At 52.3% G+C, this 141,093-nt stretch overlaps 6 protein-coding genes across 7 annotated transcripts; 3 read left to right on the top strand and 3 right to left on the bottom strand.

The window, feature by feature from the left end:
• Positions 1-30,987: 30,987 nt before the first annotated feature.
• On the top strand, positions 30,988-39,646 carry NPPB (natriuretic peptide B; the record flags this gene model as incomplete). The annotated part of the gene is made up of 3 exons (XM_079719782.1): positions 30,988-31,113; positions 31,373-31,628; positions 39,501-39,646. 3 exons carry the CDS (start codon positions 30,988-30,990, stop codon positions 39,644-39,646), a joined length of 528 nt encoding a protein of 175 aa, XP_079575908.1.
• A 920-nt stretch (positions 39,647-40,566) lies between these two features.
• On the top strand, positions 40,567-41,646 carry NPPA (natriuretic peptide A; the record flags this gene model as incomplete). Its single annotated transcript, XM_079719768.1, has 3 exons — positions 40,567-40,686; positions 40,785-41,111; positions 41,635-41,646. 3 exons carry the CDS (start codon positions 40,567-40,569, stop codon positions 41,644-41,646), a joined length of 459 nt encoding a protein of 152 aa, XP_079575894.1.
• A 6,012-nt stretch (positions 41,647-47,658) lies between these two features.
• Positions 47,659-74,726, bottom strand: CLCN6 (chloride voltage-gated channel 6; the record flags this gene model as incomplete). The annotated part of the gene is made up of 23 exons (XM_079696857.1): positions 47,659-47,739; positions 50,190-50,315; positions 50,460-50,567; positions 52,171-52,327; positions 52,458-52,615; positions 53,409-53,595; positions 54,610-54,716; positions 54,807-54,966; positions 55,104-55,257; positions 55,519-55,645; positions 58,750-58,876; positions 59,417-59,583; positions 59,857-59,970; positions 60,794-60,926; positions 62,008-62,066; positions 63,084-63,151; positions 63,800-63,926; positions 64,561-64,667; positions 66,467-66,533; positions 67,104-67,169; positions 67,526-67,591; positions 73,783-73,842; positions 74,640-74,726. The coding sequence occupies 23 exons, from the start codon at positions 74,724-74,726 to the stop codon at positions 47,659-47,661; spliced, it is 2,613 nt and encodes an 870-aa protein (XP_079552983.1).
• A 2,375-nt stretch (positions 74,727-77,101) lies between these two features.
• Positions 77,102-88,576, top strand: MTHFR (methylenetetrahydrofolate reductase; the record flags this gene model as incomplete). Of its 2 annotated transcripts, none has more annotated exons than XM_079698364.1 (12): positions 77,102-77,226; positions 77,505-77,750; positions 78,907-79,145; positions 80,011-80,121; positions 82,857-83,050; positions 83,976-84,226; positions 84,501-84,635; positions 84,799-84,979; positions 85,222-85,404; positions 86,236-86,337; positions 87,179-87,298; positions 87,680-88,576. In XM_079698364.1, 12 exons carry the CDS (start codon positions 77,117-77,119, stop codon positions 87,896-87,898), a joined length of 2,091 nt encoding a protein of 696 aa, XP_079554490.1. In that variant the 3' UTR covers positions 87,899-88,576. The 2 variants fall into 2 exon arrangements, with proteins under 2 accessions (XP_079554490.1, XP_079554489.1); XM_079698363.1 differs by having other exon boundaries at positions 77,117-77,226; positions 77,508-77,750.
• Positions 88,577-89,067: 491 nt separating this feature from the next.
• On the bottom strand, positions 89,068-110,902 carry LOC307063552 (uncharacterized protein C1orf167; the record flags this gene model as incomplete). The annotated part of the gene is given in 22 exon segments (XM_079719758.1): positions 89,068-89,219; positions 90,109-90,132; positions 90,135-90,174; positions 90,178-90,256; positions 90,465-90,564; positions 90,976-91,081; positions 92,924-93,023; positions 93,848-94,246; positions 95,282-95,426; positions 95,880-96,036; positions 96,360-96,567; positions 97,230-97,384; positions 97,813-97,987; positions 99,660-99,708; positions 99,829-100,023; positions 100,529-100,704; positions 102,841-102,895; positions 107,489-107,592; positions 108,346-108,917; positions 108,920-108,950; positions 108,952-109,513; positions 110,833-110,902. Coding segments are annotated over 22 exon segments (3,654 nt in total).
• Positions 110,903-123,948: 13,046 nt separating this feature from the next.
• AGTRAP (angiotensin II receptor associated protein) lies at positions 123,949-137,023 on the bottom strand (the record flags this gene model as incomplete). Its single annotated transcript, XM_079697536.1, has 5 exons — positions 123,949-124,052; positions 125,563-125,737; positions 126,571-126,676; positions 128,947-128,981; positions 136,997-137,023. 5 exons carry the CDS (start codon positions 137,021-137,023, stop codon positions 123,949-123,951), a joined length of 447 nt encoding a protein of 148 aa, XP_079553662.1.
• Between the last annotated feature and the right edge of the window lie 4,070 nt (positions 137,024-141,093).

Below are 141,093 nucleotides of genomic sequence, written 5' to 3'. Positions count from 1 at the left end.
GGCAGGCTGAGCTGCTCTTTCAGACAAGTTTCTCTGGGTCCCCACAGACCTGTGACATCCTCAACACCTAGGTCAAAGGTCAGGTCCTATTTGTCACCTGGCTTGCTTCCCACCTTACACTACCCAGCTGGCTCCTATAGGTGTTTGATCATTAGTCCCTCTGATCATTTCAAAGCTTGGCCCCTGAGTGTGGGACCCCTGGCCTGGTGGGCACTGAGCTGCCCTGCTTGAGGAGAGCCCTCTAGGTCGGGTCACGGGAACAGGCCACTGGGACATGAGTCCCTACACTGAGACCCATACAAGGCTGTGGGCCTGCGCTCACCAGCCCGGATCACGGGGACGCAGGGGGTTCACCTTCTCCAAGGAAGGCGCAGGGACAGGAGGGAAAACAGGGAGCTATTTCGGGCAGGTGTCGAAGGCTGGGACACTAAAATTAGACCCTTGGTTCCTAAAAAGACATTGGCGCCAACCAAGGCCTTGGAGAGGGGCTCTTCAGCGCGGAATGTGACCCCAGGAAGGGCTCCGCGGGCCTGGGCAGTGAGGTCAGCCTGCGGGACCAATGGCACCACCCGATGGCCAGTGGTCAGGGCACCTCTCCCCCAGCTGCACTGCCTGCAGAATTCTGGAGCTGGTTCCAACCGCTTCCTGTCTGTGCCCGGTGCGCAGGAAGGGAGGGGGCAAAGCCCCCCAGTCCCGGTGCCGTCTGGCCCTCCAGGCTGCATTTTTCCTTTTGTGACTGTCCCTTTGCCTTCTGTGCGTTCTTTCTGCTCCATTCCAGGGGGGTGTGTGTGGGAGGGGGATTGGGGGTTGCTCAGAAGAAGCGACCGTCTTGGAGCTGGGGCTCCCAGGCCTGGGCTGAGAGTGTGAGCCAGTGCGGGGCCTGGGCCTCTAGGTCAGGGAAGCCCACTGCACTGGGCTTTCTTTCCTTGTCTCCTTCTTTGGTCCCTGGGCTTCCCCTCAATCTTCAGGGAGGTGGCTGCCGAGGAAGCTGGGGCTGAGGCTTCGTGGGCCTCAGGCTCTGAGACGCCTTTTCTCGCTCCCTCCCCAGCGCCCTGGCCTGGGGTCCAGGACTTCAGTCATTTGCCTTTGCTCTTGTCCCAAGTTGTTTTCTAGGGCAGGGAAGGTGGCACATTAGATCCTGTCACCGTACCTGTCTGGATTCCTTTAACAATTGCTCGTGGCCCTTGGGTCTAAAAGGCCCACGAGGTCCAGCCCTGCCTACCTCTCACCCCACACCTAGCCGCATGGCCTCTGTCCCATTCCCTAGCTTGCCAGGTTCCTTTGATGAGGGCTGCCCACCTCTTCTTGCCCTGCTGAGCCTCGTACGCTCAATTTCAATGTCACTTCCTCAGAAAGGCTTGCCCAGGCCTGACACTAGGTCAAAGCTCCTTTCTCTCTGCGACCCTCTCCCCTTTGCTAATACTCATCAGGCCCGTTGCTTGTGGTCCCCACTGGGATGGGAGCCCCGTGTAAACTGAGCTTCAGTGCCGCTCACTACTGTGACTCCAGTGCCTGGCACAGAGTAGGTGCTCGAAAACACCTGTAGTCGAGGTGACATGGAACCCAAGAGGGCAGTGCCCTGGTCTCTCTTGGACAACAGGGGTCTAGAAGTCAGGGAAGTGGGCTTCCCTGGTGGCGCAGTGGTTGAGAGTCCGCCTGCCGATGCAGGGGACACGGGTTCGTGCCCCGGTCCAGGAAGATCCCACATGCCGTGGAGTGGCTGGGCCCGTGAGCCATGGCCGCTGAGCCTGCGCGTCCGGAGCCTGTGCTCCGCAACGGGAGAGGCCACAACAGTGAGAGGCCCGCGTACCGCAAAAAAAAAATAATAATAATAATAAAATAGAAGTCAGGGAAGTGGCTGTGTCCTTCTGCAGGCCAGCTGCTTGGGTGAAGGAGGATGGGTGCCCCGAGGGAGGCCTGAAGGGGACGTCGGGGGAGGGCGCAGCTGGAACGGGGTCTGCGGCCCTGTCCACAGGGCTCACCCACGGCGGAGACTTGTCACTTACCGGCCAGCCCAGTTCCCCTCTGAACCCTCACCGTCTCCCCCAGGAGTCTCTCAGTTGTGAGGACTGGTGGCTCAGAGACTGGGGGGACCCAGAGCCTGGCTTGAGGTGTGTCCCACCCCCAGGCCTCCTGTTGCCTGCTTGGAAATACGTGAAACACTCAGAAACGATGTGTTCATTCACTGATCTATGTTCAACTTGGGTTTAGCTGGATCCTGCTCACGACTCCTTCTAAAACGTGGTTGTCCAGGCTGTCTGGTTGACGTCCATCACCTGGTTTAATTCCACCTGTTTCATGCTCAGAAGCATCCTGGTTTGGACCTTATGTTACATGATTATGCCATTAGGTCTATATATGATCATATAGAATCATCTCTAAGATAATTTGATAAGTAGTATTTGTGTAGCTTAATAATTTAAGTAAAAAAGCAGAAAAATGCAAAATGCTGGAGCACAATTAGACACAGATGTGTGGGCTCGTGTGTGGATGAGATATCCGTGGAAGGAGATGGAAGAAATTGATGAGGGCGTGTCCAGGAGGAGAGTAGAAATGAGGCATGAAATTGGTAGAGATGCATCCTTTTCAAAAGTTTGATTTCCTTTTTAAAAAAATATTTATTTGTTTATTTATTTATTTTGGCTGCGCTGGGTCTTAGTTGTGGCACTTGCAATCTTTAGTTGCAGCATGTGGGCTTTTTAGCTGCGGCATTTGTGTGGGATCTAGTTCCCCAACCAGGGATCGAACCCAGGCTCTCTGCATTGGGAGCCCGGAGTCTTACCCACTGGACCACCAGAGAAGTCCCTGATTTCCTTTTTATTACTGTGAACATGTGTTACTTTTTCTCAAACAGTAAAATTAAAGAAAACAAAAGGCTAGTCGTCTGCTATGACCTCCTCATCCCCACTCTGTCCCCTACCCCGGCCTGTGTTCCCAGTTTTTATTCTATGGTGTGGGGACTTCTCCTTGTTTTTTTCTATCACTTATTTCTGGGTTTTGGCCAGAAATTTTGTGAGATCTGGCCTTTGCATTTAATAACGTAGCAAAGTAAAATATAACAAAAAAATGTATTGGTCTTTCCCTCTTTCTTGACTACAAATTCCTTGAAATTGGGGACATTTTGGGGGTCCCTTTTGCTCAACAGAGTGTCAGGATCATGGTCAGTATTAATAGATGTTTGTTGAGTCCCAGGGACGGGAGAGGACCCAGCCTGTCTCCCGGAAGCAGGAGGCCCCGGAGGATCTCTTAAGGGCACCAGGCATTGACTGTCTTCCCTACCAGGACGGCAAATACGGTCCCTCTGGTAACAGGTTCTGGTGGGAGCAGCCTGGGCCTGGTTGGGACTCCTGCTGGGATGCGGGATGGGAGAACGATGTACCACATGGGGGCAGGTTATTCTGTGCAGGGGCAAAGCCATCCTGTGTGATGGCAACCCAGGCTCGCATCAGACTGCACACTCCCCTGGATCCCACACGGGCTAAAGAATTCCTGGAACGTGGCGGAGCTGCTGACAGCACTTCATGCTCTGTGTGTGATCACCATGTGACTTCCTCTGGGAACCGTGTGAAGAAAAGTGTGCTGGGCGGGCCCCAGCACCTCGATCCTGAATCTCCAAGGTCTTCTTAGGCCCAACTCTGAGAAACATGGCAGAGCACTGGAAAACAGGGAAGGGGGACCCAGAGATGAAATTCAGTCATCGTCAATAGCCACATCTCTCGGTCTTCCTGGGGCCATACGATAGAGTCATACACAATAACAGCTAGTTACTGAGGGAGTACAATGTGTCAAGAATTGTGCTGAGCAGTTCACAAGCATGATGCCACTTAACCATCATGAAAACCCCATAGGGCAGACACTATTTTTACACCCATTTTACAGACTGGGAAAACCGAGGCTGGAAGATCCTGAGAGATTTGCCTAAGAGCACACTGTTGGTGGGTGGTAGAACTGGGATTTGGACCTGCGTGTGTCATTCAGACCTCCAGAGTCCAAGTTCTACTCCCAATGACTCACCTACTAGTGTTCCTACTAATCACATGGTCCTGACGAACTATTCATTACAGTAAAAACCATCCTGCCGCAAGCAGCCTGAAGTGGTGCTTACTTACAGTGATTGCGTGTTATTTAGCAGCATTATGTTAAACATGTTAATGAGGGAGTTCGCTGGTGGCACAGTGGTTAAGAATTCGCCTGCCAGTGCAGGGACACGGGTTCGAGCCCAGGTCCAGGAAGATCCCACATGCCACGGAGCAACTAGGCCCGTGCGCCACAACTACTGAGCCTCCACTCTAGAGCCTGCGAGCCACAACTACTGAAGCCCGCGTGCCTAGAGCCCATGCTCCGCAGCAAGAGAAGCCACCGTGATGAAAAACCCGCGCACCTCAACGAAGAGTAGCCCCCATTTGCTGCAACTAGAGAAAGCCTGCCCATAGCAACAAAGACCCAATAAAGCCAAAAAATAAAAATAAATTAATTAATTTAAAAAAACCACAAGAACTTATCAAAAAAAAAAAAAAGGTTAATGAGCAGTAACCCAATGAAACTTCTGGAAACTGAAGACTTACTTCCAGGGACCTGCTGAATGCTAGGGCACCTGCCCCAGAAGAAATAATGGAAAGATGGTCAGAGGCTGCCTGCGGTTGAACAGGTCTGAGCTCCACGGTGGGCCCGCCCCTAGGAGCTGTGTGACTGTATTAGTCTGCTAAGGGCTGCTGTACAAAGCATCACAAACTGGGTGGCTGAAACAACAGAAGTTTCTTGTCTCACAGTTCTGGGGGCTATAAGTCCAAGATCACGGTGTCAGCAGGGTTAATGCCTTCTGAGGGCTGCGCGGGAGGGTCTGTCGTGTCTCCCCTGGCTTTTGGTGGTTTCCTGGCAATCTCTGGCATTCCTCGCTTGTAGACGCATCACCCTGATCTCTGCCTTTAGGTTTGAACGTGTGCATGTCTCTGCACAAATTTTTCCTTTTTATGAGGACGGCAATCCTATTGGATTAGGACCCACCCTAAAGACCTCATTTACATTTGATTACCTCTGTAAAGACTCTACCTCCAAATAAGGTGATTCTGAGGTACTGGGGTTTGGGACTTCAGCATGACCATGACAGTGACCTTGGGTAAATCAGGTAACAGCTCTGAACCTCAGTTTCCTTATGTGTCATACAGGGTTGGTAATAATCCCTCCATCCCATAGTTACTGTTTAGAAACACAGCGCCCAGATCATAGTTGGTGCTCAGGAAAACAGCCACTATTATTTCTTATGTCCTTCCTAGGATGAGATCAGCCAGGGGCTGCTAGTCAGGATGTACCTGAATTTGATGCCTGGGGAGCCAGCCCTGGGGAGATGTTGCAGTAGTTTGTTGGCCTTTCCCAAGCCATTTGGTACCCGAGGGTAGTATCCCTGCCCTGCTCTGGTCCAGGCTCCCAGGCAGCGTGTGGACTTGGCTTTTGCATCTCTGGGTGAGGCATTTGGAGGTCCAACTTCCAGGCTTGTCCCTGTGTTGTCCAGCTCAGAGTTTCTCAGTCTCGACACTGTTGGTATTTGTGGCCAGATAATTCTTTCCCGTGGGGCTGTCCTATACACTGTAGGGTGCTTAGCAGCATCCCTGGCCTTTACCCACTAGAAGCAGGTAGTACCCCCTCCCTGGTTATGACAACCAGTCATGTCTTGGACATTGCCAAGTCTTTCTGGGATCAAGACCACAGCCCTGGTCTAGCTGGCTGCCTTAGGAAGGGCCAGGATGCTTCTGCACCTCCCTGTACAATCAGAATCCCACACAGACCAGATTGCAAGTAGGGGCCTGAATATCTCCAGCACCGAGGACCCACTCCATGTCCTGAGCAAACTGTCCTTCCTGATCCTGCGGCTGCAAGCCTGGCTCTCTGGGGTCACCTCAAGGTGACTGGGGCCTGGCCTAGGCACGGTGGCCAGGGCTTGGCTGTAAACGGGCAGCAGGAAGCCCAGAGCAGGGGTGGGCTCGCAGAGGCCGGGCCAGGAGTAGGTGTGGACACAGTGTTGACAGGCCCAACTTATCAGGACTATAAGCCCAGGCTGCAGGCAAGCGGGTCGTGGGGCTTTATCAGCCGTTAGAGTGACAGAGTTTGCAACAGTCCTGCTGGCCGCAGGTGCTGACAGCCAGGAGCCCCGCCCAGCGGGGCGCAGCTTCTGCTCCGCCTCGGGTTCCCACTACAGGGCAGAAGGTGCACATTGCAGGGACAGGACAGGAGAGGAGAGGATGGCAAGGATAAAGAGAGATGAGCAGAGAACCTGCTTTGTTTCCTGCTTTTCTTGTCTTCAAAGACTTCAAGTTGTGTGTACAGTTTCAAAGCTGATGCCTGCTCACTAAAACAAGTTAAATTATTTTAAAAGGGGTGGGACGTGTTGGGGCGCATTAGAGAGAGGCGGGAGGAGGTGAGTGAGGGAAGGGTGGGGAAGATGCCCCAGGACAAAATCCGAACCTCTTCCTCCACCCCGGCCGTCTCCCTGATCTGTCCTGCAAAGCTGGGCTCTGCTCACTTCCTCCTCCCGTAAGTGAGATGCTTCCCTTTGGCGTGAAGAACTGGTCAGAGCCTGTGGGACGTGCTCAGTAAATGTTAACTAGTTCTTGGTGATTTCGGACGCAAGCAGCAGCAAGCGGCAGCTTGCAGTAAGCAGCAGCGAGCAGTAGCTGGAAGTGAGACCGTAGTTCCCTGACTGGGAGTCCTAACCGCTAGACCACAGAGGCCAGCAGCTAGGGCCTAAATCCCCAGTTCTTGCCTGCCTTGTCAAGGAAGAATTCAGGCAAGGAGGCAGAAGGTAAAGAGAAAGGTAAAAATTTATTGGGAAAGCAAAAGTACACGCGGAAAGACGCATGGGCGAACTCAGAGAGTTTGCGCCTTTGGGAGGTTTAAATCCTTTATAAGGGGGTTGTTTTCTGGGCTAAGCCAGGACATTTCTCTCTCCTCATGTGGCCTCAGGGCTTTTCCAGGTGGACTTGAGACAGGCTGGGACCTGGGACCTGGGACCGTTCTTTGCAGTGCTTACACCTGGACAAACATCTCCTAGAGCAACAAAATACAAAGAAACTATAAGGGACTAAAAATAACTGCGTGCATGCATAGTTGGGGCAAATTATGGACAACAAGATACAAAAAGACCAAAAAAACCCAACTGCCACTTCTGAAGAGCTGGGAGCAAAAATCGGGTGTCAGGAGCAAAAGCAGGGTACTGTGCATGCCCCCTGCACACACCACCACCAAAGGGGCGGGCAAAACACCTAAGCCACCTCTCCAGCCTGACCCCTGGACACACCCCTACCCTCATGCCCTATAAGGAAGCAGCTGGCCCCCACCTCAGGGACTGAGCAAGGGAAATGGTTACTCGTTTTTTCTCCTCACTGCTGCATCAGGGGCCTCAGTAAAGCCTTGCCTGAATTTCTTGTCTGGCCTCTTATCAATTTCTATTGATTGGGAAAGGCCAAGAACTCTGATTGGTATCAGGCTCGTTTGAGCTTCCTCACAGCATGGCAGACAGTCTCGGGGCTGACGGACTCCTTACATGGCTGCTCAGGACTCCAGTGCAAGTGTTCTGCTGGGCAAGCAAAGCAGAAACTCCTTCACCTTTTATGACCCAGCCTGAGAAGCCACAGAGCTTTACTTCTGCCATAGTCACAAGCCTGTCCAGGTTCAAGAGGAGGGAACATGGACCCACATTTCAATGGGAGGAGAGTCAAAGTCCCATTGTAGGAAGAGCATGGAGGGTGGAGGATCATGTGGCCATCTTTTTTTTTTTTAATGTTGAGCCTTCTTTTTTTTTTTTTTTTTTTTTTTTGCGGTACATGGGCCTCTCACTGTTGTGGTCTCTCCCGTTGCGGAGCACAGGCTCTGCACGTGCAGGCTCAGCGGCCATGGCTCACGGGCCCAGCCGCTCCGCGGCATGTGGGATCCTCCCGGACCGGGGCACGAACCCGTGTCCCCTGCATCAGCAGGTGGACTCCCAACCACTGCGCCACCAGGGAAGCCCAAACCTTCTTTTTAAAATTTATTTATTTTTATTTTTGACTGTGTTGGGTCTTTGTTTCTGTGCAAGGGCTTTCTCTAGTTGTGGCAAGTGGGGGCCACTCTTCATCGCGGTGCACGGGCCTCTCACTGTCGTGGCCTCTCTTGTTGGGGAGCACAGGCTCCAGACGCGCAGGCTCAGTAGTTGTGGCTCACAGGCCCAGTTGCTCCGTGGCATGTGGGATGTGGGATCCTCCGAGACCAGGGCTCGAACCCATGTCCCCTGCATTAGCAGGCAGATTCTCAACCACTGCGCCACCAGGGAAGCCCCATGTGGGCCTCTTTTGAGATTCGATCTAGTAAGAGAGGGCACTGAAATCTGAATGTCGGCAGGCTGACTCCTGGACCCCAAACTCTGCCTTGCTGTACTGTGTTGTCCCATTAAAGGCTAAGTCCCCCAGAAACCTAAGGCATAAACTTAAGGACGCAGGAGCCCAGACCAAAGACGCTTTGCAAATACAGGATGCCCGTGTCCTTTCTTGGGGCTGCTGCAACAGAGCATCACAAACTGGGTGGCTTAAAACAACAGAAATTCATGCTATCACAGTTCTAGAAACTGGAAGTCAGAGATCTAGGTGTCGGCAGGGCCACGCTCTCTCCAAAGGCTAGAGGCTCTTCCAGCTTCTGGTGTTTGCAGGAAATCATTGGTGTTCCTTGGTTTGTAGACACGTGGCTGCAATCTCTGCCTCTGATTTTACATGGCTTTCTCCCTGCATGTCTGTCTGTATCTGTGTCTCTCCTCTTCTTATGCGGACACCAGTCACGTTGGATTTAGGGCCCATTTTAGTCCAGTATGTTCTCATCTTCACTAATTACATCTGCAAAGATCCTATTTCCAAATAAGGTCACATTCTGAGGTTCTGGGTGGACATGAATTTTAGGGGACACTGTTCAGCCCAGTACGATGCCCCTTTCTGATTTTCCTGTCATACCCTGGCTATTTTCCCGGTCTCTCTCATTGCTCTATACAGCCTTTTAAATGCGGGAGCATGGCTCCAGGTCCCGGCCACGTCCAGGAGGATGCAGCTAGCCCGCATGGGGATGGCCACCTTCCCTGGGGAGTAGCATCGGGAGAAGAGCCAGCCAGGGTGACATCAGTGCCCTGCCAGCGCCTCCCCTACTTCCCACAGCGGGACTGTCACAGGGCCTGCTTCCCGCACACCCATCCCTGCTCCTGTGTCTGACCCTGCCCAGCACAGGGTGTCCTCTCCCAGAACGGCTCTATTAATATCCCTCATGTGGACGTGCCGGGACGGCCATTCATGAGCTCGTCCTCACGTGTGGCCCCCCCACCACGCCATTCATGAGTGTGCCCCTCCAGGCTGGGCTGGCTCCCTCCTCCTCTCCTGTGCCCTCTCTCCGTTCTCTGCTCCTTCCCTCCCTCTCCTGATCTGTTTCCAGAGCGTCTGCAGGATCTAAGCCACCGTGTGCTTATTCTCGACAATGAGGCCACCGAGTTAGGGGCACTGTGTTTACATCTTATGCTGAATGAACAATGTCTGCCTGGATACGTGCCCTGCGCAGCCCTTCCCAGGGGCTTCAGTGTGAAAGGTGCCCCCTGCAGGTGTGCGAGCAGCAGTGCGAAGCCACTCTTGGCCCCGTGTGCAAGGTCTGCTCTTTCACAGGTGTCCATGAGGATCTCTGATCCCATTCTCCTGACCCTCGTGAAGAGGCTGTGAACTGCTGGAGGGCCGGCCACTGGCTGGCATCGAGATCCATGAACAGGCTCTTAGCCTCTAATTCAGTGAATCTCGTTCTTGGGCGTTTATCCTGAGTAAAATATCTAAGACCGTGGCTCTCAGTAAGGTGCAATTTTGCCCCCAGAGGACATCTGGCAACGGCTGGAGACATTTTTGGCTGTCACAATTTGGGTAAGGGGGTAGAGACCGGGGATCCTGCTAAGTACTCTACAACACATGGACAGCCCCCCGACCCCAACAAAGGATTATCTGGCTCCAAATGTCTATAGAACTGAGGTTGAGGAACCCTAATCTAAAAGGACAAAAAGCCTACATAGTTAAAGACTTTTATAGCAGCACTATTAAAACTAATTTAAAAAATCTACACGCTATCAAATGAGAAAATAGTTCATTATATTCAGAATATTAAACTCAGAGAACCTATAAAACAGCCACTTAAAAAGGTAAATATGACAGCTCTTTGGCAACATAGAGAAGTATATTAAAATTATATATGAATATTATATATAATTATATATATGAATTCCTCAAACAATTGAATGAGCATTACTGTATGGCTCTCCAATTCCACTCCTAGGTATATAACTGAGAGAGGCGAAAACGTATGTCCACATAAAAACTTGTACCTGGAGGTTCATGGCAGTATTATTCATAATAGCCTAAGGGGAAGGCATCTCAAATGTTCATCTGTGGACGAATGAATAAACAAAATAAACAAAACGTGATATGTCCACACGATGGAATATTATTTGACTATAAAAAGGAGTGAAGTACTGATATATAATGCTGCAACATGGGAAGCATCTCTCATCACCTTCAAGTCATCCTCAAAGCTAGAGATTGGGTCTTGTTCACAGTGGAAGGTCCACCATCGAGGGTGCAGCTAGGGGCCAACTGAAACAGATGCCACTCCAGTTATTTTAACAGAGAGAATTTAACATATAAAAATGTTAATTAGGCTCTGAAAAATTAGGAGAACACTGGGTGTCAAGGAGGGAGACAGTGCAAGAAGAAGCTGTGCCCCCGCACCGGAGTGACAAAGGGTTTGAATGATTAAAACTAGAAGTTTGGAGGAAGGGCCCCGTGGGGCTGGGACCCAGACCTCTGAGGAGGATGGAAAAGAAGCAGAAGAGGTACTTGGGGCCAGTTCTTTGGAACAGGCAGGGCCACACTGAGTGTGAAGTCATGAGTCAGAGAGCATCCCTCTTTGGCCTTAAACACCCCATTGGCCCCATCTTAGTCGGAATAAATTTAGCCTAAGTCCTAACCAGAAGGCTCTGCTCTGTCCTGCCCTCACCACCTTCCTGAGCTCATTTCCTCTCTCTCTTTTCTCACCCACTCCACTCCCTAATGCTGGCCTCTTTGTCATTCGTGGACATTCCAGCACACTGTAAGGCTGCCCGACCCACTCTTCCTGTAAATATCACTGGGGCACCCTCCTCACCTCCTTCAAGTCTTTGCTCCAATATCACCTCCCTGAGGAGTTCTTCCTGAGCTTCCTGCTAACAACTCAACAACCCCTAACACAGCCGCCCCTCCTCTCTGCTTTATTTTCCTCCTTAGAATTATCACCTTCTAATATACTAAATATTTCAGTTATTTAGTTTTTTTAAATTTATTTATTTTTATTTTTGGCTGCACGTGGGCTTTCTCTAGTTGCGGTGAGCGGGGGCTACTCTTCATTGCGGTGCGCGGGCTTCTCATTGCAGTGGCTTCTCTTGCTGCGGAGCACAGGCTCTAGGCGCGCAGGCTCAGTAGTTGTGGCTTGCAGGCTCTAGAGCTCAGGCTCAGTAGCTGTGGTGCACGGGCTTAGTTGCTCCGCGGCATGTGGGATCTTCCCGGAGCAGGGCTCGAACCCGTGTCCCCTGCATTGGCAGGAGGATCCTTAACCACTGCGCCACCAGGGAGGCCCATAGTTATATGGTTGTTTTGGTCTATCTCCCTCTATTAGACTATAAGCTTCCAGGACTTCTGTGGTGGTCCAGTTGTTAAGACTCCGCACTTCCAGCGCAGGGGGCAGGGGTTCAATCCCTGGTCTGGGAATTAAAATCCTACATGCTGCGTGGAGCAGCCAAGACAAAACAAACAAACAAAAACTCCCCCAAACCCCATCATCTTCCCAACGACAAGGCTTCTGTCTCTTTTGTCCACTGGTGTGTCCTCAGCACCCAGGAGAAAGCAGGCATTCCATGAATGTTTGTTGAGTGAATGAGTGGGTAAGAACCGTGCCCAGTTTAAACACAGCTGCTATAAAAAGAGAGCGAGTGGCTCCTCACCTCCGAATGGCCCGGCCGCCCGGCCTGCCCTTCCCGACCCTGTCAGGAAGCTGTCTGCTGGGCTTGCTCTGTCCTGGACAGAACTGGAGACTGGCCCGTCACTCCTGCCCTGCGGCCATCTAGTGCCTCCGTGCCCCCACCAGCCCTGTCCAGCAGGAAGAGAGTGTGGTTTCCTGGGGGGTGTTGGCCAGAGCCTGCCAGCCCAGGGAGGAGAGCTTGGTACAAAGTACGTGTGTCACCCGTCACCCTCCGAGCCTTCAGGTCCTAGAAACCTTGTGGGAGATGGTGGCTGAGAGCAGGTGACAAGCCAAAGGGCTGCCTTAAAATAAGTTCCTTGCAGAGGCTTGTGACTGTCATGGCTTCTTTTGCCCCATTTTCGGGCCTGGGGTGCCTTCCTCCCCTCACACAGAGGACTCAGCTGAACCAGCCCTGGCCTGGACAGGCTGTGAGACTTGTCTGAAGAGCAGGTGCAGCAGCCGTAACCAGGAAGAATAAGCACCCAAGGTCAAAAACATTATGTGATGATGATGGCGATGAAGATAAAGGGTATCCGTGAGGGTGGTAGCAGAAAGCAGCAGACTTAGAATAATTCAAAGGGTTTAATAAAGGGGGCTCTTGGGACTTCCCTGGCAGTCCAGTGGTTAAGACTCCACACTTCCAATGTGGGGGGTGTGGGTTCCATCCCTGGTCGGGAAACTAAGATCCCACATGCCACGTGCCGCAGCCAAAAAAAAAAAAAAAAAAAGGAGGGGGCAGTTTATGAAGGTGTGGACACAGAGTATAAAGGCCTGCACACAAGCACTATTTACAATAGCCAAGACATGGAAGCAAACTAAGTGTCCAGCCACAGAGGAATGGATATAGAAGATGTGGTACATATATACAATGGAGTATTAGCCATACAAAAGAATGAAATAGTGCCATGGGCAGGAACATGGATGGACCTGAGATGATCATACTAAGTGAAGTAAGTCAGAAACAGAAAGACAAATAGCATATGATATCCCTTATATGTGGAATCTAAAATATGAAACAAATGAATTTATTTACAAAACAGAAATAGACTCACAGACATAGAAAACAAACTTATGGTTACCAAAGGGGAGGAGGAGAGGGATAAATTAAGAGTTGGGGATGAACATATACACACGACTATATATAAAATAGATAACCAACAAGGACCTGCTGTATAGCACAGGGAACTCTACTCAGTATCTTGTAATAAACTATAATGGAAAAGAATCTATATATATAAAACTGAATCACTTTGCTATACACCTGAAACTAACACAACATTGTAAATCAACTATATTTCAATTAAAAAAAAATTTTAATAGTAAATTAAAAAAAAAAAGAAAGGCCTGCACACAGAGAAACCATGGAGAATAGCGTCCAGGGGAAGTAGCAGTGTCTGGATGACCCCACCTAAGCTGGAAGCAGCCTGAGACAGAGAGCGGGGAGGGGGAGGTGGCAACCCTAAGAGACGGGGCAGTTGGAGCTGGCAGACAACATACCATGGCCTCCCTCTCTAATCTTACTCCCTCAGATATTTTGCTGCCTCCACCACCGGGTGGGTCCAACACGAAGCCAGAGGGCATGTAGGCCAGTCCATATAAGCCATAAAAGTCAGCCTCCCCGGGCACTGAGCAGAGTGAAGGATGTAGGAAAGCTCCACAGGGGCACAGTGAAGATTTCCAGCACAAAAGGCAGCTATTGTTTATCAAGAAAACGTAGCCATCAAATGGATTAACTCAGTTAATACCTCTAAAGTATACTGGCAAGCTTAACAGTGACCACCTGCATTCAAATCACTACACACATCCTCTCCTACGTACATAAGGTCTACAAAGAACGCAAATACAACCACACATGACCCACTTCTTCAACATTATTAGGAGACAGAGAACTCAACAAAGTGAAACTTACCTGTAAGCCCCGAACACCAAATTCCAGCAGAGCTACTTTGCCCTTGTAAATCTGTGGTTGGGGACAGCGGAGGAGGGAGGCTTAAAAGATTCAGTAAAAAGAGGAGAACAGGAAGGGGGAGGACAGCAGAGCTCATAGACACAGTGTAGACAGAGTTGTTCCTAGAAGGAGTAAGTCCAGCTGTGTGTCCAAATACTGATCCTGGGTCTGGGACTTGGTGGTTCACAGCACCAGCTACAGGGAAGGGGCTTGAAAGTGAGTAGGTCAAAGGTGGCTGCTTCGATAAAGCAGTGCTTTTGGGAGAGAATCTCATTAACAGATGTGGTGGCTTATCTCCAAGATGCTTGCCATCAATTCCTTGCCCTTCCTACAGATGCATGCCTCTCTGCCGTTGTATTAGTTTGCTGGGGCTTCTGTAACAAAGTAGCACAGATCAGGGGGCTTAAGCAACAGAAGTTCATTGTTTCACAGTTCTGGAGGCTGGAAGTCCAAAATCAAAGTGTTGGCAGGGTGGGTTCCCTCTGAGGTCTGTGAGGAAAACATCTGCTCCAGGACTCTTCTTGGCTTGTATATAGATGGCTGCGACTCTTCACATCCTCTTCCCTCTACACATATCTCTGTGTCCAAATTTCCCCTTTGTATAAGGACACCTGTCATATTGGATTAGGGCCCCCTTGGATGACTTCATTTTAACTTGATTTTCTCTGTAAAGACCCTATTCCCAAATAAGATCACATTCTGAAGTACTGGAGATTAAATTTTGAGGCGACACGGTTCAATTCATAACCCCCACTGGGAGGTGGAACCCGTTTCTCCTTATATCTGAGGGGGTCTGTGACTGTTTTAACCAATAGAAAATGATGGAGGACACACCATCCAGGCCTAGCTTATCAGAGGACTGGCAGTTTCCACTTTGGGACCACTTGCTGTGGGGAAAACCACTACTGCTGGGGAAGCTCAAGCTGGCCACATGGGGAGGGAGATGGACTCGGCTGACCTCTGTATTCCAGCCGCTCCAGCTCAGGTAATAGCAGTGAATGAAGTCTTCAGACCACTCATCTCGGCCATCATCTTTTTTTTTTTTGGCCATGCTGCACGGCAGGCGGAATTTTAGTTCCCTGACTAGGGACTGGGGATCGAACCCGCGTCCCCTGCCGTGGAAACACGGAGTCTTAACCACTGGACCGCCAGGGAATTCCTGTCGCCTCAGCCAACATCTGAGGATAACCCTTTGAGGCGCCTCAAGTGAGAGCAAGGAAGCTGAGCCTCATCAACCCCTGGGACTAGGAGACACAATAAAATGATGGTTATTTTAAGCCCCTATATTCGGGGGAGGGTTGTTACGCAGCAAAATGTAACAAAACAATAGAGAAATGGCCCTTGGAGACGTGGCAGTGACTAGAGGGAAGTAAGCGGGTGTGAGGGTTGAAGTGTGTCCCCTCAAAATTCATATTTTGAAGTCCTAACCCCAAGTACCTCAGAATGTGACTGCATTTGGAGATAGGGTCTTTAAAGGGGTGATTAATCTAAAATGAGGTCATTCGGGTGGGACTAATCCAATAGGACTGGTATCCTTATAAGAAGAGGAAATTAGGGCACAGACATGAACAGGCAAAGACCATGTGAAGATGCAGGGAGAAGATGGCCACCTACAAGCCAAAGAGAGAGGACCTCAAAAGTAACCCACCCTGAATGTAACTTGATACAGCCACTATGGAGAACAGTATGGGGGTTCCTTAAAAAACTAAAAATAGAACTACCATATGACCCAGCAATCCCACTACTGGGCATATACCCTGAGAAAACTGTAATTCAAAAAGAGTCATGTACCACAATGTTCATTGCAGCTCTATTTACAATAGCCAGGACATGTAAGCAACCTAAGTGTCCATCGACAAATGAATAGATAAAGAAGATGTGGCACATATATACAGTGGAATATTAGCCATAAAAAGAAACGAAATTGAGTTATTTGTAGTGAGGTGGATGGACCTAGAGTCTGTCGTACAGAGTGAAGTAAGTCAGAAAGAGAAAAACAAATATCATATGTTAACACGTGTATATGGAATCTAAAAAAGACCCCAAATGGCTCTGAAGAACCTAGGGGCAGGACAGGAATAAAGACGCAGATGTAGAGAATGGACTTGAGGACGCAGGGAGGAGGAAGGGTAAGCTGAGATGAAGCGGGAGAGTGGCACTGACATATATACACTACCAAATGTAAAATAGATAGCTATTGGGAAGCAGCCACATAGCACAGGGAGATCAGCTTGGTACTTTGTGACCACCTAGAGGGGTGGGATAGGGAGGGTGGGAGGGAGACGCAAGAGGGAGGGGTTATGGGGATATATATATACACGTATAGCTGATTCACTTTGTTATTCAGCAACGTATAACACAACAGTGTAAAGTAATTATACTCCAATAAAGATGTTAAAAAAAAGAAAAAAAGAAACTCACCCTGCAGACACCTTGATCTCAGGCTTCCAGCCTCCAGAACTGGGAGAAAATAAGTTTCTGTTGTTTGAGCCACTGAGTCTGTGGTACAAACATACCCCATTTTATTGTGCTTCACAGATACTATGTTTTTTATAAATTGAAGGTTTGTGGCAACCCTGTGTTGAGCAAGTCTATTGGAGCCATTTTTTCAACAGCGTTTTCTCACTTTGTGTCTGTGGTCACTTTTTGGTAATTCTCACAATATTTCAAACTTTTTTCATTACTCTGTTATTTGTTACGGTGATATCTGATCAGCGATCCTTGATGTTACTACTCCAAGAAGATTATGACTTGCTGAAGACTCAGATGATGGTTAGCACATTTTTTGGCAATAAAGTATTTTTTAATTAAAGTATGTACATTTTAAAAGACATAATGCTATTGAACACTTAATAGATGATGGTATAGTGTAAACGTAACTTTTATATGCACTGGAAAACCAAAAATCTGTGTGACTTGTTTTATTGCAATATTCGCTTTATTGCTGTGGTCTGGAACTGAGCCCACAATATCTCCCAGGTCTGCCTGTACTTTGTTATGGCAGCCTGAGCAAACTAATACAGAGGGGAAATTAAGGATCTTATAGAAACTAAAGAGAAAAAAGATGTGCCAACCCCTGTTCTTTCCCCCATCCCGTTACCAACATCTATTTAAAAACTGCACAATACTGACATAAAGTGTGTTTTGAACTAAGAATCTGTCCACATAATACCCAGGAATATGAAAAATTAATCTTGCTTTATACAAACTTTAAAACCCTGCAAGAAAATATAAAAACTAAGAAGAAAAATGGGCAGAAAACAGGAAGAAATGCAGTGAAAGTTGCTTGAATTCAGGAAAGACATTGAATATAAAGACAAAATCATATTAGAAATAAAGAATAAATAACAAGATGCCCAGAAGCAGATAGATTCAAATGAATATTTAAAAAACACATTGAAGAAAGGAGAGAGAGAGAATGAAACAAAAAAGTAAAAAGGGAAAAAGTGGTTGAAATTGAGATGGGCAAAGAAAGTCTAGCATAGAGACAGTTGTAGTTCCTGAAAATAAAAACAAAACCGTGCATCATGATTAATATTTAAAACCATAATGCAAGAAAATCTTTCTGAAATAAAAGAAAACTTAAATTTCAAAAAAACTGAGAATTGACCTGAAACCATCAACTCCAAGACAGTTACTGATAAAATTATTAGAAAAAACCATCAGGTCACTCAGGCTAAAATAATATACTGAATTATTTATGAGGGTAATAAATTAGGCTATGATCAGACATCCCAAGAGCAACATACAAAGCAAGGCAACAGCAGACAGAGCAACATTTTCAAGAGACTCAAGGAAATAAAGTGTGAGTCAAGAACTTTCTGTCTAGTCAGGTTGTCCTTCAAGTATAAAGGGTATTGAAGAACAGGTGTGAAATCAATGAATATAGTTAACAGGTGCCCTTTTGGAGAAATCTGCTAGATAGTTAACTTGATCCAACCAAGAGGTAATTGGGAAAACCTAGGTTAAAAAGCTGATGGTGAGCATTTAATATATTTATATGCAGAGCAAAAACTAGAACAAAGTTTGGGGTATGGGTGGAAGAATAGTACCTATCAATAGAGAGGAAGTTTAATATGTCAAAAGACACTATTTGTACATTTCAATGCACATTAATATGAAAACCTAGATGAATAGATAAATTATTAGGGAAATGTGGTTTTCCAAGATTAACTGCGACTGAGATAAAATGAAATTTTAAATAGACCTATTTCTATAGAAGAGGCAGAAAAACTTTTCTACAAACTACACCTGCAAAAAACCCAAAACACCAAAAAAACAAAACAGAAAACAAACAAAAAACCAGTCCCATATTGTTTCATGGGAGAAATCCTACCACAACTTTAGAGTCAAGATAGTCCCAAGGCTCCATTAATAGTTTCAGAACACAGAAAATTAAAGGAAATTTTCCATTGTTTTTACTGATATAATTCATATCCAAAAATTTAACCATACATTTAGAATGTTTATAAGGATGTGCAACCATCATGACTAGTTCCAGAACATTCTCATCACCCCGGAAAGAAACTCTACTCCCATTAACAACTATTCCCTGTTCACCCTCTTCTTCCAGTCTCTGGCAACCACTAATCTCCTTCTATCTCCATGGATTTGCCTATTCTGAACATTTCATATAAATAGAATCACATAATATGCGGTCTCTTGTGTCTGCCTCTTTCATTTAGCCTGATATTTTCAAGGTTCATTTATGTTGTAGCAAGTATCAGTACTTTATTCTTTTATGAGTAGATAATATTCCTGTATGGCTATGCTATGTTTTGTTTATCCATTCATCTGTTGATGGACATGTGAATTGTTTCCATCTTTTAGCTATGATAAAACTGCCAGCCACCTAGCACAGGGAGAACAGCTCAGTGCTTTGTGACCACCTAGAGGGGTGGGATACGGAGGGTGGGAGGGAGACGCAAGAGGGAAGAGATGTGAGAACATATGTATATGTATAACTGATTCACTTTGTTATACAGCAGAAACAAACACACCATTGTAAAGCAATTATACTCCAATAAAGATGTTAAAAAATTTTTTTTTCTTTTGTTGATGTTACCTAAAAAAAAAAAAAGCTGCTATAAACATTTGTATACAAGTTTTTGTATGGACATATTTTCATTTTTCCAGGGTATATGATTAGGAGTAGAATTACTGGGTCATGTGGTAACTCTATGTTAAACTTTTTGGGAAGCCACCATAGTGTTTTCCAAAGGAGCTGAATCATTTTCCATTCCCATTAGCCACGTAAGAGGGCTCTAATTTCTGCACATCGTTGTCGACCCTTGTTATTTTTCTTTTTTAAAAATTGTAGGGCTTCCCTGGTGGTGCAGTGGTTAAGAATCCACCTGCCAATGCAGGGGACACAGGTTCGAGCCCTGGTCAGGGAAGATCCCACATGCTGCGGATCAGCTAAGCCCGTGTGCCACAACTACTGAGCCCACGTGCCACAACTACTGAAGCCCGCATGCCTAGAGCCTGTGCTCTGCAACAAGAGAAACCACCACAATGAGAAGCCCGTGCACCACAACGAAGAGTAGCCTCTGCTCAGCACAACTAGAGAAAAGCCCGTGCACAGCAACAAAGACCTAATGCAGCCCAAAATAAATAAATAAATAAATAAATTAAAAAAAATTATAGCCATCTTAGTGCATAAAGTGGTATCTCACTGTGGCTTTGATTTGCATAATATGTATATTGTCTTTGGGGAAATATCTATTCAAAATCCTTTGCCCATTAAAAGAAAATTGGGTTATTTGTGTTTTTATTGTTTTTTAAATTTTTTGTTTTTAAAAATATTTTATTTATTTATTTATTTATTTTTGGCTGCATTAGGTCTTTGTTGCTGCACATGGGCTTTCTCTAGTTGCGGTGAGCAGGGGCTACTCTTCATTACGGTGCATGGACTTCTCATTGCAGTGGCTTCTCTTGCTGCGGAGCACGGGCTCTAGGCACTCTGGCTTCAGTAGTTGTAGCACGTGGGCTCAGTAGTTGTGGCACACAGGCTTAGTTACTCCGCGGCATGTGGGATCTTCCCAGACCAGGGATTGAGCCCGTGTCCCCTGCATTGGCAGGTGGATTCTTAACCAGTGCACCACCAGGGAAGCCTTGTGTTTTTATTGTTGAATTGTAACAGTTCTTTATATATTCTGGACATTTAAATATATGATTCACAAATATTTTCACATTTTCTTGATAGTGTCCTTTGATGCATGAAATTTTAAAGTTTTGATGAAGTCTAACTTACCTACTTTTTCTTCAGTTGCCTGTGTGTTAGGTGTCATATTTTACCTAATCTGGGAGACAGAAAATAAATGTGGCAAAATATTAAATACTGGTTTTATCTGAGTAAGGGGTATGTGAGACTTCTCTGAATTATTCTTGGAACTTTTCTTTTAATATATTTTTTTATACAGCAGGTTTTTATTAGTAATCCATTTTTTACATATTAGTGCATATATGTCAATCCCAATATTTCTTATAAGTTGGAAATTAGCTCAAAATAAAAAGCAGCTGGCCTTAGAAAGCCTTCAGTACACTGGGAGTGTGGATGTCACGTGGTGTGATGTGTTTGTGGTATAGAGAGGTCCACGCATTCCTACAGCCCCCCTGAATGGCAGATAGATACAGGCCTTATGCCCATCTCACAGTTGAATCACTGCCTTCCCATGTGACCCTGGGTAGGGACCTTTATCTTTCCGGGCCTCTGTTTTCCCATCTGTAAAATGAGGAGAGGGACCAGAGGCTACGTTTTCCAGGGCAAGGGTGGAGATGCACTGGGGAGAGGAGGAGGAAGAGAGCTGGGGGGGGGGCGGTGATGGCCAGAGATTCCTTTCAGCAGCAGCAGCTCCTGATTTTGGGGGGCTGACCTGACCCAGGGTGGGTTTTTTTTTTTTTTAATATATTTATTTATTTATTTTTGGCTGTGTTGGGTCTTCGTTGCTGCACGTGGGCTTTCTCTAGTTGCAGCGAGCGGGGGCTATTCTTTGTTGCGGTGCACGGGCATCTCATTGCTGTGGCTTCTCTTGTTGCGTCACAGGCTCTTGGCACACGGGCTTCAGTAGTTGTGGTGCGCGGGCTCAGTAGTTGTTGGCGCATGGGCTTAGTTGCTCTGTGGCATGTGGGATCTTCCCGGACCAGGGCTGGAACCTGTGTCCCCTGCATTGGCAGGCGAATTCTTAACCACTATGCTACCAAGGAAGTCCCCCTGAGGTGGGTTTAAGGGAGGGATGAACTTAAACTGCATCTTATTCTTTATTCCACTCCTACCCAAACGTTTCCTTTGTCCAGCGGGAGTGGAACCCTGTCCCAGGCAAGAAGGTGATGGTGAACTAAGCGTGCGGGAAAAGCAAACTCCACCCTGATCTGATGCTGAGCAGAAAGTTCTGAGAAGACATTAAGCTGCTTGACTACAGAGGTTTTAGAGAATGCTCGCTCGCAAAAGGAGCCCCTCAGGACCAAGGGCCAAACATATGCCACATGCAGTTAGTTTAATAAATGTTTGATGGTGAAGATATCAAGTCCTAATGTGAAAGATCTCTAGGGAAAGATTCCACAGGCTTTCTGGCAAGGACAGGATGGAGGCTGCAAGTGCCCTTATCTAAGATCGAGCTGCGGGAAGTGCAGGGCACAGAGATTAGAAAACAACCAGGAGGACTTCCCTGGTGGTACAGTGTTTAAGAATCCACCTACCAATGCAAGGGTCACAGGTTCGATCCCTGGTCTGAGAAGATCCCACATGCTGCAGAGCAACTAAGCCCATGCACCACAACTACTGAGCCTGCACTCTAGAGCCCTGTGAGCCACAACTACCAAAGCCCACGTGCCTAGAGCCTGTGCTCTGGGACAAGAGAAGCCACCGCAATGAGAAGCCTGAGCACCACAACGAAGAATAGCCCCTGCCCTCCACAACTAGAGAAAGAACGCGTGCAATAACGGAGACCCAACGCAGCCAAAAATAAATAAATAAATAAATTTCTGTTAAAAAAAAAAAGAAAGAAAACAACCAGCAGAACAGACAAAATTTCTTCGAGCTGGTACCTGCCTGACGCTCTCCCAAGCGCTGTATGCGGGTTAATCCCTTAGATCCTCACACAGGACCATCCTGTTCCCATTTTACAGAAGGGGAAACTGAGGCACAGAGAGGTTCGTGACTTGCTCGAGGTGGCACAGCGGTATCTCTTAGAGCCGAGGGTAGGTTGGTGCTAAAACCTCACCCATCCCTCAGCCCCACCTCCGCAGGCTGAATGAGGAGAATGAGGCCCCCGTGGGATGCGGCTTCCACAGAGCCGGAGGCTCAGTGACCAGGCAGGGCTCGCATCGGGGGTTGGGGTCGTGAGCCTGTGCTCTTTCCCCTGATACAGGGGGAGGGATGGGGTGAGGGGAGCCTGCGGAACGATGATGACCACGAGTAGGGGAGGTGCGTTGCAGCTGCCGCGGCCCCGTAATTAGCCGCTGGGGCTGGGGGTCGGCGCCACTGGGCACGACCCTCTCGACCCTCTGAGCCAAGGGCCTCGCTGTCCCCGCCCCAGGCGGCCGCGAGGTGGTCAAACGTGGGATGTCAGCGTCTTTGAGAGCGAGCTACGGGGGACCCACGCAGTGAAGGCAGGCGCCGGGTACCCAAGAGCCGCGAGGAGGAACGGGGTGCGGGCGCTAATGAAATTTGGGGAACGCCCCCCTCACTCTGATTCCCACCTCCAGGACCTGCGGACAGAAGAACCCCGTGCAAGGGAGAAGCGCGGCAAGCCCCACCCTCCACTCCCCATCTAGCGCTGCCAGGCTGAGCACGTAAAAATATAGGACGCCCAGTTAAACCTGAATTTCAGACAACTAGGTACTCACCTTTTAGTGTAAATAAGCCCCAGTCTACTGGGCTGAGCTGTGCCAGCAGGGATTCCCCTTGTGGGAGAGTCCCGGAGTTAGCACCTGGCCTCAGGTGGATACTCATTAATGCTCTCTCTCCAGGCCAGTCTAGAAAGGATACATTTAATTAGGGAGTCCCAGGCGTGGGGACAGACTCTCCCAGCTGGGGACAGGGCACAAGCCTGTCCATGGTCAGCTCCTCCCTGTGAGGTCAGCTGCTTTCCCCCAGTCAGCCAGGGTGGGCCATGGAGCATCCCTCCAGGGGCTCCCCGACATGGCTGTTTCCACTGGAGCCCAAACCAGTCCTTTAGTTGGTGACCCTGAGCCACTCAAACCAGACAGGCTGAGTGAAGCCAATGCCCCCATCCCCGCCCTTTGAGGTTAAGAGCGGCATCCCTGGAGGACACTGAATGCAGACCCCGTGTCTCTACTGGATTAGCAGGGTCAGAGAGCAATCTCACACCCACTTCCAGGCTCCTGGCTCTGAGCTGAGGTAGTCCTTTGTCTCTTCTCTTGCAGGAAGGAGGCGAGATTCCTGGATCAGGAGGACCTTGGGAGAGAACCGCCTCAGGAGGCAGAGGGACCACTTTCCCATGGTGTCTCTGGCTCAGCATCACAGGCTGCACAAATGTCTGCTGGTGGGTGGGAGGTCAACATATGTGTCCTTAGCCCTGCTTCTTAAGGAGCCCTCTTCAGCCTGCTGAAGGGGGAGGTCTGTCTGCCCATTTAGACTGTAAGCAACTTGAAGGCAGGCTTTGGACCCTCCAATTCCTCCCCCTATCCCCACTGTGCCAGGACAGAGCTCCTGTAGGATGTGGATTCTGAGGTGTACCTCTCATCCTTTCTCCTGCATCTCTCCCACCAGCTGATCCAGCTCCGACTTTCCAGCCTTTTGGAAAGTTATTGAACATGTTTTCTGTTTTCTGTCTGACTATGGGGATAAACTCACATTACAAGAGGAGAGATTTAAATTAGTGCTCAGCAGTTTTGTCTGCAAAGGCTCTAGACCTTGGGCTGTTACCAAGGGCTGAGATATTTTGTTCTCAAGATACATTTCTGAAAGAAAAGCATGCCGTTTCTTTTGGGGACTGTGTCGGTTAGGAATCTCTGAGACAGAAGTGATAGAAATCTAACTTAAATTGGTCTAGGCAAAAAAGGGGGGAATATTTATAAGTTCACATAACCAAAGAGGCCAAAGTAGACTGACTTCAAGCATTGCTGAGTCCAGGGGCCCCAATGATGTCACTAGGATGTCAGCTATGGGGACAAATAATGAGTACAATACTTTTTAGAGGTGGTGGGAGGGATAAGGTGACGCTTTCAGAATTCTTTTTTCCTTATGAGGTTGTAACAATGCGAAGGAGAGAGGAAAGAAAGGAAAGAGAGAGAGAGAGAGAGAGACTATTACCCTGCAACACATAAGCAACCCCTCCACTCTAGTCAGATGCTTTGAATGTGGCTGGCGAGGCCGCACATGGGATGGGAAGACTTAATAGCTCTTTTCTTTCAGGCTGCCAAACTCAGACCTTCCTCTGTTAACCATCAGTCTAGAGATTCACTTCAAGAGCAGAGAAGATCTACACACTCAGACTGGTTTCTAAAGAACCCCGAGCACACACACACCACACACACACACACACACACGCCTATCACAGCTGTGAAGGATCTGATGTCCCTCTGCAGGTGGTTTCTGGCTTTTGGAGAAGGTCTAAGGGTCACAGAAGACGGAGGTATTACTGGGGGCTGGGAGCTGGCAAGCAGACCTAACCATGAACTAAGGGCAGTTGCCTATAACAACACTTTTGTGGCTGGGAGAATTCCTTGTCTAATTCCTTCTTTCTATACAGGGGAAACAGAGTGCCAGGGCAGAGAAAGGACTTGCATAGAGCCCCTCAGTGAGACAACAGTGGGCAGAGGTTCGCCACCAGCTGACTCCTGGGGCAGCGCTCCTTGCTCCCTCTTCCTCCTTTTCCTAGGTGCCCAGTGCTCTTATGCTGCCCCATAGCTGTCCAGGGCTGGGCTAGAGATGGGGTGAGAAGGGGAGCTGCAGAGAAGGAGCTCAGTACAATTGCAGCTGGGCCACATGCTACCTGATGGGCCCAATTGCCCCAAACATTTCCTTACCTGCATCTTTCTTCTGCCAAGAGCCTAGGTGCTATAGACTGAATGTCTGTGTGCCCCACAAAATTCACATGTTGAAACCTAACACCCAGTGTAATGGTGGAGCCCTCATGAATAGGATTAGTGCCCTTATAAATGAGACCCCAGGGAGCTCTCTCACCCCTTCTACCATGTGAGGTTACAGTGAAAAGAAAGCTTATGAACAAGGAAGGGGGCTCTCATCAGACACTGAATCTGCCAGCACCTTGATCTTATATTTCCCAGTTTCCAGAACTAAAAGAAATAAATTTTTGTTGTTTCATCCATCCGATCTACGGTATTTATTCTATTACAGCAACCTGAATGGACTAAGACACTGGGGGTGGTAGTTGAGCAGTTAACCAGTCCCCCAGCTCTGCCCAGAACACTCCTCATCTTCCCTCTCATGGCTGATTCATTCTTATCCCTCAAAGCATTAGCCCAGAACCACCTTCTCCAGGAAGCTCTCTCCTCAACTGAGTGTTCCTGCCATGTTCCCAGAGCACCCAGGTCTCCGTGCTGAATCAGTCACCACGTCACCCTAGGAGCCTGTGACTGCGTCTGTTTCTCTCCCTACACTGTATGCTCCTCAAAGGTGGGATTTGTCTTGTCCACTCCGCATCCCCACCTCCCAGCAGAAAGCTTAGTTTTACCTGCACAGTCCCATTTCATCTTCACAGCAGCCCTATGAGGTGGACATGAAAAACCATGAAAGATGAAGCAACTTGCCTGAGTAGCAGAAGACTGAGGTGGGATTGAATCCAGGCAATCTGATCCCAGGGACTGGACTCCAGACCACAGTGAGCCCAGACCTTCAGTGAAGACTTGCTGAGTGAAGTAAGGGTCTTCCTTCTTCCTCTGTAGCCGGCACAGCCAGCACCTAGCACCCCCTACCTAGGGTCTGATACTGGAGAGAACCAACACTACCACCACAACCACCTCTACGGGGAGGGCCACTAAGTGCCAGGCACTGTGCTCAGTATTTTATATATGTTGTATGAGTTTCCTATTGCTACTGAAACAAATTACCCTGAACGTAGTGGCTTCAAATAACACAAATTTATTTTCTTACAGTTCTGGAGATCTAAAGTCTGATATGTATTTCATTGGGTTAAAATCAAGGTGCTGGGGCTTCCCTGGTGGCACAGTGGTTGAGAGTCTGCCTGCCGATGCAGGGGACACGGGTTCGTGCCCCGGTCTGGGAAGATCCCACATGCTGCGGAGCGGCTGAGCCCGTGAGCCATGGCCGCTGAGCCTGCGCGTCTGGAGCCTGTGCTCTGCAACGGGAGAGGCCACAACAGTGAGAGGCCCACGTACTGCAAAAAAAAAAAAAAAGAAAAAGAAAAGAAAATCAAGGTGCTGGCAGGCAGGCCTGTGCTCCTTCTGGAGGCTGTAAGAAGAATCCATTTATTTGCCTTTTCCAGGTGTTAGAGGCCACCTGCATTCCTTGGCTCATGGCCTCTTCCTCCATCCTCAAAGCCATCCTCACAGATGCCAGCCGTGTAACACCTCTCCCTTCTGACCCCTGTTTCCACCCTTCCCTGTCCTCTCTCTAGCCCTGATCCTCTCACCTCCCTCTAGTAAGGACCCTTGTGATTATACGTGGTCCCCCTGGATGATCCAAAATAAGCGACCCACCTCCACAACCTTAACTTAATCACATCCACAAGGCCCTTTATACCACGTGAAGTAACATATGCACAGGTTCTGGGGATTTGGACATGGACATCTTTGGGGGGCTATTATTCAGCCTACCACATATACCACCTCATTTAATCCTTGAGTGGCAATACTGTGACATAGATGGTGTGATTATCTCCATTAAATAGAAGTAGAAAGTGCATGGCATGTCATAGGCACTCAATAAATATTTGTGGAGATGATCTGGTGTAAGAGGGGTCCTTCCCTGGACAGAAGTCCCTGGAGTATGTATTCAGTCTTGTGTCTGCCCTAAAGTCTTCTTCCACAGTCCCCTCCATTGGGGGAAGATAGAGCCTCTGTCAGAGTGCGGAGCACTTAATCGTTTTCCCCCGGGGTGGCTTTGTCTCCCCAGCGAGACACAATCTCCGTTGATGCAAGGATGAACTCTCACATGTATTCCAAATTCTTTGGCTCTTTTCACACTGCTATGGACTTTCAAAGACACCATTTTCTCCCTTTTAGTCCTTGCAAGGAGGGAGCATATGTCCATTTTGTGGAAGAGTAAAGAGAGGCTCAGGCTAGATGCAGAGTCAGTTCTTGATAGAGCTGTTGGTTGATGTACTATGCCTTTCTCCCAACCCTTCGTATCATGACACCCAGCTCTAGGGATTCTCTACACCCTCAGCAGCCCCAGCCTTCTCACTCAGCTCTGCTCTTGGCAGGCTTTTGTTGTCTCTCTGTCTGCTGTTTAATCTTTGGATATTCTTCCTGTAGTGTGCACACACACACACACACACACACACACACACACACTGCTCCAGCCCCCAGAATCTTCCCAGGACAGCCCTTTACCTCTCCCCCATCTTCACCTGCAAAATTCTCATCTTTCCCGCACTTTACATCCTTCCCCTTGTGTCAGCCACCAGACTTACATCCCTTATTGCACAGCTCTCCGTAGCTTTAGAGATGGCAATAGATTATCCTAATTTTTCTTTTAGTAGAAGAACTTTGCAATCACCCTGGCAGTGATTAAGAGCTTCAGGTCTGGAATCAGACTGCCTGGGTTAGAATCCAGGTTTTACCACTTGTTAATTGTGTGACCTTAAGAAAACAGATTAAGGCAACCTGTTGAATGGGAGAAAATATTTGCAAATGATGTGTCTGATAAGGGGTTCATATCCAAAATATCTAAACAGCTCATACAAGTCAATATTTTAAAAACCCAATTAAAAACGGGCAGAAGAGGGGCTTCCCTGGTGGCGCAGTGGTTAAGAATCCACCTGCCAATGCAAGGGACACGGGTTCGAGCCCTGGCCCAGGAAGATCCCACATGCTGCGGAGCAACTAAGCCCATGCACCACAACTACTGAGCCTGAACTCTAGAGTCCTCAAGCCACAACTACTGAGCCCACGTGCCACAACTACTGAAGCCTGCATGCCTAGAGTCCGTGCTCACAACAAGAGAAGCCACGACAATGAGAAGCCTGCGCACCTCAATAGCCCCCGCTCACCACAACTAGAGAAAGCCCGCGTGCAGCAACGAAGACCCAACACAACCCCCCACCAAAAATAAATAAATAAATAAATTTTTTTAAAAAGGGCAGAAGATCTGAAAAGCCATTTTTCCAAAGAAGACATACAGATGGCCAACAGGGACATGAAAAGATGCTCAACGTCATTAATCTTTGGAGAAATTGAAATCAAAACCACAATGAGATATCACCTCACACCTGTCAGAATGGCTATCATCAAAATGTTTCATGGGGACAGAGTTTCAGTTTAGGAAGGTGAAAAGTTCAGGAGATGGGTGATGGTGAGAGTTGCACAACCATGTGAATGTACAGTTCAGTGCCACTGAACTGTACAGCTAAATATGGTTAAAATAGTATGCTTTATATTATGTGACTTTTACCACAATTAAAAAAACATTTAAAAAAAGACCACACATTACAAATGTTGGTGAGAATGTGGAGAAAAGGGAACCCTGATGCACAGTCAGGGGGAATATAAACTGGTACAGCCATTATGGAAAACAGTATAGAGGTTCCTCAGAAAACTAAAAATAGACCTACCATATGATCCAGTAATTCCACTCCTGGGTGTACATCCAAAGAAAATGAAAACACTAATTCAAAAAAACATACGTACCCCAATGTTCATAGCAGCTTTATTTATAATTGCCAAGTTATGGAAGCAACCTAAACGCTTATCAACAGATGAATGGATAAAAAAGATGTTGTATATATAGACAACGAAATGATACTCAGCCATAAAGAAGAATGAAATTTTGCCATTTGCAACAGCGTGGATGGACCCAGAGGGTATTGTGCTTAGTGAAATAAGTGAGACAGAGAAAGACAAATACTATACGTTTTCACTTATACGTAGAACTTAGAAAATAAAACAAATGAACGATATAACAAAATAGAAATAGACTCAGAGATGCAGAGAACAAACTAGTGGTTGCCAGTGGGGAGAGGGATGGGGGAGGTGCAAGATAGAGGTAGGGGATTAAGAGGTATACCACAAGGTATAGAATAATAAGGTACGAGGAGGCAATATATGGCATAGGGAATACAGCTAATATTTTAAAGTAACTTTAAACTGAATCACGATGTTGTACACCTGAAACTAAAATAATATTGTAAATCAACTATACTCCAATTAAAAATTTAAAATCAACTTAGGTGTAAGAAAGAAAAGAAAGTAGATTATTAATTTCTCTGAGCTCAGTTTTCTTTTTTTTTTTTTTTTTTTTTTTTTTTTTTTGCGGTACGCGGGCCTCTCACTGTTGTGGCTCTCCCACCGCGGAGCACAGGCTCCGGACGCGCAGGCTCAGCGGCCATGGCTCACTGGCCCAGTTGCTCCGCGGCATGTGGGATCCTCCCAGACCGGGGCACGAACCCGTGTCCTCTGCTTTGGCAGGCGCACTCTCAACCACTGCACCACCAGGGAAGCCCTGAGCTCAGTTTTCTTATCTGAAAAGTGAAGAACTACAGTAACAATTTTCTCACTCAATACCTGGAAGATGCTATTTTTCAGGCCAGGTTTGCTTAGAGGTCTCAGCTCCTGCTCTTTGCTGCCCTTTTCTCCACTTCCGTCACGACACGTTTCCTTTCCTAAACAATGCTGGCCCCTCATCCTGCTGCTTCTCAGCACAAGTTATCTGGTAGGGGTGGTGACACCAGTCATGCACACTTTAGGGGGATTTAATCTGCTGTGTCTCTTCCCAGGGCCATTTTTCTATGGAGCCCCTTTTGTAATCACAGACAGGAGGCGCAGACCGTCTGTGGATGGGAATGAGATCATGGACGACCAGGTGAAGGAGGCCTTGTGGAAGGCACTCCTTCACACCCTTAGTGTCCCAGCAAATAGATAACCATCTTCCAGTCATCCTTGCTTTTTCCGTTACGTTGGCTTGGTGGGAGAGAGGAGGTGTTGGCACCTGGGGGGGGATGTGATAGAAGGCATTCCTGAATGACTTCATCTCTGGGCCTTGCCTCTCAAAATTCCTGTCAAATCAGCTCTACACTTTAAGGGATGGGAGAAGGGTCAGCATTCCAGAAGTTCCTTGTCATACCCAGACTTTTAATCAGGTGACACTGGAGAATTAGCATCCTAGTGCAGGAGGTTGAGAGAGGGCGGAGAGGGGTCTCAGACGTCTGTTGCCCCTGCCCCACGCTTGTCTTTCTGGCAAGACCCACGTTGAGGGGAGCGAGTCCTTTTGCGTTGTCGGCTCGGCGCGCTCAGAACCACGGACAGCGGTCAGAGCGCCCGGAAGACCCGCCGCCGAGCAAGGTGCGGAGAGTTACAGGCGGGGAGGGAAGACGCTCTGCGGCGGGGGGATGGGGGTGGGGGTGGGGGTGGTGGGGCGGCTGGGCCTGTTCTTTCTCTGAGTCACCCCGTGCGCCCGGCAGTTGCGTCGGGCCTCTGATCGCTGGGGTTCCCTCTGCCCTCTCCAGGAATGCTGGGGGGAGGAAAGAGGAAAGAGCCACTCTAAGGCCCCGGGGTTTTTGCAGGAAAGGGGGAAGCGAGAGACAAAGGACCTAGCGGTGTCCACCCAACCCCGCCAACTCCCCCCGCCGCGCGCCCCCGTTCCCGGCCAGGCCCATTTCTATACAAGGCCTGCTGTCCCCGGCCTCCACCCCTCCGCGCGGAGAGGTGCATTCCCCCGCCCTGAGCTCAGCGGGCCGGGCCGGAACGCGCCGATAAATCAGAGATAACCCAGAGGGGCAGGGCCGACCCGGCTCTCAGGACGGGGGATAAAAGGCCGCGGTCGCCCGAGGACCCGGCAGGTGAGACGTGAACCGGGACCCAGCGCAGCGGCAGCGGCGGCAACCTCTCTCCGCCCCTCCAGCGACATGGACCCCCAGACGACGCTGCCCCGGGCGCTCATGCTCCTTCTGTTCTTGCACCTGTCGCTGCCAGGCTGTCATTCCTACCCGCTAGGTGGCCCCGGCCCGGCCTCGGAGCTGCGCGGGATACAGGTGAGCGCTGCCGAACTGCATAAAGCCGGCTCGCCGGGAGGGCACCGGCAGCAGCAATTAACGGGTCCCCACCTACCCCCACCCACGGTCCCAAGAGGTCCCCACCCTCCCTTGGGAATTAGTGATAAGAGAGTGAGAAAGCGGCGAGGCTGGGTGCGGGACCCCCGTCCCCAAGGCGGTCGGTTTGCCTTGGCGCCATCGAGGGCGGCTGGGCCCAGGTGCGGGGTTCCTGAGGCTCCGCCTCCCCCACCCATCGCAGGAGCTGCTGGGCCGTCTACGAGGCAGGGTCTTGGAGCTGCAGGCCGAGCAGATGGACCTGGACCCCCTCCAGCAGGGCCACCGCCTCGCAGAAGCCTGGGAGACCCGGGCGGCCGCCCCCCCGGGGCTCCTCGGGCCCGGCAACAGCGTCCTCCAGGCCCTGCGGGGAATACGCAGCCCCAGGATGCTGCGCGACTCCGGCTGCTTTGGGCGGAGGCTGGACCGGATCGGCTCCCTCAGCGGCCTGGGCTGCAATGGTGAGCACCCACCCCCATTCCCACCGCGTGCTGCCTTTCTGGGTTTGATGTCTCTGGGGACCAAACTTTGAGCAAAGGACACTTGGATATCACTCTTTCTTGCTGACAGTCCTCAAGGTCAGGGAGCGCCTTTCTGGAAATATTAAATTTTGACAACATTCATTACCATGCTTGTGAGTTCCCAGACACCTTCTAACCACCTCCTGCCTCTCTTACCAAAAAGGGCAGAATCACCTTAGGATGTAACTCGGTCATCCCATGAATTACATCCATGTAGTTCGGTCAATTGCCTGGCAGCCCCTTCTTGGCGCAGAAAGAGTATTAAACATTTTCCTCCCGGTTTCCCCTGAACTGTCTAGAGCTGCAAGGGCAGAGGGCAGGATCACCAGGGTGATGGTAATCCCCAGTTTACAAGGAGGAAATCAAGGTCCAGGGAGATAGATTATTCCAAAGCCTCAAACATCCAGATGAACTGAACAGGGGGGAGGTACAGATGGCACATGGTGAGGGGAAGCTCAGGTCCTGCCTGTCTCCCACCCAAATGTAATCATCACTCTCTCTCTTCCCCACACAGTGCTGAGGAGGTATTAATAGAAGGTCCTGGCTGCATTTGATTCTCCCTCAACCCCCTGCTCCCCTTTGAAGCAACTCCTATTTATTTTTACTTATTTATTTATTTATTTGGTTGTTTTATATAAGATGGTTCTTATCTTTGAGCACAAATTTTCCATGATGAAATAAAGTCAATATTATAGCTTTTTCTTTTGAAATTGATTTGTCTCAGTGTTCTAAAAAATAATCCGTCGTTGAAAAACAGTCAAACCCTGTGTTTTCTTGAAGATCCCAAAGATGTCCTAATGGTGGGGCGGGGACATGGCTTCAAGGGCTGGTCAAACAGTTGTGGGGGGGGACGGGGTGGTGGTGGCTGCTTTTCTTTAAGGGCTTTTCATGCTCTGAAATGTCTCTAAATACCTCAAGCACTTGAGACACTTCCCAGAAACTACTTTTCAAAGGCCGGCAGTTTCTCCCTGGGAGTTGAATGGGCCCTGATGTATTCCTGTGACATGAGGGTGTGTGTCAAGGTATCTGCCCCTTGACAGTAGCCTTCCCTTTGCCTGGAATTCTGCCATTAGAGGCACTCTCCCTGTATTTGTTGTTTCCAGAAGCTCTCAGAGATTGGGGGTGCTTTGTGTGTGTGTGTGTGTGTGTGTATGTGTGTATGTGTGTGAGAGAGAGAGAGAGAAAGAGAGAGAGAGAAAGAGATATGCCAGCTTATTTGCATTCCTGATGGAGGTGAGCCCTCCATCTGCCCCAAACCTCAGGTCAAGTCTTCAATTCCTGATGTCATCCTGGAAAGGAGGCTTCTAAACCCTGAGCTTAATAACATTTTCATTTCCTGAGCCCATAAGTTTAGAAGTGCCTGAAAGAGGCCCAGCATTTCAGGGTGCCCTTCCTTTGGGGCCCCACATCTTCACTTCCTCTCTGCCCTAGAGAGAGAAGACCTTTATTCCAAGGCAGAAAAGGAGACAAGCACTAGAATCCTACTGTGTTGCCTGTGGTCCTGGTAGAGGTCACTGCCCTCTCCCCTCAGGGTCCTCCTTCCCCTGCATCTTGGGTTCCAGGCATCCCAGGTCATGCTGCAGAACTCTCTCCTGCTTTCAGGCTCCCAGGCTTCAGTTCATGCAGTTTCCTTTGCCTAGAATGCCTTTTACGGTCCCAGCTCTGCAGGAGGACAGGACTATCATTATCCCCTCTTTACGGATGAGAAAACTGAGACCCAGAAAAGGGAAGCATCTTACCTGAAAGCATTCAGCTGCTAAGTGCCAACACTGAGGTTTGAGCAGAGATCCACGTGACTCTCTTATGGCTTTTGTGCTGTTCTCTTCTGATGTTTCTTTGAGTGAGAGGGAAAGAGAAGTGGTGGGTCTTTGTGTTATTTCTTATTTTAACCCAGTGTGCATTAGACATATCTAATGAGATTAAGATTTTGAAAATAAGTTTTTAGGACCAACTTATTTTCCAATAAAACTGTGAGCCATCTTTGCCTAATGTTTTTGACCCAGGACGGTAATGAGTAATTAGCACGGTTAACATTTATAAAGGCCTCACTATGTACCAGGCCCAGTTCCATGAACTCATGTTAGTCCTTGCAACAACTATGCAGGAAGAACTCTTATTATCCTTCATTTTACAGATGGGGAAATCGAGGCACAGAGAGGTAATGTGACTTTCTCAGGGTCCCGCAGTTAGTAAGTGGCAGAACCAGGATTCAAGCCCACGCATACTGGTCCAGCAGCCAGGCCCCTCACCACTGCACAGCCCAACCTTTCCCAAGCCAGTGAATTAGGCTTGCTGGTGGGTTGGAAGTTCCCCCTCTTAATGGCATCCCTCAGTTCCCCATTTGGGGCTGCTGCGTATTGGCAACTTTCTCCCCCTGCTCAGGTGATGAAGACAGACCCCCTCCCAGAATGCCCACTCTACAAACCCAGCCAGCACTTCAGAATTCTTCCAGCTAAGTCCAGCTCTTCCATAAATAGGGCTCAGGCAGTGGAGTCTGTATGTATGATACAGATATATCCTGTTACTTGAGCCTTTTCCCCAAGCAAAAGTCCAGGAAGAGGACCCCAAAACAAACTGTGAAGGAAGCAAATATGCCTTCTGGAGGATGGGGAGTGGGTGGCCTGATGTACCCGATGAAGTGACATCTCATTGAGCTCCCCCTGTGTTTGGTGTTTGCGGGCAGTGCTGTGGCACATGCATCATCTATGGGTGCCCTTTAGAACCAGCCCTCTGTAACCTGTGACCCTGGCCCCTTCAAACACATCCCCATGTAGCTATAGCCATGGCCTTAACCTCCCTGACTTTCCTATTACCAAACTTGTCCTCCAAAGAAGCTGCCAGATTATGTATCTCCATGGATGCTTGTCACTGTAATCTACCCAGAAAGACATGTTGGTGGACACAGGCCCAAGGATGCCTAGCCCACGGCTTCACAGCTGGAAGGAGCTTCAGTAGAGGGTAGACTGGCTTGGCTGGGTCTCCAGTTTTGAGGTTACTGAAGTCAGGACAGTGTTGGGCCTGAACGCTACATCTCATGTCACTGATTCTGCATTCCCCTCTCCATCCCTCTTGTGGCAGCTTTGACTTTTTTTTTTTTTTTTTTGAGCCACGCCGCACACCTTGTGGGACCTGGGACCTTAGTTCCCCAACCAAGGATCGAACCCAGGCCCTCGGCAGTGAGAGCACGGAGTCCTAACCACTGGACTGCCAAGGAATTCCCAACTTTGACCCTTCTGAGAATGATTTGTGGCAAGAAAGAAAAATGCATTCTTTCCTCATGCAGAACCAGGTCTAAACAAAGTCATGAACTTGGCCATTTGCCTTTGTTCGTGTTGCAGTTCTCAACCTTCTATCCCTGTCTCTGTAGGATTTTTCGTGCAATCAGTGCTTTTCCACTAAGTGGCCCGTTTCTCCCGTAGGGTCAGGAGCCAGGCTCCATACAGCTGCCTGGGCATCGTGGAACATTTCAGCCCTGGGACCTTGTCTCCCACTCTTGGGCCCCCAGTATCTTGTCTCTGGCACTGCCAAGCACAGCCCCTGCCCTTGCTGCTTCAGTGCACACCAGCCCTAATTTCATCCAGCAGCACTGCACTTTCCTGCCTGAGAACTTTCTCTGGCAGCCAGAGTCCACTTCCTGTGGGCAGGCAGGAAGTGCTGGGGAATTGACATGGACCAGGAGCAACACTCAACCAACACCTAGGAGCGCCCTCTGTTCACAGGTGGTGTATATCTTTCACTGGTTACTGGATTTCTCTGCGGGAGGGTTGGGATTAAGCTGCAACTGCCCACGGTGATCCGTGCAGCTAAACTCCTTCTCTCCCTGGTCACTTCCCCACTCTCCTGCCAGTATTTCCTGGGATTATCTCCAAAATAAACAACTATGCTTGAATACTTGTCTCAGATTCAGGAGAACCCAAACTATGACACTCCCGAATGAGTAAACCTTCTCCCAGGGCTCCACCCTCGATGACTTCAGCCCTTGGAATCTTCCTTGACTTCGTTCTTTGGCTGGACCACCCAGGCAGATACCATGTCCACTCCTCCTTCCTTCCCTCACCACTCATATTGGCGCACCAGCTTCCTAACTGGCCTCCCTGCTCTGGGCTCCCCGGTCTGGTTCTTCCTGCATCGGGGGAGAGAGCAGAACCTTCATGCCTTAGCCAGCAGGTGACTCCCCCTCTCTGTGAGGCCCCTAGGGAGGACAAGGTGCATGGGTGGGCCCTCATGTATGTCCTTTGGTGGTATGCTGGAGGGGGTGTTTGTGAATCACGGTCACTGTGGATGTAATTAGTTGAGATGAGGTCATACTTGAGTAGGGTGGGCCCCTATTCCAATATGATTAGTGTCTTTATAAGAAGAAAAGAGAGAAACACAGAGAGGGAAGATGGTCATATGATGACAGAGACAGAGATTGGAGGGAGGCATCTACAAGTCAAGGAATGCCAAAGATTGCCGGCAGCTACCAGAAGCTGCAAGAGACAAGGAAGGATCCTTCCTTACAGGTTGTGGAGGGAGCCTGGCCCTGCTGATACCTTGATTTCAGACTCTAGCTTTCAGAACTGTGAGAACAATCCACTTCTGTTGTTTTAAGATACCCAGTTTATGGTACTTTGTTACAGCAGCCCTAGGGATCTAATGCAGTGCCCTCATCCTTTTCTCTCCTCATAGACTGTTCGAAGGTGCTGGGTTCCATAAAGCTCTCTGGAGATGTGCAGCATGACCAACCAGCCGACCAACCAACCACTAAGCTGTTTTTGCAAAGCTGTGACCAGCTTGGTAATATATCACTTTATATTTGCTCTTTCTCTTTCCTTACCTGTGGTGGGCAGCCTCTAAGATGGCCCCCACTGATGCTCATCTCCTGGTATTCATCCCTTGGTAATCCCCTCCCTCTGAGTATGGGCTGGACATTATGACTCACTTCTAATGAACACAGTGCAACAGAAATGATGGGGTACCACATCCAAGATTAGGTTACAAAGAGATGATGGCTTACATAATGTTTCCCTCTCTACCTAAAGGAAGTCAGCAGCATCTCTGTGGAGAAGCCCACGCGGTAAGGAACTGACATCTCCAGCCAGCGGTCAGTGTGGACCCGAAGACCTGCCAACGGACACATGAGTGAGCTTGAAAGCAGATCCCCAGGGCTTCCCTGGTGGCACAGTGGTTGAGAGTTCGCCTGCCGATGCAGGGGACACGGGTTCGTGCCCCGGTCTGGGAAGATCCCACATGTGGCAGAGCGGCTGGGCCGAGAGCCATGGCTGCTGAGCCTGCGCTCCGCAACGGGAGAGGCCACGACAGTGAGAGGCCCGCGTACCGCAAAAAAAAAAAAAAAAAAAAAAAAAAGAAAGCAGATCCCCAGCCAAGCCTTGAGATGACCGCAGCCCCGGCCAACATCTTAATTGTAGCCTGTGTGAGCTCTGAACAAGGGGCACCCAGCTAAAACAGAGCCAGATTCCTGGTCCACGGGAACTATTAGATAATAGAGGTATAGTTGCTAAGGTTTGGGGTAATTTGTCACGCAGCAGTTGTTGACTAATACACTCTCTCACTTCCCTTTGCTCCTCACTCTTACTTCCCTTGAACTAGAACCCCCATAAAGCTTTAGCAAATCAACTTGTCTTGGGCCTTTTTCCTGGGGAAGCTGCCCCCAAATTCCAGTCTCTGTGACTTCCATGTTGCACCAGAGAAACAGAACTTTGTTTTCAAAGTCCAAAGCAATCATTCCTAAATACGCACCAATGTCCTACCGATTTCTCCCAACTGGGGCTTCTGCTTTAGGCTATTTAGGTCTAACAGACTTGTCCCATGGATGTGATGGGTTTTTCACACCAGTTCTGCCCACATGTGACGTTGCTGGGCCCTCATGGCTCCCCGAGGCAGCCCACAGCATCCCCATGGAGAGTCATGAAACCACTGGAGTTACCCCATTCTGGATCCTCCCACCCATCTGCAACCTTTATTCCATCATATGACTAAGACGGCTTGTTTCCAGTGATAAGGAAATAAAGCCTTTTGATTTTTCAGCTAGTGGGAGAGGTAGAGGTGGAGGGTGGACGTGGTCTTCTGTGCCTTTTGCTTTTCTTCTCTCTCACTCCCACAGGCTGACTTCTAAACACCCCATTAAATATTAACTCCTCCACACAAACCCCCCTAAGTGGAACGGGGGCACGAAAATGAAGAGAAACTGTACGTCAAGGCATTTTCCATTTCAGGGACAAGTCAAAGGCTTTAAGAGGGTTGGGCGGTAAGTGTATTTGGGGATTGTCTGTTTTCCCTGGGCCCTGTTAGTGCAGGGGGTGGTGCTGGTCCTATACAAAGTCAGGGCAATAAACCTAAGTATTCTTTTCTTTGCCACCCACCTTCCACAAAAAACCAAAAACAATAGAAGAAACTCAACAAATGACACTCGTGCCCCACTCCAGTTTCACTCTGGAAGACGAAACGTAACTTTAATAAAAGGAGCTGGGAAAATTCTGAAATTCTCCTTCTGGAACCTTGGACGGGATTTCCACTTTTCCTTGGGCCACCAACAGACTTCAGAAGTGGCTCAGGACGCAGGAACAGCATCAGCCCCCAGAGGCCAAGCCGTGGCAGAGGCCACTTGCCATGATGCCCTTCCGGAAGTCTTGCCTGCATCAAAGATCTGTCTCAAAGGGTATCTCCAGAAGACGGGCTGTGTGACGCAGGCAGCGAGGAGCATCAGTTCCCCCAGGGTGGCTGCTCACTGAATCCTCTGCTAATAATAACCCTGCCACCCGAGCTATTAAACTGTGAGCACATTCCAGAGACTCGTCAGGATAGAGCGGTTCTTTGCCCCCAGCGCTCCTACTCAGAATTGCACTCATTTCAGATTTCAAGTTGAGTTTGGCCGACTCAAATCTTTTCTCCTTTAGAATAAAACCGCCCCATCAAACACCTCTCATGACCCCTGGCCCGGATTTCCTGCCCTTTCACTGCGTAACAGCCTCTCTCTCTGATCAGCCAAGGAGTGAGCACAGTTGGGGGAGGGTCCGGCCAGGACAGAGCTGTCATTCCACCCACATTTCCTGAGCTTCTACGGGGTAGACTGAAACATGTTAGGTGTGTAAATAGGTCATGGGGCTTGGATGTGGTGCTTTCCTGAGATAGTCCACATACTTGCAGACTTGCCAAGCACGCAAAGCTGCAGTTCCAGGGCAGGGGGAAGGCAAGGAGGTGCTCGGAGGCAACCTGAGAGACTGGGATTAGGGTGGTGTTTAATCAGGAACTGAGACTAAAGGGCTTGTTAAGGAACCTTCGTGCAAAGAAGCAGCGGGATCTGGGAAGTGGGCGGAGAGTACAGGCGTTGGCGTCAGACCTGGGGTCCGAGTCCTGGTTCGGCCGGATGACATTGGGCAAGTGGCAGATGCTCTCAGTCTCAGTTCTGTCCCTCTATAAATGGGGACAATACTACCCACCTTCTGGGGCTGGTGACGAAAAGGAAAGAATCCATATAAAGCTCTCAGCACGGTGCCTGGCACATTCCAACCAACCAGTGAGGACAACCATTGTGAGCATCGTGCAACTATATAGCAATTCACACTTCAAAATACGTTCACATATTAATAGCTCTTATGAGCCTCACAGATGAGGAGCATAAGGCCCCAAAGATGTATGCAATTTGGCTTGTTTGGGGCTGCAATGCAGGGCTCTCATCCCTTCAAGTGTAATGTTTCCCCCGGATACATTACATTGAAGAATGTAGAGCGTTAAGTCCAGTGCTTAGTAAGTGGAGGCCACTAATTACTTGTGGACAGGCTCGCTGCCTGGTACTTCTCTTTTGGGGGCCAGGAAAATGGCAGCTTCAGTGGCTCATCGCTTGCCTGGCCTTGGAGAAGGACATGGGAGGCGTTAAGGGAAATTCCATGGGCCACAGCTGCATCCCACCTCGCTCCAGCAGCCAACTTCGCACAGGGGGCTTTCCCGGCGAGGTGTGAGGCATGACAAGCTTCAAGCCCAGAGTCTGAGAAGCAGCAAAACTTCTATAAATGAAAATGCTGGTATCCTCTTAGCATCAATCTCCCCCAACGCCTTGGGGGGAGCCGTGCGGTGAAGTGGGGGAGCTTTGCAGAAGAATGATTGTGTTCCCAAAACTTTTCTTGTGTTTCTATTTGGGAGTGGAGTTCTTGGGACATTTTTCACATCTGGTTCTGGTTGACTTAGTATTCCAAAAAATAACTCCTTCCTCACCTGACCACTGAGAGTGACAGCCAGGTGTCAGGACAGCCCTGTGGAGGGGGAGGTCTGCCCTCGCCGCCGATGAGTCAGGTATGAGGCCAGCTGGAGCATCTGGACTAATTTGTCCTGAGCTGAGCTGCCGGCTGCCTGCCATTTCCTCCCCTCCCGCCCTTATTTGGAGCCCCTGACAGCTGAGCCGCAAACCAACGGGGGAGCTGGGCGCCGGCCAACAGTCACCCTCTGCTTCCCCGCATGGGTCCGGTTGCTGATGAGAAAGAAGCCTGAGGCATCGCTGTGAGATAACCAAGGACTCTTTTTTGCTCTTCTCACACCTTTGAAGTGGGAACCTCTTGAGGCAAATCAACAAGAATGTGGCTCCTGCAGCTGGGGGTCCCGGGCTCGTTGGAGCTGCTCAAGGCGGAGGGGCTGTGACGAGCTGGCTGGACTGATAACTTTAAAAGGGCATCTTCTGCTGGCTCCTGGCTCAGCTGCTTTATCGCTGCAAGTGACAGAATGGGGAGGGTTCCATCCCTCTTGTGCTCTCAGAGAGCCAAGGGGCTATAAAAAGAGGAGGCGCAGGGCAGCTGGGAGACGGAGACGGAGGAAGGCCACGGGTGGGAAAGCAGAGAGGAGAGAGAAGAGGCAGCAAGCACCAGACCACTCCTTGACTGACGCCAGCATGGACCCCGCCACCATCGCCACGAGCTTCCTCCTCTTTCTGGCGTTTCAGCTCCCAAGGCAAACCGGAGCAAACCCCGTGTATGGCTCTGTGTCCAACGCAGACCTGATGGATTTCAAGGTAGGGCCAGGAAAGGGGCACGGTCTGGGATGAGGGGGCTTTGTGACACTGTGCCAGGCAGTGAGACTTCTCCCTTTCCCTGTTTTCCTTTTGTAAAGAACCTGCTGGACCATTTGGAGGACAAGCTGCCTCTAGAAGATGAGGCTGTGCCCCAACAAGTACTAAGTGAGCAGAATGAGGAAGCTGGGGTCCCTCTCAGCCCCCTTTCTGAGGTGCCTCCCTGGACCGGGGAGGTCAACCCAGCCCAGAGAGATGGGGGTGCCCTTGGGCGGGGCCCCTGGGAAACCTCCGATAGATCTGCCCTCCTGAAGAGCAAGCTGAGGGCACTGCTCACTGCCCCTCGGAGCCTGCGGAGGTCCAGCTGCTTCGGGGGCAGGATGGACAGGATTGGAGCCCAGAGCGGACTGGGCTGCAACAGCTTCCGGGTAAGAGGAACTGGGGATGGAAATGGGGTGGGCGGGAAGGAAATTGTGGTTTTGTTGAGGTTCAAACCTTGTGAAAGAATACCACCAGGGGACACCTTCAGCAGGAAAGGGAACAGCATAGACGCTTACTCCCTTTGAAATTTCTGTCCCAACTGGGTAGGTGCCCCATGAGTCTCAGAACCATGATACCATCCTCAGCTACAGTCTGCTGAGAAAATGCTAAGAAGAAAAGAAGTTACTGCTAGGAGCACTGGGAACTTAATACGTTCATGGGGCCAAGTCACCTGCGTACTGCTGATTGGCAGTTCATGTCCTTCGAGGAACTGTCAGATCCCGAAGGACCGGAATTTACCAGGATTGACTTTACTAGCTTCTCATGGGCAATTTGTTTACCAGTTCGTGGAACTCAGAGGGTCATCAAGCTGGAGCGGGGGCTGGTGGGAAGGGAGCACGGTCCTATGAAGCTGACTTTTTCCAGTGGAGGCAGGTCACCAAGCCAAACACGTCTCTGCTCTCTTTGTAGTACCGAAGATAACGGCCAGGGAGGAAGAGGCGGGCCAGGCCCCGGGCAGACTTCAAGAGACCCTCATCCCCTGGGATCTCTCAACTTTGTCCCATCTCGTTGCCATCAAGTTGAGTTGTGACCAGCGTCCTATTCAAGCATCAGCCTCCTGTCAACATTTCTCACATTTTATGCTAAATGTAGATAAAGTGGTTTAGTTGTGGCTTCTCCACCTCTCCCACCCATGCGTTAAATTTTAATCACCTGTTACTGACATCGGTTTGAAAATGAATAAACTTCAGCACCACGGACAGAAGCTGGAGGCTTGGTGTGATTTCTTTCATTTCCTGGGGAAGGGAGTTCAGCCTGATAGTCCTTGTCATTTTACCTTTTGCCAAAGAGAATAATGCTCAGTTCTTTTCTTCCTCCTTTTCTAAAAAAATAATAAACCTATTTTGGGGAGCAGTTATAGGTTCACAGCAGAATTGAACAGGAAGTAGAGATTTCCCACATATCCCTGTCTGTCCCACGTGTACATCCTCCTCCATTATCAACATCCCTGCCAGAGTGGGACATTTGTTACCATGGATGAACCTACAATGACACATCATGATCACTTAACGTCCATAGTTCACATCGAGTTCACTCTTGGTGGTGTACATTCTATGGGTTTGGACAACTTCGGCTTCCTTTCGTTTCTCCCTCCGTGAGCACGTGTGTGTGTGTGTGTGTGTGTGTGTGTGTGTGTGTGTAGGGGGTCGGGTCTCAAACCACAGCTCTCAACTTGCTCTCACTCACACTGCAGCCTCATCATGGATCCTGAAAAAGCCCCTGGAGACCAAAAGGGCATTTATCTTTATATTCAAATTTGCTCACATTCAGGGCACTTATATATTTATTTATTTATTTATTTATTTTTTATTATAATTTTTTTTTGCGGTACGCGGGCCTCTCACTGTTGTGGCCTCTCTTGTTGCGGAGCACAGGCTCCGGACGCGCAGGCTCAGCAGCCATGGCTCTCGGGCCCAGCCGCTCCGCGACATGTGGGATCTTCCCGGACCGGGGCACAAACCCGTGTCCCCCGCATCGGCAGGCGGACTCTCCACCACTGCGCCACCAGGGAAGCCCAGGGCACTTATTTATTGAAAAGAAAATTTACAAACATCTGGGCTTTTTTTCTGGTTACATCGAATGTAGCTTGTACTCAATATGACACTTTTTGTACACTTAGTGTTTTTTCGTTACTGTTATTATTATTATTTTTTAGAGGCACGTATGTAAAATGAGGGCACTAACTCTTCTCTGACACCTTTTGAGAGGTAGTGTGGCAGCTGAGTGAATTGCACTTTTAATCTGAAGAAGAGTAGGCAGGATATTTGGGTTTAAAAGCTGAGCAAAGTGAAGAAAGAAATATTTGCTGTGCTGACAAACGTCATTCAAGTTTATGTGCCTTTTGGGCACTAAATTAAAAAATTATCCATTGGCTTTCCCAAATTCAGGTCCAAGGTGTTTGGACTTGTAGGTTTTACCAAGGTGGGAGCCACTGGAGAAGTTTCTTTGTATCTGCTTCTGAAAAGGGTGCTGCCCAAAGCAGAAAATACCAGGCCCTGAGTTCACCTGCAACATGAAGCAGTGCTCTGACCAATTTTCCCAGCCGTTACCCCCTGACACCTCACTCTCTGAATCAGATTCTATGACCCTCCTCCGACAACCCTCCACCTTCGCTTCCCCGCGCCCTTATTCACGCTGTTCCTTCCACCTAGAATGCCCTCTATCCAGAGCCCTTGAGACCGTTTTGCTCATTTCTCAAGCCTCATTGAGAATGCCACTTCTTCCCTGAAGCCTTCCCTGACACCACATGCCCAGGACAAATCGAGCTCTTCACTGGCAGCATTTTATAACTATCATATAGCTATTATCATAGACCACAATTTGTCTCGGTATGCGACTGCGTCTGTGTCCCTGAACTGCAAGCTCCTGGAGGGTCAGTGCCCCTTCCGCAGCCCCTGCAGCACGTGGCACATTGGATGCTCTATAAATGTCGGTCACAGTGTCTTGGTCTGGTGCAGAAATTGAGAAAAGAGGAAATAAATTAGCAATTTGCTCCTTGTAGAGGGAAGGGGAGGCCAGGAGTGAATTGATGGATAGAGAGGGAGGTGGGGAAAGAACACTAAGGTAACCACTTCTCATAAAGATGCTCCTTATGTGGACTCTGAACGCGGAGGGTGGAAAGCCAAGAACAGAGGACTGACGAGGACCAGGAGGGTGGAGAGCAAGGAAGCAGCGCCTGTCCAAAGCCGGCTCCTGAGTTCCGGCACTGGGGGAGTGGGAGCTGCTGAGAGGAGAGGAGTGGGGACCTGGGCTCACTGCCAAGGTGTCGCAGTGACACAGCGGGTGCTCGCCAACGGAATTCACTGAACGTGCCAAATACCCAAACGCACGAGAGACGCCCCTGGAACTCAGAGGACCCTTGGGGATGGGTGGACGGGGGGATGGGTGGAGGGACCTGAGCCGACTGAGACCGTTTGCCACTGTGGAGTGGCAACTCGAGGCAGAACAACTGGAGACCAAGAAAATCACGTGTCCGGCAAAACAAAATGTGAGCAAAGAGCCATGGCAGGTGGCAGCGACGAAGCTGGCTGCAAGGGCTAAACATCCTCAGGCCCAGCACCAGGTCCATGTGTTCTGGTTGGACATCGGGGAAATCTGCCTGTGGGGCAGCTTCCTAAACGCAACACCAACAGGAACCGAATGGCTTCTCCACCGACTGCTGCGGGAAGGAACGGCTGGAAGGACAGGTGGCTTTATAGGAGGAAAGGACCTGTACACTGGGCCCAACAGCGTCGACGTGAAGGGGGAACAAGAGAGGGGGACACCGGTGGTTTTTGCTAAGATCCTCAGGACTAAACTGGTTCTTATACTAAGGTGGTAAGTGGCACCCTGTGGATGCAGAGTCCTGCTGGGAGAGCTATAAAGACCTGAGACTATAACCCCCTCCCCAGCTGTGCAATTTTTACATATTAGAAAGAGAGAGGGAGTGAAATGAAAACCAAGTATGTACCACTCTAAAGAAAGTGCACGGTGGAGACAAGAGGATGATGGAGATGAAGACATTGTATTCTGACATGTTACAGTTACAGTGAGAACTTCCAAGTTCCAAGAGTTCAAATAAAAATAGAATTTTACAAATTAAAAAAAAATACAATTTATATACACAGTAGAATTAGCTAACATTACCATTTAAACAAACAGTGCAAACAGAAAGAGGGAAGCTGCTACTGTTGAAATGACCAAGGTCCACGAGCCGTGGGGCAATACTGCACATCAATACTGCAGGCCTGGGAGGGCGCTGCTGGCCTTTCCGGAGGCTTTCTTGTCCCCCGAAGGCCGTGTCAGTGCGTGAATTTGCATCAGCAATGTCATATGGTCAGCTGGGTCAAGTATGCAAGTGTCCATTCCAGTCCGGAACTGTTAGTTAAACAAGGTCACAAGCAAATCGTCCCCCAGAGCACAAAGATCCCCCAGTCGGGTGGGGACTCTTGGCCCCCTCCCCCATCACCTCAGCCAGGAAAACAGGAAACCATCTCTAGCCAACCCCAGCCCCAACCCCAGCCCAGGCCCCAGCCCCCGAGGGTTTCTGCTTATCCAGGTGCCAGGTTCACTGGGAGGGCATCAGGCTGGTAAGAGGCGGGATGCTGAGATGCAGATTTCTAACTAACAGAAATCAAAGGAGGGAGGCTTACAGCTATTTTGTTACAAGCGGAGCCGCCGCTTGTCTCTGGGCTTGTCTGGAAAGGGCAAAACGCCAGGACAGGACAGGAAATAATGTGCCTTTCCAGAGGGGCTGGGTTTGGGTCCTCCTTGGTGGCCGTCCAGTCCGTTCTGGGGGAGGGAGGCGTTTGCACTCTGCCGTCTATCTCTGGGCTACACTGAAGGGAACAAAATAACTGGTGACTTAAACACGACGTGATGTGCAGGAGGCATAAACCCTGACACCCCTCACCCAGGGTGTCCGGGAGGCCAGCAGCCTGGGACCCCGCCCTCTGGAGGCGGGAGATCCTCAAGCAGGACCTCAGTGCTACCAACTTCAGGAGAGGAAAGGAGAGGGAAGAGGAAAGCAGGTTCCTGGTACGGGCGGTCATGCCACTCGCCTGACTTCGGCATTGGTTTCCTTTTTAATAAAAGGAAGAAATAATGCGGTCAAGTTCCGAATGCTGCCTTAAAATAGTGGCAGCTGGTTGAACGCAATCACATTAGAAGGGCTTGCCCTTTTGGTCCTTGGGATTTCCCGAACTACTTACTGGGAGTTTCATCTGTGTTTCATAAGTCAAGTGCACCCAAGGAAGTTGAAAATTTTATAGGTCGAAGTAATCTTGGTCAAAGAGATGAAGAAAATGGAGGAATGGAGGGGCCAGAGTCATTGGCAATGATGCTGACGCAGCCTCCGGCGTAGGTGGAGTTGTTCCCTAGAGTGTGTGGAGCACAAGACCTGAGCCAGCAAAGCCGGGCGGACACCCACCCCCCAGGCTTAAAGGCGGCAACAGAAGTCAGGAGGCTGAGGGGAGAGAACGGCATAGCTGAGGCCTGGCACTGACCTCCTCAGGCAAATTCCATGACTTAAAAAAAACCCCAAAAAACTAACGTAATGCAAATGAATGCCACCTTGACCCTCAGAGCACATGTGCCACACGGTTGCACGATGGGCCTAAGACGTTGCTAAACATGTAGAGCAAGCACAAGAGGAAAGTAACGCAAATGCCTTTGGTGCCTCTTCAGAGAGGAACAACCAGCCCAAAGGGAAACTAAATCACTGAAAGAAAGAGGGAGGCTTCCTCGCTTGATGTTAAAACCCCAGGGCACGTGCTGGCAGGAGGCACCTCCCTCTCCCCGCGGTTAACCCCTCCTGAAGTTTTCACTGCTGCACCGCTCAGTAGGCTGGGGGTGGCCAGCAGGAGGCCAGTGAGAAGTGCTCGAGAAAGGCAGACACCCTCTTCCTCGATTAAACATCTGCTGTACTGTCACACTCTGGCTTTTTAAGCCACATCGTGTACCTGTGAGTGGACCTGGCTCAGGATTCACTCCTTTCCATCTTCTGAATAACTGCACCATTGCCGAGAGTCAAGTGAAGCAGCTTTATCTAGGGGTGCCCTGCTTTTAGGGGTGATGCCAAGATCCTCTGGGCTGGGGCTGCTTCACCAGGAAGATGCAGGTAAAACTTAAGGAAAGTTTAGTAATTCCATGGAGAAGAAAAGGACCAGAGTAAGAACGTGGCACTCGGAGACCACGGGTAATTTGGAAAATGGAGAGGAAGCCAAAATGCTCCAAACTAGGGCAGGTGTACATCTAACCCTACTGTCAGAGCTATTGTTCAGGAACTATCAGCGGGATTTGAATGCTTTGTGCTTCTAGGGTTCTAGATTCACAGCACAGCGGCGAGACCAGAGCACCAGCTCACACCCAGAAGCAGAACTTCCCTCAAAATGAACTGCTGAAGATGTCAACTTAAGAGTCCCAGTGAAAACGGGCCTCCCTGAAACATGCATAGTTTTCTCAGGACCCAATTCCTCAATTTAGTAATTGACTGAATTCTGCAACTGGCATTCCACCCAGTGTTTGCCTCCGTCAAGGTCCCTCCCATGATGGTTTAAGGCAACAGCTGGGTTCCCTAGGAAAGGAGCAAAGAGGTGGTGGGGAACCTGCTCCGAGCGCTCCCTGCCAGTGGGTGAGGCCTGACTTCCCCTCTGGTCCTGGCGCTAGCGGGGAGGAGGGGCTGGGGCCTGTGCCAGCACTGGATGGGGGCGCGCAGGGGGCAGGAAACGGGAAGACACTGGCTGAGAGGTCACACAAGTCCAGACTCTGATGGCTTGACACTACCCCAGGAGCTCTGACGGCAAAGTGTTCGATGATTGTAGGCTTTCCAAGTGAGCGGGCGACTGGGAATCTTCCATGCCCGGGAACATCCCTCGCCAGCCATGGCGGTGGAGCCCGAGCTTCAGCTCCCGGAGAGGACGGGCTGGCACGTGGCGACAAGGCCGAGCCGGGCCGTCATAGGGTCTGGTAGTGCTGCCGCAGCCGTGCCTGCAGAAACTCGTGTGTCAGGTTGTGCCGTGTGATGACCCCAACGATCTAGGACGAAGCAAAAAAAGACCCAAGTCACCTGCAGAGTGAACCCCACTGGGACGAGAACACGAGGGACAGGAGTGGACAGAGCTTGCCCAGCCCGTCTCAATCAACGGCAGGGCCAGAATCAGGTCCCGGAAGGCCGGGGACAGGCCTGACAACATGATCAGGACACTCATTTCAAAGGCCACCTAATTTCTAAATGGGAATGAGATAAAGAGACAACTCGCGATCGCAAGCTGGAGGCCGATGGGACAAATTTAGCTCCAAACGGTTTTAGTTGGGCCGGCTAGAATCTGAATGTGAATGTCTTTTTAAACAGGGCCCACGCTCTCTAGCTTCTCAGCCACCACACCCAGCCCGCTTGGTGTGCGTGTGCAAGACGCAGAGCCCAGGGGAGGCTTCTGAGAGGCGGTGACCCCTGCTCCAGCTCAGAAATCCCATCTTTCAGAACTACCTGAGTCACTGTGATATTGGGATTTATAATAACACATATCTGGACTTTGTCCTAGTTCCTGGCACAAAGCTCTTAAAACTCTTGGCATTTCCTAAGTGATGAGTAATAAGGGTGTCTTATTATTCATAACAAGCCCCTTTCAACCACCCCAGAGTTTATGTTAATGAAGTAACTTTTAGAAAGCCCTTAAGGATGGAGGCTGGTTTCCCAGGGAACCAAGTGTGTGACTGACTAGAAAACTGGAACTTTCATTCCCACCCCCCTAGCTGGGGGAGGGGAGGGCTGGAGGTTGAATCCATCACCAATGGCCAATGATGTAATCAATCATGCCTAGGTCATGAAGCCTCTGTTAAAATCCCTGAACTACAGGGTTTGGAGAACGTCCAGGCTGGTGAACACGTAAGGTGCTAGGTGGTGCCAGAGAGGACGCAGAGCTGGGCACGCCTTCCCCATCCCACATCCCTTGCCCGGTGGATCTCCTCCATCCGGCCGTCCCGGGGTTACTGAATTACTGTTTACTATAAAAGGATATAAGTCACTGTCTTCCGGAGTTCTGTGAGCAGGGGGTCATGGGAACCTCCTATTTACAGCCAGTCAGGAGCACAGGTGACAACCTGGACTTCCCGTTGAAAACTGAAGTCGGGGGGAAGGTGGGTGTGATGAACCGTCTTGTGGGGCTGAGCCCTCAATCCGAGGGGCCCGACGCCGCCCCCAGCACACAGCGCCAGGGCTGAGTTGAGTTTAGGATGCCCAGCTGGTACCCGGAGAACCAGAGAACTGCTTTGTGTGGGGAACACCCGGCCTCCTCCGCCAAGCCAGTGACAGCAGCACAGCAGAGCAGGAGTCCAGAGAACCAGCGTCCTCCCTAAACGGGTATTTTCCACAGTCGGCGCGGTGACTCACAGCTGTCACTGAGGTGGGTGTCCCACACCATAAACTGCGTTAGGACCGTCAGCGCGGCTGTACTTCAAGGAACACGATCTGACTCCCTGCCGCTAAACCCGTGTAAGGACACGCCGTGCCGTCGGAGGTCCTGCTGTGACCCTCACTTTGGAGAGGCGTCACTTCCTGGAGGGCAACGAGGCGACACCCACCGAAAGCCTCAAACAGGTGACCATTTATGGTGAAATTTAACTAGATATTGTACAACAGAGGACAACTGAATAAGTGACTGGACTGCCACGCAACAGAATGCTCTTGAGCTGTCAAAGTATCCCAAGTGAACACTTTCTGCTGTGGAAAGTCATTTCCTATAGATTAATTGAAAATTTAAGGTATCAAACAGGATAAATAGTATAAACATCTTCACTAAACCCTGACATATAAAACCTCTATGTCTAGACACAGAGGAAAAAAACGAGATATACTCTGAAAAGTTAACGTGGCTGCCTCTACAGAGATAAGGATTTGGCATTTCTTTTTCCTGCCTATCTGTATTTTCATATTTTTCTACAAACACCAATGTTTGTGGAATAAGAAAAACAGTTCTAAGAAAAAGAAAACAATGGAAAAATCTGTAGCAATAATTACTAGGTATTTTACCTTTCAAAACTCTCCAAGTATTTTGTCTGAAACTCCCTCATTTACTGCTACAAATTCCCATAACAGGTGGGGAACTGACCCCCTCCTCAAGGAGGCGCCATCAGGTCAAGGGTGGAGAGGAAGCTTTCAGGACGGAGACAAGGCCCTAAGCGCTTCTGGGCCTCAGGAGGGAAGACCAGTGAGACGCCGGCGACATCTGCCGGCCACACAGGAGACGGCGTAGAAGAAACATCCCGGAGGCAAAGGGGAAGGTTCCTGAAGCTACCCCAGTCTCCCCCTCCACCCCTGGGCCCCTCACTCCCGGTGGGGAGCCACAGAGCAGGTCGGGTCTGAGAAGTCTCCCTGCGGGATTCTGCTGCTCCTTCCTGGGTGAGAGGCCCCGCCTCCCCGGCAGCACTGCCTTTAGAGGGTCTTTTTCAGAAGATGCGGCCGCAGGCACACGCGCCCTCACGCTCACCTCTCCCACTGCATTCACCACGGGCAAGTGCCGCAGGCCCATCGTTCTGAACAGGTTGAAAACTTGGGAGACGTGGGTGTTGGGGGAAACAGTGAAGGGCGCGGGGTTCATGTACGGGGTGACGTCCTGCAGAGGAGACAACACAGGGGACCTGTGGCCTGTCCTGCCCGCCCAGGATCAGAGGCCAACCGTGCAGACGAGCAGCGGTCCACGCGGGACAGGCCCTCGGCCTCCGTGCCTGGCCCCGTCCCCAAGGGAAGCCCGTCTCACCACGATCATGCGCGGGTTCAGCAGGGTCAGGTCCAGGTCATGGATGTCGGGGTACCGCGGGTAATCCTCGGCCATCTCAGCATAGGAGAGGCGCGGCTGGCTGGCGCTCTGCAATCCCAACCGAGACAGTCCTCGCACCGCATGCGGCAACTGGCAGGGTCACCTTTAGAGACCCCCTCCCTCTGCGTCTGAGAGCAGGACGGGGCAGAGCAAGGGCCAGAACAGGTGCCGCACAGCCAGCTCTCCGCCGATTCCCAGCTGTGTCTCCCTGGGCCAGTCCCCTAATCTCTCCGGACTTCCCTTTCATCTGTAAAACAGACCTGAGCTATTCCAGAGTTTCAAGGAGAAAAGTGCTAACTAATAGTAGCTGTGTGGGGTGACTTGTGTCACCCCAGAAGGTACGTCCGAGTTCTAACGCCTGGTACCTGTGAACGTGGCCTCATTGGAAACAAGGCCTTTGTGAATGGAATCAAGTTAAGATGAGGTCATCCTGGAGTAGGGTGAGCTCTAAACCCAATGACTGCTGTCCTTCTGAGAGAGGAGAGGACACACAGGGAGAGAGTGGGTGACGAGGAGGCAGACGTGAGTGGGGAGCCTCCAGTCGAGGCAGCCCGAGGACTGCTGGCTCCCACCACAAATGAGGAAGGCGCCTCCGGAGGAAGCACGGATCTGCTGACACCTGCTCTTGTCCTGTGGCCTGAGAACTCTGAAAGAATACCCTGCTGTTGTTTGAAGTCACCCAGTTTGCGGCGACTGGAAGTGGCAGCCACAGGAGACTCACACGGGAGCTTCGCTACTCCTCCTGCCTTCTGAGCCTCCTGGACTTTCCCTCAGTTCTCACTGCTGCGGACTGTCAGTGGGCAGCTGGGCCGCCACTACCAGCTCTCGAGCGGGGCTCAGGAAGCACAGGTGCTAGTCACTGCCCTGCCCCGCTCTCCTCCCCTTAACTCCCCTCTGCATACAGCCCTCCCCATCCACCACTGACTCGGGCCAGCTCTGGCGGCTCCTGCGTGCAGGCAAGGCCCTGTGTAGTCTGGCCCACTTTATGCCTCCAAATTCTCTGTCCCCTGTGCTCTGCACGTGACCTTTCCCCCATTTCAGCAGGACTGGGCCTCCCCACAGGCCACACCCCCAAGCCTGAGCCTCTCCACCCATGGCCTTTTCTGTCCTGCCCATGGGAGCTGCTCTTCTGCAGGCCAGTGAGACCACGAGTGACCTCAGCTGGCTGCCCACAGGCAAGACCCAAAGCAGGAGAGTCAGTTTGGAAACTAGTCCTCTGCGTGACTTTTTCAGGCTCCATCTGCAGGGGTGAAGTGTGTCCCAGGTCGCTATAGGGACCACTTTGAACACAGCCCACCCATGCCTGCTATCTCGACAAAAACCAGAGAAAAAAGAAAACTACAGGGGAACTGATGAGAAGAAGGGTATTTCTCTGGATGACACATGTAACAAAGTTCATTCATGGCAGAGATTAAAGGCAGAAACTATATTAAGAGCCCACCGGCCAGAAGGACACTTAGCCACGGGTGAGGAGACTACGGGAAGAGGTGCTGGAGGGCAACTCGCAGCCCTGCTCGGTCTCAGCGCAGGGACCCTGCCTGCAGCGGGGGACACAGGGCCACACACACCGCTGGACGGCAGGTGCAGGGACTGTGCTCCTGCCACCCTCGTGCCTTCCAGAATCCTGGTGGGGACAAGAAAGGAGACTCACCGACTGGCTTTCAGAATAACAAACTCCTCGGACGAGCAGGGTGACAAGCTGTGAGCGCAGGATCAGGCCGTGGAAGGTCAGTGGGCGGAAGCGCTCCTCCATGGTCCAGTCTTCGCTTGGGGACTGGTCAGGGTATAGGTTGGGGTAGGGAGTGTATCTGTTATACAGAAACCAGACGCTGCCTAGGACACCCTCAGCAGGATCACTTCCCGTCCACGTCCCCGACCCCCACCCCCAATTCCGCGGGCGAGAGGCTGACGGCCCCGCAGGCGGCCGCGCTCCCTCACCTCCGCTCGAGCATCTGCTGCAGGAGGTCCTCCTTCTCGCCCGGGTCCTCGGAGGTCAGGTGCTCGTCGCACACGTTCCGCAGCTCGCTGGACGGGTAGGACTTCATGGACTGGCTCCGTCTGCGCTGCTCACCGGCGCGGGTGAGGATGCTGCACTTCTGTGGGCGGGAGGGGTGGCGACGACGGCCAGCTAGCGCGGGCGCACCAGCACCCACTCAGGTGAGGATGTGGGTGCCAGTGCGGGTCAACAGCACAGGCCTACGCCGTAACTGCAAGAAACCTTCACAGCGGCTCAGGGGCTTGTGATCCAAAGGAGCCCCTCGGAGCCCAAGGTTTTTGCCAGCCCAACACCCCTACTCCTTTGATTTGGGGACAGCGTCTCAATGCTCCTACGTCATGCCTTGGTGGTCCTGTCAACTGACGTGCCCCCCAGCCTCCGAAGCCAAGGGTGGGCACGTGACCCAAGTGGGGCAGCGGGACTCTCCCTCAGCGCAGGTGCCTCCTGGTACCTGCAGAGGGGCCACCCACCACCTGCTCGCCCAGAGTGCACTGCTCCTGGCGCCTCGGCTTTCCTGTCCATCCTGCAGTTTCCAATGGACTTTTTTCTTTCTTAAGTAGGTCAAAGTCCATTGTTGGCAACCCAGAACTCTCCCCGATACAACCTGCACTGAATACTCAAAACTGATGTTTAAAACAACAATCTATCCACGTGCTGGCTGGAGTGGGAAGGAACACATATCCTGATGGCCTAACACAGTCCTGACTCACTGCGTGGTCTATACTCGCTGTCCAGTCCACACTCACTGTCGCGTGCAATGAAAAGAGTGCTGACTTTCACAAGAGCCAACCGGGGCCACCCCATCTACGGGGTGTGACAGGCACGGGATCACTGTGGGCGGCAGGGGACCACCTGTCCATTGCCCACCTCTCCTGAGGGGCCGTTGCCTTTACCTTGTACTTGATGTTGTTACTGATGAGCTGGTTGCCCTTCATGAACTCCTTCTCGTTGCCCCGGTTCTCCGTGACCACTGGGAAGGCGTGGTGGACAGTGGTGCGCAGGATGCTGACCAGAGACTGGATGCGGGTGTGCGGGTAGACGTAGGTCAGGTTGGGCTCCATGATGTCGCTGGCTCGCAGTCTGGGAGAGGGAGGGAAGCGGTCCAGACTCACGACAGAGTCCACGGCGCCGGGAGCAAGCCACGACGGAGCTGCGCTGCCTCTCCTGCACTGCCTGGACCACTTGGGCCCCTTTTCTGAACCATCTCTAGCAGCTCCTTGAACACACCCGTTCCCTGGTACTTCCATCCCCTTCGCATATGCTGTTCCCCATGCCTGGAATGCCCTTCCGTGCTCTGTCAGACGCTTGGGCCAAGACCCTCAGCTCGATATGAACGTCCCGCCTCCACAAACCTCATCCGCTTGCTCAGGGGTTTGGCCATCGCTCGTCAGCACCCCCTGGAACATGCCAGTATCACCACTGAACTGCTCATTATACTGGAATTAAAATAAAAATGTTTGGGCGTCCCTTTAGACCAGGGATGGCAACTGTCACCCACAGGTCCAATCTGGTCACGCTCGCTTGTTTACAAGTTGTCTGTGGCTGCTTCTACACTAAAGCAGCAGGACAGAGGGCACATGGCCTACAGAGCTGAAAATATTTACTATCTGGCCCTTTCCAGAAGTTGGCTGACCCCTATGTTAGACTTTAAGTGCCTTGCACGATCCCAGACATGGGAGGCCTGAACTATCTGTTGGCTGACGGATAAGCTGGTGATTATGCCCAGAGGAATCACTGCTGATAGGACGACACCTCGCTGGGCACACACGAGGCAGCTAGTTCTCACTCACAGGGCTTGGACCCTAAATTTAAACATTCAATCATAACACTTCCTATTTAACCAGAATGCCACAGCGGCCGAACCATCCATGAAGAGGCCCTGCCCACCCCAGTCCCCAGCTGCACGGGGCCGCTCCACCAACCCGAACACACTTGGGTACAGACGTGCTTGCTGTTGGAAGGACCTTGCTGTTGTTACTTACCTTCTTCCAACCCAAGAATCTGAATGACCATTTCCTACCTAATACAAACATTCCTGGGCCCTAAAGCCTGTAAATTCTGGAACTAGGACATGAAGAGAAATCCTGGCCTTACTTGTCCATTTCTACCTCCGTCTCCCATTCTAGAAGCGGCACGCCTCGCAGGCCCACGTGGATGTCATAAATGCCCTTATTGAAAAAGTCCCCTGTCCATTTGGCCACCTGAAACACAAAGCAAAGGCTTGAAAAGAGGCTGCTGTGGGAGAACGTGGCCCTGAACCTGAAGGAGGCCTAGACGGGGGGCGTGCTCACCATCAGGGTGATCATAACAGGGAGGCCGTACGTGATCTCGTTGGTGGACTCAATCAGGATGACCGTGAGACTGATGCTCATACGGACGACCCCGCCCAAGAAAGCCGCAGCACCAATCAGGGCAAAGGTTCCCGAATAGATATGGCCCAATCCAATGTAGCTGGTGAAGAAAGAAACCAAGAACGTGCCTTAGAATCATATTGGGGGTGAGGGAGGGAGTTATGATTTGCACCCTTGTGCATACGTACTCAAGTGCACGCTCAGGCACATGCACGCACACACACACACACACAGTACCTTTTGAGAACGTTGGCAACTAAACGTCCAAAAGCAGCTCCACATAGCAGGGAAGGCACAAAAAGGCCACTTGGAACAGAAATGCCGTAAGTCCAACATGCAAGCATGAAATAGAGGACGAAGAACAACGCCAGAGTGATGGGGCTAAAAGTACCTGCAAAGCCAGAACAGATCCACCTGAGTCCCACTGAAATGCCTGCCAAGGCCCACCAGACTGCGTTGGCTCCCACCAGGTCCTTCTGCGCCCTGACCGGTTCACCTCCAGCACCAGAGGCAGACACCCCAATCCTGTCTGGGTTGGCGTTACCAACGAAAAGCCCTGTTCTCGCTCAGAATGAAGGGCATGTCTGGCTCTGTCTGACAGAGGAGTAACAATTTGTTCCCTACCCCAAACCCCACCCTCCCGGATACTCACTATCCTGGTGGAAAAGCTGAAGGATGCCAGACTCCTGGGGGTTGAAAAAGAGTGTGGCCATGTCATTGTAGGTCTCATTGGGACAAAAAAAGGTCTTGATGCTGGAATTCACTTCTTCTGATGTGACCTAAGAAAAAGGAATCAAAAAGTCAAATAAGGGCCCCTGGGTAGGGCATTTGAGACTTCAAGTGGGATGTCTCCAGCGAGGTCGAAAAAGTCTGGTGTGCAAGCTTTACCCGTAAATTAAACAGGCAGCAGGAAAAAGATCGATCCCCAAGAGCAGCCAACCGTGAGACGGTGTATTCCTTGCGTTTTGAGAAAGAAAGAGTCAGGAGGAGGGCTCTGTTCATGCACGTTCGTAAAAAACGTGTAACTACACTTAGGGTTCACCAGGGTCTGGCTCTGCCTTCTCTCCCAGGGCTGATTTTGTCAGTGGTACTGCGGGAAGCCTGGCCCCAGAGCACCATGGACGGTGGAGGACGAGGCAGGGGACCGACAAGTGGTCGGGAGTGGACAGGCATCTGCGGAGGAGAGTCCAGGGCACAGCCTAACCTAACGCCCCAACTTTGTCCCAGATGGAAAAAGCCTCCACCCGAGTTTGCTGCAGAAGAAAACCCACATACACGAGGCGCGATGCAGACGCCACGCTCCTGGCTGCCTCTCCCACCTGGCTGAACAAAACCCAAGCTGGGAGAAGAGATTATTTCTCCACATCCCAGCTCTCTCATTCTCTTCATCGTTTTGTGTGAGGAGATGAGATCCGGGCACTGCTGGACTCATTATAGGGCGAGGGTATCTGTTTTCTGGTTGGCGATGTACAAGTAGCACAGGGGGCAGACCTCACGCCTCTCACTGGGCAAACAATTAGAGAGTGTTTCTTGCAAAGTTAACTAAGCATATGCAGACAGACTTTTCCTGGATTCCATTCTATCAATATTAATGACACTGTAAAGATGCCCTGATGTGGACCCTGTAACAATACTAGGTGATGATGGGTTTGTATAACCCTACCAGGTGGACCTGGCTGGGCAACACGGCCCGATGAAGGCTGCTGTAGGAGACAGGAGAGCGCCACCTATCGGCAGAACCTGGCAGGGAGGAGCTGGCAAAGGAGACGCGTGTGCCAAACAGTGAAGGCGGGACAAGCTGAGGCGACAGCTTAATCACCAGCACATGCAGTGTTTCCCAAACTATGCCTGGAGGAACCTAGTCCTGAAGGTGCTCTGGAAAGAGTCCTGTGGTCAAACGCATACAGAAGTATCACAGCACTTGCTGGAAATTGGTGTATCTGTGAAAAGCAGAGAACAGGCTCCATGATCAGGCGGATTTGACTCTCACGCTGCCACCCTCTAGTGACCTTGGGAAAGGTCTTTCATTTTGTGAAGCTTCCGTTTCCTCATCTATGAAATGGGAATAATACCCACCTCATGCTATATATTACTAGCTGGGTGATCTCAGGCAAGGCCTCAGTTTGCCTCAGTTTTCTCATCTGTAAAATGGGGACAATACTAGCCAACGTGGCAGTGGTAAGGACTAAGTGAGGTCATGTATGTACAGTGCTTAGTAGAACACCTGGCACACAACAAACATTCCAAACATTCCTAACACTTACTGGAACTTCAAAGGCCCTGAGAAATCCTGTATTAAAGAAACCTACTCAGCTCTGGTTAACCCATCTGACCACAGAATCCTTTTCCATTTGTTTGCTCTTGAATCACGTGTATCAGTGTTCCTTAGAACACACTTTGGAAAATACTGGTCTGGTAACGAGGTGGCCTTGGGGAATAGCCAGTAACAGGGATCAACAAACTTTTCCTGTGAAGAGCCAGACAGTTAATATTTGAGGCTGTGCAGGTCACATACAGTCTCTGTTACATGTTCTTCTTTTTTTTTTTTTCCCAACACTTTAAAAATGTAAAAACCATTCTTAGCTTGGGGGCTACACAAAAACAAGCAGTTGCCAAGGGCCAGATTTGGCCCATGGACCGCAGTTTGCTGACCTCTGACCTAGTACATTCTAGCCGTTCACTGACTGTTCCTGGGGACACAGAAGAGGCAGCCACTCAAGACAAAAGCCCAAAGGGGCTCAGAGGGACTCGAGTGGCTCCCCGGGGGCAACAAGACATGTACTTAGAGAACCTCCAGCCTCCACCCTAGAGGCCAGCTCTCAGATCCACCGGACTGGACCGAAAAACACAGGGTACAGTAAGCTCCAATGCCTACCTCACACAACCGGCTCTTTCGGGGAAAGGTGCTAGAAAACATCACATACTCCTAGGAAAGGAAAAGGAGAAATGCAAACAGGAGGCATGCGAGTAAATGACCTAAACCCAGAAAAACTAGAAGATGCAAGAAGAGCCAGGACCACTGTGTGCCCTGAGGCAGGCATTCCTTTCTCCCGTCTGAGGGGTGCCTCTCACATCCCGAGGGTGAGGCTGGCGGGCACCTTTCAGGGGTGGGGGGTCGAAGAGTAAACTGAGGTTCGGAGGAGAAGCAGACAGTCAGCATCCTGAACGTCTGTTTCCAATTAGTTTCATTCAACAAAGAGAGAGAGGGAGGGAAGGAAGGAAGGAGGGAGGGGGACGTGGGGGAGAGAGAGAGGGAGAGGAGTCCCCTCTATGAGAGCCAGGACTATTCACAAAAGTGAGAAAGAGAGGGCTTCCCTAGTGGCGCAGTGGTTGAGAATCTGCCTGCTAATGCAGGGGACGCGGTTTCGAGCCCTGGTCTGGGAGGATCCCACATGCCGCAGAGCAGCTGGGCCCGTGAGCCACAACTACTGAGCCTGCGCGTCTGGAGCCTGTGCTCCGCAACAAGAGAGGCCGCGACAGTGAGAGGCCCGCGCACCGCGATGAAGAGTGGCCCCCGCTTGCCACAACTAGAGAAAGCCCTTGCACAGAAACGAAGACTCAACACAGCAAAAATAAATAAATTCCTACCCCCAACACCTAAAAAAAAAAAAAAAAGTGAGAAAGAGAAAGTTTGGTGCACATTCTCTCTTAGGTAAAAAGACTACTACTACTATTCACAAAAGTGAAAAAGAGAAAGTTTGGTGCACATCCTCTCTTAGGTAAAAAGACTACTACAACAGCCGCCCCACCCCGGGCAATCTGAATCAGGTGTGGAACAATGAACCCAACACATTTATTAGCTCTAAACAGAGGCAAGCCATACACTTCCGGATTCTTCTGCTTCGCGTGTGTAGGACAAAGGTAGCAGGTGCACCAGGGTTACCTGGAGTGGGAAGGAGTCATTACCGACTTGACTTGCGGAAGACATCTGTCGGCATTCTCCTAACACCATGGAGGCCACAAACACCACCACGGTGGTCACCAGAGACACCAAGAGGCTCTCCAAGACTCTAGGAGGCAAAGCGCAGCTGTTACTGTGGATAAAAAGTCACCTGGTCCTGGGAACTCAAAAACTGCCTACCCCCAACCCTCCTTCCCCCCAAGAGCATGCAGAGCAGCCCCTGCTGTTAGCACGTGTGCAGAATTTATCAGTGACTTGCTGCATTCCAGCAATTTGCATGTAAAAAGTGGGTAGCCAGTAACGTGGGCTGCTGCGACCACATCATCTCTCTCCGAGGAATGAAAGGCCTTCCATTTTAAGTCCTGGGGCGAGAGTCTCATGAGAGTGCACCCCGTGGCGGGGCCAATACTGACTTTGTCATGTGTCCTGGTGGCCAAGTCCAGAGAGGCTGGGAGTGAGCCAGCGGCTCTGATATAAATTAAGCTCAGCCTCAGTCTTTTGGCCCGTCTGACAAACAGATTTCCATTTTCAGTCTTAGACATGACATGAAAGCTGGTGTGGAAAGTGGGGTCCATTCCCCGGGAGAGATGGCCCAGTCCACACGGGGCCTGGGGGGCCTCGGCAGGAGGGGAGGTGACTGTGTGGGTACCTGACGAGCTTAGGTTTCGGGTGCACGTTTCGCATACGGTACTTTGCAAGCCTCTTGTTCAGACAGTTGAATGTGGCTCCCAGGAGGCCCCCAACGACCCCCATCACGACGAAGAAACCCAAGTCCATAGCTGTCCAGAGATGACATTTTTTATCAGAGTCAGAGCACTGAGAGAAGGGGCAAGGGAAGGAGAGAGAAAAACCAGAGTGCCCATGAGAACAGGAAGGGACAGGAGCAGAAAAAGACAGAGACGAGAAGCGATCCTGCCTTCTCCCTGCGAGAGCCAAAGCAGTACTGGAATCCTGCCCACACTGAGCCCAGGGCATGCGGGAGACGACAGGGGCAGAGATGCACCTACCCTTCTGACAGCTTCTCTCTGGTACTTAAGAGCAATTTTCATGGGTCAAGAAAGAAATTTGGGGGGCAAGGACAAAACGTACCTTAAACTCGCCAAAGTTCAGCAATCCAGGGAGCTGGAAGGAACCCCAACTTCCAAACTGAATCCCAGAACGGAAGAAGTTGAGGGTGAAGGTAGCAGACATGGAGCAAAAGAGCTAGGGGACAGGTGAGAAAACAAGAACACTCGGTGGGGACAGGTCCTGCCTCCTCCCAGACGTGTCCCCACCAACCTCCTGCTCTGCACAGAGACCGGCCAACTCCAGGTCTGGACCCAGGGCCCTGATGACCACGGCAGTAGACACACCACAAGTGTGAGAAGTTGGCCATCAGGCTATTAGGAGTTTTCATTCAGCCTGTGGTGAAGGACTCTATTCATTTACAGCCTATTATGCACCAGACCCTGTGCCAAAAGAGGAGCGGTAAAGACCACAGGAAGAACGTGCTCCCCTGCGGGAGGAGACGGGGGTTCCCGTCAGGACCACAGCCGGTCTCACCGATCGGGTCGGATGGTTCGTCAGGAGAGAATAACAGCAGCTTGACTAAGGATGGGAAGGGTGTTAATACGGGAAGTACGGAAAAGTCCACAGTTTGGAGGTTATGGGCGTCTAGAGCAAAGGAGTGTCCAGTAACGTCAGCTCTCTTGGTCTCATCAGAAGCACAGGTTAACTATCGATTAAATGGAGCCTTTTATCACGGTGAAACGTCCCTCATTCACTGTGATTCAAGGTGATTCCCCTTGTCTCAAAGTCTCCTTGAACATGAAGAAACGACCACACCAGCCTTGTTTTGCTGAGTGTTTGCGTGGTGCACCTTTCCTGTTCCCCTTATTTTCAGACATTTGTAACTGTATTTAAAGTATGACTCTGGTAAACAGTGAAAGAGGAAAACAAAAAACAGCTACTGGTAAATGTAACGGGTAAGAGGTGTCCAGTTTAAATCTGGGGGGTGTGGTTAAGCTCAGGGGAAGGTCTTCCTCACCACTTTCCACGTGAGCCCTTGGTTCCAGAAGGATGAGCCCTCCTCCAGACTAAACAAGGTACCCCCAATTGGGGCCCCGAAAGCTGCAGCGACCCCGGCGGCCGCCCCTGCTGATACAAAATCCCGCTTGTCTCTGAGGAGAGAAAGGAGAGACGGTTTATCTGAGAAATAGCCCTCAGGCTGCAAAAGGCAAGTTTTCACTTCCTTATGCACTGACATTTTACCATCTCGAGACCCATGAACAGTCAAGGCTCATGACGGGCAGGTCTCTGGGGAGGCAACTCGGCAGCCAACGCAGTTAACCTACGAGCCAAACGCTCTCCCCAGGAGGAGCTCCGCCAGGTGGGGGGACTCCCTGATGCCCGTCGACTCTGAACATGGATTCTCAGGAGGCAGAGTGGAGGGTTCTGGTGTCACCGCTGAGCCACTGGCTCATCAGACCCTCCTTCCAGAAAGCTCAGCACCAGAGAAAACGTACAAGTGTGGCTGTGAGCAGAGGGGCAGGTGATAGTGACCGGCAGGAACACCGAGGTGAGAAGGTGGACCGCAACCCGGACCCTGGGCCCGACTGCAAGGGCCTTGCCAGGTGTGCAGGTCAGTAACACACGCAAATCCCACGGGCTGAAGAGTGCCCAGAAGCAGCCTTCCAACCCCGAGACGCAGCTGACCAAGCAAATAAACTCCATTCTTTTTTTTTTTTTTGCGGTACGCGGGCCTCTCACTGTTGTGGCCTCTCCCGTTGCGGAGCACAGGCTCCGGACGCGCAGGCTCAGCGGCCATGGCTCACGGGCCCAGCCGCTCCGCGGCATGTGGGATCTTCCCAGACTGGGGCACGAACCCGCGGCCCCTGCATCGGCAGGTGGACTCTCAACCACTGCGCCACCAGGGAAGCCCATAAACTCCATTCTTGATAATATGCCTGTGGACTTTCCTGGTCGTATGTTTGATCTTGGACCACATTCTTCGTTGTCTGAGATGCTTCTAGGCCTTACGTTATGACAAAATGGAAGCCATGATGCCTGCTTGGCCCTTGTGCTCCTAATCTTCAGAAGAATAATTCAAAGCCCACCTCCTTCTGGACGGTCGGGTTTTGCACACAGCCCGCCCAGCAGGGGAGAGTGTGAGTCGGACTAGAGCAAGTGTAGGGTCTCAGTGGCAGTAAATGAACAGCTTGTTTTTTCCAAAAAAAACCCCAATTTCCAACCTTTCCATACCTGTCACTTCGGAAATAGGGGAAGTTAAACTGGATCTTCCGTAAAGAGATGCTCTGAAACTAGAACAAGAGAAAACAAAGTCAGAGAGGGGCCCGAAGCCGCAGGCATCCACAGCGCCGGGGAGTCTCTGTAGCCTGAGCGCGTCTGGGCAGGGACTGCGAGAAGGAGTTCAGGGCAGCAGATGGGAGAAGAGAGGTGGCTTCGGGGAGGAACTGCTTTTCCTGCCCCCCAATTTCTAGGTCCCTCAGAAACCACATTTTGTACATAGAGAGCGAGTCCGAAAGGAAAAGGGGAAAGAGCTGAGCGAAGGGTTGGGTGGAACTGAAAGCTGCTGCAGACGTTAACGGGGCAGAGTCACCGGTGAAGGGCCAAGGGGGCCAACTCTTAACCTGCGCGACAAAATCTCAGGCCGCCGCACAGCAACTCCCTCCCCTTAGAACATGAGATGTAAACGTCTGTAAGTGACAGTTCACAAGGAACTGAGGCTTCTCCACGTGGATCAGCCCGTGAGAATGGGGTCCTGGGCGAGCTCCTTGGCCTCCCTAAGCCTCAGCTCATCCTCTGAGAAGGAAGATGATAAGGACAACTCAACCCTTGAGGTGGCTTTAAAGAAAGGAGCCAGTATATGAGAGTCTGGCCCGGACAGCACTAACGCTAATGAACAGCAGCTGTTACTCCTGCATTGCTTCCAAAGGAATCGGCGGAGACCTGCGCCTGAGACCATCTCAGCCAAGGCTTCCAGCCTCTCCTGAGATGCTCCACAAAGCCACCCTGTGTGGACGTGCTCGGCAAAAGCTGTGGGAGCACCGGGTGACTTTCATTTGAACAGACTTTCTCTCTGTCCCATTCCTACTCCTAGGACTCAGCAAGGCCTCGTGAAAGCCTCGAGATACCAGCTACCTGCTCTCCTAGGAGACAGACCACATCGTTTTCTTGTCAACCCAAAGTGACAGGAGATTCCGAAGCCTTGCTGGGATGCTCCCGATGGATTTTTTCCAAATTCAACCACAGACACGCCCCTGTGCAGGAGGCCCACGCACAGGGGTAACCCGCCCCCGCAGACCATCAACCCTTACCTGCGGGAGGCCAGCCCCTACCACTGCTCCACTGTGGATCATGGGGCCTTCCTTCCCCACAAAGAGCCCTGGAACAGGTAGAAAAGGGGGAGGCCATCAGTGAGCACAGAACGGTCTGGGTCAGGAGAACTTTGTTACATAGACCTTTCTCTTGACAATTATAAAACAAAGATGATCCTATGACTTTGTACGAGAAAGAGTGAGTCAAATTCCCATCAAACAGGAGAAAATAATCTTGAAATTCTACATCGGGGGTCAGCAAACCATAGCCTGTGGGCCAAGACAGCCTTGCTGCCTGTTTTTATACAGCCTGAGAGAGCTCAGAATGGTTTTTACATTCTCACATGGATACGTTTTAAGTTTATGTAAGTTTAAGCACCTACCTACTAGCTTCTTTTCTTGCCTCTTGGCCCACAAAGTCTAAAATATTTACTATCTGGCACAAAAACTTGCTGACTTTGCTAAAAGCCAACTCCACAAACCAATCAGACATTCGTTCTACTTCAAGACTCAGTGGTGTGCTGGTCAGATATCTCTGAATGGTAACTAATTCACAGCGTCTGCATTTAAAAAATAACCCATCAACAAACAGTGAAGAAACCCGTTTGAGGCCGGGGCCTTCAAATCCGAACCTACTCAGTGTACACACATGATGCTTCTTGTCATCTTCGCCCCTTGAACGCTTCAAGGATAAAGGTCAGAAAGACGCTCCTTACCTCCAGCCACACTGAACAGCACTCCAAAGACTTTGCAGAGCAGGGTCCGGAGACGCACGATTCCGGGCACCTTCACACCATTCAGATAGCATTTGATCTCGGGTATCCCAGAACCCGCTGCCACTGGCTGATGGGGAGAGCAGGGACACCCAGAAACTCAGACTCCACTGGGCCTACGGTTCACCCTGGACAGCCTCACTAAAGAGGGCGAACTGACCCTCTTCACCAGAGCAGCACCCACCCCCCTGCCCCCCCGTGGGCCTATGAAACCAGAGGCTGCCCCTGCCCCCCGGGCTTCTGACTCAGTAGGTCTGATGCATTTCTAGCAAGTTCCTGGTGATTCAGCATCACCTGGGGGGACCTTTCAACAATCGATGCCAGCCTTCACTACCGAAGAGTCTTACCTCATTCGTCTAAGCTGGGTATCAGTCACTTTTAAAGTTATTTTAAAGTCTTTTAAAGTTTAAAGTATTTAAGTTTGAAGTGTTTTAAAGTTATTTAAAGTCATTTTTACCATTCCCCAGGTATTTCTAATGGGCTACCAAGGTCGAGAACCAACCTCCTCGTCTAGATTGTTCCTCTTTAATCTCACCAGAGGCTGAAACCACTTTCAGAAAACATCTCTAAGTGAACGAGAGACCACTTTTTCTATGGGAATCTATATTCGAAGTCTAAATCAGTTTCTTGACATTTCAAAAATGGAGATGGAGAAAATGAGCGCAAAACCTCATGAGCAAAAAGGCAACACCCCACCACCTCACCTCAATTAGGACAAGAAGGCTCGCGAAGAAGACAAAAGTCAAGTTGAAACCCAAGAGTTCAAGGAGGGACAGGGCGAGGCAGCCTTTCTGGCTGCACTCCTCCACCGCTACAGACGTGGGGTTAAGGAAACTGCCCGCTAGCTGGGGCGGTCCTACCGTCACTTGAAGTGAGGCAGCGTCTCCTCTCCTGAAGCACGGTGGCTGCTTACTGCACACCTTCCTGTTCTCCGTATATAAACTTAAAAAAAACACAACTGCCTGAGATGCCTCCTACGTTAGGAACCATTTTTAAACTATGAAATACTTAAAACGTTATGAGAGGTAAGGTACAGACACCTGTACTCCCACAGCCCATGCCTTGACAAATCTCAGTGTTACGCCACATTTGCTCCAGGTATTTTTTTTAAATGAAAACATCAGATACCATTAAAAACAACAACGACAACAACAAAACCCTTTCTGTTTCCCTCTGTCTCTCCTGAAAGAAACCACTAAGCTGAAACTCTTGCGCATCCTCCCCTGCAAGTTTCCATGTGCATCCACATTGTTCTAGGTGCTTCTAAAATTGAAACAATGGCAATTGCACTTGATGCACATTCTACAGCTGCCTTTTTTCTCTCCCTCAACGCTTTCTGAGAATTAGTCATGTTGATATAAAAGCTCTGGTTCATTTATTTTGACTTCTACATAAAACTGTATCATGTGAACATCAATTTTCCCACTCTCCCATTTGGTGTGATTTCGATCCTTTGCAATCACAGAGCTGCAATGAACATCTCTGTGCATGCCTGAGGGCCACATTTAGAACAGAAACTCAGGAGTCAGGAAGGTGCACCTTCCTATGTATTTAATTTTCATTTCCCTGCTGGTGGTGAGGTGAGCACTTTTCCACAGGTTTATTTACCGGCTAATTTTCCTCTTCTGAGAATTGCCTGTTCACATCCTTTGCTTGTTTTTCTATTGGGCTGTTTGGGCTTTTTTCTTACTGAGTTGCAGTTCTCCCTCTATTCTGGATACTAATTATTTGTCTCTTAAATGCACGGGAACAACCTCTCCTAGGCTGTAAACTTGTTTTTCAGTTTAGTTATGGTGTTTTATTGCTGTTTGGGGTTTTTTTTGTGTGTGTATAAACAGAATATGTACTTTGATGTGGTCAAGTTTATTGAGCTTTTCCCCTTCACTCTGTGCCTCCTGGAGTCCTTAGAAATTATTCTGTACTCTCAACATTACATAGTCTCTTCAAGTTTTGTTTCGCCTATTGACATCTTTAATCTGGAATTAATTTATAGTACAAAGAATCTAATTTTGTATTTTTCCAGGCAGATAACTGATGTCCCAGCATCTTTTATTAACTAATCCATCCTTCCTCACTAATTTATAACACTAACTCTGTCAGTCACCGCATCTCCACATGTGTGTGGGCCAGTTTCTGCTTCTCTATTATTTCCCACTGGTCTAATTGGGTATTCCTGCACCAATATGATACTGTTTCAATGACTGTATCTTAAATGATATGTCTTGACATCTAGTATGGCTAGTTCCCTGTCTGTTGTTCAAAACTGTCTCAGCTACTTTGGGCTCTTTACTATTCCACACAAATTTAGGAAGAGACTTTTCGAGTTCCAGCAACAAATCTATTGGAATTTCCATCGGAACCACAATGAATTCATAGATTGATCAGGGAGAACAGGCATCTGTGCTTCATGTCTTACTAACCATGAACATGAGCACCTCTCTATTAAAGTCTTCCTCTCGTGTCCTTCGATGATAATGAAAAACCTCAAACCCAAGTGGCTAATACGTAGCTCTTCAAAGATCACGTCTGCTGTTAGACTCACTTCTAGACAGGAAAGCAGAGTCAGCAACTGCTGACGTCCGGAAACACCAAGACCCGTGAAAAGGATACACGCCTGCACCACTCCGAACTTGAGCTGGGTGAAGAGCCGTACAAAGAAGTCCACGAAGAGACCCACCTGTGAAGAGCACGTGGGCGGTCACCCAGGTCTCCCCGCTGTCACAGGCACTCCCCTTGAGGCACCGCCCCTTCCCCCCACTGCCTGTTCTCGCTGGTCACCTGCACCAATGTTACCAACAGGCCACGCGTGAACAGGCTTTCCTTAGTCACTGTGGCTACAGGAGGGTCCCACCGGAGCCTGGCGCCACAGCCCCTCCAAGCACAAAAGAAAGGGGTGCAGCTAAGTTCTCAGAAGGAGAGTTAAAGCACAGAGGGAAAAGGATGGTAAAAAAGATCGGAGACCAAGGAAGACCACCGGTGCTTGGAGAGGAACAGCACAGTGATGTGTGAGGGCCCGCTCCGCTCTTCCCAAATGCAGGTTCAAAAAGCCTTTGCGTGCGTTACAGGGCATCAGAGTTGCGTGGCAAGTATGAAAAAGTGTCAGGATTATGATTTTAAAGAAAGGAGCGGGGGGGGAGGGGAAGGCAGTCTCTGTTATAAAGACAAACAACTTATTCGCCGGCTGGAGCTTGCCCTCTGACCCCCTCCGCCCCTTGGCCCATCATCTCCCCACGCCCCGCCTGCTCACCAGCCCTGTGCAGACTCCAATGGCAAACACCATCATCCACTTCACCGCCTCATACCTGCGACCTTTCTGTTCACAAAGGAAAAAAATGACTCCGTTTATTGCAGGCTTACGATGACAGCAGGGAGGGAATACATCTCAGCCAACCAGTTTTAGACTAAATCCCATCCGGACAGCAAGCACGGTGATGATGTCTGGGGTGGCAGGTGCTTTACAGTGCAGGAATGAAGAACGCTAAGGGCCGGGCCAGGAGCACTGGCAGTGGGCACTCTGGTTGGCAGGTTGAAGGACTAAGTAATAAATGCAGATATCTCATGAAAAGGGTTAAGAGGCCAAGTGGTAAAGAAATTTACTTGAGTATTTAGAGCAGAAAAAGAAGCTGTCCTAAGACCTACTTGGTCCCAAGAGACCAATAAGGGACTCACCTTATTATCCATGGTCTCCAAAACTTCCAGGTAAGGGTCATTGATACAGCGATCATAATCCAAACTCTGAAAGAGGGACGCGTGTGAGTTTAAAAATAAAAAAAAAAAAGTCACAAGCCAATAGGAAGAATTACCAAAACCTGGAAAGGGATAAAACTCCCGGTTCCTGCCACTCAAACCACAGACGGCACAGCAGCACACAGGAGGCGCTTGTTAGAAACGCACACCCTCGGCCCCCTCAGACCTGCAGTATCGCAATCTGTGCCTTATACGGACATTTCAGCAGCACTGCTTTAGGTGTATACTTCATGCTTTAGGAAGTTTTTTGTTTTATTTTTAATTAAATTAAATTAATCAATTAATTAAATTTTGGCGGTGTTGGGTCTTTGTTGCTGCGCACGGGCTTTCTCTAGTTGCGGTGCGCGGGCTTCTCACTGCGGTGGCTTCTCTTGTTGCGGAGCACGGGCTCTAGGCGCGTGGGCATCAGCAGTTGTGGCGCGTGGGCTCTAGAGCTCAGGCTCAGTAGTCGTGGCACACGGGCTTAGCTGCTCCACGGCATGTGGGATCTTCCCGCTCAAACCCATGTCTCCTGCATTGGCAGGCGGATTCTTAACCACTGCACCACCAGGAAGTCCCAAGAAGTTTTAAACTACGTATTTTTAAGTGTCCTGTTTCTGCCAAACATTAAAAGACCTTCAGCTGTCACTAGTGTTACCCAACTTACTCTATTAGATGAACAAATACTTCAATTAACCAGAACCAAATTAATTTAGAAAGTTCTAATTTTAAGTATTTTCTGCAGTTCGTGTCTGTGAAAAGGAGGTTAGTCTCGAGACAAACGTGGAGACTGTTTTCCTTAAACTTCGCAGAACACAGCTGTTCTGCAAACGCTTTGCAGGTGGGCCAGAGTCATTTCAAGAAACAATTCAAAGGAAATAATTTTATTTCTACATCTTGCATGAGAAGCAGCAGTTCGGCACCAAAGGAAAACAGTCTTCTGGGTGCTCTCTCCCCATAACCTGTTGCTACCTACACGTCAGCTAGTGAACAAACTGGACACTGGCCCGGTGGCCACACTCCCAGGCAGGAGTTCAGAGTCAGCCAAACAAACACAGGTGTGACACGTGACAGTTTTTTCCATTTATATGACTACCCAAAGTCCAAATTCCTTTTTTTAAAGGGTCCTGGAGTAACAACAGGCGACTGATTAAATCCGTTATCATCCACCCTAATACAGAAGACTATATAGCCATAAAATAATTCTGACAGGTCTACAAAGACAGATGGGGAAAACGTGCAAAAATTAAGTAAAAAGGGCAAGATGCAAAATAAATAAATAAAGGCAGATGCAGAATAAAATGTATAATATAATCCTTTTTTGATTAAATAAAATTAAGATTTGTATGTTAGCATACAATGCAAAACATTTGGGAAAACTGTTAACAGTGGTTCTCTCTGGTGTTTTAGGAGGCATTCACATCTGGATATGATTTAAAATTCTCCCAGCAAACATGGTGTACTTTTTATATTAGAAACAAAATTGTTTTCCTGATTACAAAACAAAAAAACCCCAATCTGTAAACTATACTTCTGCTGGGAAACTAGACCCATCCGTGAATGACTAAATATATATATGTATTTATTTTTTTAAAAAAATTTTTTAACATCTTTATTGGAGTATAATTGCTTTACAATGGTGTGTTAGTTTCTGCTTTATAACAAAGTGAATCAGCTATACATATACATATGTTCTCATATCTCTTCCCTCTTGCGTCTCCCTCCCTCCCACCCTCCCTATCCCACCCCTCTAGGTGGTCACAAAGCTGATCTCCCTGTGCTATGTATGTATGTATTTAATGATTATATATGTATACACATACATATTCTACACATATACGTACATATAGTAGACCCCTGAACAACGTAGGAGTTAGGGGAAGCGACTTCCCACACAGTCGAAAATCCGAATTTTGCTATTTCTGCCTCAAAAATGAAGAAACTGATAAATGACTCACCCAAGGGCAAGAAGCTGAAACAGTTTGGATACCAGTTCTTTTGATTCCACATACTGTGATCTCTAATGGAACACAAAGTTTTCCCCACACTTAGTTAATTTAAATATCTGTAAAATGAAAATACAGGCACTGTATTTATTGGAAAAAACCTGCATATAAGTGGACCTGAGCAGTTTAAACCTGTGTTGTTCAGGGTCAGCTGTATGTATACACACACATATGTTCGTGTATATGTGTGTGTGCATATATACACACACATGTATATATTTTTTAATCAATTAACTGACATCACATTCTAGGAACAGAAAAAAATTAACATGTTGAAACTATGACTATCCTTCATACCAAATATGTATAAAAATCACTGGCAATTAATTATTTGCTTGATGGTTCTGTCTAATAACACTATGACTCCATAAACATTGAAAACGCTTGTAGATGTCCAGAATAGGCAAAGGTATAAAGATAGGAAGTAGATTAGTGGTTGCCTACAGTCAGGGGCAAGAAGAATGGGCAGTGACTGCTAACAGGTGCATGGTTTCTCTCTGGGTGATGAAAATGTTCTGAAATTGCTTCGATGATTGCACAACTCTGTGAATATACTAAAAAAACATTGCACTGGGGCTTCCCTGGTGGCGCAGTGGTTGAGAGTCTGCCTGCCAATGCAGGGGACACGGGTTCGAGTCCTGGTCTGGGAAGATCCCACATGCCGCGGAGCAACTAGCCCTGTGAGCCACAGTTACTGAGCCTGCGCGTCTGGAGCCTGTGCTCCGCAACGAGAGGCTGCGATAGTGAGAGGCCCGCGCACCGCGATGAGGAGTGGCCCCCACTTGCCGTAACTAGAGAAAGCCCTCGCACAGAAACGAAGACCCAACACAGCCATAAATAAATAAATAAATAAATAATTTTTTAAAAAAGGCAAAATTCCTTTAAAAAAAAAACATTGCACTGTACATTTTAAATGGGTAAATTGTATAGCATGTGAATTATGGCTCAATAAAGCTGTTAAAAGGACATTTAGAAACAAATGCAACACCAGAACACCAATCTTTTTTTTTTTTTTAATAAATTAGCTGAAAGCTTGACACTTGGTAAACAGGTACCAATAAACTATATGATCTGTTGTTAAAACCTGATATTGTTACTTCTCCTTTGTCATGACTAACTTCCTTTTTATTTCTGCTGTATATGTTGCTCTTTGGGTTGGGGAACTAAGAACTTTCTTAAAAATACAATTTGCATAGGTGGCCTGCAGGGCTGCTGCCCATGGTTATGAGCAAAAATGCCATCTGGCCATGAGGGCATATGGGAACTGAGATGTAGGCCAAATTCACTCAGGAAGGGCACCTTAGTGCTCACACAAAAAGCACCTTCAATGGGCCTTTAGCTGGGGTGCTGCAATGGCTCAGAGGGGGAGGCCTTTTATTCTAAGTCCTCCCAGCTCTGAGGGGTGCCTTTTTCTAACTCAAAAAGGCACTACAGGCTCTGTGACCCGTATGAAAACAATACTGTTTGGTAATGGCCCATCCCACAAATAGGGAGTTGTTATTATTCAAACCACTTATAATGAAAACAGATGTCAAAACAGGGACTCTAGGGACCTCCCTGGTGGCTCAGTGGTTAAGAATCCGCCTGCCAATGCAAGGGACACGGGTTCAAGCCCTAGTCCGGGAAGATTCCCACATGCCGCGGAGCAACTAAGCCCGTGTGCCACAGCTACTGAGCCTGCACTCTAGAGCCCACGAGCCACAACTACTGAGCCTGCAGGCCACAGCTATTGAAGCCCACAAGCCTAGAGCCTGTGCTCCACAACAAGAGAAACCACTGCAATGAGAAGCCCGCGCACCACAGCAAAGAGTAGCCCCCGCTCACTGCAAGTGGAGAAAGCCTTGGTGTGGCAGCAAAGACCCAACACAGTCAAAAATAAATAAATAAATTTATAAAAAAAACCAAAAACCTCAATTAAAAAAAAAAAAAAAGCAACAGGGACTCTAACATCTTGTAAGGCCCCCTAACTTATCAAAGAGTCAAGTATGTGCAATGAACTCTTTCTAAGGCAAGAAAGAACACATCTTAGAAAGAGCTTCAAAAGAAGGGTTTCCTAGTTGATCCCTCATAAATAAAATCTGGGCAGACTTTCCTGATCACGTGCCTAGCTAAATTTGCTCTTACACATAGCAAATGCTCTCAAGAAGCTCATATGCAGAGATGGTTAACTGAGAAATATTAACGACTCACACAAAAGGACATTAGCCCATAAAATTTACATAAATATGCATATCAGCTGAAAGGAAATGCATTACAAATATGAGTGCAATATAGTGAAAGGAGTGAAGGAGCTGGGGGAACAGTAGGTCAATGGAGCACAGATGCCTTAGTGAGCTCCCAGGAGTAGGATGAAGGCTGAGACAGTGTCAGTCATAGTAACAGGATGGTATCACCAGGCTCAGGCTCAATGAGGGAATGCAAGGTGACAGCACCAATATGGACTGCCTTATACTAATTCCTGCAAGTCTCTCAACTATGTACAAGCAAACAAATATTTAAGAAATACGAGACGATACATCAGTGGATACAGTGCTTTTTGATTGATTAAATGCACTCACATCAGAGCAGCACATTACACTATACCACTGTGGTACAGCTGGCAAGTTCTAGACTCCTAAAATTATTTTGTTAAGTCAATTGCAAGGGGAGAAAAAAAGATGAAGGTGGAATCTACCTCATCTTAAACCTACTCGACTTAAAAGATATATCACACAAATGCAATGTGAGGACCTCATCTGGAACCTGATTCAAACAAACTATTAAAAAGTACATATGACGTTTATAAGACAACCGGAAAATCTGAACACTGGTTATTTGATATCAAGGAATTATCATGAATTTCTTAGGTATGAAAATGGTATTGGGTTATGCTAAAAAAAAGTCTTCATATACTAGAGATATGCACTGAATTACTTATGGGTGAAATGATGTGATGTATAGAATTTCCTTCAAAATAATATGGGAAGGGGGAAGTGGATGGGAGCATACATGAAACAAGGTTAGGCATGAGCTGAATGGCTGTTGAAGCTGTGTGATGAGTACAGGGGGTTTCAATGTACTATTCTGCCTATTTTTGTCTACTATTCTGCCTATTTTTGTCTATGTTTGAAATTCTCTACAATAAAAGTTTTTTAAAAATTCCATGCGAAGCTATAAATCATAATAGTTACACTAAATTCTACGGCCAGAGTAAGATAAAATATTAGAAAGAAAATTAGTCTGGGTATGTTATTGCTCTAGGATATTGATTTTTTTAAGTCTACCTGACATTTTCTTTAAAGCACTAAACATAGACATGACTAAGCCCACTTCTTGGAATTGATCCTAAGGAAGCAATTAAGGATGAACAAGAAAGGATGGTCACAACGATTCAGTTCATAATATAGAGAAGTCAGATTAAAGAAACTGTGGCACAATGAAATGCTATTCCCCTATTTAGAAAGATATTATAGAAAAGTATCTATTGTTACAAAAATTCTTATCAACTGGGAGGGGAAAACATGTTAAGATAGTGTATTTAGTAGAGTCTCACTTTGTTACTTAAGAAAAAAACATGGGGCTTCCCTGGTGGCGCAGTGGTTGAGAATCTGCCTGCCAATGCAGGGGACATGGGTTCAATCCCTGGTCCAGGAAGATCCCACATGCTGTGGAGCAACTATGCCTGTGTGCCACAACTACGGAGCGTGCGCTCTAGAGCCCATGAGCCACAACTACTGATCCCGCGTGCCACAACTACTGAAGCCTGCACGCCTGGAGCCCGTGCTCTGCAACAAGAGAAGCCATGGCAATGAGAAGCCCGTGTACTGCAACAAAGAGTAGCCCCCGCTCTCCGCAACTAGAGAAAGCCCGCATGCAGCAACAAAGACCCAATGCAACAAAAAATAAATAAAATTAAATTGATTCTTTAAAAAAAAAAAAAAGCAAACAGTCTAATGGCAAACACATGCTCTTTCCAGGTTAAGGTGCCACAGATCTATGAGAGCCTGGAGACACACCCAAGACCCTGCTTTGGGGCTGAGGTGAGAAAAGGGCTTCTTAAACAGGCCCCTTCCCACAAAGAAGTTACATCTTACCCACTCACTCCCCAGGAGAGAAGGTCAAAGAGCATCTCTGGTTGGAATCCTAATGCTTTGCTCTGAAGTGAGCAGGTCACTCACTACTTATGTTACCCAAGACAGCATCTAAGAATCTTACCTCATAGTCTTTCCTTGGAAGGATCTCATCCTCCTCCTCCTGTGTTTCTCCAAGGATGGTCTAAAAAACAGATCCAGAGAAGGAAGACCTTTTTAATGGTTTTAAAAGTGGAAAGAGGCAGAAGTATTTACTGAAACCAGCTACTAGTTTCTAAATCATCTGGGGCCATTATCATCAAATGGGAACAAGACCTAAAAAAAAAAAAAAAAAACCTTTTGGGATGGGGGTGATGTGGTGGGGATCTACAGTCATCAGGTGAGCGCTTCATTCTACTTATGCATTCTCCAAATAACCTCTCATCTTCAGGACACTTCAAAGATGTCACTTGCCAGTTTAAAGGGGAAAGGGGAAAGAGTTCAGGTTCCGTCTGATAACATGCCGAGTCTGAAATCAGGAGGGACTTGTCAACTCTGGGGACGCAACAACTCAAATTTTCCCAGGGTGCTTTGCAGAGGGACGCTGGATTATCAGTGACCCAGAAAGGGTGAGGGATAGAGTGAAAAAGGGCTGGAAAAACTAAGCCAGCTGCATGATATGCACAAAGTCCAGCGAGGGGGCTCACTCCGAAAACGCTCGTTTCATTCAAAACTCCTTTCAGATAGAAATAAAAAAAATAAGGATGGGATTAACTGAAGCTGGCCTGGGCTCTCCCTCAGATTCCAGGGAGAGGTTCTGAGAAATGACCCAAGACTTGGGCACGTGAAGCCGGGCAGATGCTTCGAGAGCCCAGGCTGCGGTCCCCAGGCCCCACCCGCTGCCACCTGCGGGCCCAGCTCGGCCCGGCCCCACCCCCGGCAACGCCTCTCGCCGTCCTTAGCAACCGCCCCCTCCCCAGCCCGGCTCCACCCGTTTCTTACCAGCTCCTCGGGGGTGCGGGTCTCACGCTCACCGCAGCAGCAGCACCACCTGCAGCAGCAGCACAGGGATCCCCTGCACCCCGCCATCTTCCTCCTTTACTGCCACTCTGGACCCCTCCGCCAACCCCCTACCACCCAGGATCCGAGCCTCACGTGACTGGCCTCGGGAGTGTCACGTGGCCCTCTCGAGCTTGGGACGGGGACGGGGAGTGGCTGCAGACGGGTGAGGCGAGGGCTCGCGTCACATGACGGTGGAGGGACGGCTTCCAACGAGACTTCTGGGCGCCGCCATGTTGGGGGCGGGGCTTCCGGGCGCCTGCAAGGGTGGTTTCCGCCCTCTGGCCCCGCCTTCCTAAGCAACCTGACACCAGCGCCGCTCCCCCACCCGAGCCGCGCCCCCTCTGCTGGCGCCTCTTTATCAGCCACGCAGCTGCGACGGGCGCGTGCTCTGAGTCATCCGCGACCAGAGGGTGAGTGACGGCGAGGCTTGTAGTCGCAGGGGAGGGAGACCAGGGCCTTGGGAGCCTTGGGGGCCACCCACCCGGGGGCGGGCTCTGCACGGAGGGCGGCGAGCGGTGGTGGCCGGTCGGCCCGCCCCTCTGCGTGCACGCCCTCGGCGGGGCTAGAGTAGCGCCCCCCTGGCTGCCACCCCCGCGATCCTCGACCCTGAAGCGGAGACTCACTTTCGGCCCCCGGCCTGGACTGAGGGACCGCAGGGCTGAGGCGGCCCTGAGCTGGGGGTGGACTTGGGCCTTCGCTTCCGCCCCCTCCCGTGACCTAGTGACCCGGTAACTAGATTCGTGGCCCTCGAGCCCCCGGCGCCAGAGGCATCTCTCCGGCTCCCTGCCGAGCACCTGGAGAAGAGCCGTGGGCCACTGACACTGCTGTCCCCGACGCCCACTGCATCGGGCGGCTCACAAGTGCCCACCGGGACCCCTCTGGGAGTGCTGGGCTCCGTATTCCCCCACTGCTCGGTGCCTGGCACCCATTAAGTGCTCATCAAATGGCAGAGGGTTGCTTTGAGGACGGGGTGACAGCGCCTGGCCCGTCGGCGCTCAGTGAGTGCTGGCTGTTACCGGGTGCCAGCACGGGGATACCATAGGCAGAATACCCGGCCCTGGTCTCAGTGAACTGGGAAGAGGGAGGGGAGACAAATATGTGAACCCACAGTTGCAACCCAGGGTGCTATGGGATCCTAGCTTAAAATGGTTTAAGTGGTAGCACGTGAAAAATGTTGGAAGAAGGCTAGTGCCTGGCACATAGTAGGAATTCAGTAAGTCTTAATGAACAAAGGAAAGAGCATTTAGTTTGTGGGTGGTTCAGCCTCCTCTCCCCTCTTGGTTTTGTTCCAGCAGACAATTAATGAGGCACTCTCTGGAATTCGGAAGAAAGACCAGACTAGGCTGATCTTGACACTCTCCCCTCTCTTACTCCTGACGTTCATCCCCACAGAGAAACTGGAATTTTAGGTCAGAATCAAAATGGGCATCCCTGGGGGCGGTCTGGTCTCAATCTGGTCTCAACTGCTTGACGCTGGGTGTACCAGAGTCTGTTACGTGCACTTGTGTGTGTTTTAGGGGAGAGGAGCATTGGATCTCATCAGTTTCTCAAGAGTCTAGGACCCCCAAAATGGTTAAGAACACGGGCTTAGCAGTGGACATTCCCTGAAAGATGTGAACTTGGCCTGGTTGCTCCTCTAATGCTCCAGGTCACCACACCCTGGATTTTCACTACTGTGTGTTTGCATCTTGCTGTGCAAGTGTAGTGTTTTGTTTTCGTTTTTGTCTTATTTTCCCCACCAAACTGCCCAACGGCGCTGTGGCGCTGTGCCCTCTTGTCGGCCAGCCTGTGGTTGCCGTGGTTCAGGGCTTCAACCGCGGTGGCTTTGCAGTCGCTGTAATCACTTGAACTGACTTCACTGGTGTGTGTAAGGAGAACAGCCTGGAAGGCAGGCGCAGACTGTTCAGCCTTTGTTCTGAGTTGGACATAAATTCATGCCCTTATTGAATTGGGGTCTGGCTATTTTTGGAACCCAGCCAATGTCAAGTTCTAACCCATGACATGGTCTTTTCAGAGAAGCACAAAGTCGGGAGAAATCAGGCTGCTTTGTCAAGCTCTCACCCCTTCCAGCCTGCACGCATACAAACTGTTCCAAGTAACAGGAGATGTTTCCATGGCTGAGCCATTCCTTCCTTGGCATGTGATCCAGTCACCCTGAACATCTGTTGGCCTCATCACGCCCAAACCCTGCAGTCTGCAGTCCCACGTCCCCCTCCTTCCATCCGCCTTCGGCCTCTAGAGCCTCAGCCCTCCCCCTCGCCGGGAAGGGAAGCCTTGCCCCCGCCCCTTCGCGCCGGCCCCAGCTACTGCTCTCAGCTCTTCCTTTGTCACAGCTCCGCCCAGTCGGACACACCCGCTGGGGAAGGTTCCTCCATTTCTTCCCCAGTGGTCTGGGGTCTGAGTTTACACTGGCAGAGATGGACCGTCCCAAACCCAAGGTCCTCCCGGCGGGGCACTGCTGCCCCTCCCTGGGAATGCGGGCCTGGGAGGCTGGCAGCGCGAGGTTCTCAGTGCCACCCTCCATCAGGTAGCGGTCACGGAGGACCCACGGGCTGAAGGAGCATGGTTCTGTGCTGGGTGGGGGCTGTCATACGCGGAATCAGGCAGCAGCGGAGGGCAAAGCTTGGAGCGAGGCAGCGCAGACAGTCGTAACTGGCGTGTGGAGCCACTGGGTGGGCGCGTTGTCACCCGTACCCTCACCGGCCTTCCTCCTGCGTGGAAATGCAGCATCTCTCGCTTGACCCTGCCTTGCTGGGGCTCGGCTGCCTGCCTGCCGTCTCACGCCCCCTGCCTCACCCCGTGCAGCAGGAGCTCGGCCATGGTGAACGAACCCAGAGAGCATGGCGGCCCCAGCCCCCGCTTGGAGGGCAGCAGCAGTGGCAGCGAGAGCTCCAAGGATAGTTCAAGGTGCTCCACACCCGTGCTGGACCCTGAACGCCACGAGAGGCTCAGGGAGAAGATGAAGCGGAGGATGGAATCTGGTGACAAGTGGTTCTCCCTAGAATTCTTCCCTCCTCGAACTGCTGAGGGAGCTGTCAATCTCATCTCAAGGTGAGTCAACGCAAGATAAGGAGTCGGGCCAGACCGGGGGATGGGGGCAGGGGGAAAAGATGAACTGTCAGCCCCGAGGCTGGGCTGCACTTTGACCCAGCAGGAAAAGGCAGCCATAGGGGGTGGAAAAAAGCAAAGCCAGGGTAGATCCTCTGATACGCAGCTTCTGTTGTCTGTAAAAGCCCCTCCAAGCACCTGGAATGTTTAGACACTCTCTTCCATGTGCTAAAAATGTTGATTCTCTCAGACTAAATTCTTGGGCGGAACTTGGGGCTGGATCGTGAGGAGAGTTTAGGAAGTTACAAAACGGCGGCTTGGAGAACATTTTCAGCAAGTTAGGAATTTGGATTATGCATCTAGAAATCTAGAAATGCCAACCGGATTATGTTAGCACTTGATGAATCGCAGTTCCTTTTTTAAAGTTTATGCTTTTTATCGCTTGCACTTCTTATGTGTCACTCCCAAGGTTGTGAAGTTTGAAGGCACAAAGATGTTTCAATGCACCACGTTATAACCTGTAACACAGCGCATGTGCGCACGTATAGCTCTTGATTCTAGTTATGGAAATGTGGCCGTGCTCTGCAGGACTCTTGGCTGCTGCACCGGAACTGGGGGGCGGCAGGGAAGAAACTTGTGTCTGCTGACCCTCTTTGTCCCTAGAATGAGGCCCTGCTTGCCACTCTGAGGGTTCCCCGAACCCTTGACCATTGAAATGTCTTAACTCACCCGAGATAATAAATGTGCAAGCACTTTGAAAAGTCCAAAGTGCTGCTGTCACGCAAACTGGTTTCACTGTCATTATATATTATCTCCACAGTAAGAGTAATCATAATGACAGCACATTGATTGCGTGTTTGCCGTGTACCCAGCGCTCTTTTAAGAGCTGTGGAGCCATCTGTCATGATATCCTCAGAGTATTACTATGAAGTAGGCACTGTCCTCTGCCACATTATAGAAATCAGGAAACTGACGCTCAGAGAGATCAAGGAACTCTCCCAAGATCACACAGCTAGTGAGTAGCAAAGCCAGGATATGAATGCAGGTCGGTCTGATTCCAGCCTGCATGTGATGCTTCTCTAACTCCCAGACCCCATGGGAAGGTGGTGAAGGGTGATGTACCCCCAGGAGCCCCTCTTCAGAAAGAAATTCCCTACAGGTTTGACCGGATGGGGGCAGGTGGTCCCCTCTTCATAGATGTGACCTGGCATCCAGCAGGGGACCCTGGCTCAGACAAGGAGACCTCGTCCATGGTGATCGCCAGCACCGCCGTGAACTACTGTGGCCTGGAGACCATCCTGCACATGACCTGCTGCCATCAGAGCCGGGAAGAGATCACGGGCCACCTGCACAAGGCCAAGCGTCTGGGCCTGAAGAACATTCTGGCGCTGAGGGGAGGTGTGGAGCCCGCACTCTGCTCTCTGGGGTCTTGCTTTCCTGAAGACTTCTGTCCCTGGAACGGTCCTTTCCTTTTCTTCAGGTCCCACACTGAGTACACTCAGGGTCCCGTCCCCACCAGTAGCATCGATAGGCAGTGTGGGACCGGAGGACCCTGGGCAACACACAGATGGAGCCGCTTCTTGACCTCGCAGTAGGAGTTCAGTTGGGCCTGCGGCCAGTGCCTGATAACCCTCTGTCCCGATGTACACAATCAGTTAATCAATTAATCAAGCAATTAATCGATCCCTGGCTGCACCTGGCCTTTGGCCCAGTCGAAGAGTTCAGCTCTGGCACGTGTCCTAGGAGTGAGAATAGCTGGTTATGCCTCTGGCGCGCACTGTCACTGGGCCACACGAGTGTGAGAAGTGGGAGCCTGATGGGTGGGGACTTGTGGCCTCATGCTCCCCACCCGAAAGACCACTTCTCACTCGAGATGAGTGGAAGATTCTCCCGGGAGGCGAGGGTTCCAAGGGAGTGGGAGAAAAAGCCATGGGCTTGGGTGAGGGCGTGTGGACACACCCAGGTGTGAGCAGGGAAGGGATCGCCGATGCTCCAGGCTGAACGCAGAGCTGCAGCTGCTCCCTGTCTGCTGCTGCCAGCACAGGGCCCTCGGAGTCGGCGCTCAGGGACTGTTTGATGGGTTGGCTGCTGTCTTCCCTCCCACTGTTTACCAAGTGCTGCGTTAGAAAGCGGAGACGCCAACTTGAGTAATATGAAGGCTCTGCCTTTGAGGCGCTCACGGTCCTGGGTGTGGGGGGAGAAGGAACAGAGAGGCTACCTGGAGGTTGGGTGAGACCCAGCACTGTGACCTCCAACCCCGCAGACCCCATAGGTGACCAGTGGGAAGAGGAGGACGGAGGCTTCAACTATGCCGTAGACTTGGTGAAGCACATCCGAAGCGAGTTTGGTGACTACTTCGATGTCTGTGTGGCAGGTGAGAGGCTGGGGTATCCCAGTGGGTGGGATCGGAGAGGGGAAGGAAGGAGAGGCACAGAGAGCCCCCTCGGCATGGCATTCAGGTCAGGCCCCTCTAGCTCAGCGCACCGCCGGCCTGCCTGCGCCGGGTGACGGAGGTGCGGGGGTGAATCAAACAGCGTCTGCCCTCCCATCATTCTGTCATCCGCTACCCATCCAGGCGTGCCACCACCCCTTAAGTTTTCGTTCCTCTGCCTTTAATTTTTATTATTTATTTATTTTTCTTTTCTTTCTTATTTTAGGCTGCGTCCGGTCTTCGTCGCGGCACACGGGTTCTTCATTGTGGTGTGCGGGCTTCTCTCTAGCTGTGGCTTGCGGGTTTTCTCTCTCTAGTTGTGGTGCACAGGTTCCAGGGCGCGTGGGCTCTGTAGTTTGCGGCACGCGGGCTCTAGTTGAGGCGTGCGAGCTCAGTAGTTGTGGCTCGTGGGCTTAGTTGCCCCACGGCATGTGGCATGTGGGATCTTAGGCGTTGCAAGGCATCCGGATTCTTTACCACTGGACCACCAGGGAAGTCCCTTCCTCTGCCTTTTCTTGCTCTTAGCCTGCTTCCCAGCCCTATTCTTCTTTAAACAAAAGAGGTATATTTATTAAGGTTCCGGGGGCAGGGAATCTCAGAACAAGGTCAGGAAATGGCATCAGACCTCATTAAGCGCTGGAACCAGGAGGCGGGCAGAATCCAAGGCCCTCCCTCATTCTCTCTGCCCCCCCATCCCCCACCCCCCGCTGCTTCATGCCTCATCCAGTAGACCTGATACGTACGCTTTTTCTGTCTCTGATACGTACGGTACACATGTGACCCGCCGCCTGCTCCTGACTCGCCCAGACTGACAGGTCTCAGCATCAGTTCCAAACCCTCAGGAGAGAGAACTGCATCGGCTCAACTCTAGTTTCTTTAGCTACAGCCAGGAGGCAAGGTTCACCTGCTAGAAACAGATGGCGTGGCCTTCCCTCTTGCCCCGACTCATGAGGTCTGGGCCTTCAGCTTCTCAAATGGGGGCTTGGGTGTGGTGAGGCAGTGTGTGCCAGGGACACAGGAAGTCCGGGGATTAATTTGACATATCACCTTGGCATGACAATTTTTCTCAAATATTTTGGGGAAAATCATATCATATTAAAATAAACATGGCTACATTATAGAGTAGCAAATCAAAGTGATCTGAATTTAAAAATACAAGCCACGTGGCTTCAAGGAAATGACTTGTTGTGGAGACTTTGGGCTGCGTCCCCAGGCCCCCATGTACATGTCCGCTCTTCTTAGTGTTGAGAAGAGGGCGTTGAGGTGGATGAGTCTAGGAGGCCCCGCTGAGGAGGTAGGAATTCAAGTGTCGTTGGTCGTGTGGCCACGAGACAGTCGGTTGATTGGGGAATGTGCCCACGTGTGGTGGGCATTGGACGGTCACCAGGGGAAACCAGCAGAGCTGTGAGCTTACAGTTGCTGAACGGTTTGGTGCTTTGCTTATGGTAAAGTGGATGAAAAAGAGGACCGGTGGATTAGAAGGCACCCAGCTGGCCGTGACAGGACAGGAATATAGTAAAACTGAGCAAAACCCAAATGTAAGCAATTGCTGGACTTGTTGGGTGCTGTTGAGGTTTTGTAGAGTTTCAACTATTAAAACCTCTGTTTCTGAAATTTTCTGCTGGAAAAATCGCCTTGTTATTGAAAGTATAAAGCTCTAGTGTTTAATCCTCCCACGCCCATCCCCGAAACAGTACTTTTTATATCCAGTTTTGATGACTCAGGGTTTCTTAAGAACGAAACTGCATTATCACAGCAAAGCAGCCAGGTTACCCAACAGTGTGGGTTCAGGTTTGCCCCTTCCTGGCTTGGGGTCCTGCCCTGGCCTCAGGCTGAGGAAGCCGGCACCCTGCTTGTAGTTCATTAAGGCCTGTGGTCTTTCCTGTGCAGGCAGAGCCACTAGTAAGTTCAGTCGTTTAGGGAAGGGAGCACACCCGTTCCTGGAGCTAGTCAGGAACCTAGGGGACGTCTGGCCCCGCCTCCCAGGCATCCCCGGCACAGGGTCATCGCCCTGCCGCATTGTTTGGGAGTCCATTCCTCTGTGGGGTTGCTCGTTCCACTGTCAGGCAGCTCTCTGAAACTGATCCTCCTCCTGCCATCCGAAGCAGCACAGAATATGATGAATGAGGAACTCGACTAAGATGACAGACTTGTGGGCGTCTAGAAATAGTTACCGTATTCTCTGCGTTCTTTTCTTCAAGCAGAACATCTCTACTCTCTTCACTTATTCCTTGTGTAACGTGGTTTCTGACTTTGCACTGTCTGGGACCCCTGAGTAATTTTAATGTGAAATTACAAGCACTGTTTTAATCCAGTACCTAGAGTCAAGCCCATTACCCCAAAGCTGCCTGGCCGGTGTGAATGTAGCATGTCCTCTCTTCTGTGGCCACAAAGTGCAGGCCAGATTGGCCTGGCTGATTGCAGGACAGTGTGGGTGTTTGGGGGCAATCCATCCCCACTCTTGGGAGGGTGGCTCTAAGGCAGCGTTCACCGAGGATCGGTCACCTCCAGGCTGAGGGGTGCATCAGGTGAGCCCAGCCATCACCGCTTCAGCCTGTCCGTGCTGTGGGGTTGGAAGGTATGGATCCGGAGCTCTCCGTTCCCGGCTCTCTGGTTGCTTCATCACTCCCCTTGAGCAGGTGGAGCCAGTCTCTCCCTACTGTCATCCCTGTTGGCAGGTTACCCCAAAGGCCACCCCGACGCAGAGAGCTTTGAGGCTAGCCTGAAGTACCTGAAGGAGAAGGTGGCCGCGGGAGCCGACTTCATCATCACCCAGCTCTTCTTCGAGGCCGGCACTTTCTTCCGCTTTGTCAAGGCTTGCTCCGAGATGGGCATTACTTGCCCCATCCTCCCCGGGATCTTCCCTATTCAGGTGAGGGTCCCGAGAGGGCTCATGGACTCCCACCACCCCCATCCTAGCACAGGCCAGGGCCTTGGTTCAGGCCAAAGTGAACCTGAAGTGCCGAGTTCAGACCAAAGTTCTTCTTTGATGCTCATTAGACCTTGCAAAATGTTGTCTTGCCACCCTCTTTTTTTTTTTTTTTTTTTTTTTTTTGCGGTACGCGGGCCTCTCACTGTTGTGGCCTCTCCCATTGCGGAGCAACAGGCTCCGGACGCGCAGGCTCAGCGGCCATGGCTCACGGGCCCAGCCGCTCCGCGGCATGTGGGATCTTCCCAGACCGGGGCACGAACCCGTGTCCCCTGCATCGTCAGGCAGACTCTCAACCACTGCGCCACCAGGGGAGCCCCCGCCACCCTCTTTTGATTACCTCTTATGTCTCCCCAAAATAGCAACAGTAACTGTTGGAGGGGCTTATTGATAAGTGTCACTAAAAGGGATTATTACTCTCATTATAAATTTGGGTTAAATCAATGTTTCCCAAACTTGGCTGTCACCAGAATCATTTAATAAGCTCTTTTAAAACATGGATTTCCAGATCCCATGCCTAGAAGTTCTGATTTAATAGATCTGAGGTGGGACCTGGGAATTGGTACATTCCTGAAGTTTGGCAGACGATTCTGGTGATCGGTCAGGCTTGGGAACCACTGGCTTAGATGACCCCCATTTATCAATAGATACATCTAGGGGCCAAAGGGCCGGCTCAGACCAATGGCAGCAATGCTGTGGGCAGCTGCTGCACCCTGCAGAGTACAAAAAGTGCTGGTACAATATGGTCTGACTTTCCTGGGTCAGTCTGTGTCACACTACAGAGCCAGGAGGCCTGGTGGGGGGATAAGGATTTGGGGTGAGAGACGGGCAGGGAGATGGGACCCACAGCCCCCTGTGTCTTGGGCAGGGCTACCACTCCCTCCGGCAGCTTGTAAAGCTGTCCAAGCTGGAGGTGCCGCAGCGGATCAAGGACGTGATCGAGCCAATCAAAGACAACGACGCTGCCATCCGCAACTACGGCATCGAGCAGGCGCTGAGCCTGTGCCAGGAGCTTCTGGCAAGCGGCTCGGTGCCGGGCCTGCACTTCTACACCCTGAACCGCGAGGTGGCCACCACAGAGGTGCTGAAGCGCTTGGGCATGTGGATCGAGGACCCCAGGTGAGGCCAGTGGCCCCGACTTCAGGCCCTGGAGCCACAGAGGAGAGTCGGGTGGGCAGGGAGGTCAGAATGAGCGCGCCCTAGCTGGCAGTGCTGGCTGCCACGGGGGCACAGAGGGATGTCTGTGCCGTGGCTAGTGGCACCCTTAGGCTCCAATCTCAGCGGGAATGCCATCCGGCTTGACGTTTACGAGTCAAGATGGAAGAACCCAGGTTCAGTGGTGCCCCCTCCCTCTGGCCAAGCCCTGACCCTTTCTGTCTCCATTCTCACCCAGACGTCCCCTGCCCTGGGCCATCAGTGCCCACCCCAAGCGCCGAGAGGAAGATGTCCGTCCCATCTTCTGGGCCTCCCGACCAAAGAGTTACATTTATCGCACCCAGGAGTGGGATGAGTTCCCCAACGGCCGCTGGTGAGCCATTGCAAATGAACTGTTTCTTGGGAGGAGGGAGACCAATCATGGTGGAGCCCTCGGGACAGGATTCACAGGAATGCCCCCCTGGGGCAGGTGGATGCTTCTCTCTGGAGTCCAAGGTCAGGGGTGTGCCTTGACCTTCGGGCACCTCCTCCGCCAGGGGCAATTCCTCCTCTCCGGCCTTTGGGGAGCTGAAGGACTACTACCTCTTCTACCTGAAGAGCAAGTCCCCAAAGGAAGAGCTGCTGAAGATGTGGGGGGAGGAGCTGACCAGTGAGGAAAGTGTCTTTGAAGTCTTTGCCCGCTACCTCTCTGGAGAGCCGAACCAGAACGGCTGTAAAGTGAGTGCTGCTGGGATGGGATCCCCGGGTACCTCCCCTCACCCCAGGGGCCAGACGCGGGCGTCACTGCCCCACCCTGAGCCTCATCGCTGTGCCTGGAGGTGGCACCTCAGCAAAGGGAGAGGGTGAGTTGGGGGGTCCCCACGTGGGGTGCCTGGCAGGGGCTTACGGAAGCAGAGACAGGCTGGGCCTCTGATGGGGACCGTGAGAGGGAGGGACCCAGCCCGGCTTACCCTCCCCAGGTGACTTGCCTGCCCTGGAATGATGAGCCCCTGGCGGCCGAGACCAGCCTGATGAAGGAGGAGCTGCTGCGAGTGAACCGGCGGGGCATCCTCACCATCAACTCGCAGCCCAGCATCAACGGGAAGCCGTCCTCTGACCCCATCGTTGGCTGGGGCCCCGGCGGGGGCTACGTCTTCCAGAAGGTGTGGCAGGGACACACAGGGCTGCCCTCCCTTGACCTGCCTGCAGGGGTTCCCCGGGGCTGGGGACAGAGGCCTTCGTCTCAGGGGCTCTTTGTTCTGAGCGGCCGGGGATCAGAGTGGATGCGATCTCAGGCTCGGAGTCGGACAGACCTGGGTAGGCTGGTCACTTGACCACTCTGGGCCTCAGCTTTCCTTTCTGTAAAATGGAGATATGTCACGTCGTGTTCTGGGGATGAAACATGACAAAGCACATAAAGTGCTTAGCACGTGGGAAGCATCCCCTAACTGGGAGCTATTATTACTGTTCCTTGTGGACCCCTTTCTCCTGGGGCTGCTGGAGTTAAAATTACATTCTAAACTAAAGCCTGAGGGCTCTGGGAAGTGAATTTAAATAAGCCCAGCTTAATCCCTGGTGGCCAGGTGGTGCTGGAGAAGCCCTCCACCCAGCAGATAGGGGGATGGGGTGTGTCAGGCCTCTCTTGCCTTGCTTGCCAAACTGGGCCCCCTGTACAGCTTCTGGAGCGACTTCTCCATGGAACCTTTCCCAACTGGACGGAGGGTTGGCAGACTTCCCTCAGACCTGTCCAGACCGAGAAACCTCACGTACCTGCTCCCCTCCCTTTGCTTGTGGGTTCACCTCCCAGCTAGTGGCCACCACTAGTCCCGACGCCTTAAGTGTTCTGCTACGAGTGTCCTCGTGGATGCCTCCCTGGGACGGTCAGGAGGGCAGGCGTCTGGTGTTTCAGAGCACGTGGCCCACTCAGCAGCGCCCAGCGAAGGCGTCCAGCAAGGACTGGGGGTTACGTGATGGCACCTGTCTCCCTCCCGCAGGCCTACCTAGAGTTCTTCACTTCCCGAGAGACAGTGGAGGCACTTCTGCAGGTGCTGAAGAAGTACGAGCTCCGGGTGAATTACCACATCGTGGATGTGAAGGTGGGCTGGCCCCGGGTCAAAGGGCGCTCAGCAGGGCCGGGGTGAGGGCACCACGTTTACTCCACCATTCAGCAGTCAGGGAGTGCCCAGTGGGGCCACGCATCGTGCCAGATGGATATGCAGACAGAGCCAGGCCCCTGCCCTCCGAGAGCTCCCAGCCTAGCGGGGGAAGCCATCAGTGAATAATTATGAATAGGTGTAAGCAGTTGCACTTTATAACAGTAAAGTTCAGCATAGGAAGAAGCTGGGGATCCAAGGGAGGGACGTCCAGCTTGAGAGATCAGGGGAGGTGTTTGGACAGTTCCTGTGTGGCCTGAATCTTTAAGGATGAGGAGTAAAAGGGCATCCCAGGGAAAGGGCAGAGGGCGTGCAAAGGCATCGCTGCCAAATGGGGTCAGAGTGAGGCTGAAGTGTTAAGCCGGGGCCAGGTCCTCAGGGGTCTCCATTGTCCTGCTTGGAACTGGGGTTTTCCCGTATAGGCAAGAGGGAGCCTTGGCTCCATGTTTTATTTTGGGCAGGTCCCAGGGGACAACTGTGTGGATAACAGGGCCAGGGGAGACTAGAGTCAGCAGCCCTGGTGGTCTGGGTAGCAAAGAGAGGCCTGGCCAGGCTAGACACGAGGCTAGACACGAGACGAAGTGAGCAGCACCGCTGGGCGTGAAGCTGATTGGAGCACAGGAGGAGGAAGGCAAAGCCCGGGATGACGTCTGGGTTTCAGGCTCGCTGCCGTCACAGAGCTGCAGAGGCTGGGCAGGGGTGGGGCAGTGACGGCGGGAGGAGGGGCGGAGCTGTCTGCACCCCAAGGCTGCCCCTAACCACCGCGCCCCGCCCCGCCCCGCAGGGTGACAACATCACCAACGCCCCCGAGCTGCAGCCCAACGCTGTCACCTGGGGCATCTTCCCTGGGCGAGAGATCATCCAGCCCACAGTGGTGGACCCAGTCAGCTTCATGTTCTGGAAGGTAAGGGGGGTAAGCAGGCCTGCCCTGCCCACCTCCAGAGCCGCGGGCGGGCGGGCGGGGCGGCTGGGGGCCGCACCCCCAGGGCTGGCAGCGCCCTGACTCTGACTCATGGTGTTTACTTCTGGGCTGGGGAGCAGGGGTGGCACTGGCAGTGGGCCAAGTTCTGTTCTTGGAAACATCTTGTTGGGCAGCAGCAGAGGCCCTTGGGGTGCTGAGTGTGGAGCCCTGGCCCTGGGGCAGCCCTGTTAACCTGGCCGGCGTGTCTGAGTGTGTGTCTCTGTGTCTGTATGTGGGACCACGTATGTACCTGTGTCTTTCTGTCTGTGTGTGTGCCGGTGTCTCCGTGTGTGTCTGCGCACACGTGCCTGTGCGTGTGTGCAGGACGAGGCCTTCGCCCTGTGGATCGAGCAGTGGGGCAAGCTGTATGAGGAGGAGTCTCCGTCCCGCATGATTATCCAGTACATCCACGACAACTACTTCCTGGTCAACCTGGTGGACAACGAGTTCCCGCTCGACAGCTGCCTGTGGCAGGTGGTGGAAGACACGTTTGAGCTTCTCAACAGGCCCCCCCAGAACAAGAGGGAGACGGAGGCGCCGTGACCCTGAGCCCTGACACCCTTAGCTCGAGGCCACTGTGTCCCGCCTTCCTCCTCTCCGTCCTGGTTCTCTGGGAGACCCCCGTTCTCCTTCACTTCCCCCCACCCCCTGACACAATGATGGCAGCTAGACTGGTGTGAGGATTCCAGGCTCTGGCTGGACCGGAGTCCGCCCCACACGGGAGCCAGGTGTTCCCTGCCTAGCGGAGAGTCTGTGCTCCGGTGGGAAGCAGCCCCATCCCAGAGGAGCACGTGGGCAGAAAGCATCCTCCCTGAGAAGCGTTGTTGCCGACGGAGCCCCTAGGAGCCAGCCTGGGACCGCCAGTGACCTTGCTCTTGGGGCCTATGGAGGACAAGCAAAGCGAACGTGGCAGTGGGCTCTGTGGGATTGCAGAGGAGACATGGCAGCGTCAAGGCGCTGCAGCCTTCCACCTCCAAGGCGTTGGCAGCCAGGCACGACCCACTCGGGAATGAAGGGGCGGACCACTGCCCTGCCAGGCACTGGCCCCTGGATGGACCTTGGACTGAAACCTAATAGTTGTCGCCTCCTTCTAGCCGAGAGCTCAGCTGAGCTCCCTTTTCTACAGCGCTGCTTTTTGAAACAGTTGTCTCCGTTCCCGTGGCTCGAGAGAGAGAAAGTGCCTCTTAAGGGTTAAAGGTGTCTGAACCTTTGTGCGTGGTGGAGCCCTCGGCCTTCCCTTTTCTCCCCTGGCTCTGAGGGGTGAAGGGATACCTGCCTGTTACCATTGAGGGCGAAGATGAGGTTGGCCCGAGCAGGACTGACCTTTTCCTGGCTTATTTTTCGGGCAGACCTCCTCCTGCCCGCCGCTCCCTCCCGTCCGTGCACCCTGTCCCGGAAGCTGTCTGTCTGGCACTGCTCCCCAGGCAACAGTCCTCAAGCCCCACTACCCAGGGGCTGTGACTGACACGTGCACGTAGGCTGGTCCCTGTCCCAGTCCCTGCTTGCGGGTCTTCACCGGCTCAGGGCAAGGAGAGGGGGCCGCTTGTCCACAGGGCGGCTTGACGGCAGAGGAAGCAGGTCAGAGGGGCTGGCTGGGTGGGGCAGGGGGCAGCCTTTAGGAGAGACTGAGAGAAGCAGCCGGGGCTGGGGAGGGTGTTTTATTGTCCTTCAGAGCTCTTGGCCTGAGTGCCTTGTGCCTGAGCCTGTACTCCTCAGGTGGGTGGGGCTCCGATCTGTTTTCCTTTCCAGGGGCCCCCTGCTTCACCCCAAGGCCGCCAAGCACAGGGGCTCTGGCGGCTGCCTGCCCGCTCCGAGGCCTCCCGCTGCTGCTGGCTCTGCCCCTCAGGCCCCTGGCTGCCAGACGCTGGTGCCATGTTTCAAAGGCCTGGAAGCTCTTTGGCTCCCTCCTGGGTGTGTGCTGTCAGTGCTGGAAGAACTCCGGGCCAGCTCCTGCCCCCGAGGGAAGAGGAGGCCCTTCCCTCTGCCCCAGGCCAGACGCACAGGCCTGCGATCAGGGAAGCCAGGCTCTGAGTGCAAATCAGGGAGGGGCGCTCAGCGACCCACACCCAACACGGGCGGGTGTGAGCAGCCTCTGTGCCACAGGCCAAGCCCTGTCCCCGGACCAGTGACGGGCCAGGACTGTGCTCAGCACGAGGTCACCAGCTGGATTAAGGGCTCTGGAATCCAGGCTGTTTTCTCTAACTGAACTGACCCCTCCCCTGAAAAAGAAGGGGTTCTGGGGGCAGCAAGCAGGGAGGACTGTAGCTCAGGAATGTGCAGGCGTGGCACGGCTAGGAAGGGCCTGCTGGGGGGCGGGGCCGCCCCCCAGTACCTGGGAATGGACCCAGCGGTCTTCTTGTTGCTGTAATCGCTGAGACACCTGCAGCCGCAGGGCCCACCGTCGCCAGGCCCGCCTCAGGTGCCACTGCCTGAGCTATGGGGACAGTCGCGAGGAGGCCCCGAGCTGGGCCCACCGCTGTCCCCGGCCTGGCAGCCCCCAGCCCCTCTGCTGCCTCTCCCTGCCTGCAACTGCGCCACCAGGAGGAAGGAGATGTGACGAGGAGGTGTCATCTGAGGTGTGTTAACAGTGCAGATTCCTGCACCTGTTCCCGAGGTTTCGGGCTTGGTAGGTCCAAAGGCCTGAACTTACTTTCAGAGACTGCGTTTCCAGGGGTTAGGGCTGGGAATGGGATGTGACGGGAGATCAGCGTGAGCGTGGGGAGGGGCCGCCCCTCCATGCCCTGAGCATCTACCCAGTGCTGCCATGCAGCTGCCCAGGCCTGGCCTGCGGGGAATCCCGGAGCTGGCGAAGCAGTGCCTCAAGGCGCCAGCGCTGCAGGTAGTTCCTCCTGAGGGAAGAGGCCCTGGTGTGTGTCCTGACAGCAAAGGGCATCACGACCCCTTCATGGCCAGGAAAGAGGGCAGAGCCATGGGCCTGGGCCTGCTGCAGGATGAGCACCGGCCAGAGAGGGCCCAGGTCAGGCAAGCCCCTCAGCCCAGCCCACGCCCTCAGCCCTCCCCCTCCACCCCTACCCTCAGCCCTCCCCCTCCACCCCTACCCTCAGCCCTCCCTCTCCACGAACACACGCTCTCCTCCCACCCCAGACACCTTTGCTCGGCCTCGCCTTTGCCCTCGAGGTCTTTGGTCTCAGAGCTGCAGTCCCCTTCTGACCCCGTAGGTCGCTGGCCCTGGGCCCCTGCAGCTGGACCTGGGAGGCGGGGCAGAGGGGAGGTTCTCTGTCACCTGGCAAAGGGGCTTCGGAAGAGGTTAACACATCATTCAGGGGAGTAAACTCTCCCCCTGCTACTTCTGGAAGCTGAGCCCTAGGAAGAGAGTTAACGAGAAATGGTGTTGAGCCTGTGTCCCTGCTTCCACCATCTCTGCCCAAGCCTCCTGCAAAGGCTTGGGCTGCGGCCCCAAAGGGTGGGGCAGGAGAAATTGTAATTGTTTTCTCAAAATTGTGGAATATTCCAGAAGAGGAGATGGGTGGGGAACACAGTAAATGCATAAGATGGATTCGCCAAGAGTTCAGAGCTGATTTCCAGGCCCGTGAGTGTTGGTGACGGTCTCATCCCGGCACTTGAGACATTGTTTATTCCCCGAGGGAGAGTCTCCTTACTCTGAGTCCGGGACGTTTCTCTCTGCTTCCTCTGTCCACTGGGGCTGTGGTGCTTGGTTGGGCTGGGCAGGCCAGGCCCTGTGGCCTGTGGCCTGCAGCTGCGGGCCTGAGGGAACAAAGAGGAAACCCTGAACCAATGGGCTTGGACATCTAGGGGCCCAAGTGACCTGGCAGGATTCCTGTCCCGACCAGTAACAGGGCCTCCTATTTGTGTGCACACAAGTGGGACAGATTCTCCCGCGAGCCCTGAGGCTCCCAGAGGAGACAGGAAGGGCCCGAGAGTAGTATGGCCATCAGTACACGCCACTGCCTCTTTCCCCGTACTCCCACATGGCTCGAGACTCAGGAAGGTGAGTGGACCAAAAATGGCTGCCAATCAGAGCTTACCTGTGCCAGGTACACCCTGTGCGGTGGGCATTACTCTCCCCACTCAGCCTCATAAAGTCAACTTACTTGTCTGAGGCCTCACCTCTCCAGAGTGGTCTGACTCCAGGGCCTGAGCCCCCAGCGACTGCGTTCTACAGACACCAGGGGCTCTCTAAGGGAGTGTGTGCCACCATGAGGTGGCATAAAACCCACCCCGTCGTTAGGTGAGGGCTTCCTGGGCGCGCGTGTGCGTGCAGTAGAAAGAGGGGGCCCTGGAATTCAGCCCCCTAGTTACCATTTACCATTCCTGACATTTACTTTGTTTCTACAAGTCTCAGTTTCACCATCAGTAAACGGGATCCCTGCCTGCCTTTGCTGACAGAAATGGAATGGAAGTGTTCATAAACATACTCTGAAAATAAAATTCTCCTGAAACACAGATCAAGACATAAAATACCCTGAGACCCCAGAATCTGCTGTCGCCATAGCCCCACATAGGTAAATATGTGGATTCTGCAAATAACCAAAGCCAGTCCGTTTCAATTCCATTTAAAACAAACCACTTCAGTCTTTTTTCTTAGAAACTTTTCTAGAGTCTATGACATATTTTGTGGCACCCTGAAACAGGATTTTTGATGCCAGTTCACCTTGAGGAACACTCTGTGGCCTGCCAGTAACTCTGGGGCTATGTGTCCCGCAATGACATGTCCCTAGACTGCCATGCAGTGTCACTCTTTGTGCCCGGGTTTCCTTGTGGCCTCTTCCCTCGTGCTAGGCCACCCAGCTCTTTGTCACCATTTGTTGGTATCAGAACTAATGCTTCTGGTCTGGAGACGGACTGGCAGTAATCTTTGGGTAGAGAGAATCATGAAAGAATATTTTTTCATTTATATTTTCTGGGTTTTCTATAATGAGCATGTTTCATTTTCTAATTAAAAAAAAAAAAAGACAAAAAATTGCTACTGACTCCAATTACCTCTCTTGATCCTAGACTGTACCATGACTTATAATGAGTTTAGGTGTCTGTCTCCCTAACAGATGCGACCCAGGGTGCTTCTTTGTGGCAGACAGCCCTGGGCTGGCACTCAGTGGGTGCTCAGTAAGTGCTGATGGACCTGTAATTGGCTGGCTGCCCGGCCAGGAGGCTGTTGAGAACGTGTAGGGGTGGTGTCCACAAGGCCGCTGGGGTCCTGGAAAAGCATGCAACCACCCTCACCATCGGGGCTGAATCAAGCTGACTCTGAGGCCAGTGGCCCCGAGGTCATTTTGGACCTCCCACCTCCTCAGCACCAGGAGGTGCCCTCTGGCGGCCAGCCTAGGCCAGTGCCTGAGGCTGGCTCTGGGCCTGGGGTGGGCTGTGCCGGCCTCCTGGGCCTCGGCCTGTGTTTCCAGCCACACTCTGAGCAGCGCTGTCTGCCACTGGGCCCAGTGGGTTCGCAGGAGGCGCCTGGGCCCAGCCCGCTGGAACTGGGTGATGGCAGTTCACTGGACATGGCCCCGGGTCGCTGACTGGGCGCAGGCCTCTAGGACCCTGGCGGCGAGGGAGGAGCCCACACGGAGGCCATCAGGGCCAGGACTCTACAGCGGGCTGTGGGGAGCCCTCCTCTGCCCCCGCCAGCGCACTGCAGGAGGGGGACCTCCAGGCAAAGCCCTGCCTGTGCTCCTCGTCCCCCATCCCTCTTCTGGGGAAATCACGTTCAAATGGGCACAGAGCAGCAGAATTACCTGTCACACGACGGGGACGGGCATCCTGTTTAGGGGACACAGAGAAAGCAGTCCTGCCAGCTCCTCCTTCCCTCCCATCCCCCCACGAGCACTGGTTTATATCATCCAGGACCTGGTGTGTGTCTGGCCCGAGCTGAGCGGAGAACTTGCACACATTGTTTCTTATTCTAATCCCCGGGACCACCCTGCAAGGCAGGCCTGTAATCTTCCTTGGACCTTCAAAGTTAGACTTGCCAGGAATAAAGACAGACCTACTAGAGAATGGACTTGAGGACACGGGGAGGGGGAAGGGTAAGCTGTGACAAAGTGAGAGTGGCATGGACATATATACACTACCAGACGTAAAATAGATAGCTAGTGGGAAGCAGCCGCATGGCACAGGGAGATCAGCTCGGTGCTTTGTGACCACCTAGAGGGGTGGGATAGGGAGGGTGGGAGGGAGGGAGACGCAAGAGGGAAGAGATATGGGAACATATGTATATGTATAACTGATTCACTTTGTTATAAAGCAGAAACTAACACACCATTGTAAAGCAATTATACTCCAATAAAGATGTAAAAAAAAAAAAAAAAAAGTTAGACTTGCCCAAAGAGGGGTAGCATAGCTGGAAAGTGCAGAGCTGGAATTTGACCCCAGGGACCAGGACCTCCTCTCCCCATCACCCCTAGCCCCCTGAGACCTGCCACCAGCCGTCAAATTCCCTCTACCCTGGCCCCAAACGAGCTCAAGGCCTAAGCTGGAAGCACAGTGCGAGGCTGCCCTCAGGCCATGGGCACCCACCTGGCGCTCAGCTTCGGGGCAGCATGGTCTCGGCTGACCCGCTGCAGGCAGGACTCACGTGCCCACAGCATCCAGCACAGGGCCTGGGCCTGGATTCTCTCTCCTGCCTGCTGGCGGGCCTCACAGCACTGGCCTGGGGCCGCTTGCCTTGCAACGAAGGCCTGCTGGGCCCGGGCCCTCCTCAGCTTGCTGTCCACCTGGTGTCCTTGTTCTTGGCTTCTCCAGCAGGAGAAGGAGGCCTGGGCCACGCGCTGCTCCTGAGGCCGGGCTGCAACTTCTGAGGCTTCACTGGCAAATGTGGCCCCTGGTGCCCATCTCCTCAGGCCATCCTGGAAGGCTGGACCCTTGACCCGGGGCATCCCTGTGTCTCTCACTACTCCACACCAGGCCTGGAAGTGGCTGCAGAACAGGTGCAGAGAAGGGGCCCAGCCGACTTCCCAGTCAAAAGTCACATTAATTCAAAATCACACCTGAAAAGATTCCCCACAGACCATCACTGGTTCTTCACAGTTTTGCCTACACAGCCCTTGCCTTAAGAACGTATGGATGGATGTATAACAGGTGAAAGCTCTGGCTTTCATTTAGGGGTCTTGGCATGCACTCACCCATGCTCCGGGGGCAGGTGCTGCCCGGGAGGGTGTAGGAACCTGGCAGTTGTGGGTTCAGGTCCCCCTCCACCAAGAGAACATCCACGCCCTGCTTGCCCTCACAAGGCCACTCTGGAGCAGGAGGTCAGTGAGGAGAATGTGGTCCCCTGCTCCAGATGGACCAAGAAAACATCAGCCACTCTGCGGTGAATGGTTCAATGCCCCCGTGGGGACACTGTGAATGCGTGTGAGTTTGTACAGAACCAACCCTGGGAGAAGGTGTCATCTGTCCCCTCTGCTTTTAAACATGCACCCATGAACGGTATATGTGTGTCACTAGAACATCTCTATTTCAGATTTCTCTCTCTTTGTGGTGGCTGTTTGAGGAGTTGATTTCCCCATCTTTTTCTTTTTTTTTTTTTGGCCTCAAGGCACGTGGGATCTTAGTTCCCTGACCAGGGGTCAAACCCGTGCCCCCTGCAGTGGAAGCGCAGAGTCTTAACCACTGGACCGCCAGGGAAGTCCCTGATTTCCCCATCTTAACTGTGAGCTCTGAAACCAAAGGGCTGACCTGGCCAGGAGGTGGAGACCTGCGGCTTGTCAGGGCATCCGGTGGGGTTAGGGGCTTGCCATCCCGCACCTCCCAAACAATTCATATAATGGAAGCTTGGTGGTTTTGACTCCAGGCTGGGGTCTCCCTTCATGCCCATGATGCCCGGGTCCCAGGCCTCCAGCCTGGCCTGCCCCTAGAGCTGCAGAGGCCACCCAGCTTCCCATCCCTGGGCTCTCTCCCTGCTTTTCCCGGGGTGGGGGTGACCCTCGCTCTCCCACCCCCAGGCCCGGCCACCTCTGCAGTAGGAGCTGCTCTGGACCAGCCATCGTGGGTCTCTGACGAGCTGCTGCCTCCTGCCAGCCCCGGAACACGGCCCTGCGCAGGCCCTGGAGGCGGGCCCGCACACACCGCTGGTACTTTTCACGCAGGAGCTGCTGTCCTGTGGCCAGAGAGATGCTGAAGTGCCCCTAGGCGCTCATTCCAGCCTCAGCCTGGGCCCCAAGGAACCGTGGGCCCCTGCTCTGCCAGCTTCTGCCCTCTACCCAAGTGGGAACCAAGGAGGCCACCTAACTGCCTGGGTTAAGATGCTCCCATTACAGGCGTCCTACTGGTGACCAGGCCTACCAACTCAGAGTTTTGTCTTTTTGATTTCTTGACGATGTTTAAGAGTCAGGAGAATTCACATAAAAATACAGATTTCCAGCTTTTCTGTAAAAATAGAGGTCTGGCAACATTGGGTCAACATTCCTGGGCAACGATTAGGCTGGGGAAGGAGCTGTCCCCAGTGGACAGGACACGAACTTTCCAGAACAACCAAATCTCTACCTGCCAGCCCACTGATATGATAGCGGTGGAGTGAGAAGCCTCTAAAATTGCCCCCAGTGATCCCCGCCTTCTGTGCTGGGCTCTGAGGACACTGTGACTCCTGAAGGCCAGGTGAGGATGACAAGGATGAAGATGAAGATGGTGATGGTGATGGTAGCACCCCGAGGAGCTGGGTTCTGAGCCAAGCACTTCGTGTGGATCGTCTCAGAATTCCCGCAATCACTCTAGCGGGGGCGGGGAGGGTACCACTGTTATCCCCATTTTACGGATGAGTAAGCTGAGGTTAAGTAGCACACTTAAAGTCCACACAGCCAGGGAATGGAAGAGCGGGGAACGTGAAGAGCGGGAAACATGAAGAGCGGGAAACGTGAACCCAAGCGTCCACGCCCCCCGGTCCTGCTCTGCCACCCAGTCCTGGGGTGGGCGGGGGGTGGGCTGTGGGAGTGTCCCATCACTAAACTTTGTGCTAGAGGACCAGAATCTTGGGTGTCCCTGACGGACCTTGGCCCCCCCTCAGCCCTGGTGCCCTGTCCCAATGCCCACTCACTCTGCCAGCAGCAGTGCCAGTGGCCCAGTGCACATCGCTGCTGTCCCCACCCCACTCCCGGGCCCACTGTTCCGTCTCCTGCTGCTGCACCAGCTGCTGCCGCCATAGGCCCAGCGCGGCCCTGCAGCTCTGATCCCAGGCCTGGCGGGCAGCCAGCTCTCTCCTGGCCCCCTGGGCTGTTGCCCAGTGGCTCCAGCCAAGGAAGATGCTAGGAAGGGGAGTGTCCACCCTCAGGTGGTCACTGCCACCCTGGGCCAGCCCGGTCCTCCTCTCCCCTCCCCTCAGAAGCAGGGAGGGCTTGGGGTGACTCTTCTCCCTCCATCCATCATGGGGGAGAGTGGATTGCTGGGGGCTGGAGGGCTTAAATGCTTCTCCAAGGGTCACAATGACAAGTGGTCGGGATACAGTGGGACCCCAGACCCCCGAGGCCAAGTGCTGTGCTCAGCTCCTAGTGAGGAACCTTGCTACGGGCTGCGTGTTTACTAACACCAGGCACTGTGCTAGGGGATGTGCGTGCCCCTCCCTCGCTGATTCCCATTGGAGTGAGTCCTATTATTACCCCCATACGAACGGGGAGATAGAGGCAGAGAGAGGTTAAGCAACTTCCCCAAGATCACACAGCCAGTGCGGGACAAAGCTGGGATTACCACAGCCGTGAAATTTCTGGGAGAAATGAATACCTCACACCTCTCAGCAGGGCAGGGTAGGAGGGCAGGAGGCTCTGAGAGGATCTGAGTCCGGGGTGTGAGGGGAGCCCTCTGGGATGCAGACCCCAAGGGGGTGTGGTGGGAAGGGCAAGGACTGATGGGAAACAGTAAATCCAAGGGTGGTGGGCAGCATGGCTCACCCGTCCTGGGGAGGGGTCCCTACCGCCTCTGAAGGGTGCGCTGGTGCCACCTTGCCGCGCCCCGGGACTGCTGGGCCTGCGCCTGCCAGAGCAGAAGGTGCCGCCCCTGCTGCCACCGCCCAGCTGCCCACAGAAAGCTCACCCGGAACGCCTCCAGGAGGGCGGGGGCCCGGGAAGCCTGGGGAAGGAGGTGTGGAGTCCTGGGTGCCCCGGGCGCTGCCACCGCTCCCCTCCCCTCCCCCACCCCCACCCCTCCCTCCCCTCCCCTCCCCTCCCCTTCCCAGCCCTCCCCACCCTCTCCCCTCCCCTCCCCGCCCCTTCCCAGCCCTCCCCACCCTCTCCCCTCCCCCTCCCCGCCCCTTCCCAGCCCTCCCCACCCTCTCCCCCTCCCCCTCCCCGCCCCTTCCCAGCCCTCCCCACCCTCTCCCCCTCCCCCTCCCCGCCCCTTCCCAGCCCTCCCCACCCTCTCCCCCTCCCCCTCCCCGCCCCTTCCCAGCCCTCCCCACCCTCTCCCCCTCCCCCTCCCCGCCCCTTCCCAGCCCTCCCCACCCTCTCCCCCTCCCCCTCCCCGCCCCTTCCCAGCCCTCCCCACCCTCTCCCCCTCACCTGCTCCAGGGAGCTGCGGGGTGTCCTGCGGCCCGTCAGGGCCTCCCCTCCCAGGACGCCGCACAGACCCGCTGGGGCCAAGGTGGTCCTGGCGCTGCCTGGATCCCGCGCCCTCAGGTGCCAACCCCTCAGGCTGTGACGCAGCGCCCGCTGCTGCACGCCCTCGAAGAAGGAGCTACCAGAGGGGGCAGGTGAGTGCCGGGGCCCCCCTTCACCCCTGGCTGGGGGTGCTGGAAGGGTGCCACGGTGAGCCAAACGCTGGGCCAGAGCTGGGCAACCCCACCTCCCACACGGTCCGCCCACTATGACCACCGGGGGCTCTAAGAAATACCGATGCTCACTGGGGTCCCAGCCCCGGAGATTCTTTTTTTTTTTTTTTTTTTCGGTACGCGGGCCTCTCACTGTTCATTGCGGAGCACAGGCTCTCAACACGCAGGCTCAGAGGCCATGGCTCACGGGCCTAGCCGCTCCGAAGCATGTGGGATCTTCCTGGACCGGGGCAAGAACCGGTGTCCCCTGCATCGGCAGGCGGACTCTCAAGCACCGCGCCACGAGGGAAGCCCCCCCGGAGATTCTGATGTAATGGTCTGGGTGCGGCTTGGGCTTCCCAACTTTTCCAAAGCCGCCAGGGTGACCCCCCGTGAGCAGCTGAGGCCGAGACCACAGCTCTACTTGCCCTGATCACCTGGTTGATCCTCACCAAGCTCCCTGGGTGCGTGGGGGCCACACAGTTGATGGGGGGCGGAGCCGAGCCCAGGCCCAGGGACCCAAGACTCAAGAGCCCACACCAGTATTTCTGCCTCCACTCGGTTATAAAGGTAGGGAAACTGAGGCCTGGGGGAAGGTCATTTCCCCAAACTCCAAACAACAGCAGACCTGGGATCCGAGCACTCATCTCAGGCTACAGGGCAGCCTCAGATATGTTGCAGGGAGATATGGACTGTGACCCAGTACCCAAAGGCCAGAGGATAGACTGGGGGAGGGAGGGCTACATTCTGAAGGATCATGGTGAACTGAGTTTCCTTAGAGTTCCAGGGACTCATTAAAAGAGACTGAGGGTCCAAGTGGACCAAGTGGGTGTGGGGCTGATGGATGCCAGGTGTATAGCTTTTTTTGGTTTGTTTTTATTTTTTTCTTGTTTTGTTCTTTTTTGTTTGTTATTTTGGGTTTTTTGTTTGTTTCTTTGTTTCTTTACAACCCCTTGTGTCGTCGAGGGCTGACTTTCAATAGATCGCAGCGTGGGAGCTCCTCTGCTAGGTGCATAGCTTTTAAGGACAGAATTCTTAACCCTGCAGCTGCTGGCTTACATTCCTGCTGACATTCCGTCAGTGAAGCTGGCCCCTCCTGACCTCCACTGGCTCTCTCACCCATAACCATCAGCCTGGGCTCTGAGTCCCAGCATCCCATCTTGTATAAAAGCATCACAAGAAGGTCTCACTATAGGGACCTTCTTGCTCCTGATTCAGTGTGATTTAGAGCAAGCTGCTTGACCCCTCTGAGCCTCAGTTTCTCCAGCTGTGTAATAAGGCAAATGGAGGCAGGGGAAAAAGTGGCTCCTTCACTGATTCATTTATGGTATTTGTTCTGTGCCTTCGGCAGCCTGGGCATCTGCAAGACGCTGGGAGATAGTGGTGAGGAGACAGACACGGTTCCCGCCACCAGGAGGCTCCCACTTAGCCAGGAGATGGGTGAGAGGTGGGTCCAGATTCTGGGAAGGGAGACGAGCATTAAACCAACCTCCCCATCAGGTTCCAGCCACCTTGGCAGGACTCCGTGTCTGTGCCCCTGACCCCTCCCTGTCCCCCACAGCTCTCTGCTCAATCACTGACTCAGTGTTCCTAGGCTACCTCCCCAGGCCCCATGCCTGCTGGGCAGCACAGGGTGCCAGGCCCCATGCTGGGGCCACAGAGAGGAGCAGGATGTGGCCCATTCCCTATGGGACACTCCATCCAGTGCTGAGGACTGCTCACTTCCCACCCCATGTCCTCCAGGCCCAACCCCAGGTCACAAACTCACAGACACCTACTCCGCCTGCTGGCGCTGGGAGAGCTGCGTCCTCCAGAGCAGCGGTGCCCGGTGGAGGGCCAGCCTCCAGCTGGCTTCCTACAGGGAGCCCCGGCCTTGCTCCCGGGGCAGCGCCTGGGTCTGTGCCACCCCCCCAGGCTATGGGCTGTGGCCCCCCAGGGGCTGAACTGAGGAGGGCCATGTTCCCTGAGAAGCAGACAAGAGATGAATCAGTGACCACCCTCTGCTCAAAGCCATTGGTGGACGCTGCCTCAGACCCCTTAGGACCTCTCCCCTTGTGGCTACTGCCCCCTGCCACCACCCCCAAACCCTCCCCACCGGGACACCTGGAAGATCCCATCTTCCTCTGTCACGTTTTGGTCGGTCGGGGGCAGGGGTTGTGCATCCCCCTAAGACCAGGAGCTTCCCAGAAGCAGGGGCTACATCTCTTCCAGGTGGAAGATTGAACAGGCCTCTCGCCTAGAGGAGCTCATGATGGAGGTCAGGATGGGGCCCACCAAAGCCTGCTGCTCCAGGGACCCCTCCGGGCCCTCCCAGGCCTGCCAGGCTTCATCCCCAAGAAAACTCCCGATCCCATCACCTCCCACCACGAGAATCCATAAATCAACTGGGCGACTGCAGAAGGAGCTTAAGTGATGCTGTTTGCTGGGGTGGGAGAGAGAGGGAGCCCCTCGGCCCGCCACTCGCTCACCTGCCTCCCGCCAACAAAGGGACAGCTGGGTCACCTTCGCCCCATCTGAGGCCTGGAGCTGCTTCATCTGCACCCACTGCTGCAGGCACATCCTCAGGGTCCCTGCCCGGCGGTTGGCCATGTGGTCCCGGTACTGGGTCCCTTTTTGCACGAACCACTGCCAGGCCCCAAAGCACCTGGAGAGCCAAGAGAACGTGCTGGTGCTCATCGTAATGACTGCAGCTACAGCCTCCTGCCATGTGCCAGACACACCACTGAGGCCTTGGGCAAGCCACTCACCTCTCTGAGCCTCAGCTTTCTTGTCTGTAAAATGGGGCTGCTGTAAGGATGGTGCAGCATGCCATCTGCTCAGGCCACACTGTCACTTCTGGGTGCCCGGATGGCCTCAGCAGCCTCCTACCTGCCCTCCTGCATTCACTGTTGCCCCCGCCCCTCCAGTCAGTGCCTGCACAGTAACCAGAGTGATATTTTTCAAATCTCAAGTCAAATTATCTTACTGTCTTGCTAAACTCCGCCAGCAGCGGTCCCCTTGCTCTGATGATAAAATTTTGACTCCGCCCCACTGACAGCAAGGCACTCTCTGCATGGTCTGTCCCCCACCCACCATGACACACCTTTCCAACTTCATCTCAAAGCACCCCAGCCCCCAACCCCGTACTAACAGGGTTCCGACTGGACTGCCGTTCTTTGCATTTCCCATGTTCCTCTCCCTGTCAGAGGTCTTTGCACATGCTGTTCCATTCCCTCTGCCTGGCACTCCTGTCTGCTGTCCCTCCACCAGTCAGACATGCACCCTTCCCATCTCTGCTGAACCCTGGTCGAAGTCAGCTCCCTTTGTCAAAAGTTCTCATAGAAAACTATCGGGGACATCCCTGGTGGCGCAGTAGTTAAGAATCCGCCTGCCAATGCAGGGAACACGGGTTCGATCCCTGGTCCGGGAAGATCCCACATGCCGTGGAGCAACTAAGCCTGCAAGCTGCAACTACTGAGCCCTTGTGCCACAACTACTGAAGCCCACGCGCCTAGAGCCTGTGCTCCGCAACAAAGAGAAGCCACTGCAATGAGAAGCCCACACACCGCAACAAAGAGTAGCCCTCGCTCGTGGCAGCTAGGGAAAGCCTGTGCGCAGCAACGAAGACCCAACACAGACAATAAATAAATAAATAAATTTATGAAAAGGAAAACTCTATCGGGGGATGCAATCAGCAAAATGCAGACAGTAGGAAACTCTACCTGACAAGCAGCCTGGTTTCTTCAACAGGTAACTTGCAAGGGAACAAACAAACAAACAAAAACAACAGAGGGGAGTCCCTAGATTAAAAAGAGCTTAAGGACTCCTCAACCAATGACAGCATGTGGGCCTTATTTAGATCCCAATACAAACAAACTATAACAACAGGGACTTCCCTGGTGGTCCAGTGAGTAATACTCCGTGCTCCCAATGCAGGGCGCCTGGGTTCGATCCCTGGCCGGGGAACTAGATCCCGCGTGCATGCCGCAACTAAGAGTCTGTATGCCGCAACAAAGATCCCGCGTGCCGCAACTAAGACCCAGCGCAGCCAAAATAAATAAATAAATACCAAAACCAAAAAAAAAAAACCCCAAAAACTGTAACAACATATTTGCTTGTAAAACAATTGGAAATTTGAATGCTGACCAGATATTTGTTGGTATTAAGGAATTATTCATTTTTTAGGTGTGATCCTGGCATGGTGGTTTTGTTGTTTAAAAGACACTTTATGTTTCAGAGATGCTACAGAAATATTTACAGATGAAATGGTAGGATGCATGGGATTTGCCTCAAAATTATGTAGTGGGGGAAGTAGCCAGGGTACAGATTAAACAAATTTTCTCAGGAGGTGATTTTTGTAAAACTGGATGATGGGTACACTGAGGTTGATTATCCTATTTTCCCTACTTTTATGTAAGATTAAAATGTCCCATAATAAAATAGTTAACAAGAAAAAAAACAACTTCATGTGGATCTGTGTTTATTCCCTTCACAGCACTTAACTTTGGTGGTATTCACACACACACACCCTTTGTGATTGTTAATTTCCTGCCTGTCCCCGCACTGGGCCATGGGTTCCATGAGGGCCAGTGACAGTGGGCATTAAGCTTTGCTTATAACTAAATCCCAGCCCCTGGGTGGTGTCTGGCAGGTCTTAGCATCTCAGTAAATGGCACATGTATTCATTTCTTATTTTCATCATTTCAACCCTAGGAGTCAAGAATTGACTTAAAGTGCATCTCCCAGCTGCATCTCACCTTCTGCCTCAGGGGAGGCGGTCCCCATTCCCACTTTCCCCTACCTGCAGAGCCAGGCTCTCTGGCACTGGGTGTCCAGTGGGGACACCCAGGCTGCATCTGCAACAGGAGAGCACCAGGCCTGGTGGGGGGGGCCTCTCCATCCTCTGAGTCCTCATCATGGCCCCGGAGGCCTCTCCCTGGACCCCCTTCTCCTGCCTGGCCCATTCCTTCTGATGGTACCACAGGAGGAAGACGACAGGGAGGGAAGAGAGGGGGAAGAGAGAATGAATGGAGGGGACCATCAGGGCCAGGAGGGACCACTGACTCCTGGGACCCCAGGCCGTGTGGCCTCCGGCCAGTCCCTCTCCATCTCTGGGCCTCAGTTTCCCCACGAGTGAGTCATGTCTAAGGACTTGCCAATTCTAACACTCAAGCTTCTGTCCGGCCTGTACCAGTGGCCATGGCACACAAATGCAGGATGTGCGCCTTTCATACTGTGTGTCTTTGAGCTGGTCACTTCATGTCTCTGTGCCTCAGTTCCCCATCAGTAAAATGGGCACAATGTCTTGCTGAGGTCACCACGAGAGAATCAAATGAGATCTTGTCTGGGAAGTTGCCAGAGTAGATACTCGATAAACACTCATTCACTCACTGAGGGCCCCCTGCCCTGCCTGGCTCCGTCTCCCCCGTTTCCCAGCACCCTACATCTTACCAGCCAGCTGTTGCAGAGCCTGCAGGATCTGGACTCCCATGCCTCCTCCATCTGGCCTCGGCCCAGAGCACAACGGAATCGGCTGGGCTCCAGCCTCCTTCCTCCGACTCCTTGGACTGAGAGTAAAATTGCCTAGAGAGAAACTGATGCCCAGGCAGAGGGAGGGCACCTGGTCCCAACCCATCCACCCCAGTCCTGCAGTGCCATCTGCCTGCAGGAGCAAAAGTGCGCTGAGCCACCCCCTGTTCTGTTCCAGACAGTACGTTCTACTCCTGATTATGTAAGTGATTTGGGGGGAGGGTTCTGCTTTTGCTGAATTCTCGTCAATACTATTAGGGTTTTTTACAACACACATGCATTAAAATAAATATTACTTAAATAATTATTTTAAACACATATGTTTCATTTAAAAATAGGAACAAAAACAATACATCACTGGAATGGAAAATTGAGGAAAAGAAAATAACCACCTTTAATCTCACCACTCCAAAGATGACCATCATTTTAACATTTTTTGGCGGGGGGGAATGGGGGATGATATTTATGTATTTATTTGTATTTTTAATAGTGGTAAAATACACATAATATAAAATTTACCATGTTAACCATTTTTTATTTTAAGGAATACTGATGTGATTATTGTGACTTTCTTTTTCTACTTTTTGAATTTTTTTATACATCTTTATTGGGGTATAATTGCTTTACAATGTTGTGTTAGTTTCTGTTGTACAACAAAGTCAATCAGTTATATGTATACATATATCCCCATATCTCCTCCCTCTTGAGCCTCCCTCCCGCCCTCCCTATCCCACCCCTCCAGGTCATCACAAAGCATCAAGCTGCTCTCCCGATGCTATGCAGCAGCTTCCCACTAGCTATCTATTCTACATTTAGTAGTGTATATATGTCAGTGCCACTCTCTCACTACATCTCAGCCTCCCCTTCCCCCACTGTGTCAAGTCCATTCTCTACATCTACGTCTTTATCTCTGCCCTGCCACTAGGTCCATCAGTACTATTTTTCTAGATTTCATATATATGCGTTAGCATATGGTATTTGTTTTTCTCTTTCTGACTTCACTCCATATGACAGACTCTAAATCTATCCACCTCACTACGAATAACTCAATTTTGTTCCTTTTTGTGGCTGAGTAATATTCCATTGTATGTATGTGCCACATCTTCTTTATCCATTCATCTGTCAATGGACATTTAGGTTGGTTCCATGTCCTGGCTCTTGTAGATAGTGCTGCAATGAACATTGTGGTACACGACTCTTTTTGAATTAGGTTTTCTCCGGGTATATGCCCAGTAGTGGGATTGCTGGGTTATATGGTAGTTATATTTTTAGTTTTTTAAGGAACCTCCATACTGTTCTCCATAGTGGCTGCATCAATTTACATTCCCACCAACAGGGCAAGAGGGTTCCCTTTTCTCCACACCCCCTCCAGCATTTGTTGTTTGTAGATTTTCTGATGATGCCCATTCTAACCCATTTTTAAATTTATTTATTTATTTATTTATTTATTTTTGGCTGCGTTGGGTCTTCGTTGCTGTGCACGGGCTTTCTCTAGTTGCAGTGAGCAGGGGCTACTCTTCACTGAGGTGTGCGGGCTTCTCGTTGCAGTGGCTTCTCTTGCTGTGGGGCACCTGCTCTAGGCACACGGGCTTCAGCAGTTGTGGCACTTGGGCTCAGTAGTTGTGGCACACAGGCTTAGTTGCTCTGCAGCATGTGGGATCCTCCCGGATCAGGGCTTGAACCCGTGTCCCCTGCATTGGCAGGCAGACTCCCAGCCACTGCGCCACCAGGGAAGTCCCCGTCTTAACCTTTTTTTTTTTTTTTTTTTTTGCGGTACGCGGGCCTCCCACTGCCGCCCCCTACCCCTCGCCCCGTTGCAGAGCACAGGCTCCGGACGCGCAGGCTCAGCGGCCATGGCTCACGGGCCCAGCCACTCTGCGGCATGCAGGATCCTCCCGGACCGGGGCACGAAGCCGTGTCCCCTGCATCGGCAGGCGGACTCCCAACCACTGGGCCGCCAGGGAAGCCCCATCTTAACCATTTTTAAGCGAGCAGTTCAGTGGTATTAAGTAATTCACATTGTTATGCAACATTTTAGTATTTTTGCTTCTGGGTTTTTTTTCTATGCACCGTTTTACGTTCATAGGAAAAAATATTTTAGGTACTATTTTTTTATACTCTTTTTGTTTTTCATTGAACATTGCCATAACCGTTTTTCTTCTCATTAAAAATTCTATGCAAGGGTTTCCCTGGTGGCACAGTGGTTGAGAGTCCGCCCGCTCCTGCAGGGGACACGTGTTCGTGCCCCGGTCCGGGAAGATACCACATGCCGCGGAGCAGCTGGGCCCGTGAGCCACGGCCGCTGGGTCTGAGCGTCCGGAGCCTGTGCTCCGCAGCGGGAGAGGCCACAGCAGTGAGAGGCCCGCGTACCGCAAAAAAAAAAAAAAAAAAAAAAAAAATATGCAAATACCCATAAACCTACTTCCAGGAAGGGGAATAATATACATAAGGAGGGAGGTGAAACTTTCAAATTAATTGAAATATTGCCATCTACCTCAAATGTTTTTTCAAATCAAACATGCATGACTGTTATGATTAGAAAGAACACCAGTAAAGCTACCGAAACAAAAAATAAAGAAAAAAAGAGTGGGGAGGAATTTTTAAAATCTCAATAAGCATCATACTGAACTGTTGCCAAATGTTTATCACATGGTTAAACTACAATTTTCTCTCTCGCTGTTGGGTATTTAGGCTGTTTCGAAGTTTTCACGAAGTGTAAATAACGCCGTGATGGACATCCTTTTGCACAAACCTTGGTCCACATTTGCTGGTTTTATCCTCATTCTCTTGTGGGGGAGGGGAAACGGGGGACAAGGATGGAGGGAAGGCCACCAGCACTACCCAGGTCACACTGACCAACCCGGGGTGTCCCAGACTACCTGCTTCTCCAGGTGGTGTCCACCACCGGCTTCCTTCCTGAGGGGCCTCGGTCCTGGCCTCCCCTGGAGGATGGGGGTCCTGGCCCAGCCTGGATGTGAAGCCACCCTTGTTTCTGCTGCTGAATCAAGTTTCTCCAAGAGGGACGTTGGCTGTCGCCTCAAATGTACCCTGAGCAGCGGGCGGGGGGGCACCAGGAAGGGCGGGGACATGAGTCAGACGTTGTGGTTTTAACCATTAGACTCCCCTGCCTCTTTGGGAATGAATGAATGAGTGAATGAATGAATGGAGAGATAGAGCCCAAGAGGCAGGGTTTTCCTCGGGAGGCAAAACCTGGAGCTGGGCCCTCCTAAAGCACTTTTCCCAAGGAGGGAAGAACATAGAAGTTCCCTCCTAGTCCTGGCTGGCAAACCGCTAGTAAAAAATAACAACTGGGACTTCCCTGGCGGTCCAGTGGTTAAGACTCTGCACTTCCACTGCAGGGGGCATGGGTTCTATCCCTGGTTGGGCAACTAGGATCCCACGTGACACACGGTGCAGCCAAACAGAAACAAAAAGCAAAACAAACAAACAAAAAATAGCAACCACTGAAACAGTAGAGCGCTTGCTATGTGCTAGGCAGGGTTCTGAGTTCCTTATATTTATTAATTTAACCTCACAACAACCCTGAGAGGTATGTACTATTATGATCCCATTTTAAAGCTAAAGAGACTAAGGCACAGAGAGGTTAAGTAACTTGCCCAAGCTCACACAGTGAGAAAATGTGGGGAAAAGGAAAGTGGCGGAGACAGGATTTGAATTCAGGCAGAGCTCCGTCATGTCTGGGCTGACACTGCCTCCCCCCTACTGCGAATCACTCAGGAGGAACAACCTGCGCCCCAGGAGAGCCTCCTCCCCAGACGCACGGGCACTTCATCACCTCCCCATGGGCCAATCTGGAGGCCCCTAACCTTTTGGAAGGTCCGCGCCAGCAGGGCCTGCGTGTGTCGTCCCTACGCCGCCTCCAGCTGGGCCTCCCGGAGCCACAGTGTCCACCGCGGCACCCGTAGGCCCCTGCTCAACAGCTGCCAGCTGCCGGCAGCCCAGCGCCATGGCCGCTGCCACCGCCCACCGCCTCTGCACCCAGTGCTGCCACGCTCTGAAACATCTGGACAGCCGGGACAGACCAGGCTGACTAGGGGATGGGCCTGGTCCCCAGCCCCAGGGAGAGCTGGGGGCTCAGCAGCACCCACGTCGCCTTTCCAGCATGGAGGGTGATGCTCCACGCTCTGGCAGGAGAGCTGGCTGGACCCCGGGAGAACTTCCCTCTATGGAGGGCTAGCCTTGGAAATCCCAGACAAGAGAGCTCCTGGGGGCAGGGGAATGAATGCAGGACAGCCTCACAGGTTTAGGATTCCTGGGAGCGGCAGTCCCCTTGTTCCTGTCCTTGGGGCCCGGGAGGTTCCCTCCCCCTGAAATTCTGCAAGGATCTGCCATCGGGGCCTTATCTCCGTCAGGCCCGAGTCTGCAGGCAAATGGGAGAGGAGGCGTCCCAGGAGCATGGCCCTGGCTCCCACCCCTCAGCCCATGACCTCACCGGCCTATCTCAGACTCCAGGCTCACAGTGTTTCCGGCTTCGTTCTTGGAAAACAAAGGGACACGACACAGCACTCAGGCCAAGAAGCAAGCAGGACTGGACACCCCCTGCTAAGCCTGCCTGCCTATGGCCTCCCTTTCTGAGGGAGGGTGACACAGGAGTGACAGCCAGCTTGGAGCGAGAATTCCTGGGAGGCAGCCCTCCTCCCCCAACCCTGAGTCCCCCAGTTCCCATCCCAGACCCCTCTGGCCTCTACCTGCAGGTCACTCCTCATGGGGCCGTGTCTGGCGGACCAGAAGCCGGCCTCTCTTCTTCCCTGCCGACCTGGTCCGTGGGGTCCTGTCCCCTCCTTCCCGCCCAGGGAGGATGCCCCAGGCTGAACAGGACGAGGCTGAAGAGCAGAGCCTGGCCTCCCTGCTGCCCTCCCCTTGAGGGGGCAGGGGGTCCTCCCTCTGTCCCCTGCCATATGTAGTCCCTGGGGAGCACTTCTCGCCTTGTCTTACAGGGTGGGCAGGAAGGACCCCTTGCTCAGGGTCAAGGGCAGCCCTGGGCAGCATCTCCAAAGTAGTGTCCAGTGATGCAGGCTTGTTGCTTGCCTGAGAGTCTGAGAGACCATCCTGGACGCCCGGTGCTTCTGGGAAACCTGCAGTTTCCCTGAAACCTTGGGAATGTTTCCTCCTCTCATCCCAGGAAGCAAGAACAGGCTGGCTGGGCTGGGGGTGAGCAGGGAGTATCTGGCCAGCTCTGGTCCAGGGCTCCTGCTGCACAGGGCCTGGGGGTTCCCGGGATGCCTGGCACCTGAGATGGACCGCCTCACGCTCCAGGCGTTGCACGGAGGCCAGCAGCTGGTGAATGGCAGCTTGGGACGGAGCCCAAGTCCGGCTCTGGGCAGACTCCAGGGTGAAGCCAGGTCCTCCAGGGTGAAGGGTTCCCACAAGCCTGGAGGTCCAGCCCCCCAGGCCACACTGGGATCTGGGGTCTGGCCGTGTGTGCCCTTCGAGTGGGCCCAGGCCTGCAGCAGGCCCAATGTCTGGGCAGGGGGTATTGGTGGACAGCAGCCGGGAACACCTCGGGTGGGAGGCTGGGGAAGAAAGTGGCCGTCGGGGTAGGGGGCTTCCCTCGGGCATCCTGTGCGGCCAGAAGCTTTCCTGATCCCCCGACCAGAGGCGACGTCCCCACTCAGTCACGCTGGTCTCCCTGACGCTCAGGTTGCTCTGCTGGATGGCAAACGCCTGAGCTCTTCTTTGGGGCCTCCCGGCCAGGGGCTGCAAGTTGATCTGCTGTCGGAAGCTTGAGTTGGTCAGCTGGCCAGTCGTGTCCTTCAGGACGAGGCCCAGGCTGGGGCTGGTCAGGTTGCTCTGGACTCGGCAGGGCTCCTGGCACAGCGCTGTCCCCAGGGATGGTGTGGTGGCAGCCCCCCTGCTCTCGGCCTGGCCCATGGGCACCCACTGGCCATGTGTACTGGCCAGGCTCTTCCGGAGTCTCCATTGCTCTAAAAAGAGGACAGACAGTTATGCCCTGGGGGAGAACTTGGTGGTCAGTGCTGGAGAGGGACAGGTGGGGAGGGACAGGGCGCCACACGGGAGGGAGCCCAGGCTCCAGAGGTCTGCGTCAGCTCTGTCATCCTGGGTGGACCAGTGGATGCACCCGGGGGTCTTGAGCCAGAGCAGCGACCTGGTGACAGTGCAGGGACTCAGAACAGGGAGAGGGCAGAGACAGGGAGGAGGGCAGAGGGAAGCAGGGAGATAGTTGGGAAGCTGCTGAGGGGTCCCAGGCGAGAGGTGATGGAGCTGGGATGGGGGCAGCAGGAGGGTGGAGAGGAGACAGATCAGGTCTGCTGAGAAGGCCTAGAAGAGGGTGAAGGAAGGAGACGTGTCACTGATGGCTCCCTGGTGTCCAGCTTGAGCAAAGAGGTGCTGCGGCGACCGCAGCTGGGGTGAAAGCAAGACTCAACGTATCAAACAGCTAAACGTGGGCTGCTCTGGCCCCGAGGGGGTGGCGCTCCCTCCCTGCAGGTCTCCCCAGCCCCCAGACCATTCTGCAGCTGGGAGACAAGGCCTCTTGGGGGCGGGTGAGATGCCTGGGAGGGCCTGGCAGGTAGTGTGGGCCATGAAAGTTTGTAGATAGGAACTAAAGGTCAGAGAGGTTAAGCACCTTGCCCCACGGTCACACAGCTAGAACACAGAGAAACCGGCACGTAAATAGGAATCTGAATTTGTTCTTGGGATGCTCCCACTCTTTTTTTTTTTTTTTTTTTTTTGCAGTATGCGGGCCTCTCACTGTTGTGGCCTCTCCCGTTGCGGAGCACAGGCTCCGGACATGCAGGCTCAGCGGCCATGGCTCACAGGCCCAGCCGCTCCGCGGCATGTGGGATCTTCCCGGACCGGGGCACGAACCTGTGTCCCCCGCATCGGCAGGCGGACTCTCAACCACTGCGCCACCAGGGAAGCCCGCTGTCCCCACTCTTGGCTGCACCAGCTCTGTGGCCTTCTGGAAGCCCCAGGAACCTGAGCAGGGAGGTTCCCAGCCCACCAGCGCTGCCAGAAGACTGACCTGTGAGGGCCCCTTCTCTGCCAGGGGCCCCAGACAGGCCCACTCCTGCGCCCCCCCTCCTCACCTCATGTCCTGACTTCCTGACCCTCCCTCGTGCCCCAGGCTGGAAGACTTTGTCCTGGCCCAGCTGGCCCTGAACAGCTAATCTCTGGAATTAGCAAGGCCCTGGGCTGGCCTGTCTGGGAAAGGGGCGCCTGGCTGCTACCCGAGGGAACCTTGCTCCTGCCACCTCTGACCCAGACCCCTTGAGCCTCTTGCCTGGCCTCAGGGGGGTGGCCGGCCTGGGGGGCACATTCTCCTTGTGGCTGGTGTCAGGGCTCAGCTCCATGGGCTCCAGGGCAAAGCCAGGGTGGCAGTGACCTTGGTCCACACCGCAGCCGGTCCTGTTTGATTAGGGAGACTCTGAGGGGTGAGGATAGGGTGCCCGCCTCCTACCAGCCACGCCCAGCCCTGGTCCCCACTCCCACGCTTCACCAGCATCCCTGGTTGCCCTGAGGTCCAGCCCCGGCTGTCGTGTTCAAGGCCCCTTGGGGTCTCCTCTCCCCAACCCCTGTACCACCCCTTTCCCTTGTCATTTTCTCGTGTCTTCCGGCATCCACTCCTAACACTGATGACAGATCCCTGTGGACCCTGCTTCCCGAGCAGCCCTGTCAGGTGAGGGCTCTTTCTCTCAGACCTCTAGGCAGGAGGGGGGGCCCTCTTTGCTTCCAGTCGCCGCTTCCCGACCATTCTCCCTCTCTCCTCTCTAAAATGCTCGGTTCGAAGTTCCAGGCAGGCCAGGAAGGAAGCCCTCGTCATTTATTCCTTGACGGTTTCAGCTCCCAGCTCACTGTCACTTTCTGCAGCACACACCTAACTTCTGGGTGGTTTCACCCTGCATGTGGACAATCCCTCCAACTCCTGGTCTGCGAGTCCTTGACCTTCTAACCTCCCACCATCCTGTCCTTCACCCAACCTCAGTCACCTGCTCCCAGGGTCCCCCCAGACTTTGTCATCCTCAAAAACTGCACCCCCCCCATAAATTCAGCTTCAGAGCCCACACCCATCTTTCCAAGCTCCCTCCCTCTGGTGCCGCATCCTTTCTTCCATGAGACCCGACCCTCTGTCCCTACCACCCTTCGTCCTCCGACCCACGGGACCCACCGTGATGTCTCTCTCGCGCCTCCTGCAGTTTAACCATCCGGCGTTATGACCATCCCCCTTGCACACCCCTGGCTCCCTCTCTCTGCCGCTCACGCAGCAAAATCACGACATAGGTTAAAGTGACTAAAGGGAAACCCTACAACTGCACTGGTGGCCTCGCTCCGAAATTACCACCTTCAATCTCAAGCAGGCCCCCAAGGCTGCTGGAGAATCAGACTCTAGTCCCCTCCTCCCCACCCTCTAGAAGCTATTTCACACTTTCTCTGCTATCCTCAAGCCTCTGTTGCCTCTTCTCCTCTCATCCCCTGCAGCAGACCTTGTTCCTATTTCACCCACCAAGGAGGGCCATCAGAAAAGAAGAGCCACAAGTGTCCCCGCTCACCAGCTTCGTGTCCATAGCCTCTCCTGTGCCCTCCCCCATCCTGTGTGGTCCCACCCCCCAGCCTGACCCTCCTCTGTGCCCTGGGAGCCATCCCGTCTCCCCTGCCCAAGGCCAGCACCCAGGGCCACCACCGGCCTCCGAGGTCCCATTCTGTGAATCAGGAAAAGAACCCTCAATCCCCACAGCTGACTCAGCCCCCCAAGCCCACCAGGGCACAGAGCGGGGGGGGCGGGACACAGGCTATGATGTGTCCGGGCCCTGTCTCTGCTCCCAAAGTCACTTCCCCCATCGTCAACACTTCCTCTTGCCTGACGGATTCATTCACATCAGCACTTCAACAAGCGGTTATTTTTTTCCATCTTTAAAAACAAAAAGCAAGGGCTTCCCTGGTGGCGCAGTGGTTGGGAACCCGCCTGCCAATGCAGGGGACACAGTTTCGAGCCCTGGTCCGGGAAGATCCCACGTGCCGCGGAGCAACTAAGCCCTTGCGCCACAACTACTGAGCCTGCGCTCTGGAGCCCATGAGCCACGGCTACTGAGCCCACGTGCCACAACTACTGAAGCCTATGCACCTAGAGTCCGTGCTCCGCAACAAGAGAGGCCACCGTAATAAGACCGTGCACCGCGGTGAAGAGTGGCCTCTGCTCACCGCAACTAGAGAAAGCACAGCAACGAAGACCCAATGCAACCAAAAATAAATAATAAATAAATTAAAAAAAAAAAAACACACACCAAAAAAACCCCCACTCCTCTCTTGAGCCTCCAGGAAGGACTCAGGCCATTTCTCCCCTTCTCATCACCCCCAAACCCCAATTCCTCCCCCACCTCTATCTCTGCTGACCTCAGTGCAGTTGGGCTCCCCTCACCCCAAAGAGCCTTTCCTCCAGGTGATCTCCGCAGTGCCAAGCCCCTGGCTAGTTCTCAGCCTTCGGCTTGTTGCAGGATCTTAGTTCCCCGACCAGGGATCGAACCCGGGCCCTCGGCAGTGAAAGCGCAGGGTCCTGACCACTGGACCGCTGGGGAAGTCCCAGCCCTCAGTTTTCTTGAGGCAGCAAAGGCGGCAGGACAGTGATCACTCAGCCTCCTCGGAGCCCCTGCCTCCCTGACTCCAGGCTGCCACCTCTCAGTATCCCTCCCTCCAGCCTGCCTGCCTGCTCTTTCCAGCCTCTTCTGCTGGTTCCTGTTCTCCATGCTCATCCCTGGGACCCCCACTTCCCTGATGCTCGCATCCCAGGTGACCTCAGCTTCAGATGATTCTCACGCAGACTCCCATACCGCTCTTCTGGACATCCTGACTCCTCCCTCCCTCCCATCACGTGCAGCCCATCAGCTAATCCCATCTGTTCCACCTTCCAGAGACACCCAGAATCTGCCCCGGCTCACCACCTCATCCTCACCTCCCTGGGTCAAGCCACCCCCTCCTCTTGCCTCCTAACTGGTCTCCCCTCTTCTGTCCTCTGTCTCCACATCCGACAGCCTCCTCCCAACAGAGGGCAGAGTGGCCCTGTGAACACTGAGATCAGGGTGTGTCCTGACTCACCTCAAACACCCGCAAAGACTCCCCAACCCACTCAATCCTCAACCAAGGCTTCGAAGCCCTCTCTCAGAGACCTTATTATTATGTACAAAGTGACGTCGGCACACAGCCTCATCTCTTTGGTTATGCTTGTCTATGGCTGCACACATTTACCCTCTGGCCTTTAAGAAAGTTGGCTGACCCCTGCTCTATGCTATCTGCTCCCCACCCTTACCTAACCCACCCTCCCCCTCTCCTCCCTCCCCTTGCTCTCTCTGCTCTGAACACACTAGCCTCCTCACCGTTCTTCCAAAATGCTGTGCATGTTCCCACCTCAGGGCCTTTGCACTTGCTGTCCCCTCCCCCCAGAACCCTCTTGCCCTCTCTCCCTCCTTCCTTCCAATCCTGCTCAAACTTCCCAGGGAGCCCCTCCCTGACCACTCTGCCCACACCCACCCCCACCACTCCCGCCTCTTTTTACCCTGCATGATTTTTCTCCATGACTTATCACCACCTGACAGACTGCAGAAATTTGCTGTTCTCTCTGCAGTGGACTATGAGCCACTGTCTCTTTTTTCCCCTGCTGTATTCACAGCACATAGAATAAATAGTATGTGGCACACAGTAGGGGCTTATACATTGTGTTAAAGGAGTGACTGGATCGGGCTAAGCATCATGCAGCCTTTAGGATGCGTCCTGTCATTTAACCTGCACCGCAGCCCTAAGAAGTAGGCTGCTCGTTTTAGAGATGAGCTTAAAGAGACTACCTGCTATATAAGTACCGCGCGCTAACCGATTGCGCCACTGGAAGGAGGGAGACGCAGGAGGGAAGAGATATGGGAACATATGTATATGTATAACTGATTCACTTTGTTATAAAGCAGAAACTAACACACCATTGTAAAGCAATTATACTCCGATAAAGATGTAAAAAATAAAATAAAATAAAAAAAGAGACTACCTGCCCAGCCCAAGGCCTTATAGCCGGTCAGCAGTGGCAGAGGGCTACCCCGGGGGCTAACTCCGCAGCGCATGATCCTAACCAGGACCTCCCCGAACCCCACCTCTTTCCAAAGGAGATGTGAGACGCTCAATCCGCAGTATCCCTTCCTACCCCTAATTCCCTTCATCCCACGCCTGGGCTCATCGGCCCATCGATCCGCTCTTCAACCCCCACCCTGTCTGCCCCCCGCCACTCCACCCTCATCCTCGTCCAGTTAAGGTGATGAGTCTCTCTTCTCTTCCCACCAGGACTCAGTTTTCTGCCCTCCTGGACCTGCCCTCCCGCGCCTCTATCTTCCTCTGGTCCATCTTCACCCAGTCAAATTTGAACCTGGAGGGGATCTCAGGCGGGACGGCTAAGATCCAGGCAGGTGGAGGCGGGGGAGGTGGGGTGGGGACATCAAAGGTCGCGCCTGCCGAGTGCGGGGCTGCCGCATGGAGGGTGCCCCCTGCGCCTCCACGCGATCTGAGAGCTTGGCGGTGCGGGTCTGTGCGCGTGCGCGCTCGGGGATGCGGGTGGCCGGGGGGTGGGTGAAGCTCGCGGTCCTCGGGTTCTGGCCCCACGCGGTGTGCCCGGGGGCAAGGCAGGTGGGCCTCGTGCAAACTTCTCCACGTGCAAGACAGAACTCTGCCTGCCTTCGGCTCCCTCTGAAACGGGCTGGACTACCCACTCCCCCTCCGCGCTGTGTCCTTGGCGCAATCATACTTTTCTCCGGGCATTTTCTACTTGCCAAACCTCTTTGCCCATGCTGTTCCCCACCCAGACCTGACCTGCTCTTTACTTTACGTTTTCTCTTTTCTAAACAGGGAGAGCACTGGGCCTGGAGTCAGAAGACCTGTGATCAAGATCAGTTCCCTTGCCGTGTGACCTCAGGCAAGTCCCTAAATTCTCTGAACCACAGGCTCCTCCTTTGTAAAAGGGAAGTGGTGACACCTACTGTACTATCTCATGGGTTTGATGGGAGAATCAGACGCTTAATAAATAAATGCCAAAGAGCCTTTAAACTCTAAAGCAATTCTTGAAGGAGGGGATGATTATTACTTCCTCTTAAGTCCCCTTTTATGTCTAGTAATACTTTTTGCCTTAGAGTCAAGTCGCTCTGATACGAATTTAGCTATACCAGCTCTATTTCAGTCCTTATTTGCCTGGCTTAACTTTTTCATTGATTTACTTTCAGCCTTCCTGTGTCTGTATATTTTAGGTGCGTCTCTTAAAACACAATGTGGCTGGAAGTTTTTAAAAAGTCATTTACAAATGTATGATTATGATATATTTATATAAACCATCTTATTTTTGTGCTTGCTAATGGTCAAACTTCAGGTTTATTTTCTCCTTTCTTGCCTTTTTTTAGAATTGACCAAGGTTTTCTTTTTCCTCATTTTTTCCCCCACCATTGTTTTGGAAATTACACATTTTATTTCTCTTCTTTCAGTAGGCATCCAAGACATTTTTTTTTTTTTTTTTTTTTTTTTTGCGGTACGCGGGCCTCTCACTGTTGTGGCCTCTCCCGTTGCGGAGCACAGGCTCCGGACGCGCAGGCTCAGCGGCCATGGCTCACGGGCCCAGCCGCTCCGCGGCATGTGGGATCTTCCCGGACCGGGGCACGAACCCGTGTCCCCTGCATCGGCAGGCGGACTCTCAACCACTGTGCCACCAGGGAAGCCCCATCCAAGACATTTTAATATGTATATTTAATTTAACAAAGTGTAAAGTTAATCCAGTATTTACCTTCCTTCCAGACAAAAATGGACTTTGTAACACTGTGTCTGGTCAACTCCTCCTGACATAGATTATTATTGTCTTGAACACTAAACCACATGTTTACTATTTCCTTCATGCATGTCAGATCTTCCTTAAAGAAAAATTTCCTTCTTCCACAACAAGGTTCTTATACGTTTCGGTAGGGAAGGTCTGTTGGTGATCACCCCCATTGGCGTTCCTCTGAACATGTATTTCATCCTGAAAGCTAACTCATTAGTACACAATTTAGATTGACAGTAATTTTTTTCACCACTTTAAAGATACCATTCCTCTGTCTTCTGACTCCTATTGTTATTGTTGAGACATCAGCTGCCAGTATAATTGTGTGAAGGAAAAAATGTTGCCTGCCATACCAGTAAACAAAGAATGCTGCAGCCATCAAGCCACCACATTACAGCTGCCCCCAAAGGTGCGCCCTGAGGAGACTCAGGATGAGAAAGCACGTGATATTGGCCCCAGATAGCTGAGGTGCATATCAAAGGAGCCCAGACTTTTGCATCTTCCCATACATAGAAAAGCGCTAAATTCATTAACCTGAGATGTCTGCTTTTCTTTAATTTTTGGTAACCTTTTGATGTTCCCAGTACCTGGTCTTTGTTGCAAAAACTCCTTTATATCCTGGTTCCCCCCTCACCTTGTCGAAGCAGTCCCTCAGAGCTATCTGAGAGGCTGTGTCCTGAGTTTTAGTTCTCAGTTTTGTCTGTCAAATAAAACATAATTCTCAACTTTTAGGTTGTGCTTTTTTTTTTTCAGTCGACAATTGTCATTCCGTTTAGGACAATAACTTTTCTGTCTAACTGCTTTTGGGATCTTAGTGTTTGTCTTTGGTGTTCTGCTGTTTTCATTCATCTATTCATTCCATAACTTTTATAAAGCACTTACTGGGTGCCAGCACTGTTCTAGGTGCTGAAGATACATCAGTGAGTGAACAAAGTTCCATTATGATGACTGTAAATGTGGGTTTCCTCTTATGTATTCTGTTTGGAGATTGTTTGACTTCCTGGATCTGGGGCTTGGTGTCTTTCCGTTTTGGAAATTCTCCACCGTTAAATCTTTGGATGTTGCCTGTCTCCCACTGTCTCCCTCAGAAACTCTGACTATATTTATATAGGACCTTCTGACTCTATCCTTTGTTTCTTCTCCTACTTTCTGTCTGTTTTTGCTGAATTCTGAGTAATTCCTTCACATCTATCTTCAAGGCTACCAATTCTCTCCTCTGGTGGATCTCTTCTATGAATTAACCTATCCATTGACTTTCTAACTTCAGTCACTGTGTTTTTCATTTGTAGAAGTTCTATTTATTTCCTTTGAAGCTCTACCTGGCATCCCAGCCTCCACACTGTCACACTCTGCCTCTAAAATCAAGAGGTTTCCATGTGCCCTGTCCAGGTCTCCTCTTTCTGGGCTGTGTCCCCAGCTGTGGAATAAGGAGGATCTAGGGGACCAGTTTTCATATTGTGCTCCAGGGACCCTACCTTAGAGTGGCAGTGGTAATGGGGTGAGGCTGGTGAGCTCTGTCAGACTAGCTCTGTTTCATATACTGGGTAAGATGTCTTTTGAACAAAGTGTTTGAAATAAAACAGACTTTGCAAATCGCTGGTCTGGGGAGCTCTGAGCTTCCTTCAAGTTCCAATCTGTGATTCTGAGTTTAGATCTCCGATATAATGTTTTATAACAATCTGTTGACCTCTGTCTCCTGACAGTTTTTTCAATCTTTTGAAAACTCATAGAACGCATTCAATAAATGTTTATGGAGTTAATAATAAACAAATAGATAAATGGTCAGACATGCTATCCCCAAATATGGCACCTTGGCGTATTGAATATTTTAAGCTGAAGGAGTTTCTTAAAAACTATTAATTAATTAAGTTATTTTTGGCTGCCGTGGGTCTTCGCTGCTGCACATGCACTTTCTCTAGTTGCGGCGAGCGGGGGCTACTCTTCGTTGAGGTGCGTGGGCTTCTCACTGCGGTGGCTTCTCTTGTTGCGGAGCATGGGCTCTAGGTGTGCGAGCTTCAGTAGCTGTGGCACGCAGGCTCTAGAGCACAGGCTCAGTAGTTGTGGCGCACGGGCTTAGTTGCTCCATGGCATGTGGGATCTTCCCGGACCAGGGCTCGAACCTGTGTCCCCTGCACTGGCAGGCGGATTCTTAACCACTGCACCACCAGGGAAGTCCCTGAAGGAGTTTTTGAGAAAGCAGCAGAAGCAGGAAGGTCCCTCTGACCTTCCCCCCACCCCCCGCCCTGCCCATCTTCCCTAAAACAGGCCATAAAACTCCCATGTGCAAGGAACCCCCCAGATCCCGTATCAGGAGGAAAGAAGACATTCTTATCACCAGAGACAGGGAATTTCTGGCCAAAAAATCTGTAAAAACCTTGTTAAACCCTTATCTTCCTAGTTACTTCTTTACCATTTACAACCCCAAGCCCAAACACCTTTGTCTTGTCAACTCTTCACAAATTTCTTGTTTTTCTTTGTCTAAAAGCTTCCTGCTCTGGTCACTTCTTTGGGTCTCCATTCTCTTGTATACATAAAAATTCAAAAACTTTGTATGCTTTTCTGTTAATCTCTGTCAGTTTAGGGACTTCCCTGGCGGTCCAGTGGTTAGGACTCTGCATTTTCACTGCCAAGAGCGGGGGTTCTATCCCCGGTCAGGGAACTAAGATCCCGAAAGCACAGCCAAAAAAACCCAAAAACCGAAAAACTGTCCATTTAATTTTCAGACCCAGCCAGGGACCCTAGGAGGGTTGAGAAAATCTTTTTTCCTCCCTACATTGGCCATCCCTCCCTCTGAATAATTAACACAGGCAATGAGGTGTATTATTTATCTAACTGAGGCTCAGTGAAGTTAAGAGACCATCCAGTCACTCACACCGCCAGTCAGAGGCTGCATTTAGGATTAAAATCAAGACTCGCTGACTTCAGAGCTGGTTTGGAGAGTTGGGATTTCCAGGCTGACTTGGAGACTCTGAAGACGTGCCTGGTGGGCCCCTGCTCTGGTCTAGTTTTGGCCAAGGGGAAAAGACACTGACCTTCCCGGGGCAACTCCTCTGGCTCCTTCATCTGGAAGGCTCAGTTTTGTGAAGACAAGAGATACAAGATTTGCAGACAAGATAAGTGACTTTAGCCCTGGCCAGCAGGAGACCAGAGACAAGAGGAACTTGCTTCCTGTGGCTGACAGTTTCTAGAATGTGAGAAAACCCTATAGACTAAAATATGGACTCTTTCCAAATCCCTTTAGAAACTGGCCTTTTAAAGAGAATGTGGGGGAATTCCCTGGTGGTCCAGTGGTCACGACTCGGTGCTTTCACTGCTGTGGGCCCTGGTTGGATGCCTGGTTGGGGAACTAAGATCTCGCAAGCCACATGGTGCAGCCAAAAAAATAAATGAATAAATAAAAAGAACACAGTAATGAGAATGTCTGACTGGAAAGCCCCGTTACCTCAAGTGCGGCCCACTGGAGACTTGAGTTCCTGGCCTTGCTCATGCTGAAAACTCAGCTACTGTGCACCGGGGCCAAGTCAAATCTCGGAGACAGTTTTGGGTGCAGTAGAAAAGTATAGCTTTATTGCTCTGCCAGGCAAAGGGGTCCACATGCATCATTGCCCCAAACCTGACCTCCCTGTCTCCTCTTGGTGAGTGGCAGCTCCAGCCTCCAGTTGCTTGAGCCCCAAACCTTGCAATCTTTTTTTTTTAATTTTTATTTATTTATTATTTATGGCTGTTGGGTCTTCATTTCTGCACGAGGGCTTTCTCTAGTTGTGGCAAGCGGGGGCCACTCTTCATTGCGGTGTGCAGGCCTCTCACTATCGCGGCCTCTCTTGTTGCGGAGCACAGGCTCCAGACGCGCAGGCTCAGTAGTTGTGGCTCACGGGCCCAGTTGCTCCGCGGCATGTGGGATCTTCCCAGACCAAGGCTCGAACCCGCGTCCCCTGCATCGGCAGGCGGATTCTCAACCACTGCGCCACCAGGGAAGCCCCAAACCTTGCAATCTTGATCTCCTCTTTTTCTCCTACATCCAGTCCATGAGCGAAGCCTGCTGCTCTGCCTTCGAAACAGATCCAAGAGCTGCCATGTTGAGAGAGGCAATCTCCGTCACGTGGCCTTTCCACCCCGCTTGGCCTGGGACACTCCCTCACCAAGAGACAAAGAGCCCATACAGCCTTGCCGAGCTTGGCGCCTGGTGTGGGAGCATCTTTCCCTGTTTCAGGCCCAGTGTGTGCTCTTTTGTTCTGCTTAAGCCTGTGTGTCATATGGCACCCGGCCAACCCCACTGCTCTATCTGTCCTCTTCGGGGAGGGGATGGGGTCCTTCCCCTGCGCCATGAGAGGGCCGAGCACAAGCACACTGCCTGTCAGCTGCCGGGAGAGACCCGCTGGCCCCCGGGAGACCGACGCCACTACTGAAGCCGATCTTGCTGTCTCTTCTCAGCGTGAGTCCAGCGCCGTCCATCAGTGTTTGAGCGTCTGATGTTTTCCTTGGCGCCTCCAATACCAAGCTGCCGTGGGCAGAAGTGCCTGGAGGACCCCCCTGGCTTGACAACCGGTGCCCGGTGCTCTGCTTGCCCTGACCACTCGTCACCACCTCCACCTCTCCGTCCAACACTGTCCTTTTAGAATGTAAGTCAGACCATGTCCGACTCTGCCCAAAGCCCTCCAGCAGCTCCCATCTCACACTCAACCAAAGTCCTTGAAATGACCTTCTGACCCATCTGGCCCCTGCTGCCTCCCTGACCTCATTCCTTCTTCCCAACCTTGGCTGCAGCCACGCTGGCCTCCTGACCGTGCCCCCAGACAGACTGGGCAGGCACACGCCCGCTCAGGCCTTCCTCCGAGCTGTGCCCTGCCTAAAACCTCCCAAGCAAAATGGAATCTCCCAGGTACTGGGGGCTTTTTCCCCTCACTGGGGTATCCCCAGCATCTAGGACACTGTCCAGCTCCCATCGACTCTTGACTGCTTGTTGAATGAACGTTAGACACTCTCCCTTATGAGACCTGCTGGGTGGAAAGGGGCAGCCACCCTGGTGGCCCTCACTGTTCCCATGTGCCTCTGATGGCCTCTCCTTGCAGGATGGCCCTTGGCTTCCTGGGGCCACCTTGCCCGCGTGGTCAGGGAGCCAGAGCAGCCTGAAAGTTTAAGTCACTGTCCCCCAACCCTGGAGTAGCTTTGGCAGATGACCAAGAAAGCCCAGCTCCCCTGTTTTGCAACACATCGCACGCTTCCTTTCAGGGTCTGCTCCTGGGGAGCTCCACCTCAGACAGGGGCCCTGCTCTGCCCTCTCCCCAAAGATCCGCTCAACGTGGGGCCCTGGGACTATAAGGAACTGGGGTCTCTGAATATACTCCCCCTCTGTTTGACACAGCCTCTCCTATCTGTAACCACCCCCACGCCCCCGCCTCTTCCTTCCTTGAGAAATCTGACATGCTCAGGATCCAGATGCAGGAGTATATACGCTGCAAGCCTCCCACGTGCCAGGAACTGGTATAAGCAAGAGAACTGGAACTTGAGTGTTAGCCTCCTGTCCCCTACCCAAGGCCACAGCCATGCACTTGACATGGGTCCTTCTAGCTGATGCTTTTACATCTTACCACATATACGCCACAAACAATACAGGGTATTGCTGAGGGGTTTTAAAATTCACACTAACACTCTCATATCACGTGTGCCATTCCGCAACCAACGTTCGGGGGGAACCAACATTGATAGAAACAGGCCTGGTTGGGCTTCCCGCAGAGGTTGAGAGTCCGCCTGCCGATGCAGGGGACGCGGGTTCGTGCCCCGGTCCGGGAAGATCCCACATGCCGCGGAGCGGCTGGGCCCGTGAGCCATGGCCGCTGAGCCTGTGTGTCCGGAGCCTGTGCTCTGCAACGGGAGAGGCCACAGCAGTGAGAGGCCCGCGTACCGCAAAACAAAAAACAAAAAACAAAAAAGAACAACAAAAAAACCCGAAATAGGCCTGGTTTATTCATTTGAACGGCTGAACAGTATTCCTTAGAATGAACGGACCACCGCTTATCTGCCCGCCCCCGTCTGACTATGAGGCTGTTCCCAGTTTTCCACAGCTTCAGCCGCCCAGCATCCCTTGGCCCCGGAGCACAAGCCCCTTCCCCGGAGGCCCATGTTCCTTCTTTCAGGGCTCTCGCCTCCGGACAGAGGACTCCTAATGCCTCTTCCCCCGTAGAGCAGGACCTGAGTTCACCCCTGTAGCTCCAGGCCCCTGCACAGCATGTGGCAGGCACTCAGCTTCTTTGGATGGATGGATACAGAAGAATGGGGGGAGGGGACTGTGCACCAGGCCTTGACCTCTTTGTCCCAGGGACGAGCCACGATGGCCTGAAAGAGCCCAGATACCTGGCGTCCAGTGATCAATGCCATCCCAGTGGGAGTGGGGTAGGGCCCTGGCCATGAGATCCTTGGAGCTTCTGGACAGGTGTCCCCGTCTGCTCTGAGGCCAAGACACAGGGTCTGCCAGGAGCCAACCGCCCCTGGCCCACTGACCCAACATCATCATGGGCTCAAGGAACAGCCCCCCCGACACGCTCGCTGTCATGCAGGGAGCCCTCCCGAGGGCCAGGCACTATACATTTCAGCCGCGTCATCACTCTCTGGGCAGGCATTAGCCCTCCTCCAGCAGACACGGGGGTCTGAGGGGCACACAGTCAGGGGCAGGGCAGGATTCAAACCAATACCTGAGCTATCTGAATTCGGAGAAATGGACACCTATTTGCCGCAATGAACAGTGCCCTCCTCTGCTGGGGCCTCGGCTGGGCCGGAGCTGGGCACAGAGCAGGCCCAGCTGGTCGTGAGCCCCTGCTTCCTCCTGCCGCAAGAGAATGGGCACCTAAGGCCTGGTGCCCTGGGGATTCGCTGGAATCTTCCCAGGAATGGCAAGTCCAGGCTCCAGCCCTGACGGGAGATTAAACATGGCTCAAAACACACTCAGCTAGAGGATTCCCTGAACTTTAATGCCATGGCTCTGAGGAGGGCAGCTGGAGGCTGTGGTGGATCTCTGAGGCTGCAGACACCACCAGCCTCCAGTGACGGGGTCCTGGGCCCCAAGTGACTAGGCAGTGAGAAGCCAGGGGTCCTCACCCCTGCACTCCTGGGGCTGAGTGTGACCAGAAGCTCTCAGAGCTCCTGCGGGAGGGCTTGGCCAACTTCGGGAGAGGCGCGGGGTAGGGGCATCACTGGCTCTTAGAGGCCTGACCCCGCCAGGCTCAGGCACGGCTCGACCCGGGGCTTGCACGGAGCAGCTATGGGTGGAGGTGACAAAAGCGACCACAGTTCCCAGCCTGGAACCAGTGGGATACCTGGAAGGGAGGAGAGGCCTCGAGGAGTTTGGGACAGGTGTGCACAGGGGCTCCTGGCCTCTCAGGGCACTTGATTCAGGCAACCCCTGAGATGGGGAACCGGAAGACACATCCCACATCAGTTCTGAGAAAGGTGGGGGGACGGGAGCGCCCCAAGGATGACATCTAAGGCACCAAGAAGGTGATGCAGCCTCCTCCCACGCCTCCCCAGTTTGTCAAACTGGCCCCTAGGCTGGGGCCAGGTGCAGCAGGGCTGGCTTCAGTATCCTTGGGGGACGTGAGCCCTGCTCTCCAGGTCGGCAGAGGCTTCTGGAGAGTCAATCGTCTGGTAGGCACTGTGCTCCTGTGAAGCTCCAAGGAAAGCTAGGGGGTGGGGGAGATGGAGGGAAAGAAAAAATGAAGGGTGAAGACTTAGGACATTCCACAAGGCCAAACCAACATCCCCCTACCCCTCGACCAGAAAGGCCAGAGCTGGGCATCCCAGCACCCAGCAGTGACAGTGGCAGCAGCCCCAGGCACCAAGCCTTTAGCATGTATTATGTATTCAGTCCTCCTGTAACCCTACAGAGCAGGTTTTTTATTGTCCCCACTTTACAGATGAGGAAACTGAGGGTCAAAGAGATAAACTGACTCGCCTGAGATTACAAAGCTTGAAGCAGAGGACACCAGGATTCAAACCTAAGCGGCACGACCCCAAAGACAGGGCTCTTAGCCATTATGCCTCAGTGGTTCCCTGAGCAGCACACGCTCAGGAATCTGGCCAAGGGACGCCCAGCCCTGGGCCCACGGGCTCCCCTCCGGCTCCTCTCCCAGACAGGGCGGACACAGCGTGACTGTGTCCAGAAGGCCCCAGAGCTGGCACAGTTGCAGAGCCCAGAGGCTGCAAGGCAGGCTGTAGGGCTCTCAGTGCCACACCCCTCACTCTCATCTGCACTCCGCACATCTGTCCTGTGCTCCCGAACTGGCCCCAAGGGCCCTGGGCCTCAGTTTCTTCATCTGTCTAATGGAGGAACGTCACTGGCTCCTCCCCGCCCCTGGGCAGGCCTGGGCGGTGCTGAGGTTGCTCAGGGTGGGCGGCCCCGGGCCATTCCTGCCCTTAGCCCAGCAGCTCTCCCAGCGGGTGACGGGCCACTCTGGGCCTCTCTTCTCAGAAGTGAAAGGTGGACGACCACACCTCTCTCCACTTCTCTCAGAGACAGAGAAAGGAGGTGAGAATGTGCATCAGAGAGGGCAGGGGAAGGGCCACCACGAGAAGGCGTACAGCTCAGAGAGGCCGTGGGAGCGGGCAGCGGGTCTGGGCTAAGGGAAAGCACCTGCAGTTCAGGGCTGGCTTTGGCCGGCGCCCCCACGGCCTAGGCCAGCACCACCCCTCCCTTGGCCACCCAGACCCCGTATGTGGCAGGAGAGGGGGGTTCCAGCGATGGGGCTGGAGGGAGCTGAGAGGGGAAGCTGGCCCTGCAGGTGCCTACAGCCTCGGGCCACAGACTGCCCAGAGCTGCCTGGGGCACTGGATCACGCCCCGAGCTGCACCCATGTTTGAGCTGACAGGGGGACCTGGCACTGTAGCCTGGTGCAAGGGAAAGGTCATACCAGGTGGGGACGGCCGGGGGGACCCCTGGGCTCCTGCAGCAGAGACCAGAAACTTGCACACGGTCCAGCCTGGCTCCCAGAGCCCACGCCAAGCCCCGCCCTGCACCTCGAGCCCTTCTCTCACGGGGGCAAGGTTGGCTCCCTGGGGCCGGGGCTGGGGGGTGGAAGGTGGAGACCGGGGAGAGGTGGGGAGATGGCAGCATGCCAGCACCTAGGCCAGCGAGAGGGGAGTCGGGGAGCTGGCCGGAGGCGCTGGCCTCACCAGTGTGGAGGAGGCGCTCACCCCCGCGCTCCCGGTGCATTTGGTAGACGAAGCAGCAGGAGACCGGCTTGAGGAGTGCGCTGACGATGGCCATGCCGGCGCTGAAGCGCTGTGTGTCCGAGAGGCTGGCCCTTGGGTAGAAGATGCTGATGTGGATGATGTCCAGGAAGATGGTGACCGCCAAGCCGCCCAGAAACTGCAAGACAGGCCGGGCGCAGGGCCCAGGGGTGACCACGTGTCATCCGGGTTTACGAGCCCGCTGCCCCCCCGTCCCACCCCCTCACTCTCCCACCATATACACCAGACCGGAGGCTCCACTTGTGCCCTACTGTGTCCTTGGGGTTTGCTGGAGAACAGATCAAGCCAGCAGGCAGGACTCTGTGGATGAGATGCCCGACTGGGGGCTGTGAGGCTGCGAGCAGGGGTGCGGGGCCAGAGCACCTTCCCCCACCTCCTCTCATCCTGAGGCCACGACGAGGTACAAGACTTGGGTCCAGAGCCTCTGAGATGGAAGGCCCCTCAGAATTCACTTGCTCCATCTTCACCACCAAAGGAATCCCTTCTCAGCCATCCCGAGAGGCCGGTGCTGGTGCTCACAGCCATTTGGGTCTGAGCGGGTGTCGGGAAGCTCCCCTGTGGGACAGTTCAGCCAGACCGTGTCCACTCTGACCTCACAAGGTGGTGGAGTTCCCTCTTCACAGGCCTCCCGGCCACATCCCTCCCTATTAGGAGGGCCCTAGAGGTGGGTTACTGGCGTGTGCCCCACTGCCCTCAGGGAAGGGCCAGTCTGGGACACCGGTGGGAGCCCACCCCATGGCCCTCTTGGGGGAAAAATGAGCAGACTCCAGGCTCTCTGAGCCAGGCAGGCAGGGAAGCAGGCCAGACTAGTGAAGGTGCGCATGGGCTGGTAGCCTGGGTGGGCGTACATAGCAGGCTCTAGAAAGTGGAAAATGGGGAAAAAAGAAGGGAGAGGATATTGGATGGAGCCAGGCCCACAATCACCCTCAAGCCAGTTCTCCCCCAGCTCACCATACTTATGGCGTCGACGGAGTCCCGCTGCGCGACGGCCCACACGCCCAGGGCCAGGATGGTGAAGTTGGACCACGCGTAGGCGCCCGGGAACACGATGCAGCCCCTGCGGGAGGAGGAGGCATCTGAGTCAAGTCAGGAGGTGGCCGCCCCACAGGTGCCCACCCCTCCCACAGGTCACCTCCTAAGGCTCTCAGGTCTCAGGGCCCCTACGAGCAGACACCACAGTCTATGGCCTTGTTGCTTCCCACCCCCCGTGCTCCAGAAATGTCAGCACATGCCACCGCTCCGCCTCCCAAACGGATCCGGAATCTGGCCACGTCCCTCCGGGTCCAAACCACCATCCTCTCCTACTAGCCTCTCCCCACTGGTCTCCGTACTTCCACTCCTGCCCCCTCCTGGCCATTCATAAACAGCAGTTAGGTAAATCAGGGGACGTCACTGTGCTAAAAGTTCTCCAACAGTTCTCTGGGAATAAATTCAGACTCTTGACCATGGCCTATGGGGCCCTGTGGGATCTGGTGACACAGCCCAGCCTATACCTCCCATTCATTGCCTTGCTGTCCCCTCTACCCTGAACACTCGGTCCCTTTTTGTCATTTTAGCCTCACCTCAACTGTTAACTCCGAGACTCCTTCTCTGACTGCCCCATTTCAAGTACCACCTCACCGCTTTCGACCACAATGCCCACCCTCTTTTATTTTGTAGGGTATAACTGAACTGTTTACTTGTTTGTCAACTCAAAGAAAATAACAGTTAACCCAGAGCCCTTACTAGTATCTGGCACAGTTATAAGTGCTTTAAATTCGCTCATTTATGTGCATTTGTCTTAACAACCCCAGTAAGGAGGCACTATTGCTATCCTCATTTTACAGATGAGGAGACAGAGGCACAGAGAGGTCAAGTAACTTGCTGAAGGTCACACAGCTGCTAAGTGGCAGAGCTGGGATTTAAACCCAGGCAGTCTGGCTCAAGAGGCTGTGCTCTTATCCACCGTATTCACTCAGCTTGGATGGCCGCAGCACGCAGTGGGGTGCTTCATAAATTCAAATGGCCTTCCCTGAAGTGTACCGTACAGAAGACATGTGCAAAGCACTTAAGTGTAGGGCACAACGAGGCTTACTCAGAATAAGTAACCTCATTTTTTGGTTTTGAGAAAGCAGGCCTCACCAGCTCAAAATCTTGGGGAGCGTGACTGAGAAATCTGGATTTTGATTCTGCCCCTCGAGGTCATTAACCATGATTATCACTGTTCCCATTATTCATACCCGTTAACGTGTGCACTGCACTTCCACAACTGCAAAACGCACACGTGAGCTCAGTGGTCTCCAGTCTTGGTGTGGCAAAGAAATCTCCCCAGAAACTCAACAGCTAAAGCAGATGGTAATGATGAAAATCAAGCCTGAGGTCCTCAGGCCTCCCTTGTGCAGGCCTGGGCAGTGTCCGCTGAGCAGAGCATTGCCACGCTTCTCCCTCACAGCTCCTGAGTGGCGTGCTTCCTTGTACCCATTTTACAGATGGAAACCAAGGTCCCGAGAAGTGGAGTCACTTGGTCAAGGTGACCTGGCTGGAATATAGCAGAGCCAGGACCTGAACAGGGTCAGTCTGAATCCTGAGTCTGCCGTCTCTGGGCAGGGGGTGAGAAGTGAGAGTGAGGGTCCACCCCTAAGCAAGTGACCTCACCCCTGTGTCAGGCGTCTACTTGTTGAGCCGCTGAGCTAACCCCCAGAAGGCGCCCAGCCTGGCAGCTGGCCTCTGGACACCCTCAATAAAGGTTAGCAGTTTTACAGTTTCAGAAGTTACGCTTTCACCTTCCGATGACCTCACAGGACAAGTGGGAGGGTCAGTAATGCTCTCACTTTGTAGGTGAGAAAATGACTTAGGGGGTTTAAGTGACTCACCCAAGGTCACAGACACACAGAGCTCTACCTGACATCCACCCCAGCACAGTATAAGAGACCGGCCCCCAGGCTTCAGCACCTCAGACCCCCCCAGATGCGAAGGCCTCGGGGAAGAACCAGAGGGGTGACAAGCCCAAGGGGCTCAGGCAGTGTCTGGAGGAAGGTTGAGCGGTTGGTACTGCCCTGGGCTGTTGCCTCCCTGAGGATGAGGGCTCGAAGCTCCTAGGGCAGTGATGGCAAAGGCCTCTGGGTACTGCCTGCCCCTCTGACATCCTTGGAACATGGGGAGCTTGCTGACGATGCTCTTGACAAAGGTGCTATTTAGTCTTGGAACGGGCTGGGAGACGTGGACAAGGCCCGTGAGACACATGGATGCAGACCCAGGACACACATGGACAAGACCCCAAGGAGACACGTGGACCCAGATCCTGGGAGACAGGTGGACATAGAACAGGACACTCAGAGAGTCACTCACCAGATCGTCAGCAGCCAGTGAACCAGGAGGATCGCCTGTGGCACACAAAAAAGAGGGAGTGGGTGGAGGAGAGATCTGTGAATGTGACCACCATGGTGGCAGGGGGTTGGGCAAGAAAGCTTTTGGAGCCAGAAAACACCGGAAGCCCCCGCCTAGCACCTAAGAGCGCTTCAGCAATGTCTGTTGAAACACCACCAACAGTGACAGAAGAGAAGGTAGAGAAGGAGGAAGAGCACAGGCCAGGCGATGCTGCCACGTCGCCCTCCCCACTCGCTCGGGGCAGCTGACACCCACAGCCCTTCCTGCTTCCAAAGGCGGGAGGCTCCTCTGGGGAACCTGGGAATCTGCTCTGGAATCAGAGGAGCCTCAGTGGGAAATGGGGGTGGGGGGGAGCTCAAATGAGGCTGATTTCTTAGGACATTGGAGCTGGGGTGCCGTGTGGGGACGGGGGGATGCGGGGTGCGTCCAGGGAATGGGAGAGCAGCCCGGTGGCAGAAGACCAGAGGGGAGAGGTGGGCCTTGAGGGCCCCGGCAAGGAGCGTGGATTTCAGCCCAGGTGCACTGAGGGCTTTCCTGCAGGAAGGTAACACGCTATGATTTGTTAAGAAAAGAAATCCCCCTGGCTTTTTTCTAGAGTTCTGCGCTATCCCACCCTGTTTGTTGCCCCATATGTCCCTCAAAGACAGCCCTCTTTACTGCAACTGGTCTCTATTCCTGGTTATCAGAAGGGCCCTGATTGCAAAGCAAGTAAAGAAGGAAGGAACAGATGCTACAGGGAGGACAGGGCAGCTGCCAGCTAGAGCTTCCAAAGAAGCAGGGAACTCGGAGCTGGTGCTAAAGGGGACGCAGGGACCAGCCAGGCAAAGGAGAGGGAGAGCAGGGTGTCCCAGAGCGGACACCCGGAAGCACAGGCAGGGACGCAGGACCCAGAGCCCCGAGGAGGGGTGGCGCTGAGGCTGCGGGAGCCCAGGAGCCCCAAGTCGGGAGCTTCAGTGGGGCCTGGTGGTCGGTGGGGGCCCTTGAGGGGGTTTGCTCCTGGCACTGAGCGGTCAAGTTGGGAAGGGGAAGCCAAGAGCCTGGGGTGGGGACGGCATGCTGGGCCCAGACAGCAAGGGCGGACGGCCAGGACTGCAGTGGTTTCTGGTCTGATGCAAGGGGCTAAGGAGAGGGAGCCACCTGCAACAAGGAGCTCTGGCTGCGTTTCTAGAAGGGTTACTATTTATGGCACACCTGTGATATGCGAGGCCCTGGGCCCAGCACCCCACGTGACCTTCTCTGGGCCTCACAACAGCCTCTGGAGCAGATACTAGAATCAGTCCCATTTTACAGTCAAGAAAACTAGGCTCAGAGGTAAATTAAGTTGATCGTGATTCCACTGATGGCAAAACTCAAATGAAATTGTAAGTCTGACTCCAGAACCAGGGCTCCTTGCCTTCACGCTGGATGCACGGCCTTCAGCGGACAGGAGCTATTCGGGCTTGAGACAGACGCAGACGTTTTCCACATGGGGGGCAGGTGACATCCGGGGCAGACGCCCGGGACCCCACCTTCATCCCCAGCGCTCAGTGAAGTGAACAAAGCCCAGAGTATGGTCCACAGCGCCCAAAGAATCCCTCTTCCGGCTACAGAGGACTAGAACAATTCTGTAAGGACCAACGCACCTGACTTTACACAGCTCTTGAGACTCCGAAAAAGTTGAGTCTACATGACAGAAGGCTACTCTGGAAGGAATCTTTGCCATCACCTTCCCTCGTTTATTACCGAGTGCCTCCCACGCCTCAGGCAGCACTCTGAGATTTTTGTGCATAGGAACGCATTTCATCCTTACAATCCTCTGAGGTACAATTTCCCCCATTTTACAGTTGAGAAAACTGAGGCTCAGACGTAAGCAACTTGCCCCAGGTTGCACAGCAGAGCCACGTTTCAAACATGACTTAGCCAGGTGTTGTCCAACGCAGGGCCTGGGCAGATGTGCCCTCTCGTTACAAAGGTGGGGAAACTGAGGCAGAGGAGGCCTAATCTTCTAAGGGCTTCTTTTCCCAGGGGCTGAAGAGGAGGGGTCAAACAGCGCTAAGTTTCTGAAACATGTACAGTTTAAGCCGGCATCGCTGGCACCAGCTTGGCCTCCACCCTGGGGATTCAAAGGCGAGCTAGGTAGATGCAGCACTGGGCTGCCCTCCCAGACCTGACACCTGGGGTGGGCGGGACACTGTGAACCAGACAATCACCTTAGGAGTGTGGATTTCCAATGAGACAGCCTGCTGCGAAGGAAGTTACAGCAAAGGAAAAGGAACCTCACTCTGCATCAAGGGAGAGGTGCTTAGGAGGCTTCTCTGAGGGGCAAAGGGGGTGAGAAGGGGTTAACCAGGGGCAGAGGGGAAAGAAGAGCATTTCAAGCAGAAGGGACAGCACCTGCAAAGGCTCTGTGGCAGAAAGGAGCATGGAACATTCTGGAAACGGAAAAGCAGCCAATGTGGCTGGAGTGGAAGAGGAGAGTGGAGAGGAGGGACACGAGGCTGGGGGTGGGGCAGGGCTGGGCCTGGACGGTGTGGGGCGAAATTCTGACCTTTATCTTAAGAGCAAAACACTGTCCCCCTCTGTCTAACAGGAAACCCTGCCCACAGAGGGGAAGGGACCTGCCAGAGGCCATGACACGTGGCCAGCCACGGTGGTCCTGGTGTCGGGTTTTTAACTAAGACAAGACACCGAGGAAGGAGCCACAGGGGAGGCAGCTCACATCGCCACTCCTGAAAATCAACACCAAATCCATCCCTCCCTTGACTTCTATTTCAGAAACGGTCTTCATTTCCAAGTGCTCTGGTTCCCACCTCTAGACTGTGCACACTGCAGGTCTTTAATAAAGGGGTGCTCTTGGCCTGCAGAGCCCAGCTTTATCATGGTAAGAGGAAAGGCTGAGACCCAGGGAAGCCTGTGGGGGAAACCATTCTGTTTAACCTGTGGGATAAAGTTTTTCCTGGAGCCAGAAAAGCTTGTAATATGGAGTGAGCACCTGCTAAGGTCCAAAACTAGGCCCTCCCTTTTGGGCAGAACAGAGTATAATCTGGAAATCCTGCAGATCTTTAGCAGACACACATCCCCTCGGTGTGACATCACTTTTGTTTTCTAAATATTTAGGAAACAGAGCATTAGCGGATCACTTCTCTTCAGCCCTGGGAAAAGAAACCCACAAAGACTAAGCCTCCTCTGCCTCAGTTTCCCCATCTTTGTAATGGGAGGGCACACTCACCCAGGCCCAGAGGGGTCTAACGTGCAGGAAAGCTCCAACAAGAAACCCAGCCAAGATTCTAAAAAAGAGTGGATATATGTCTATGTATAACGGATTCACTTTGCTGTACACCTGAAACTAACACAACACTGTAAATCAACTATATGCCAATAAAAATAAAGAAAAGAAAAAGAAACCCAGCCAAATCGGCTCTGCCCTTCCTGACAGCCCTCATCTCAGCACAAAAGAACTGTCTGCTGGCTCTGGGGAAGGCTTCTGGTAACCAAGGGCATACCGGGGATTCCCAGGTACTGCCATAGAGAATGAGGGAGGGAGGGAGGGGCCTGAGCATGGGCCTGGGCAGCCTGACCGTTCTGACTGGGTAGGAGGAAACGGACTTGAGCTCCTGGACTCTTCCTATAGACTCGGCCCAGGGGGGCTGCCCCGCCCTTTCCCAGCTGGTGTCCCATGTGTCAGAAGACTGGGGGACAGGGAAGGCCAATGGGCCAAGGCAGCAGGGGGTCGTAGGATGCTGGACTGGGGGCAGGAGACCTGGGTTCTGGTCCAGGGTCCACGTCCCCCTGTGTCTGAGCCCCGGGTTCCTACCCTGTGAAATGGAGGCAGCACCCATCACCGACGTGTCCCATGGGGGTGCCTCAACCGCAGAGACAGGCATCTGACGGTCACTGGATGCACCCACTTACTAACCGTAAGTACTGTGTGGAACAGGCATCCAGAAACAGCGTCAACCACATCAACCCCTGCTACTGATGAAGATCTGCCTGTCACGTGTCTACACTACCCTGAACACTCGGCCCATGTCATCCTTGCAACGGTCTGGCGTAGAGTGTTAATCCTGTTTTACTTATGAAGAAACTGAGGCTGTGAGAGATTAAGTAAATTGGCCCAAATGGTAATGCTTATAAACAAGAGAGCCCAGATGCAAATCTCAGAATAGGTCTATCTGGTCTGAGTTTTCCTGCTAATAAAAATGTGAGGAAGGGGCTTCCCTGGTGGCGCAGTGGTTGGGAGTCCGCCTGCCGATGCAGGGGATACGGGTTCGTGCCCCGGTCCGGGAAGATCCCACATGCCGCAGAGCAGCTAGGCCCATGAGCCATGGCCGCTGAGCCTGCATGTCCGGAGCCTGTGCTCCGCAACGGGAGAGGCCACAACAGTGAGAGGCCCACGTACCGCAAAAAAGAAAAAAAAAAAAAAATGTGATGCTACACCACCTCCTGGACCACCAGATCCTCCCCTTATCACCCTAGAAGTTAGGGTCTAATTTTATGCTCTTTTTATGGTGAGGAAACTGATACTCAGAGAGGTTTAGAAATCTGCTCCAGGTCACACAGCTAGTAAGCAGCAGAGTCTGGCTTTGGACAGAAGTCTGTCTGGCCCCAAAGCCTGTGCTCTACCCACAGTGCTGGAAGAGCAAGGGAAGGGTAGATGGAAATGAGGAGGTTTGACCTTGAGAAGGCTAACGGGGAAACCGCAGGGTCCTGCGGACCAGGACTTAGACCCTTCGTTTGCCACTAGAGGGCCCACAGGGGTGGGGGTGGGACTTCCCAGACGGGTGGTAGACAGACCTGAGGTCACCATACAGTTTTGTATTTTTTCAGCTTGCAGGATTGAACCTGTGCCCTGGGCAGTGAAAGCGCTGAGCCCTAACCACTGGACCGCCAGGGAATTCCCAGGAAAAATATACTCTCTATATTAATCTGGATGGAGGGAATTCCCTGGCGGTCCAGTGGTTAAGACTCTGTGTACTTTCACTGCCGAGGGCGCGGGTTCAATCCCTGGTCAGGGAACTAAGATCCCACAAACCGCACGGCACGGCCAAAAAAACCCATAAACAAACAAAAACAAAAACACCCAGAATATATTTTCCTGGTCCTGTGCAAACACCCGGTGGCCTGTTGCATGAGGCAGCAAGATACCCGGGGACCCCCGAGGGCTGAGGCTAGGGGACAGCACTCAGGGCTGCCGGAGAGCAGAGGCAGAGGTGGGCAGTGGTTAAGGGTGTGGGCACTGCAGCCAAGTATGTGGATGGGACCCCAGCTCTGTGACTTAAGAGCTGTGTGACCTTGGGCCGGTCACCTGAGCTCTCAGAACTGCTGCTTGCTCTTCTGTAAAGTGGGACAATAATGCTTCACGGGTGTGTTGCGTGGCTACAGAGAGGTGGAGGGATGTGCAAAACATTCAATGCAATGCCTGCCAGGTAGTCAGCCCCCCAGACGTGGCCATCCTCATTACTATTATACAGTCAGCTTCCAGAGTTCTTAACCCTCATGCTACACTACCCCCTGCACCCTCCTCCAAAGGGCCTTTCTCCCAAGACCTCACAAACCCAAGCCTAGTGCCTTCGAAGCTTGTCACAGGGCTTCCCTGGTGGCGCAGTGGTTGAGAGTCCGCCTGCCGATGCAGGGGACGCGGGTTCGTGCCCCGGTCTGGGAGGATCCCACATGCCGCGGAGCGGCTGGGCCCGTGAGCCGTGGCCGCTGAGCCTGTGCTCCGGAGCCTGTGCTCCGCAAGGGGAGAGGCCACAACAGTGAGAGGCCCGCCTACCGCAAAAAAAAAAAAAAAAAAGAAAAAAAAGAAGCTTGTCACAGTGACATTCCTCCAGCTCAGGACTTGCCTCACGGGTGGGGCTGGGTTAGCGACTGCCCAGAGGGCCTGGGGCACTTGCTTCTGCTCACCTGGCACCACTGCCCACTCCAGCTGGGCTGGGCACAAGCAGGCATTGAGCCAATGCCCAAGGAATGTGTGAAATAAGGGAGGGGGTAGTGCAGGGCCACAGGGGTGCATCTCCCCAGCTCCCAAGGGGCTCTGGTCTCAGAACACCCCACTCAGACGGCAGTGAACAAGGATCAACAGCTCTCTCCACAGGGAGGCCAGGTTTAACAACAAAAACACAGAGCACCCAGTTAGTTTTTAATTTCAGATAATGAATAATTTGCTAGAATGTCCCAAACATTGCCTGGGATATACTTATACTAAAAAATTATTCATTGTCGATATGAAATTCAAATTCAACTGGAGGTCCTGTATGTTACCTAGCAACCCTAGCTGCTCAGGCCCTCCCAGCACTTAGTTGTCTCTGATTGGTATCAGCTAAGACCCTCGGAGAGATGATGTTTTATTTCCCAAGTCAAGGGAAGGACCAGACATTTCATTCCGGGCCCCAAAGCCAGCACAGCTCACACCTGGGGTCGTGTGTGGCCTGTCCCACCCATGAAGTTGCTCAAAAAAAGCCCCAAACAGACTAAGCCCACCCCCCGTGGACAGAAAATGTCAAGGCAGAAGTCAGTCCTAACTAACTGGTGGCCAGGAAAGGACACAGCTTTGAAGTCTGACCCTGATGGGTTCAAATCCTGACTCTGCCACTAAATCTCTGTGGGACCTTGGCAAGTTACTTACCTGGTCTGAGCTGAAGTTTGCTCATCTGTAAAAATCTCAGAAGGTTGATGTGATTAAATAAATAACCTGGCACACCACAGATGCCCCCAAAATGCGGGCTCTCTCCCCTCTCGATTCCTGCGGCTCTGCCCATTTCATTCCCTCTTAGCAATTATTTTAGGCAAATCTCTAATTAGAGAAAAGGCGGTCAACATTAACCCCACACAGGCTGGAACAGAGTATTGACACCAACAAACCTCAGCTGCCCTCATGTAGATTTCTTCCCAGCTAAACCTTCAATCCAAGTCCATTCCCTTGTTCCAGCCATCTCTCCCCCTAGCCGTTGACTGAAAGCTTTGGGGAGGTTTGCTGAAGCAAGTATTAAGGAAAGTATCAAGGGACGTCTTCCCATGTGAAGTCACAGCACAGACGGTGTCTAATCATCCAAATATGGATAATGTATTGCTCTGTAGTCATCTATCTCTTAGATTCCTTCAGTACCAGACACCACGGGTGCTAAATTCTTTGTCATGCGTGAGTAAAAGGGCATTCCTGGATACTACAGTCTCAAAGGAAACTGCACTGAGACCCAAAATGGCAGGTTTGGTGCAAGGTTCATACCTTCCTGACCAAAGCTAACGGCTTCAGCCTCTCAGTGGCAAACAGAGCCAAGAAGCACTGGGCACGTGGGGCGGGGAGGAAAAAAAAGAACAGCCGCTGGCATCCTGACAGCTGAGGACACGGCTCAGGAAATGAAGACACCCCAGGAAGCTCCAGCGTTTCCCTAAATGCGCAAAGTTGGCGTTTTCTGCTTTTAAGTAACTTCTATTGGTGTCTGTGCTGCTTATGAAATAAAGACGTTGAATTTAAAAACTTTGAAAAACCACTCGTCCGTGATCACAGCTGCCAACAAAGGAGGCTACCAGGTTGGTGTAGGAGGTGCAGGTGAAAGGTTTAGCCCCTCTCTCGGTGGAGGGGAGGTGTGCCGCCTCTAAGTCCCCCCTCGGGCTCTCGGTGGGCCCCTCCCCCCCGTGCCTTCCTCTTTCCCCAGGGGAATTCTGGGCGCGCAGGCCAAAGCGAGCCTCAGGGGCCCGGCGTTCCCAGCTGGGCCGGTCTGACTCCGGGAAGAGGGGGCCTCTTCCCTCCCTTCCCTCCTCCAGTTTCCTCTCGGCCTTTCCTGCTGGCCTTCTGTATCCCCCTCCTTGCTATGGTCTATCCACCCACCTCCTTCTCACCTGGACTCTGTACGTTCTCCCTCTCCCTACCACCCCTCTTTCCCCAAACGCTCGGTCCTCTCACCTCTAAACTCCTACTTTAAAAGCGCAAACGCCCACCACGCTCGGGGAGACCCGCCCCGCGCCCGCCCGCCAGCCCGCCAACCCGCCAACCCGCCAGCGGCTGGGCCACCCCCGCCCCGCCTATCTCCACCTTCAGGTTCACGGCGGGCAGCTCCATCCCGACCAAGCTGGAGGGAACCTGCGCGACAACCGCGTGGGCTCCTGGTCTACGAACTCGGGAAACGAACTTGCCCGGCTCCGCCCCGCCCGCGGCCCCGGCTCCAACCGCCCCCGGCGGGGGGGAATGGGCACGTGAGTTGGGTCACGTGACTGTTGCCCGGTTGCTAGGCGACGGCGTCCGGCTGCTAGCGGCTTAGTCCCTCCACTGCCCAGGTAGTTCCCGGCACCGCTGGAGAACATCCAGATTTGCGTCGCAAAGGGCACAATGTCTCGCCGAGTTGAAGTCCCTGCAAGTGGGCTGATGGGACCACCTGCAGCCAGGAGAGCTTGGGGGAACGTCCAGGTACAAACTGCAGATGCGGCAACAGCTGATGTCTCATCCCAGAGGGCACCCTCTCTCCTCCTTCCTTCTCCGGTGAAAGTGGAGACAGTTACGGACCTCAGAGGATCCTTGTGAGGATAAAGGAACTAATTCATGTTGAAGAAAAAATGATTCTGACACTTGCTAAAATGGTAAGGAAAACGTATTCAAGACTACTGGGGCAGGGGTTCCACAATAGGGGAGGGAGAGATCAAGCCCAACTCGGAGTACCCCAAGGATAAGTGGGGGGTTATAGGCAAGCAGCAGAGTGAACGGTCAGTGGATGGCAGAAGTATTACTACGAAGAAACATCAAGGATAGGGTGATTCTTGCTAACCTGACCTAACAGGATCCTTGCTAAAGGCAGGCCAAAGACAGACCTCAAAAGTGGGGGATGGGGAACTTGATCAGATATGGAGGGTGATCAGATATCAAGGGTCGGAGGGATTCTCGCTAAACTGACTTAGCAGGATTCTTGCTGAAGCTGTTCTATGCAGGATGCAGAAGGCTGGGTTGAGGCCTAGTCAAGAAGAGGGCTCAGAGGAGCCTAACTACAGTTTGGTTAAAGATACAGTCTTTGTCCAGACTTCCCTGGTGGTCCAGTGGGTAAGACTCCGTGCTCCCAGTGCAGGGGGCTGGGGTTTGATCCCATGTCAGGGAACTAGATCCCGCAGGCATGCCACATCTAAGAAGTACTCATGCCGCAACTAATAAAAGATCCTGCGTGCCACAACTAAGACCCCGTGCAAACAAAATAATAAATAACTAAATAAATATTAAAAAAAAAAAAGATAGAGTCTTTGTCAACGTAAAGTGCCCAGAACAAATGCCTGGCACTTAGTAAATGGGCAATATACATAAAATATTGTTATTATCAATACACAAGGGGCCTATGGTTGGAGCCTTCTTGAGTTAACATACTAAAGCTTCAGAAAAATCCACCTGGAAGACCAGCAGAGAACCTATAGTCACACTTGTCTCCAGAAGGAAGAAGACTCGAGAAGATTCTATCAAGACACTGTCTGGGGCTTCCCTGGTGGCGCAGTGGTTGGGAGTCCACCTGCCGATGCAGGGGACACGGGTTCGTGCCCTGGTCCGGGAGGTTCCCACCTGCCGCAGAGCGGCTGGGCCTGTGCTCCATGGGAGAGGCCGCAACAGTGAGAGGCCCGGGTACTGCAAAAAAAAGACACTGGGGTGGGAGGGAGACGCAAAAGGGAGGGGATATGGGAACATATGTATATGTATAACTGATTAAATTTGTTATAAAGCAAAATTAAAAAAAAAAAAAAAAAGACACTGTCTGCCCCCCAGCTGTGAATGGAAGGGATCGAGGAAAGAAAGGGCTCTCCTACCTGGCATCTCTCTTAAAGATCGTTGCCCTCCAAAGAGTCCCTCCATCCTCCTCCCCGGCCCATCCTCCACCCATAACCAGAGGACGCTTTCATTTGGATAACTCCGGCTTTCATTTAGAGGGTCCCCTCGAGTCTGTCTGAGTGTTTATTCTTATTTCCAGGAGGGAAGAGACCACGTGGAAACTTGAAAAACTGCCTGGGTGGGTCCTGAGATCATAACAAGACGCATACTCTCTCCAGATACAAAGAAGGACTTTTCTAGGTGGGTGTGGGAACTTTTGCAGGGCTTCAGGGTCCGCTGGCCTAATTTAATGTCCCTTTTGGAGACACAGTCATCCAGCCGGGGCGCAGAACAACACAACATCTGCCAGAATAACCGAGAGCTGGTAAGCTTTAGAGACCAGACAAATGGCTCCACTGGGTAGGATTGTTTGGGATTCAGAGCCCAGGGGACGAGCTGGACCAGAGTAGCAAGAGTCTGAGTCCTATCTTTGTCCACTTACTGGTTCAACTTGAGCAAGTCACTTTGCCTCTCTATGCTTCAGTTTTCTGATCTGTTAAATGAGGATAATAACAGTATCTTCCTCAACGGGTTGTTAGGATTTGTTAATACACAACAAATGTTTAGAACATTGCCTGGCAGACAGTAAGCAGTCAATCGGGATTTGCTTCTATTTTGTTATTCATTATTAGTTAATTATCATTCATTACTGTTACTGGCATAGTACCTAGAAAAGAGGAATTCCTCAATAACTGGTGGGTATTATAACATTATTATCATATTATTTCCTTCTAAGAGATGTTCCCCATCCACCCCAGATCCTAGAGGTGTTTAATCCAAACCTGCAGGTGTGTAATAAAACCGTGATCACCTTGTAATGAGAAAATGCAAAACAACTCCCGGGATTAGAGCTGACATTTATTAAGTACTATTTTGGGGTAGACAGTGTGAAAAGTGCTCATAATACATGTTCACAATAACTGCTGTGGTGTAGGTGCCATTCTCATCCTGATTTACAGTAAGATGACTGAGGCTAAGAGGAGTTAAGACACTTGCCCAAGGGCACATCACTAGTTGGTATTAAACTGGGCTGGGGACCAAGGAGGTCTGGTTCCACGGCTGTGACATTCAGCCTCTCAGCTCCACAGCCTACATCACAGGAAAATACAGCCCAGGCTGAGATGCAAACGATGAAGCAAGGCAAGGAGGGGAAGACAGATTGGAGCCAGATGAAGCACGAGGCTGGGCCTGTGGAATGTCCCTGCAGCTCACACGGTGACACTGCCTTCACCCCGACCAGCTGGGGCCAGAGGCACTCGGGGATGGGGGTGGGGCAGAGTGGGAGCAGACCCAGCAGGGGTGGGGAAGGAGCCCACAGGGACAAAGGAAAGCGAAACTGTTCTTAAAACCAGAGTTCCTGGGGCTTCCCTGGTGGCGCAGTGTTTGAGAGTCCGCCTGCCGATGCAGGGGACACGGGTTCGTGCCCCGGTCCGGGAAGATCCCACATGCCGCGGAGTGGCTGGGCCCGTGAGCCATGGCCGCTGAGCCTGCGCATCCGGAGCCTGCGCATCCGGAGCCTGTGCTCCGCAACGGGAGAGGCCACAACAGTGAGAGGCCCACGTACCGGAAAAAAAAAAACCCAGAGTTCCTGCCATGATCTATCCTGACTGTGGAAAGACAAGGGGACCCCCACAAGGCACATTCCACAAGGCTTTGGGGTCATATATTTAGGGGGTGCACTTCTGGAAGTCAAGTTTAAATTTTTCACGTCCCTCACCAATCCTGTCTGTCTCAGCCGAGCTTTATCTTCATACCTTCAACAAAGAAAATGACATCACACAACAATGTGAATGTACTTGACATTACCGAACTGTACACTTTAAAATGGTTGGGATGGTACATTTTATGTTATGTATTTTCTTGTTAACCGTAATTGAAAACCAAACAAAACCAAAAAACTGACATGCAGAATAGATTCATTCATTTATTCATTCAGTCATTAAGGGAATAGTTATTGAACACCTACTTGGGTGAATACCTAGGAATGGAAGGGCGGGACCACACGGCACATGTATACTTCAATTTTTAAGAAATCGCCAAACTGTTTTCCAAGACCGTGGTGCCGTCTCGTTTTTTCTTCGTAGCCCTTGTCAATACGTGAAGGTATTGCCCTATCAATTTAATTGTCTCCTTATTTATTGTCTGTCCCCCCATCTAGACTGCAAGCCCTAGGAGGGGCCTGCAACCTTGACACTCGCCTGGTGCATAGCAGGTGCTCAGGGAATACACCAGCTGAACCAGTATGTGTGCACCACTTCCTCCCATCACGGGCACCAGGGAAGACCTGCCACCCC

The sequence above is a fragment of the Hyperoodon ampullatus genome, assembly GCF_949752795.1.
Source record: "Hyperoodon ampullatus genome assembly, chromosome: 2".
Taxonomy (NCBI): domain Eukaryota; kingdom Metazoa; phylum Chordata; class Mammalia; order Artiodactyla; family Ziphiidae; genus Hyperoodon; species Hyperoodon ampullatus.
Note: the sequence above shows the minus strand (reverse complement) of the source record. Positions and strands in the feature narration are given on the sequence as shown.